The following is a 144,179-nucleotide window of genomic DNA, read 5'->3' as shown; positions in this document are numbered from 1 at the left end:
AGAATTGATTTGGGGGCACATTTGAAGCAAGAAGATAAATTACAGGATCGTGCCAACACATGACAGATTAAAAGCAGAACTTGGGTTTTAGTTTGTTTCCAGCAAGGAAAATGTGTCTTCAGATTTGAAATAAGAAATCCTTAAAAATGAAACTTAAAGAGCAAGGGAAGTATGAAAAGAGACAACATTTTGCTTCGTTAAATAATATTGAGCCCCCCGAACCTGGCATAACTGTCAACTCAATCTCCTTCTCCATTTCTTGGGCCTTTTATTTTTTCCCCCAAGCTTGGCACTCAGGTTACCTATTGAGTTCTGCGTGTATTTCCAGCCAGTTCTTAGCTCAGTCTGATGAAAGAGAGATTAGGGAACCACATCAGGTGAAGACTTGTTAGAAAGAATAACTCTGCTCTAGAAGGGCCTCTCCTGATCCTTATGATCAGGCTTGAAGAGGCATGACCAGCTGAGCATGTGCATGCTTGGTTGTGTGTGTGTGCATGCACGAGGGGTATTTCTTTACAAGGGAGGTCAAGGGAGGTGTCTTCTGATGATAGGCAACTAGACTTTATTGTCACCATCTCCTCTGCCAGAGGTAGGAGAGTTTGGGGAACACAAGGGCTGTGGTTCTCCTGCTGCTAAGAAGCACAATATAGACATAATTTTGGATTTTCCAGCCTCTTACTAAATACTCCAAGAAAAGTTGATAGGCCTTGCCTTCTCTTCTGGGAGCCCCACAAAACATTTGTGAGATAGAGAAAACCCTGGGAAGCTTGTTGGAGTTAAACCCCAAATAACAATTGCTAATCTTATTCAACATAGTAACATTTCTGCATCATTGTTCTTGGATAGCAATATTGACCATCTCAGATCATAGTTCTGACCTAATATACAATATAGCAAATTTAGCCTTTATCTTGGTCCTTAAAATGCTAATCCTGCACAAGATCTCTCAATACCCTTTTTCCCCTGTGTTGGGTCGTTTTTGTGTTGCTATAAAGGAATACCTGAGACTTGGTAATTTATAAAGAAGAGACTCAATTGGCTCACGGTTCCGCAGGCTGTACAGGAAGCATGATGCTGGCATCTGTTTCTGGTGAGGCCTCAGGAAACTTACAATCATCGTGAAAGGTGATGGGGTGCCAAAGTGTCACATGGTGAAACTGAGAGAGCAGGAGAAAGACAGGGAAGGTGCCAAACTCTTTTAAACAGCCGGCTGTCACGTGATCTGAGCAAGAACTCACTCATCACCAAGGGTAAGGCACTAAGCCATTCATGAAGGATCCACCCCCATAACCCAACAACTCCCACCAGGCCCCACCTCCAATACTGGGGATTACATTTCAACACGAGATTTGGAGAGGACACACATCCAAACTATATCACCCCCATTCTTTATAAGGCCATTGGTGGAAAACATCTTTCAAAATTTAACTATTGCTTGAAACTTGGGAATGACTCATACCCATGTTGATATGCTTTAATCCACTTATAAATGCTTTGTTCTAGAGCCCACTCCCCTTTCCCCTGCTGACCTGACCTTAGTGTGTTCTTCTTGACCTCTCTTTTTCATAGTCCAAACTCATAATTTACCCATTATCTCCCTGGTGGAATGACCTTGGCTGTTGCACTCTGGACTGGACGCTGGGTTTCCATGTGGTCATCTGACTATTGGGATCCAACTCTGCCCCCAAGGGGTTCCCATTTTCCCATTTCATAAGAATGGGATTCCATTTTGATTTCCATTCTTTGCTCTTATTCTTACAAATTGTTTATGCTTTCCATCTCCCATCCCCATGGGGATCACCATCCTCACTCTTGCTGGGGACTGGGTCCTGCCACCCACAAGGAGGCTTCTCAGACACTGCCTTTCTGTCTTCCTGGGCTTCTGAGCACTGTTCCTGTGGGGGCTCTCCCCCATATGCCATTACTCTCCACAGCAGCCAGGGCGCCAGGCAACTACTTAGTTACACCATGACCACGGAAGATCATACAGGCATACGTGCAGGAGACCACACCTTGCTAATTGAAACTGGGAGGTCAGCCCCTGCTACTTTCCATGTCTTTTCCTTACTAGAAAGAGAATCTAGTCTAGATTATGGTCTGTCTGCCCTACCTACTTGATCTTGCTGTGAGTTTTCTATTCTTTCTGACTCCCTTTGAACGACAATAGTTCCGAAACTTATAAATATGGGATTCCCAAACAACTGCCAGTAACCATTTGACTTTTTGACAGGCAGATGCTGAGTCTCATTCATCTTTCTAGCCTGGGGCAGTGAGCAGCTACAATGTTTATAGGAAGAAAAATCAGGAGACTAGAACAAGATGCTAATCTTTGTTTCCAAAAAATGGCAAATTCCAAGAAGCGAAATAGAGTTAAGTGGTGAAACCCTAAATAAATCCTTGCAATTTTGGTTTGTGGTACTTGGGAAAGAATGACAGTCACCAAGTGAGTCATATGAAATTGACCTAATTCCCTGATTCCGAGGGGATAAGTCTTGGGGATATAATATAGAGGTTATGTATCTCAATCTTTTTAAAAACTATATATGTTTATATATACTATGTATGTTATGTATGTATGTGGTAAATACAATTCTCCATTTTAACCATTTTTAGGTGTACATTTCAGTGGCATTAAGTATATTCAAATTGTTGTATGACCATCACCATCATCCAGTTGCAAATTGGATCTACCCAAATTTGCAAATTTGGATCTTCCCAAATTGAAAATCTACCCAGTAACTTCCCATTCTCTCCTCCCCCAGCTGCTGGCAGCCACTGCTCTACTTTGTCTCTATGCATTTAGTGACCCTAGGAACCTCGTATAAGAGGAATCATACAAGATTTATTCTTTTGCTACTGCCTTATTTCACTTAGCATAAGGTCCTCAAGATTCACCCATGTGTAACACGTGTCAGAATTTCCCTTCTTTTTAAGGCTGAATAATAGTATATCTCAGTTTTGAAAAGACAGAGTTTCTCCCACTATCCTATAGGAATTCAGACAGAGGGATGAGACACAGAGACATCACAGAATCCACGCATCTGGAGGAAGCTGTCTGGGGAAGTTCCACAATACTCTTGTCCAGGCTCTGCCCTGGACAACATTTCTAACAATGACTTAAGTAAGGCCGCAGAAGGGCTGCCAAGCTAATAACTTGTGAATGACACAAAATTGGGCCTAATAGCTCTTCCGTCAAATGATGAATACAGATTCATAATATGTAGTATACTAAAATGGTATACAGAAACAAAGGAGATGAAATTTAACAGCAATACATGTAATTTACTAAAATTAGGCTAAGGTGCACATGCGCCTATGTGTGCATGCACGGAAGTGCGTGAACAAACACACACACACAACTGCAGAAGCACAGGATGGACTACAACTGCCTAAGAGCAGCACAACCAAGAGTTGTGGGTTTTAATTGACCACAGACTCAGTCTGAGTCAACAGTGGGATGTGGTTGCCAAAAAAACAACTAATGTGATCCAGAGGGGCATTAATAGAAGCACAACGTTCACAGCAAGGCAGGAAATAGCTCGTCTGCAGGCCCTGATGGTTAGGCTGCCCCTGGAATGTTGTGCTCAACTGGGTACCACAGTTTATGAGGGATATAAAAAAAAAATTGGAGGGCATTTGGCAGAGGGTGAATGGTCTGGAAAACGTGCTGCATAAGAAACAGGAAGAAAATCAGGAAATTTAGCAGACAGAAACGAGAACTTTGCAGGGGCCACACAGAGGGTGGCTTTGCAATTTGGAAGGCCTGCTTCTGTGTAGCATTAGGAAATGGAACTGTTACTCATGGATGGAAGTTCTGGGCAGGGTAATTTCTACTTAGAAAATAAACAACTTCCTTATAGTTGGACCTATCAAACAATAGAATGGGCTCTTTCAGGAGTGAGTTGCTCATCATTGGAGGCAATTACTCAGTTGTTTTAGAACAGTGGTTCTCTTAACCATGTGTGGTAGCTCCTGCCTATAGTCCCAGCTATTTGAGAGGCTGAGGCAAGAGAATTGCTTGAGCCCAGGAGTTCGAGGCTGCAGTGAGCTATGATCACGCTACTGTCCTCCAGCCTGGGTGACATAGTGAGACCCTGTCTCTAAATTAAAAAAAAAAAATTATTTTAAAAAGAACAGTGGTTCTCAGGGGGCAATTTTGTCCCCCATGGGATATTTGCCAATGTCTACAGACATCATTGATCTTCACAAATGGGGAATGGGAGGTGCTGCTGGCTTCTAGTGGGATGCTGCTACAATGCACAGGACAGCCCCCAGAGGTTGAATGATCCAGCTCAAGATATTAATAGTGCTGACCTCTGGCTGTAATCCTAGCACTTAGGGAGGCTGAGGCGAGTGGATCACCTACAGGAGTTTGAGATCAACCTGGCCAACATGGTGAAACCTCGTCTCTCTAAAAATACAAAACAAAACAAAACAAAAAATAGCCAGGAGTGGTGGCAGGCACCTGTAGTCCCAGCTATTTGGGAGGCTGAGGTTGGAGAATTGCTTGAACCCAGGAGGTGGAGGTTTCAGTGAGCTGAGATCACACCTCTGTGCTCCAGCCTGGGTGACAGATCGCGACCCCATCTCAAAAAAAAAAAAAAGTGCTGAGCTCAAGAAACTTGCTTTTGCTTTAGAAGGAATCCTATACTAAAATATTTTAGACCAGAGGACCAAGGCTGCTGGATCTGGCCTGCAGATTATTTTTTATTTTTATGTCATTTGCCAGCATTTAAGAATCCTGAGATTTAACATAAATATTTGGACTTCCAGCCCCCCCCTTTTTTTTTAATTCCCATATTTGGCAATATCTGGCCCACCTGCCTGGAGGTGAGCAATTGCCTGGAGCTGAGTAGTTGGTGTCTCTTTTGGATGAATCAAGAGCTCTCTAGTTCATCACAGTCCTCACCTGATTACCTGTCTGACATTGCAGGCATTTGAGTCTGTGACCTTGTGTGCCTTTCATCCAGTGAATTTCAACTCTGCCGTGCATTTGATCGCCTGGGGAGCTTTGAAAAACCCCAGTGCTGAGGCTGCACCCTCGACCAATTACATCAGGCTCTCTAGGGGTGAGACCCAGGCTTCGGTGTGTTTTATAGGTCTCCAAGATGGTTCCAAGGTGAAGGCAAGGGTAAGAACCACAACTGTAGATAATGTAACACTATAACCTGCAGGAAGAAGTTCTAAGGCAAGCTGACTCACACCCAGCAGATAGAACTTTCTAATAGTTAAAGAATTTAAGGCCGGGCACGATGGCTCACGCCTGTAATCCCAGCACTTTGGGAGGCCAAGGCGGGTGGATCACGAGGTCAGAAGATTGAGATCATCCTGGCCAACATGGTGAAACTGTGTCTCTACTAAAATAGAAAAAATTAACCCGGGCGTGGTGGGGCATGTCTGTAGTCTCAGCTACCTAGGAGGCTGAGGCAGAGGAATTGCTTGAACCCAGGAGGTGGAGGTTGTAGTGAGCCAAGATTGCGCCACTGCACTCCAGCCTGGCGACAGAGCAAGACTCTGACAAAATAAATAAATAAATAAATAAATAAATAAATAAATAAATAAAATAAACAACTGATTGGGCTGCTTTGGAAGTGACCTCCAAAAGAAATCCTGACTGTGGGATGTCTGAAAGGGAGAGAGATGGAATGAAAGCAGTTTGTTACCCTGAATGTGGTGCTCTGGGGAGTATCCCCAAGTACCCAGGTCCAGGTACCATCCTGCAAGATTATAATCTAGTAAAGTCAGGTGGGCTGAGCAGGTATAAGTTGAAAAACCTCCCCAGATGATGAGCTTATAAGAGCGCTTAAAAGAGAACACTAAGTCAGATGGATGACCTCTACAAACCCCCAACCTCAACCTTGGCAATGACTCAGGTCCTTAAGAAAAAAACCTATGTAAACCTTCAAATACACACTGAAATAGAAACATAAGTAACATAACCATTATGGGTTGGGGAGTATTTTTACTGAGGTTAAACTTGAAGCTGCAAGATTCTTTGATTTGGTCTAACATTAAGGCCTAAAGGATGCCAGGAAATAACTGTTTTTTAGGTTCTAGCTCTTTTTCTGACACACTTGACGTGTGATGCTTGCTTAAATAACCTCTCAGAAAGTAGCTTATGTACTTGTGTGAGAGTTCTTAGCTTCAAGCAACAGATATGATGCTTGATGCCGCCTGCTTTAAGCTAAAAGGAATTCTATTAAATGGATGACAGTGTAAGAAGGTTTCTGAATATGTTTGCTTTAATAAAGTATGATACATCTATGCAATGGCTCATTTTAAAGCCATTAGAAACTATTAAACAGATTTAAACTTTTTGGTATGTAAAGATGTTCACAATAGTGGTCTTTGTGAGAATATCAGGTTACATAAAAGAATTAAGCTATGATATGATTTATCTTTATAGTAGCATATTATATATATTGATAGTTATATACAAAACCTGGAAAAAAACTGAACCTCAACCTAAACCTCATAACTTATTTAAAAAATATTGCAAGGACAGAAAACAAAACACTGCATGTTCTCACTCATAGGTGGGAATTGAACATTGAGAACACTTGGACACAGGAAGGGGAATATCACACACTGGGGCCTGTTGTGGGGTGGGGGGAGCGGGGAGGGATAGCATTAGGAGATATACCTAATGTAAATGACGAGTTAATGGGTGCAGCACACCAACATGGCACATGTATACATATGTAACAAACCTGCATGCTGTGCACATGTACCCTAGAACTTAAAGCATAATAAAAATATATATAGATAAATAAAAAATAAAAAAATAAAAATTAACTTAAAGTAGATCATAGTCTTAAATATTAAATATAAATCTATAAAAATTTTAGAAGAAAAGAAAAATCTTAAAGATCTTGGTTTTTAGACTTAACACCAAAGGCATAACCTGTAAGAGGAAAGATTGATAAATCTGACCTCATCAAAATTAAAAACTTTTTGCTTTGCAAAAGACCTCATGAACAGAATGAAAACAAAAGGTGCAAACTGGGAGAAAATACTTGTAAACCACATATCCAACAAAGGACTAGTAGCTAAAATATATAAATGATTCTCAATACTCAACAGTAACAAAAAATAAGATTAGAAAATTGGCAAGGACATGAAGAGACATTTCAGCAAAAAGGACATACATTTGAAAAATAAGCATAAGAAAATATGTTCAGCATCATTAGCCATCAGGGAAACATGTTAAAACCACAATAAGGTATCACCACACATCTATCAGAATGGCTAAAATAAAAAACAGTGACAACATCAAATGCTGTCCAGGATGTGGAGAAACTGGACCACTCACACATTGTAAGATTGTATGGCTGCTCTAGAAAACAGCTTGGCTGTTTTTTTATAAGCTATTGGGTTGGTGCAAAAGCAATTGCACCATTGGCTTTGCATTTTGGAAGGCCTGCTTCTGTGTAGCATTAGGAAATGGAACTGTTACTCATGGATGGAAGTTCTGGGCAGGGTAATTTCTACTTAGAAATTAGGTTGCTTTTGCACCAACCTAATAAACATGGAATTACTATTTTATCCAGCAGTCGAGCTCTTGGGCGTTCATTTATTCATGGAAATGAAAACTTATGTCCACACAAAAACTTATACACAAATATACATATCAGCTTTATTTGTAGTAGGGAAAAACTGGGAACGACCCAAATGTCCTTCAATGGGTGGATGATAAGAAGCTGTGATACACCTATACCATGGAGTGCTACTCAGCAATAAATAAGAATGAACTATTGATATGTGTCACAATTTCGATGAATCTCCAGGGAATTACGCTAACTGAAAAAAAGGCCAGTTCCAAAAGATTACATGCAATATGATTTCATTTATGTAACACTGGTGAAAAGATGAAATTTTAGAAGTGGAGAACAGATTAGAAGTTAGGGATGGGGAGTGGGGCAGGAGAGAGGTGGGTGAGGTTATTAAAGGACACGTGAAAGATCCTTGTGATGATGGAACTGTTCTGTATCTTGACTGTGGTGGTGGATAAATGAACACAATAATACTGTATTCAATTAAATACACACACAAATGAGCACAAGTAAAACGGGAAATCTGAATAATATCAGTGGATTAATGTCAATATCTAAATTTAAAAAATTAGCTGGATGCATTTGCCTGCATCTGTAATCCCAGCTACTCAGGAGGCTAAGGCAGGAGGATCGTTTGATCCCAGGAGTTTGAGGCTACAGGGAGCTATGATAGCACCACTGCACTCCAGACTGGGCAACAGAGCAAGACCCTGTCTCAAAAAAAAAAAAAAAGTCAATATCCTGGTCGTGATACAATAGTTTTCCAAGATGTCACCACTGGGAGAAATTGGGTAAAGGATACGTGGGCTCTCCTTGTATTATGTCGTACAATTGTATGTAAATCTACAAATTACTCAGAATAGCAAATTGAATTAACAAAAAGAAAAATGGGTCAGGTACAGTGGATGATGCCTGTAATCCCAGCACTTTGGGAGGCCAAGGTAGGCGGATCACTTGAGGTCAAGAGTTCGAGACCAGCCTGGCCAACATGGCAAAATCCCGTTGCCATCAAAAATACAAAAATTAGCTGGATGTGGTGGCGGGGCCTGTAATCCCAGCTACTTGGGAGATTGAGGCATGAGAATTGCTTGAACCATGGGGGTAGAGGTTGCAGTGAACCAGGATCACACCATTGCACTCCAGCCCAGGTGACAGAGTCAGACTCTGTCTCAAAAAAATTCATAATAAAAATAAAAAAATAAAAATGCATTGGCATGTAAAGATGTCCACAATATAGGGTTTTGTGAAAAAATTAGGTTGCAAAGCAGAATATACTCTATGAATTATTTTTGTAATTTTGTATGTCTATATTAATGGTTACATATAAAATCTGGAAGGTTATGCTGAAATGATAACAGTCAATTCTTCAGGGTGGCAAGATTGTGGGTAACTTTAATTGTAACTTTCTGTTATTTCCTTGAGTGTTCTATTGTTTTTTCTACTGGACACACGGACTCAAGGGGTGGAAATAAGTAAACATTTTAAAAGAGAGAATAAAATGCTGTTGGGTAGTTCATAGAATTGCTGAGATGTCTGGAGAAAGGGAAAAGTGGAGACAAGCAAAAAAAGAGGCTGACCAGTAGAAATCTCTGGCCATATCCCCTCAAAAATGGTCTAGTTAGGGTACTGCTGCTGCTACCCCAGCAGTAGATGCAGCTTGCCATCAGCACCACCAGCAATGGACTCTGGAAGACCCCATTCTTCGTGCTACCACTTGCCTTTGGAATGTTAATCTTGCTGCAGCTGCCACTGCCATGCAGACAAACACACACACACAGAGCCACAAAGACACACACACACAGCCACAAAGACACACACACACTGCCACACAGACACACACACACACTGCCTCCCCCCAAACACACACACACAGTGGTGGGTGGAGACTCTCTGTAGTCCTTGCTTTCTTGTGTCTTTTGCTCCTGATTCAAAGACCAGAGCAGGTGCACAGACAATTCCTAACATTTTCAGGGCTTAGAGCAAGAGCACAATTGAAGGCCAACCTACTGTAGGCTTAAACATTTAAAAGTTATAAACCAAACCTAGGAAACTATTACATAAAATATGTTCTATAATATGCCTTCAGAACATCCCGAAAGGCCCAGTTCAAATGAAGGTGATGGCAGAGGGAGAGCCAGCCTGGTAGGTGGCTCAACCCCTTTCTCTTTCCGCCACTGACTCATTCTCCACTTTAAGTTGCCTTATACACAGGCATGTAAGCGTCCAAGCACCATCCACACACTACCCCCATCCTGTCCCTGCAAACAGTCATTTCATGGCCACCCTTTGAGCCTCAGGATATGCATGCAGTCAGTCCACCCTCTAAATAATGGATTTGGGGAGGTGACTGTACAGGCTTGGAAATGAATTGAAGCTGTTTGACCAGATATTCCAGGATCCAGGATACCTGGAATGTGGTCTATAAGGTGGGCAGGGGGGGTCATAGATGAATACATCTCCTTGGCCCTGTGGACTCCTCACCCCATGGGAAGGGACACAGCCAGAGTCTGGATTTCCCTAGCTGCAAGGGAGTCCGGGAAAGTGAAATCTGACACTTTTCAGCTTAAGGTTTTGCCTGCCACCAAGACTTAGTGTAGGGAGTTCCATAAACGTAGGAAAGGTGCTCAAAGCTGAGCAGCTTAAAAGAACAAATGTCCACTATGATATTATCCAATTGTCGGCTCAGAGATTCATAGATTGATGATGATGACAATGCTATTGATCACAATAAAGGCTAACCTTTTTTGAACATTCACTTCTATCAGGCAGCATGCAAATCTCTTTACACTTTTTACTCTCATGACAACTCTAAGATATAGTCCCTTTTGTTATTGCCACCCCCAAGAGAGATAAGAAAACCGAGATGGTAAGAGGTTAGATCACTTAGTCAAGGTCACTTGGGTAGCAAGTGGCACAGACAGACTTGAACACAAGTACGCCAGGAACTCCAAGGTTTACCTCTACACTGGACATCCTCTAGAGAGTAGGCTAGTAGAGGTCACTTCCAAATCAATATGTATGTTAGCAGCTATCTGCCTTAACTATAGAAAACCTGACCACTGCTCCCTACAAATGTTTGATTCTGAACCAGAAAACCCATTAGGATGAGTTCACTGGATGGTGAAAACATCCTAGGGTGCTCTGTAAGCTGAGTTCAATGATATTTTAACACTGTTGGCCTGCTACCCTCTCCTCTCACCAGCCTTCTTTAGGACTAAGGATTCACAGAGGTTGAAGTTGTAGAGATAGGACTGAGGAATCCCAGTAGAAACTGAAAAAACATGGTGAGTGACTGGGAGGTGAACATGTGTTACCCTCGTGGTGGAGAGAAGGCAGGCATTCTCTGGTCTCTTTCTTTTCTTTTCTTCTCCCCCTCTCCACACCCCAAGTGTAGGATTAGGGTGGGATGCTTTTAGGGATTATTAATAAAGAACAGATTTTTCAGTTTTGCAGGAAGATGATAAGAGATGAGAGAACCTTTCATAGCTGAGGTGTTTTAGAGGAATTTAGTTTGGGGACACTCGAGCAGAGTGGTTGGGGGGAAGGCGAGGTAATCCAGGTTCCATTGGGGATACTGGCATTACCTTGCTGCTTAAGGATAGATCCTAGGCAAAAGTTTCCCAAAGCTGTCTTCCCATTGGAATCACCTGGTGCACTTTTTAGAAATACAGCTTTTGAGCTGCGATTCAGACCTACCAAGTTGGAATCTCTCAGGGAGATGTATTGGTCAATAGATGGTTAGCCTGGTTTAAAGGAAAAAGGATCCAAAATCATATTCAAGCTTACTTTTGGGTCCAGCTAAGATAGGAAAAGAGGCATATAAAGGCTCTCACTAGAAATAAAAGCAAACATTGGGCTAGAGCAATGTTTCTCCAAGTGTGGGGTGTTTATGAGTACCAAGATAATATTAGGCGTCACACAGCCATCAATTCACAAAGAAAGTTACTCTTTTACCAACCTCTTTCAGTCCTTCTGATTACATCAAGAACTATCAGTCTGGTGCTAAAATGTCTTTAATGCCTCTCTTGCTTATTCCTCTTCTAAACAAAGAGAAAGCAAATCTCAAATTCAGCTTCTAGCAGATAACAGGATCTAAAGAATGTTATAACATTGTGTTGTCTGTATTGAATGTGTGTGGTTTTTTTAAAATTATACTTTAAGTTCTGAGATACATGTGTGAAAGTGTTTTTAAAGATTTTATTTCTTGATTACTTTTTAATTGTCACATAATTGTACATATTTATGGGATACAATGTGATGTTTTGATACATGGGCACCTTGTGTAATAATCAAATCAGGGTGTTTAGCATGTCCAACACTTCATACATTTATCATTTCTTTGTGGTGAGAACATTCAAGTCTTCTCTTCTGGCTATTTTGAAATATGCAATACAATATTGTTAACCATGCTAATCCTACTGTGGAACAGAACATTAGAACTTATTTTTTCTATCTAATGTAACTTTGCATGCATTGAGCAATCCCTCTTTATCCCACTTCTCCCCTTTCCTTCCCTGGTGACCATTATTCTACTCCCTACATCTATGCAATCAATTTCTGTAGATTCTACCTGTGAGTGAGATCATGCTGTATTTGTCTTTCTGTGCTTGGATTATTTCACCTAACATGATGTCCTCCAGGTTTATCCATGTTGCTGCAAATGACAGGATTTCATTCCTTTTATGGATGAGTAGTATTCCATTATGCATATATACCACATTTTCTTTATCCATGAATTCATCGATGGACACTTACGTTGATTCCATATCTTGACTATTATGAATTGTACCATGCTCCTAGTTATTGGGAGAATTAATATTGTAAGAATGTCTTTACTACTGTAGTGATCTACAGATTTAGTGCAGTCCCTATCAAAATACCAATGACATTCTTCCCAAAAATTGAAAAAAACCTTAAAATTCATATGGAACAACAAAAGACCTCAAATAATCAAAGCATTCTCAAGCAAAAAGATCAAAGCTGGCAGCCTCACACTACCTGACTTCAAATTATATTTCAAAGCTATGATAGCCAAAATAGCATGGTACTGACATAAAGATAGACACATCGACCAGTGGAGCAGAATAGAAAACACAGAAAAAAATCCGCCAACTTACAGCCAGCTGACTTTTGAGAAAGGTACCAAAAACACAAAATGGAGAAAAGGCAGTCTCTTTAATAAACGGTTCTGGGAAAACTGTGTATTCACATTCAGAAGAATGAGGCTAGATCACTGTCTCTCAACATATACAAAAATCAACTCAACATGAATTAAAGACTTAAATATAAGACCTGAAACAATAAAACTCCTGGAAGAAAACATAAGAGAAATGCTTCATGGCTGGTCTGGGCAAAGATTTTTTAGTAAGACCTCAAAAGCACATTAATGAAAGCAAAAATAGACAAATGAGATAACCCCAACCAAAAAGCTTCTTCACAGCAAAGGAAATAATCAACGGAATGAAGAGGCAACTTAGATAATGGTAGAAAATATTTGCAAACTATGGATCTGACAAGGGATTAATATCCAGAATATATAAGAAATTCAAATGACTCAATAGCAAAAGAAAATCTGATTAAAAATGGACAAAAGATCTGAATAGACATTTCCCAAAAGAATGCATACAAATGGTCAACAGGTATTTGAAAAAAATGCTTAACATCACTAATCATCAGGGGAGTGCAAGTCAAAACTACAATGAGATATCATCTCACACCTGCTAGAATGACTATCATCAAAAAGACAATAAAAATGCTGGTATGGATGTGGAGAAAGAGGAGCTCTTATATACTCTGGGTGAGAGTGTAAATTGGTACAGCCATTATAGAAAACAGTATAGAGGTTTCTCACAAAATTACAAAATAGCTGGATGTGATGGCTCATGCCTGTAATCCCAGCACTTTGGGAGGCTGAGGTGAGCAGATCACATAAGGCCTGAAGTTTGAGACCAGCCTGGCCAACATTGTGAAATCCCATTTCTACTAAAAATACAAAAATTAGCCAGGAGTGGTGGCTTATGTCTGTAATCCCAACTACTTGGGTGGCTGAGGCACAAGAATTGCTTGAACCAGGGAGGTGAAGGTTGCAGTGAGCTGAGGTTGCACCACTGCACTCCAGACTGGTGGCAGAGTGAGACCCTGTCTCAAAAAAAAAATAAAAATAAAAATAAAAAATAGAACTACCATATGATCCAGCAATCCCACTATGGAACATATAGCCAAAGGAAATATATCTAATATGTTTTAAAGGTTACCTTCAATTTTGGGAAAGGAGACTGCTGTTTTATTTTGAGTAATGATAAGGTTCACTTTTGAAAAATCATGCACATATGTATTTTAGAGTCAGATAACATTAAAAAGTTACATAAATAATAATACTATTTGTACATTGGTGGGGGAGAAATCATGAAGGTGCGATGTGAATGACTGAAGTTTGGGAAACATTGGAATATTCCCTAGTCCCTGTTTTCTCTCTCTTGGGAATCAGAGTGCGGTGGAAAGAGTACAGAAAATTAGACTCCCAATAAACAGTAGCCACGTATTTTCTTCTTCTTTTTTAAGTCTTTCATCTTATACTCAGAAAGAGGGACTCCAGACATTAACACATCACTTCCTTTAATATGTTAATACATTATCTGAAATGAACTATAGTCCTTGCAGCTCACAATGTCATTAGATAGGTTGAGGAGGTTGGGAGTCAGAGATAGAGCCATGGGGGGGATTAGGGAAGAGGCAGTTGCTGATGAAAATAAAAAAGCCTTTTCATGGTCTGCAGCTAAGCCTCAAGTCATCACTGTGTGAGCAAGGAGGTGCTAGAAAGTTGTTTGTGTGAAATGGTGTGTAAACTGCAAACGTGTTATTGAGGTGGAGGAGAGGGGAACAGAGACTGAAGGAGTAGAAATGGAAAGCATGGACAGAAGGAGAGACCCACTTAGGAAGCATTAACACCCCCTGCAAGTGGGAGACATTGTAGGAGTTTGGCTGTCCTTATTTATACAATACCAGATAAGGCTGCAGTTCACACTCTGTGTGTTTGCTGCCGCATCTCCATCAACAGATGGAGGTAATAAAGAGGCTAAAAATGGAAACATGAACTGGTGTGTAGCTTTGTTGTGGCAGTTTGTCACAGAACAGTCAAGAATCCCTTGCTGGTAAGTGTGATTGTCAAGGTTTCCCATGACCTCTTTGGTATTAAATCTAATAGACACTTGGCTGGCTGGGCTGTAGCATGGCCAGGGAGGCCAGTCTCTTGGGGCATGGGGTTTGGCCGCTGCCCATTTGTGATCAGTTGGACTCAAGCAACGGCGTGGCTTCCCTGGGGTTTCTTGAGGGCTGTTAGTTCCAGCTTTGGTCAATAGCCTATATAATTAATCAACTTAAAGGGAGTGCTGGTTAGCAATGGTTCTTGACCCTGGCTGTACATTAGAATCACCCAGGGAGCTTTAAAAATAATACCAATTCCTAGGCCTCACCCAGGACCAATTGAATCAGAATCTTGGGAGGAGGAGGGAGCCTCAGATATCAGTTTTTTTAAAGCTCCCCAGGTGATTCTAATGTGCAGCCAGGGCTGAGAATCACTAGGTTAGATCATTAAGGGGCCAAGTTCAGACACATATGCCTAGTACAAGTCATGTATTGGTTCTCTTCCCAGTCAACTCTGAATTGGGATGGGGGTTGACATTGAGAGCAACAGACCATAATTTATTTAAGCAATAACCAGTTAATGCAGCATTAAGATTGCTTCCAATTTTATTTGTACAATGTGACAAACACTAACCTTATGCATAAACCTTACTTTGGGAGGCCAAGGCGGGTGGATCACGAGGTCAAGAGATTCAGACCATCATGGCCAACATGGTGAAACCCTGTCTCTACTAAAAATACAAAAATTAGCTAGGCATGGTGGTATGTACCTGTAGCCTCACCTACTCAGGAGGCTGAGGCAGGAGAATCACTTGAACCCGGGAGGTGGAGGTTGCAGTGAACTGAGATCGTGCCACTGCACTCCAGCCTGGTGACAGAGCAAGACTCCGTCTCAAACAACAACAACCACCACCACAACAACAAAACCTTTGTACGTATCTATAATCTATTTTCTTGGGGTACACTTCTACCCTGAGTGAAAAGGTATGAATACTTTCTAATGTGTGTTATGCACACTGCTAAATTGTCTTCCAGAACTACTGCTCCAATGTAAACACTCAAGTATGTATGAGTGTGCCCTTTTTATATAGGTTTGATAGCCTGGAGTTATCATTTAAAAAATATTAGCCAATTTGATAGGTAAATTCTATTGAACATTAGTTTATCTTGTACTTCTTTAATGTTCGAGTTTTTCATTTGTACATTAGTCATTTCTTCTTTTCTGAAATGGCTACTCATATGCTTTGACCATTTTCCCATTGTGGTGTTCATTTTTTCATACTGATTTTTTAAAGACTTTACATATTAAGGGTATTAAACTTTGTCATATGTTGCCGATATTTTTCTTGGTGTCATGAGTTTTAAACTTAATTTTATTATTTTTTTTTAATATACAGATATAAAGTGTTTACGTAGTCAAAATTTACCATCTTATCCTTTATGGTATCTCCCACTGCTTTTATGTTTAAAAAGTTCTTTATCTCAGAATGTTCTTATAATATTTTATGGGTTAATTTCTTTTTTTATTATTATACTTTAAGTTCTAGGGTACATGTGCACAACGTGCAGGTTTGTTACATATGTGTATGTGTGCCATGTTGGTGTGCTGCACCCATTGACTCGTCATTTACAATAACATTAAATGTTTCAATTCATTTGGAATTTGTTTTGTTTTGGCAAACAAATTGCCTCAACTCCAACAACCAAAAGCCTACCCCATCACATATTTAACAAATATTGAAGGCTTATTACTTGACTTTCTTTTTCTTCCTTTTGATCAATTTGTGTATTCTGTCTTAGGCTAATACCACACTGTTTAATTATCATGACTTTATGACTTATTTTAAGATCTGGGAAAGTAAAACATTCCTCTTTTTATTTTCAAAAGCATTTTGTCTATTCTTTATGATTTTTCTTACATAAATATTATTTCTAAAAAATCTTACAAAAACATTATAAAATTAAAGCATGTTAAGACCATATTGTTTGTAAATATTGACAAATGGATCTATGGAATCAAAGAAAGAGTCCAGAGATTAGAAACATAGCATTTTATATCAGCGAGAAAAGAGAAGATCATTCAGTAATTGATTTTGGACAATTACTTATCCAATTGGAAAAAAATTAATGCACTACTTCAGATTATAAACAAAAGTAAACTCCAGGAAAATTGGTAAAGTCTGTGAAGAGTCAATTGATAAACCAGAAATCAAGTATGGTCATGAAACATATAAAAAGATTCTCACCCTTGGTGATAGGGAAATGCAAATAAAAACAACAATTTGATATCATTTTTTCTTCCATACGATTGGCAAAATTATTTTTAAGATACGATTTCTTAATATGTAGAATTGTTGAGGTTGGGGTGATATTGCTGGGGTGGGGTGGATTAGCATAGCTATCTTGGAAGAAAATTTAGGAGAATCTATTACAATTAAAAATATGTATACCCTGTGACCCAGTGAATCTTCTTCAGAGACACACTGCCACGTGTACACTGTAATGAAAATATAAGCAGGCCTCTACCAGTTTCTAAAATATCGAAATGCTTCTCCTTTGGTTGGTAGATAGCCCCAACCTCAGGTCGTTTAAGTGCCTTTGACCCTCACTCCCTGGACCACTTCAATCCCTTACCCTTAGCCCTGCACTTTTCTGTGATCCAGCAACTAGAGTTAATGACTGGGACAGAGGGACCCTCCTCTGGCCATAGGGCCAGGGTCTGTTCTAATTGGCTGGGGATATTTTGACTGATTCTTGTTGTTAAAAGATGCTTATTGAAGCATTGTTGTTAGAATAACAGAGTATAAACAACTTGAAGCAGAAACTGCTAGCTGTCTACTTCCTATCCACTTCTTTTTCAAAACAACAGGACCAATGAACACTACTGCCCATCAAAAGAGTACGCACCCTAGCTTTCCTTGTGGCCAGATGTGGCCATGTGGTTAAATTCTAGCCAATGAAAGGTGATCAGACATTTGTGTAGACTTCTGGGAAATCCTCTTAAGGGGGAGGAAGAGTACCCTTCTCTGCTTCCTCCACGCAGTCAACAGGATTGGGGATGTGATTGTGGGCATGTCAGGTGCCCATCTTCAACCATAAGGAGGTGGGATACATCCAAGGTTGCAGAGAGATGGAAGAACTTCATTAACTTCAGTTAAATGATATAGAAACATTTACATCCTAGTCAAACTGCTATTGTTTTGGGGTTTTCCATTATATGCAACCAAATCTAATCCTAAAGGAAAAAGATAGAAAGTTAAATGCCCATGAACACTGAAATGGATATATAAACCATAACACATAAATAAATATAAACTGGAAATAACTTGAGGTATCATATATGCGATGAAAATACCCTGAAGAGCCTAAGTTAAATCTATAGGCATTAACATGTTCAGTGAAAAAAGCAAGTTGCAGAATGCCCTCATCACATCTGTACACTCCTAGCAAAACCCCCAGCAAAATACGCTGAGTTTAAAATTTTTCTATTTTTTTCTATACATGAAGGCATAGGAAAGAGATTAAAAGTATACTACCTAAACTGTAACAGTGTTAATAACTTTTGGGGAGAAGAAGAGAGCACAAAAATTGCTGGGGATGGTTGGTCAAAGGGCACCTTATCTTTGGCTGCACTATTCTACATTTTTACAAAAGGACTGAGGCATGTACTACTTGTATAGCACAAATTAATTAGGTTTCCTTTCTACCCACTGGCTGACCTTCTTAAACTGTTTACTTGCTCATTGCTTGCCACCTGTAGGGTCCACATTTGAAAACGGCCAGAGCTGAAGACTCAAAACTGGAGGAGTTGCCTCTTTGGTACAGACAGATTAACTCAAGAGCCACCACCTGAGTGCTTTTTGTTGGTGAAGTTCAAGGTTCTTTCAGAACACTTCTGTCACATAAATTGTATTTCTCACCATACCACCATGTCTAAAAGAATGAAATAAAGGTATTAATTTACAAGGACAAAGAAAGTGAGAGGATGCAATGGAAAATGTAAGATTACCATAAAATGTTAGAAGCATTACCCAGCATAGCAGCCAAGTAGGTTGCAGCTGACTGCCTACTGAGGCAATAGGAAATATTGCCTCAGAAACCCTCAAAAGTCTCAGCACTTGGAGGCATCAGGTACTGTGGGAAGCAGGAAAGAGGCACGAGGTTGAGCAGTTGGACCCCGCATGTATCCCTTGCCATGCACACAACCAGAAAACAGTGCCACTCACTCTGTAGTCACTTTTCTACAGGAAAATGGATTAAGAGGAGCTTCAGACTGGGAGACCTCAAACATAGTGGTGGGAAAAGTCACAGTGTTAGCATGAACCAAGAAGAATTAGGTTAAAATCATCCTCTTATGTAGTATTTATTCATGGATCCCATGCCGGATTCTTCTGATTATTTTTCATTTTCAAATGGGGTCAGTTCTTAGTCTGCTTGTTGCTTAAGAATAGTGTAGGGTCAGGGTGGAGGTGAGTGATCTGGGCAGTTGGCAGTATTATTTTGGCTTATTGTCCTAAAAATTTTCTTACCAGGTTGACAAGTCTTTAGCTCCAGGAATACATCTTCTATTTGAGTGATATTAGAAGCCATAGAGGGCTTTAAATAGAAGGATTCCCCTTTTTGGGACTGGACTTTAGGAAGATCTGTTAGAGGACTATATCAGTCAGCATCTGCTGGGGAAAACAGAACAGCTCTAGGTATTTCAAACGGAAAGGGTGTAATAGAAGGAATTGGTCCCAAAAGAGATGGAAGGTTTGGAGGAGCCAAAAGGGGAGAACGAAGTTACTTAAAAATTAATAACTGCAAAAATCACGCCTAGACTGAAGGATCAAAGGGAAAGTGGTGTTAACAGAGCCCATGACTGCTACATCACTGTGATAGCTGGAGCATCTGCTACTGTTACCGCTGCCTTAGGAACCATGGCCACATCCGCCTTGCAGGAAGCCAGAAGGTCACACTTCCACTAACATTGCAGGATCCTGGGGCACCCAAAATTGACTGAGAGGTAGAGGGTCCATTACACCTGTGGGAGCCAGGACCTATGAATTCTGTGCTGCTGAGGCTATAGGAATGCCCACTTCAACCACCATGCCACATGAGAAGAAAATTATAAGTCTGCACATAGCCACCCCTGCTGTTGCTGCTAATGCTATATGAGATATCTCTAGAAGAAAAACATGGTTTCTTCCTTCCGCCTATTCTTCAGTCTTCTGCCAGGACCTCCTGTGGGTGAATCTAACTGGAAAACCAGCTGGCCAAAGATTCCAGGAAATGTAGTTTTCAGACTGCCAGCATCTTGCAATTCAAAGGAAAATATGAAAGAGTGGGAATAGAACCCAGAGGAAAGAAACGACTGATAATAGCTATTGCAGGAATTTAGATGAGAAAGGATAGTAACTTGGACCAGGCTGTTGGCAATGGAGACTGTGAGTCAGTCAAATTCAGAACAATAGTCCCACTTTATCCAAGAGGGATATGTTCCAAGACCCCCAGTAGATGCCTGAAACTGTGGATAGTACTGAACTCTATATATACTATGTTTTTTCCTATATATACATACCTATGACAAACTTTATAAATTAGACACAGTAAGAGATTAACTTATCTAAAAACACAAACAATAAGTAATAATAAAATAGAACAGTTATAACAATACGTCAACATCACTACTCTTGTGCTTTGGGGTCATTATTCGGTAAAATAAAGGTTACTTGAACACAAGCACTGTGATGCTGCAATAGTTGGTCTGTTAACCAAGAAGGCTATTAATGATGAATGGGTGGGGTAGCATCTACAGTGTGGCCATGCTGAACAAAGGCATGAATCACGTCCCAGGAAGGACAGAGCCGGATAGGGAGAGATTTCATCATGCTACTCAGAATGCTGTGCAATTTAAAACTTACAAATTGTTTATTTCTGGAATTGTTCACTTAATATTCTCGAGCCATGGTTGACTGTGGGTAACTGAAAATGCAGAGAGCAAAATTGCAGATGGGGAGGGACGACTGTATAGACTTTGAGGGGAGAATCAACAGGATTTGCTCACAGATCAGGTGTGGAGTATGAGAAAGAAAGGAATCAGGACTAACTCTAGACTTTTCTTGGCCTGAGCAAATGAAGATTAGGATTATCATTTATTTACATGACTGAGATTATGAACAAAGCAGGCTTTAGGTAACTCGTAAGAGTTCAGTTTGGGACATGTTTATTTGAGATGTCTATTAGACATCCAAGTAGAGATGCTGAATAGACAATTTAGGGAAAAGAAGATATGCATTTGAGACTCAGTAGCATGTAAGTGGTATATCAAGCCACGAGACTTGTAATATCACTACGAGAATGAATGTGAGTAGCAAAGAGATGATGTCTCAAGACTAATCCCTAGGATACTACAAGTTAGGGGTCAGGGAGGCAAAAAGAAGTCATCAAAGGAGACTTAGAAGGAGAAGTAGAGAAGTGATAGAAACACTGGAAGAATGAGGCATCTTGAAATCCTGGTGAACAAAGCATTTCAAGAAGAAAAAATTGTCAACTGTGTCAAATGCTGCTTTTAGGTAGGACCAATGAGGATTAAAAATTGACTTGAGTTCAACAACATGGAGTTCATTGGTGACCTTGAAAAAAACAGTTGTAGAGGAGAGGGGAGAGGTGGGAGCAAAAGTTGATTGGAATGGGTTCAGGGCAATCGGGAGCACTAAAGATCATTCTTTTGAGGAGTTGAGCTGTAAAGGGAAGCATATTAATAGAGCACTAGAAAGGCAGAGGTGAGGTCAAAATAAGGTAGTTTCTTTTCTTTTTAAGATGTCACAAATAACAACATGTATGCTGATGAGAAGGACCCAGTGGAGAGGGGAAATTCATGATAAAGGAGGGAAAGTGAAGGATTTCTGGGGTCATGTCCTAGAGAAGACAAGAGTAGATTGGATGTGTGTACAAGTGGAAAGTTTGGCTTTATCTAAAAACACAGACAATAAAATCATATTAATAGGCACTCGCAACAACATGGGTGGAATTGGGGATGATTATGTTAAGTGATCTTCAGCCACAGAAAGACAAACATCTCATGTTCTCACTGATTTGCGGGATCTAAAAATCAAAACAATTGAACTCATGCACACAGAGAGTAGAAGGATGGTTACCAGAGGCTGGGAAGTGTAGTGAGGTGTGCGTGGAGCGGGGAAGGTGGGGATGGTTAATGGGCACAAAAAAGTAGCTGGAAAGAATAAATAAGACCTATGATTTGATAGCCCAACAGGGTGACTATACTCAATAATAACTTAATTGTACATTTAAAAATAACTAAAAGAGTGTAACTGGATTGTTTGTAATACGGAGGATAAATGCTTGAGGGGACGAATACCCCATTCTCCATGATGTGATTATTACATATTGCATACCTGTATCAAAACATCTCATGAACCCCATAAATATATACACCTACTATGTACTCATAAAAATAAAAAATAAAAAAACAAACAGACCATAACAAAATCATACTAACAAGAGAGAAAATAAAGTATATGAACACTGATGCAGGTAGGTGAGTAGAGGTGATCGTAAACATTCTCTTCTGATTTCTTCTATTTTACCAGTAAAGTAAAGGCAGGGCCATTGGCTGATGGGGATAGTGGAGAAAGCGTTAGAGATTTGCAAAGAGGAGGGAGGGTGCTAAGTAGCTATACAGAGCCTGAGAATGAATGGACTAGGAAAACGTAGTATGATTGCTAGGAAGTGTTAAGGGCCCTCTTGAGAACAGAAATGATGAATTTTAAGTGAGACTAGTCGTCATGCTTGTACATTCGCGGTGTTCGGTTGTGCGGGTGCAGACATTGAGTGGGAAGAAAGTTGATCTTAACCCAAGAAATACAGCACAGTAAGAGAAGGTCAAGGAGTTGATGGTTATAAGCGAAAAGTTGATTATCGTGTTTATCCATGGAATCTTGACTGAATAAGGAGGGAAGAGAGGACATGAAGGAGGTAATCAATAAACACAGAATTTGGTCCTTTAAGATAAGTTGTACCATGTCCTCATGGCTAAAATTGTTGTCCTTCAGGCAAAGGGGTGTTTGAAGGTATTATCTGTCTGTTTATCCAATAACCACTTATTGAACACCTGCCATAAGCTATGTCCAGGAGGATATTTGATTTCTTCCCTAGAAACATTTAAAATACCAAGGAGATACATTGGATTCAAAGCAAGAGGGGTCTTAAGTGATTACTGAGAACAGAAAATGATTTTATTTTGTTTTTAATAAAATTTTCAAGATGGTTGAAAGATGTATGTCTAGTTGAAAAGTACATATCTATATCAGTCGAAATGGCTTAAGCCAAAAAAAATTCATTGATGGATGTAATTGAAAAATTTTCAGCATGATAATGGCTAATGTTTATTGAGGGCCTATTGTTAGCCGGGCTGTGTTCTAGGTGAATGATATTTATTACCCTGTTAAATCCTAGCAGCAGAGCTAAGATTTGAACCCAGGCAGTCTGCTTCCAGAGACTGCACTCCTAACCACTATGCTTTACTGACTCTTAAAGAGAGAGCTTTAGGCAAAACTGGATCCAGGGATTCAAGCATTATTTCAAGACTCAGCCATTCACTGTCACTCTGCTTACTTCTGTACTGAGTTAATCCACATGCAGGTTAGATTTTCTCCATTCATGGTAGCTGCAGACCCACACCATCCTTACATCTAGCATTTTCAGTATAAAGTTATTTTCTCTTTCTAAAAGTACTAGGCTCATTATTACATAAGTCTGTATTTAATGGCATAGAATAGAGTCACACTATTACAAAGCTGAAAAAATCAAAACTTTACAAAGCAGTAGGTATGGGCTGAGCCATAAGCAAACAAACATACAAATACATTTATAATTGGAAGGATGTAAATAAAATATTAGCAATAGTTATTTCTGGGTGTTATGATTTAGAGGACATTTTTTCTTTTTTCTTCTCAGTATTTTCGTTGTTTCTACACTGTAGATATATTACCTATATAACAAAAATGTTAAAGGGAAACAAAAAAATCAGTACAAAACAATAAAGATATCTCCCTATATTGTTCTCTATAGCTAGATATTCTTCCATTCATTCCATCCTATACCATTAAGGTCTGTATTTCAGGAAATTGATGACAATTGTGCTCACCCCTGGTTCAGTAGTGTCATTTTTATCTGCTTCCAGATAAAAGGAAAATTAGAGGAGAGGGTGCATTACTAGGTCAGCCCTACTATATTATTGTGCAAGTGAACAGGCTTAGTATCATCTTTGCCATTACAAATAATCCATGCTGGATATATTTGGAAATGAAATGTTAGTTCTTCCTTGGAAGCCCCAACGTGGGTAATAGTTAGTGGTCCATCGAAGAAGGAGAAGGGGATAAAGAAACCAAGGGAGGAGTCCCAACATGAATATGAAGCCCACATTCCAAGAGCTAGACTGAGTTGGAACTGGTCATTTTGTCCCTGTCCCCAAGGAGTTCACAGCTGCATTAAGAAGACAAGTTGGTAAGATTGGGTGAGATAAGATAATGTGGTTTAAATAATGCAGGATAGGAGATGGAGGTGCTAAACAGTACTGACCCACAAGAAGATTATAAGATGAGTAAACCTGATCCTGGATCTCCCCATTAATGCTTTTTTTTAACTAATTTCTCCCTCCCTCAGCCTGTAACATCTGTAGAACATGGAAAATTCAACCTACTTGAGACTTTCCTTATTTATAAAATAGGGATAATAATAATAATGCCTACTTTATTGGTTTATTGAGAGTATTAAATTAGGTAATGAATCTAAATGCACCAGTCCATGGTGCAGAGTAAATGCTCAATAAATGGTACTTATTATTTTTGGCAAAAACAGAAGTCACCCACATGCAGAATAACAAAGGGTTTGGAATCTTACAGAGTTCTTAAAAATCAACCAGGTCTCTGGTCTTCTAGATTTGGATCATTTCTAGGCAGTATCTAGAAGCCCCTTGAGCTTTTACCCTCTGATTTTATCCAAAGAATGAAGCACAATTGAAATCTTCTCTCATTCTCGCTCTCAACCTCTTTCCTAAATGTAGCAGATATATGCACATCCTCTGATTCAGATGCAACCTTTGTACCTCACAGACCCTGCAGACCATGTGGCTCCACTTCACTGTCCTTTGCCTCATAGGAGTCACCCTCTTTGGGACATTTCCTCACATTTTTGCAAAACTCTGCTTTAGGGAACAGATTTGAAGCTTACACACTGAAATAAAACTGAATAACAAGGCTTGATTAGGCCCAAAGACTGAAGGGGAAGAAAATTTCCTGTTTTATAATTTTAAATTCAGAGTCTTGAATGCAGGGCATTAGAGTGGGAAGGAAGATTCAAGAGAATGCTAATGCGAAAGAGAAATGGACTCAGAAAAGAAAAGAAAGAGAGTGTAATGTGCTCTGTGGTTGCTATTCTATTTGAGCCCAGTTCTCCAGCCTTCTTCTTAATTCTATGAGCTACCCCAAAGTTCCTTTCCTGTGTAAGATATCCCAAATCTCTTTTTTTCACTTCTAATAACCCTTACTGTTTCATAAATAAGGAGCAATGGCAGTTAAGAATGAGAAGCAAAATAAATAAGATACAAGAAAAGTAGAGAAGTTGAAGAAAGTAACTGGATCCTATGTCTCAAATTTGGAAAGGTTGCAGTCCTGATATGTGCATATCCTTCAAAATAAGCCCCCCCCACCTCCAACGCTTTTTATTAAAATGGTACCTATCCCTTGCAATGGGGGGAGCAACTCTTTTTGTTTGTTTGTTGTATTGGTCAGCACTCTTTCAGTTGCAAGTGCTAACAGAAAGATAGCTAATCACTGAAGCAATAAAGTCCAGGGTCCATGCATTCAGCATGGCTAGATTCAGAGGTTCAAAGGATATTATCAGGAGTCTAATTCTCCCTCCATCAGTTCTGCTCTCCTCTTCATTGGCTTTATTGTCAGTTTCCCCTCTTGATGGCAGAGATGACCATTGGAAGCTTCAGGCTTATTTTAGATTAATTCATCATCTCAGAAAAAGAAGTTTCTCTTTTCCAATAGTTTTAACAAAAGTTGTGTGGTTTGTTCTCACTAGAAAGATTTGAGTTACTTTCAGTCCTTGAAATATAATTAGAAAGTGATGATGTCAGGCTTGGTCATATGCCTGTCTTTGAACTATGTTCAACCCATACAAACCACGTGGGAATAAAATAGGGAAAACTGTTTGTCCAAGGATGGTAAGGATTACTAGTTGTCCTCCATAACCATCCTTTAGTTCTTTCTTGATAACAAAATCTCAAAGTGTTAGCCAAGCATACAGCCATCCAGAATCAAGACTGCATTTTGAAGCATCTCTTGAAGCTAGAAGGTCAAATGATAAAATGCTGTCAAATTGAATACGAGTTGAAATAATACAGGCAACTTCCAAGAAATGTCCTTAAACAGATACGGCATATCTTTACATATTTACTAATGACCAGAATGTGAACATTCTGGCTGTAGATGAATAAGTCATTGTAGACTATGTGGTGACTTTAGAATGGAGGAAATGCGTGGTAGAGTAACAAGATAGAGGGAGCCTGGGTCCCAAACACTTTGGAGCTTCCATACAAGCCCTGAAGTAAATTCATCTGGACTTTCATGTGATTACAAAAATAAACATATACCTTGCTTAAGGGGGTGTTAATTGACAAACTATACAACCCAGCATAATCCTACCTGATACCCCCAAAGCAGAATCACGTTTGCTACTGTAAACAGATAAAGGTATAGGAGATGGGCAGGTATGTCCACTGTCTCACTTCCTAAAAAATTCTATCCAAGTCAGTCATTACTCTGATTGGAACTTTGAAGAGGAAAATCTTCCTGGCTTTGATATACGTGAGTACCCAGGGATATCACAGTTTATGAATTCAAAGATTAAAAATTATTTAAAAATTAAGCCAAGCACAGAATTATGAGAAATCATTATATTCATGTTTTATTTTCTAAGGGAAATAGTACTCATCACAGCAGATGACTCCACATTTAACCTTGTAATTTTAACAATGGAATACAAAAATAGCAGGTTCATGATGTGAATAATTGTTCAAAGTATATATAAGAGCTCCTTTCAGGCCAGGCATTGTGGCTCATGTCTGTAATTCTAGCACTTTGGGAAGCTGATGCAGGAGGATCACTTGAGCTCAGGAGTTCAAGACCAGCTTGGGCAACACAGTAAGACTTCATCTCTACAAAAAATTAAAAAACTAGCTAGGTGTGGTGGCACATGCTTGTAGTCCTAGCTACTCATGAGGCTGAGGCAGGAGGATCCCTTGAGCCCAGGAAGTGGAGGCTGCAGCATGAGCTATGATTGCACTACTGCATGCCAGCATGGTCAACAGAGCGAGACACTTCCCCTCACCCAAAAGAAGAAGAAGAACTCCTTTAAGTATATGTGTTTTGAATTTTTTATTAACAATTAGAATGAGGAATTAATTAAATTGTGATCAACTGTGGAAATTACATGATGCCAAGTGAGTGGTTCATGCTTTCGATAATGGAATCATAGAATCACACAACATCTAAACTTTGAGAGAATTTTAAGGTGAATCATAGCCTCCCATTTTACAGCTGAGGAGCCTGAGGCTCAAAGGGGGTCCACTTGCCCAAAGTACACCTGGAATAAAGGGTAAAGCTGGGATACAATCTTTCTACTTTTTCTTTTTGAATAAATGAAAGCTACCTCGTGGTTTGACTTCAAATAGACATTTGAAAAAAACTAGAGCAGCGAACTGATGAGACAAGATGAAATGTAATCAAGTCAAATCTATAAGGACCTACATATTGGGTCCAAAAAGGCCCACTGTACAAGCACAGTATGGGGCAGCTGTGCCTTAATCAGCAGCACTTGTAAGAAACATTTAGAGATGTTACTTGGCTGCAAGTTTGAGATGTCAGCAGTATGATAAAGCTACAAGAAAAAGATAATGGAGTCTTAGGTGGCATTACTAGAAATAGAACTTACAAAAGAGAGGTGAGAGTCCTGTTGAACTTTTCAGTCCATATCTGAAATTCCTCGTACAGTCCCAGGTGTGAGATTTTAGAAGAGACATAGACAAATTAGCTTACATCCAGGAGAGGAGCCTAGGATGGAATTATATGAATAATGGTCAAAGGAAGTTAGGAAGCTGCAAAGTGCTGTAACTAAGAGCTTGAATCTTGGGAGTCAAGACTGCCTGGGTTTAATCCCAGCTCTGCCGGTTACTGTGTATATGTTTGTTAAATCTTCTTTTCACTGCCTGTAGATTAGAAATTACAATAATACCTATCTCCAAAGATAAATGAGGTAGTGCATGTCAAGTGATTAGCGCATAACTCGCATAAAACAAGCACTCAGTAAATGCTAGCTACTATTAGAATTAAGACAGCAGAGTGATGCCAGGGTAATGGTAACAACTTCATAGGCTGTGGTGAATATTTAAGCAGTTAACCCATGCCAGGTGCTTGATACAAAGTTGGCAGCTATTATTGTTATCTGCCATAGAATTGGTTTAAGGTTTCTAGGGATGGGACTAGTTTGGGGACAAAATATTTTCTGGGTTGGGCTAAGATCCACAGAACCTAATGGTGAGTTTACAGCCTGAGGAAGGAAGTCAGTTATACCCTGATTAGGGTGGGGGTCATTGTGGTCATCTAGACATTCTACGGCGGGTTGGTGGTGGAGTGCACTCACTTTGTGAACACCCGGACATGGTGAATTGGCATTGGCATTGTTGTTGAAGGCCAACTCATCTGTGTTCTTAGCCATGGCCATTTAGGCCTGTTCTGATGCAGGGTTCTGATCCGAGGTACCAGTGTGGTCCCTCAGGGAAGTACTGGAGATCGTCACTTATGCCTGTTCTGGACATGGTCACCGAGAACTGTCCTGTAGGCATTCACTTAGGAATCATTCGAAGTGGAATTGCTCCTGAATACGTTCTCCTTGTACTCTGTTTCCTCCTCCTAGTGTCTCTGTGTGAAGAAGCCCTCCGCACTCAGCCCTCGGTGACCCTCTAGTACCCTGGACAGCTCCCCGGGGAGCAGTCTACCGCTAGGCGGCGGCTGCTAAGAGAGGAACCCTCCTGACGCGGAGTCTGCCGCTCCGGGGCTCGCTCTCCGGCAGGCCCGGGGAGAGGTGGGGTGACAATGGGTTGGGGTGCGCGCGTGCCTCATAGGTGCGAGACAGAGCGAGCCGCCGGGGTGTGAGTCAGCGCGCGGGGGGCTAAGAAGCTGGGTGAATAGTCACGGAATCTCACTCACGCTCCGCTCCTCCACCCATCCCGTCTACAGCGCGTGTCCCAGTCCTGGGCGTGCGTGCGCTCGGTGTCCGATTCCGGGCTGTGTGTGTCCATTTGGCGAGATGTCGACAGCGGGGGGAGTGTCCCTGTCGCTGTATCTGGGCCCAGGTTAGGGGACTTCTCCTCCCCACCCCCGCGTGGGTGTGGGGGTGTGTCCGGGCTAGGGCGCGTGTGATTCTGTGCCTGTGCGTGCGTGTGCGGGTCAGGGTGGTGGGACCGCGCATCAGGGCAGGGTGCCTGCGTCTGCGTCTGGGTCTGTCTGGTCTGGATGTCGGCGCGATCTCGACCTGGGTTCGTGTCCCTGGGTGTCCAGAGGCCAGCGTGGTGGGGGTGTCCAGCCTCCCAGAGGAGTACTACGCCTTGACACCTTCGCTTCACCGCCCCAAAGCTGGCCTGGGGCTCCGTAGGGAGTGGCCTGCGTGGGGAGGGCCCGCGTGCTGTGTTTCTGGGAGGGGTAAGAGAGTGGGGGCGCAGGGGGCGGGCCAGGTCCCCGGGTGCGGCGCGGGCTCGGGGGACCCGCGCGGCTGACGTCAGGCGACTCCTTAAATAGAGCCGGCAGCGCGCTCCGCTCCGCATTTCCCGAAGAGCCAGATCGCGGCCGGCGCCAGCGCCACCGTCCGGTCCACCCGCCAGCCCGCACAGCCGCGCCGCCGCCGAGCGTTTCGTGAGCGGCGCTCCGAGGATCAGGAATGGGGCTTCGGGCACTGGGCGCGCTCCGAACCCGGCGCACGTAAGAGCCTGGGAGCTCCCGAGCCGCCCGGCTGCCCGGAGCCCCATCGCCTAGGACCGGGAGATGCTGGAAATGCAACCGCCTGTTCCCCGAGGAGCCGCTGTCCCCGGGACCCCGGGGCACGGTGCGCACCCTGGTCAGCAGCGCCCGGAGAAGACGGCGCCCCCAACGCCCGACCCGCGTGGCCGTGGCAGCGCCACGCGAGCCCTCTAGGCGACCGCAGGGCCACAGCAGCTCAGCCGCCGGTGCCCCCTCGGAAACCATGACCCCCGGCGCGGGCCCATGGAGCCATGGCCTATAGGGTCCTGGGCCGCGCGGGGCCACCTCAGCCGCGGAGGGCGCGCAGGCTGCTCTTCGCTTTCACGCTCTCGCTCTCCTGCACTTACCTGTGTTACAGCTTCCTGTGCTGCTGCGACGACCTGGGTCGGAGCCGCCTCTTGGGCGCGCCTCGCTGCCTCCGCGGCCCCAGCGCGGGCGGCCAGAAACTTCTCCAGAAGTCCCGCCCCTGTGATCCCTCCGGGCCGACGCCCAGCGAGCCCAGCGCTCCCAGCGCGCCCGCTGCCGCCGTGCCCGCCCCTCGCCTTTCCGGTTCCAACCACTCCGGCTCACCCAAGCTGGGTACCAAGCGGCTGCCCCAAGCCCTCATTGTGGGCGTGAAGAAGGGGGGCACCCGGGCCGTGCTGGAGTTTATCCGAGTGCACCCGGACGTGCGGGCCTTGGGCACGGAACCCCACTTCTTTGACAGGAACTACGGCCGCGGGCTGGATTGGTACAGGTAAGGACCAGGAGCTCCGCTCCGTGCGCCGGGTCTCTGATCGCTTCCATCGGGAGAGCCATCTGTCTCTTGTGTTTTCTCTTTCTTTTAACCCAACTCATTGTATGGGTTCAGGCTGACACGTGGGGCCATGGGGGGGCTATAGGAGAATTTACCCAGAACTTCCCAGTGATAATCTAGACGGGCAGTTTCTGGAACTGCAAAGGGCGTTCCCTGTTGTCACTGGAGTCGTTGGAAAACGATTATCTCCAGTCAAACCTAAGTGCCAGCTAAAGGGCTAACTCCCTCTGTGACCAGCCCTTAGGGTGCCCAGAGAAGGGACAGGCGAGGACCTGTGCTGCCTGAACACGGCACCATCCTAACCCTCTGTAGGTCTTTGCTGGTACCCAGCACCTGAAGGACCCTGAGAAAGGTAAGGCAGTTCAGAGACCCCTTGCAGCAAGGCTCTGTTTGGGAAAGGTCCCCAGAGTTCAGGCCAAATGACAGTGCATCCCCAGAGGTCTCCAGTAAGAAAGATGCTTTAGGGAGTCTCAATCTCAAACCCAGGTATTTGCTGCTGTACTGGGGCTGAGACTCCCAGTAGCTCTGGCCCGGGTAGGTGGTCTTTGAGTAGTGGAAAGAGCCCTGGATTCGAGTCTTGCGTCTGTCACTTAAGCTTGAGCAAGTTTCTTAAACTCTATCAGCCTCTATTTTCTTATCCATCCCAATGGGCAGGAAAACAGTCCTTGCCCTGTGTACCTTCCAAGGCTTTTCTAAAGTGCCTTAAAGGTGTAAAAAAGGCACTTCACAATTAAGTGATGCTTCTAAACCAGCAGCCAAAATGTGGAATTTGAAGGTAGGCACTGCAGGTGAAGGCTAGCAAGGGTCCTAGGGGCCGCCAGTCATGCATAGACTGTCTATGCTTCCCATGCATGCCAGGGAGGAGAATTACCCCACTGGGGGTGTCAAGGCACAGACCAAAGCTTCTGTAAGGTGGCAGCGTCCACTCCTCAATGGCCATCTGCCTCCCCAGCCCTGTGTGGTGCTGAAGTGTAGGACTGGCCCACATGTGGGTGGTGTAATGTCCGGGCTCCCTGTTAACACATGGGTCACAGAATTCTCACCATTCACCTGACCCTTTGAAGACTTTCTAGAAACATCTGCATAGTAATGACGTTGGGGAGGGGTAACATGGTAGCTGACACAGTAGCTGAGGCTAAATCAGCTGTTTTCATCTACAGCTTTAGGCAGTAGAGGTCATATGCATATTGGACAAGGGACAACTTCATTAGAAAGAGGACCCCACTGGGCTTGTAATAAAGGGCCCTGGATTTACCAAAAGAAGGGGGACCACAGGCCTGATTTAGCACCTTTGCAGGTTACTCCTGGCTTGCAATGGTTGTAGTTGTGGGGACGAGTGGGTCATGCATCATCCTTAGCAGGCAGACACATAGTCTGTCCCCATTGCAGCCAACCAGGGGCTAGCTAGCCTGTGGGTGGCCCCAGCACCATTATGTCTGGTTAATAGGGTAGGGTGGCACAGAGTGGCAGATCTGGCTTCGTGCCAATGCCAATAGCCCACTGTGCTTTCCAAGCTGTGTCTCATGGGCATCCCGTCTAGGTGCATGTGGACACTGTCTGAGCCAGATCCCGGGATGGAGGAGGCAAACACATTGAGCAGCAGAGCCCGGAGTGGGTCAGCCGTGACCACATTCGAATGCAGGCCAGCATTTCCTCGATGGAAAATCTGAAGATCATTACGAAACCTTTTGCCAATGCGAAGTGCCTTTTAAGTACAAAACAGCAAAATTCTGAGCATCTGGCTTTCAGATAGTGTGCCCTCCAATAAATACCTATGCCCTGAACCCAGACTGTCCTCCCTCCCCTCTCTTCCTTCCACCACTAAACAGCATACCTCAGGCTTCCATCCTGGAGCCCATGTCATTCAGGGATGGCTGCTTTTTATTTTTAACCTTGGCATGTGTGATTCTAAGCAAGCTTAGCTGTGAACCTTAGAGATGGGAGCCATGCCTTTTTTTTTTTTTTTTACTTTTTTTTAATTTTTTTTTTTAGCACATTTGGATTCTGCTAAAATTCTCAGCCGAGTCTTGGTAGGTTTTATTTAACATCAAGCATGCTGACAGCTCTGCTTCTCTCTTCTCTCCCCCTCTACCACCTTTCCCCACTTTATATTTCTAAAAGACTATCCTAGAGGTCTGGTCGTAATTGCCCTCTCCCCATTGCTTGACCAGGAAGGCTGGGAGGCTCCAGTGTCAGGAAAGGGCTGTGTGGTTTGTGCTTCTTTCAGTTACAAATCCACACCCCTAGAGTCAAGTGTTTAGCTTGTGGATTGCTATTTCTGTGCAGGGTAATACTACACCACTTAGATGCTGTTTCCATAACCTCCAGAACATCTATCTTTCTGTATGTAAAGAACATTTTTGTACATTTCTCTTTATTATGGCCAAGTCATACGCATTAACTGCAGAAATCATGGGGATTTCTGGAATCTTTTAAAACCCATGTTCTCACTTTCTTCCTGAATTCCATGAGCTATGTATGGTGGGTGACATGCTGTTCCGCTCTCTGTCCACTGCCTTGTCAGTTCACAGCTTGCCATCATAAAGCCAGGGTCCACTGGGCAGACATGGCCGAAGAACCCTTGCACTCATTGGAGTGGACTGTGCTTTCCAAAGGGGGAGGTGCAGAGTTGCAGGCAGTGTGGATCTTAGTATGATCTGCCCAATCAAAGCCCCTGGTGATAACTTCCTAGTCAGGAGGCTGAAATCCAGTTAGTGGAAAAATCAAAAGCTTTACCCTTAACTGAAAGGAGGGGCTTCTTTCTGTGGGTAAATGGAGATAAAGCTGAAGCCCGAGTGATATAGCCAGAAAGACACCATCATTTGGAGAGACCAGGAGACAGAGTCTGCACCTTCTTGTCCTTAGCCTGATCCCCTTCTTGGGAACCAGTCCAGTTCAGGCCACCAGCAGAGAGCCCAGCCTTCTGCAGTGGGTTCTCTCCAATTTGCTGTCTTTCTGCAATGCCATCTCCGATGCCTACCTCAACTGCGTATCTGGCCTGGGTTCCCCCCCACCCACATTTCCTCCCCGAGGTAAGAGCTGCAGGGTGGGATCTCCTAGCTGCTTGGACAGGTGGGCAAAGCAACACCAGGCTGATGAGGGAACCAGGACAGGATCTACAGTCAGAAGACCAGAGGTGGTCACCTAGGTGCTGTATGATTTGAAGAAAGGTGATTCTCCCAAGTCTCAGCTTCCTCATCATGGAATGGGACCTGTAGTAACTATCCTAGAAACTTGTTGTGAAGAATAAATGCAAAACTGTACATGAAATTGCCCTGGAAAGTTCTATATTATATAAAGATAAGGCAGTAATGTTACTACTGTTATTGCTGCTAATTACTACAACACTCCTGTTATCACTATTAGTTCTGTTAGTATTAAAAATATTAGTTTCTGACGCTGCTGCTGTTACTAAATCGGGCTGAGGAATTAATCAATTGCTATAAAGATAGTTCCATACTTTCCTCTTTATTCCTTCCCTTCCCCTCCTCCTTCCCTCCCTCCCCTTTCCCTTCTCCTTTTCCTTCCTTCCTCCCTTCCTTCCTTCCTTCCTTCCTTCCTTCCTTCCTTCCTTCCTTCCTCCCTCCCTCCCTTCCTTCCTTCCTTCCTTCCTCCCTCCCTCCCTTCCTTCCTTCCTCCCTCCCTTCCTTCCTCCCTCCCTCCCTTCCTTCCTCCCTCCCTCCCTTCCTTCCTTCCTCCCTCCCTCCCTTCCTTCCTCCCTCCCTCCCTCCCTTCCTTCCTTCCTCCCTCCCTCCCTTCTTTCCTTCCTCCCTCCCTCCTTGCTTGCCTTCCTTCCTTCTCTCCTTCCTTCCTCCCTCCCTTCCGTCCTTCCTTCCCTCCTTCCTTCCTCCCTTCCTTGCTTCCTCCCTTCCTCCCTTCCTTGCTTCCTCCCTTCCTCCTTTCCTTTTCTCTTTCCTTCCCTCCTTCCATGTTAACAGAAAGTCGGTTCACATATCTGGGTGTCAGTCTGCTCACCTGTGAAATGGCAATGATGCCTGAACTGCTTTGCAACCTTATAAAAATCAAGTAAGACTATCTACATGAAAATGCTTTTCCAAATCTAAGGTTATCTTTAGGATGCCCTCCATTCTAAGGAAGTTTGGATGTGAAATAGACTCTTCAGGGTCATCTTTTATAAACAGATATAAGCTTTGCTGTGTGTAGTAGTTTTTGGAGTAACAGGGAAAGCTGAGATATGTCTGAAGTGTTCTCAATTTTGCTAGTGTTTCGGTATGGCAGGGGAACGTGTGTGTGGAGGAAGTGTATCTTTTCTAAATGCATTGAAATGCCAACAAGAGCAAGTTAATATGTGATAATTAACTCTGTGTTCTGGTGTCCAAATTTTGATGGATGAGCCTGTTCTATAAGTTTCAGACTTCACTTCACAACTCTGGTTATTTATTTGTTCAGCATCGATGATGTTCTTGGGATGGTGCAAACAAAGAACACAGAATATTTGCCCCAGAGGCAACAGTCTAAGTAAGAAAGAGAATAAAAAGCACAGAATAAGATCTATCACATTATCCAGTTCATTTTCATCAAGAAATCATATTCTAATTGCAAAGACCAATTCTGGAAATGCAAACCTTAGAAAAAAATAAAATCAAAGGTAGAAGGTAAGGGGCCTCCTGCCATGAAGTAGTTAATGCAGACAGTTTTATCATCTTTCAACAAATTAATCAACACATGAAACAGACTGATCTGTGCTCATTGGGTGTGCACATAGATGAATGTGTGTGCACACCCACACATGTGCACCTGCATGCACAATTGCAGCATCTATGCAGACTTACGCCTTTATACGGAAATTCCCTGTCTTGGTCCAGGCAAACGTCACACACTATGATTAAATGAAACCATTGAGTCCACAAACCCCCCCATTGGTCTTGCAGCACTCTGTCAGCCTTGCAGCATGCTGTAGATATAATACTTAGTGCCAGCAAATGTACAGTTCTTGTCAGGCATGGAGGAACATTCAGAATGGGCAACGAGAACTGTCATTGCTCAAGGAAGTTTTTTGAAGAGCTGGTTTCCCTTCCCCTTGGAGCTGAGAAGGACTGGCAAGAGTTTGCAATGAAGAACAGGCTTACCCCAAAGCCTTGGTCTATTAATCCATTTTCACACTGCTGATAAAGACATACCCAATACCGGGTAACTTAAAAAGAAAAAGAGGTTTAATGGACTCACAGTTCCATGTGGCTGAGGAGGCCTCACAATCATGACAGAAGGAGAAAGGCATGTTTTACATGGCAGCAGGCAAGAGAGAAATGACAGCCAAGCAAAAGGGGAAACTCTGTAAAAAACCATCAGATTTCATGAGACTTACTCACCATCACGAGAACAGTATGCGGGAAACCGCCATAATTCAATTATCTCCCACCTGGTCCCTCTGACAACATGTGGGAATTATGGGAGCTACAATTCAAGATGAGATTTGGGTGGGGACACAGCCAAATCCTATCACTTGTTACAGGAGCATTTTAGGTGGAGAAGATGCTGACAGCCCCAGTACTTTCCAGCTACACACATTGTTAAGCCTGTTTTGGATGTTAACATGTGAAAATACCACTGAGAGATTCTAAGAAGCATCTTTAACATCTCCGAAATTAGCATGTATCTTATGATTGATGGTGTCTTAGATTGAAAATATAGGATGTTTCCATACTGATTCCCGAAATGCCCTCTGCCTGGGAGACCTGGCTTCCCCAGCCTAACCTGGACTCTCTGGACCTTCCAAAGAGCCAGTGACTAGACCCTGCTTCATCTCTGTAGCCAGCAGGGCTCTCTTCTGATTGGTCCAGAGCTGAATTCATTTTATATTTTTGAATGTTACCCATGCCATCTCCCTGAAAGCAACTATCCTGAAATTAGGGAAGGTGTGGGGCTGGTACTCACAGGAGATAAGATGCGATGGTGGGCATGTCCTTCATGGCCTACTGTACAGAGGCACTTGCTGTACCTTGCACATATCTGGAGACACATCCAAAGGGCCCTAACGGATTTGAAGCAGAGTCAATGCCCAACAAGTTCTATTACCTGCATGCTTTGGTAATGCTTTGGTAACATTCTGTGTATCTGGTGTGCAGGGCTGTAGAATAACTTTGGTTAGACCTCTATGAATCATTCCTGTATGATTGAGTGACAGGGTGGGTGGGGAGGGGGTGGGAACACACAGCTGCCTATTGATCAGATCCCCTGGAGGACTTGAGGAGAGGTCATCTCCACCTGTGAGGGCTCAGGGCAGGTGATAGGGAGGTGGGGCTTTGGGGGGTAGTGACTCAGAACTGATAAGTCACACAGATAACCCAAACCTGTGGGACTCACTGTCTCTGCTGGAGCTAACTCCGGTGCAGCTTAATCCATTCATTTGTCAAATGCTTTCCATTGGCCAGGCTTGGTGCCAGGCTGCTGTAGGCCGGTTCAGCTGCCACTTTGTTCTCCTAATGGGCTGCATGGCTGGGCTGAAGCACTGTGAGGTTCACAAGCAGCTTGACGAGGTGGGTAAAAGCCACCAGGGAGGGGAAATGACCTTGTGCTTCTGAGGTAATTGTTGCCTGTCAAGCTACACTGCTGGGCTGTTGGTTCAATGCTATGCTCCCAGCAGCTTTCTCAGGGGGATAACAGGACAGGGTGAAGACAGGGGACAGGGGAGTTATTATTAAGTATGTTTTTCCAGGGCTTATGAGACAGAGGTTTGGGCTTGGGTGATCTGGAGCCTGAGCATCACATGGATTTCCTGGGCATGGGTCCATTGGGTGTCTTCCTAAGCTTTTCAAATCAGAGGAGCTGACAATGGCTCCACCCCAGTGCCCATGGCCACCAGCCACCATGAACACTCCCCAAGTGAGAAAGCCAGAAGTGTCTGCTCTAGGTGGAGGCTAAAGGACCTCTCACACTGCCTTCCAAATGGTGGCATAGTTATTTGGGAGGGAGAATTTTTTCAGATTTCAGACATTCTTGTGCCACCTTCATGACATTTGCCAAAGCCCAGCATGACCTCTACTATTATTTTCTTAATTTTTTTTTTGAGACTCATGCAGTGGCACAATCAAGGCTCACTGCAGCCTCAACCTCCCAGGCTCAAGTGATCCTCCCACCTCAGCCTCCCAAGTAGCTAGGACTACAGGTGTGCACCAACACACCTGGTTAATTTTTAAAATCCTTTGTTAGAGCCAGGGTCTTATTTTGTTGCCCAGGCTGGTCTCAAACTCCCGGGCTCAAGCAATCCTTCTGCCTCCACCTCCTAGAGTGCTGGGATTACAGGTGTGAGCCATCTTGTCTGATCTTCTTAATTTTTTTGCTTAAGTTAGCCCATTTAAAAATTATAATTTATCACAAAGAACAAGTTTTCCCCTTCAGTTTGTATATTTTAGAATAGACAAGATATTCAGCTGGGTGCAGTGGCTCATGCCTGTAATCCCAGCACTTTGGGAGGCCGAGGTGGGTGGATCACCTGAGGTCAGGAGTTCGAGACCAGCCTGGCCAACGTGGTGAAACCCCATCTCTACTAAAAATACAAAAATTAGCTGGGCATGGTGGTGTGCGCCTGTAGTCCCAGCTATTTGGGAGGCTGAGGAAGGAGAATTGCTTAAATCTGGGAGGCAGGGGTTGCAGTGAGTCAAGATAGCGCCACTGCATTCCAGCCTGGGCAACAGAGCAAGACTCTGTCTCAGAAAAAAAAAAAAAAAGAAAGAAAGAAAGAAAAAAAGATATTTGTATTGCGAAATTCAAAAGTGACAAAGGGTATTCAGAGAAAATTAATCCCTTCCTTTCTACCTCATCTTTCAGCCAAGAAGTTCCTCTTCCCAGAAGCAACCATAGGTACCTGTTTTTGTGTATCTTTCTAAAGATATGCTATGGATTTGCAAATCTAACACATATTGTGCAAGTATAGTTAAAATAAATATTGTTTAAAAGCAACTTTATTTTGAAGCCACCCTAAATGGAAAACCGGCAACACTTGCCATAATTAGAAAGTGATCATAAAAATAAGTTAGATTGAAAACAAAACAGTGTTATTGAATTTTTGCTCTCTAGTGTGGCTGGAATGTTCCAAGCCTGCAGTGTTTTCCATCTTTGCTTAAAAGAGGATACTAGGGGACACTACTAAGAGCAGTTAAAGAAATATCAATATCAATGTGAGATGTTTCTCCTTGATGTAATCAGAAAGAATGAAGGTGAAGAAGGAGAGATAATACATCTCACTGTGTGATTTGGTGGTATTTAGTAAGTCTGCGTAGTACCTAAAATTACCAAGATGAGGCACACAACTGACGTTATGGGAAATATTGTTGGAGTTTGCTGAAAACTCGGCTTAAGTAAATCCAATGATGGGCTGGGTGCGGTGGTAATGCCAGCACTTTTGGAGGCCGAGGCTGGGTAATTGCTTCAGCCCAGGAGTTGGAGACCAGCCTGGGCAACATAGGGAGACCTCTTCTCTTAAAAAAAAAAAAAAAAAAAAAAATTTAGCTAGGCATGGTGACAGGCACCTGTATTCCCAGCTACTTGGGAGGCTGACATGGGAGGATCACTTGAGCCCAGGAGTTCGAGGCTGCAATGAGCTATAATTGCACCACTGAACTCCAGCCTGGGTGACAGAGTGAGACTGTTTCTAGCTTTTCAGGTTTCTTTAATGTGTTAGTGATTGGGAGAGATGAGCCAAAAGAAAACTCAGAACAAATATGAACACTAAGAGGAGAGTTTGACCTGCAATATTTACAAGGGAGTGTAGCCTTCCCAAGAACCAGGTTCCCTGAATAAAGGGTGTGGTGGGCATTTAAAAGACAATGTCAACTCACAGGGTTACAATGGATTTCTTCATTATTCTTACTGGTGGAAAATCAGCAGTGTTCTCCACAATTACCACATCTACACAGATTGTTACGTATCTTTAGGCGTCAGTATCACAAAAGTCAGAGATAAAGTTGTTTTCACTAGGGAATCAGCAATTTATGAGACAGTGGCACAAGGCTCTTCTTTATTTTAATTTCGAGGCTCATGTGAGACAGGACGTCCCTTTTGTAAAATCTCAGAATGCAAAATACCTTTTCTTCCATTCTGGAAAACATGACGTGAGGCTTAAAAACATGACATGGGCTGGGCGCGGTGGCTTACACCTGTAATCCCAGCACTTTGGGAGGCCAAGGCAGGTGGATTACAAGGTCAGGAGATCGAGACCATCCTGGTTAACATAGTGAAACCCTGTCTCTACTAAGAATACAAAAAATTAGCTGGGTGTGGTGGCAGGCACCTGTAGTCCCAGCTACTCGGGAGGCTGAGGCAAGAGAATGGTGTGAACCTGGGAGGCAGAGCTTGCAGTGAGCCGAGATAGAGCCACTGCACTCCAGCCTGGGTGACAGAGTGAGACTCCGCCAAAAAACAAACAAACAAACAAACAAACAAACAAACAAACAAACCATGCAACTTATACACAGGGCAGGATAGGATGCCAATTTTGCTTTCTCAGGCAGTTTAATTTCACTGGATCAAGAGCAGAAGACAATGCAACTTCTTTGTGAGCTTTTAACTGTGTAAAAGAAGACCCACTGCAGAAAATGGTCCCTGGAATTTCCCTTATATTGTTAACAGAGGCAATGCAGAGGGTGTCTATGATGACAGGGCTTCCCAAGCTTGCCTTTAATAGGGCTGATGGTCAATTAAAGGGAGATGGCTTTCTTCCAGCTCAGGGTGCTCCCTAGCCTCAGTGCTTGCTGCTGGGTGAAGGAATCCCAGATCAACCCTGAGGCTGATGGAGAGATGAGTGGGCATTGAAGTAAGGCCTCACGGTGGCACAAGGGCTTTCTAGGAAGCAATACAAGACAGATCTTATTGGAGAGAGAGAGAGAAAGGGAAGCCCAGATTCCAAGCATGAACTCAAAATGGAGATAAAGTTGCAGAAACTACTATGGAAGGCAGTTTCAGCATAGCTATGAAAAATTCGAACTCTGAGATCAGAAGGAATATGTTGGAATCTCAGCTCCACCACATGCAAGGTGTGTGTGTGCCAACCAGTGGCTTCTCTGTCTCAGTTCCTCCATCTGCACACTGGGACTAATCATATTGACTGCCACATAGGGTTGCTGTGAGGATTCAATGAACAATTACTCATAAAAGTGCTCGAAACATCTGTGGCACACGAGAGGTATTAAAAGCCTGTTAGTTGTCATTATTGGCCATTGATTTCTTCATCATACCTTTATTGAGCAGCATGCTGAGGACACAGAGATGAATATAACACAGAGCCTCTGGGCTCTTCACTCTTTGGTGAGGCTATTAGATGTTCATGGAAAGTTTGCACACAAGTCAGATGAGAATAGGTACCATATTAGAGATACAAGGAGAGCTATAGTAAGTAGCATGGAAAGGAGAGAAAATTCATTTAGGGGAATTTGGGAAAGCTTCCTGGAGGAGGTGGTATGTTATTTGGACCTCAATGGCCAGAGAGGATTTCCTTGGATAGAGATGTTTTTGGTCGGGGGCTAATGAGGAGGGGGACCCTATAGGGATGCTGTTTCTAAATACATTCACTTCATGATTTTACCTCTGTTTACAGTCGAATCACAAAATAAAGTGGTTGCCGGGAGCGGGGGCTCACATCTGTAATCCCAGCACTTTGGGAGGCCAAGGTGGCAGATAACCTGAGGTCAGGAGTTCGAGACCAGCCTGGCCAACATGGTGAAACCCCGTTTCTACTAAAAATACAAAATTAGCCAGGTGTGGTGGCAGGTGCCTCTAATCCCAGCTACTCGGGAGGCTGAGGCAGGAGAATCACTTGAACCTTGGAGGCAGATGTTGCAGTGAGCCGAAATCACGCTGCTGCACTCCAGCCTGGACAAAAAGAGCAAAACTCCATCTCAGGAAAAAAAAAAAAAAAAGTTGTTTCAGATCACTTTAGTTCTGCATGAATTTATTGGCCACCTGCTATGTGCCAGGCAATGTGCTAAGCCCTGGAGAAATGAAGATGGAAAAGAGAATTAATGTCTCTTTTAAAGAGAAGAAGGTGCAGAGAAATTCAGTGGTCAGTCTTACTGAGAGAGAGAGAAAGCTCCCAGCATTTGTGGGGCCATAGAGGAGGGCCCCCACCCAGGGTGGGCCAAAGAGGCTTTCAAGAGAGCTGGTGCCTATGTTTTGAGGTGTTTGCATCTGCTGTTCCTCTACAGGGATCATTCTTCCCCCAGAGCATCTCAGGTCTGGCTACTTCTCATCATGCAGGTCCCAGTTCCAATGTTACCTCCTCAAAGAGACCATTCTCAGCCACCTAGTCTAGGCTGACTCACCTCCTCACCACTCTCTATCTTTCCTCACTACCTTGCTTTATTTACTTCTTACTTCTCACTGACATCTGAAATTATTGTGTTCATTTTCTCTTTTATTTACTCTTTCCCCACTAGCCTGAAAACTCCCCTAGAGACCAGGAACCTTGTCTGTCTTATTCATGGCCATATCCCTGAAGCTCAGAAAGGTGCCTGGCACACAGTGGGTGCTCAATAAATATGTGTTGAGCGAATACTCTTAGCTATGAGGGATGATTAGGAATTGATGAGTCTGTTCGGGGCTACAAACTTGTCCACCCCTTTACTAAGCTTGCCACAGCTGGTTCTGAAAGAATATGGAATGTAGATGCTGGTGACTCAGTCATCAATAGGATTTATTGAGCACCTACTGTGTGTCAGCCACATAGTCACTGGGGAGAGAGAAATGAAAAAAACAGACAACAATTTCTGCCTTCATGCTGCTTACTTTTCTACAGGGTAGGAAGGAGATAGTCAATAAATAAGTCAGTCAAACATATCTATGTCAGATGGTGGTAAGTGCCATGGAGAAAATACAGGGAGGAGGAGAAAGAATACTTGGTCTGGGGAGGGTGTTGCAGTTTTAAACAGGGTGGTTAAGGAAGGCCTAGCAGAGAAGGCAATATTTGAGTGATGATCTGAAGGAGGTGAGAAGGCAAAACATGCTGTGATCTGGGAGAAGAATGTTCTAGCAGAGGCAGCACACGTGCAAAGGCCCTGAGGACAGAGGGTGGCTGGCATGTTTGAGGAAAACCCAGGGGCCAGTGTGTCCAGGGTGGAGTGCCCAAGAAGTGCATAAGGGATGGGAAATAAACTTGTAGAGGTAACAGGGGCCACATGGTGCAGGATCTTGTAGGCCTTTGCAAGAATTTTGCCTTCTACTCTGAGCAAATGTGGGACTATTGCCTAGTGTTCAGTTAAGGCATTATATGATCTGACTTACACTCTACAAGGACTTCTTGGGCTATTATGTAAGGCAGTAAGGATGGAAGGAGGAAAACTGGTTAGGGGGCTGTTGCAAAAGTGGTTGCAGCAGTAGTGGTGGAGAGAGACGGGAGAGGGGACAGATGCTGGATATACTTTGAAGGGACAGTGGCAGGATTTGCTGATGATTGCAGGGGGCAAGGTGTGAGAGAGAGGACTCAAGAAAGACGGCATTGGTGATGATGATGGTAGCAGTGTTGCTGCTGAGGTTGATGATGTGATAGTATTTCTTTCTTTCTTTTTTTTTTTTTTTGAGACAAGGTCTTGCTCTGTTGCCCATGCTGGAGTGCAGTGGCACAATCATGACTTACAGCAGTCTTGACCCTCCAGGCTCAAGCGATCTTCCCACTTCAGCCTCCCTAATATGAAACTACAGGCATGAGGCACCATGCCTGGCTAATTTTTGTATTTTTTAGAGATAGGGTGTCACCATGTTGCCCAGTCTGGTCTCCAATTCCTGGGCTCAAGCAATCCTCCTGCCTTGGCTTCCTTAAGTGCTAGGATTACAGGCCTGAACCACCATGCCCAGCCCAAGTTCCTATTAAGGACTTGCTATCTTTCAGGCTCTTCCTTACAAGTGACAGGCTGGAGTCTGAACCAAATATACTTCCCAATACCTGCCCCTGGCTTGACTGGTCTTGTCTATCTATAGATGTCCCTAAACTAACCAAAGAAAAGAACATTATGTTCTACTGTAGCTTGGAGTCTTCACTCCCAAATAGGTGGGAGATGGCAGATTCCTCATTTCTAGAGATCTTTGAGGCCCTTTTTATAAATACAGAGTTCTTAGGTAACCTCTTGAGATCTGTTAAAGGTGAAATTAGCTCTCTTCCAACCCAGAAAAGGCATGTGTCACTCAATGGGAGCCACCCTGCTTCTCATTCTTGTTCCAGCCTCATCAACATGTATGGGGAGGTGGCTGCCGTGATGACACTGCCAAAATTAAGGGCCTTGTGAGTGTGGCTTCCCTTAAGTAGAATTGAACACGATAACACCTTCCTGAGAGATAGTCAGAATCTGAATCTCTCCGACTTTCCCAAAGCTGCTGAAGCATGGGGAAATGTTCTCTGCCTTGGCAGCCTCTTTGCAGTGTGTTTCTGCTTTGATGGTTTTAATGAAGATATGAAATCATCTAACAGCTTTCATTTTGCTCAGGTGAGATGGCTTGAAGTGGAGGTAGCATTTCCTAGGATCAATCCCCATTTTCAGAAGTGGTTGGTTAAACTCTCTGAAGTTTATGGCCACTTCTAGCTGAAACACTGTAGGATCTGAATTATTAATTCTGTGAAAAATGAGTTAAGTCATTGCAAAGCTCTGTGGTGGCGCAGTCCCTACTTTAGGCCCCCTTTCCTGTATTTTCTCTAGCACAAACCTCTCCATTAACAAGAAATCCTTGGGTAACTTGGCTAAATCTTTGTCTGTCACTCATTTAATGGAGAGGGAAAGAACTTGACTTAATTCAATTGTTCTTTCCTGCCTAGGATGAAGAAGAGAAATAACCAGAAATGACTCGGGGAAGTACTCAGGTCAGAGCCACTTACAGGTTCTCAAATTTGGGCATCATTCAAATGGCAATTGTGCAAGCAAGGTAGTCTCTAAAATAGGAACTTCTGAGCACCTCCTTCTATCCAGGTGGCTGGTGCCAAGGGAGGTATGTAGAAGGATGGGGAAGTTCTGAGCTGTTCTGAATATGTAATTTTCAGCTGGGGACAGTGGCCAAGCTGCAGAAAGCTCCTATCCCATGGAGAAGCAGTTGGAAGTAGTGATGGCATCACAAACTCAGCATCCTTAGGGATTCTGTGGGCACATAAACGAATGAATGAAGTTGGCTGTGGGTTATGCAGAATAGGTCGGGACTTGTCCCATTTATGCAAGTCTTATTTAAATAGGATATTTGTTCCCATTTAGATAGGGTATTGATTGCCCCATTTAGAGAGGACAATCAGTAGTCAGTCCTAAACAATATTTTTGACATCTCTGCATGGCCAGATCTCCCAGTTATAGCTTTTTTTTTTAAAGAAAAAGTTGAATATGGCATTTTAAAGAAAGTGAACTCTCAATTTATAATCACATCTTACTGATTCATAACTGTTATAGAACACTTGTGGGTCAAACAGGACATGTCTGTGGGCTGGATGTGACCTACAATCTGCCCTCTTATGACTCCAGGAAGGTTGGTCTTAGAAATAGGTACTAGTGGCTTCTAATACTGCTTCTGCCGTGGCTGTGGGGTAAGTTGCTTCATCTTTCCAAGCTTTGGCTTCTTCATATAAGATAAGGATATGATGAAGTGTTCCTGCCTTATAGGTTGTTGTAGAGATTCAATGTGATAAGAAAGTGTTTGATTTTATTATTCCTGTCTTGGGTCCTGCTTCCCTGATTGTGTTTGAAGGAGGTGTAATAATCACTAAGCTGATGGCTGTGCTTGGAAGACAAAAGGCACTCACTGTCATCACACGGACCTTGATCAATATGAGGGAAACTGGGGTCTTAATAATTGGGCCAATAAGGAGGAGAAGAATCTCAAGCCAAGATGACCCATGCTTGGAGAAACCCGTCTGGTTATAGAACTGGGCCCCAGACAGACAGACAGCAATCTCCACCCCTCTTTATTGTCATTCATGTACATGCCCAAAGACTCCCTGTAGGATGTTGAGTTTGTGATGCTGTCACTGCTTCTCCATGGGATAGAAGCTCTCTGCAACTTGGTTATTGCCTCCAGCTCCCAATGACATATTTGGAACACCAGAAGAAGAGTCCATACACTTCTCTTGGCATCAGCTACCTGAATTGGGTAGAGGTGCTCACAGGTTCTTGTTTTAGAGATCAGCTTGCTTGCACAGAATGTGAGTGCCGCTCTCATTCTAGTGGTGTAGATGAAGTCTAACCTGGAGCATGCGGTCTTGCTAACAGGAGGAGGATAAGAGATGAGCAGGGGTGCACCATAAAGATCAGCCAGGAAGAATTTCTGTTCACCCTTGATCAGTACTTTGTACCTGCAGAATGACAGAGGAATATTGGGATGGTGGGACAGAGAGGGCTGGAGAATGAATACCTGCCAAGGTGGCCTCAGAGATGACACAATTCCCTTTAAGGCCAAGCAAAGCTTTGATGCAAATGGAGGTTTGTTGGAATTGGTTCTAAGTTCAACATTGAGAGCCTGGACGCATGAACCTTGGTGGAAGAGCTGGGAGACCATCCAAACTTTGCCTTGCCTCTGGGGCAACTATCTACAAATCTCCCCAATCATGGGGTCATCAATATCCTTTACAAAATCTAACACATTGCCTCCCATCCTTCAGTCATTTGTGTGCCATCTTCATGATTTGTTTTTTGGACATATCTACAAATAGTTCCATTTACTTTACATTATATTGAGGTCCACTCATAACTTTTACTCAAATGCATTTACCTAAAATTGAAACTTTATATCACCATCCTAAATGAGGCTCCTCATCTCTTGCCAGAAATAGAATGTAGTCATAAAATGAATGCAGTGAAAATCAAACAATGCAGTTCAATTCCAGCCTGATACAGTTGCCTATGCTTTGTTCTACATGAGGCAGCCTATTTCTCTGTTCCAGAGAGAGATCAAAAACTATTAGAAAGGTGTTAACAACATTCTAGCACCCAACGAAGACTTTCTCCATGATGGAATAAGGAGACTTGAATAGAATGGAAAAGGAAAGATAATTATCTTCTAATGATGTGATTAGATGACATTTAAAGCCATATCATTTGCCACCTAAATTTGTTTTTAGCCACTAGTGGTACATATCCCACATCTTGGGAAATGCCCACCAAGATTCTCCCTGCTTTGATTGCACTATATTATTTTATCATGTTTGGTTGTCGTTGTCTATCAATAGCCTGGGACGGTCTGGCTGACATTACAAAGTCTGGGTGGTTTAAAAAGCTGTGATTCCAATTTCAATTGCAAATGGATGGGGCATCATGGGAAAGCAAGCGCAGACATGAAGAACTGGAGGAAAAGATTCAGCTCTGCAGTATTTTTAGGTCTCCTTCCCTGGATCGGTTTTACATAATTTGTATCTGGATTGCAGGTTTGATAAGTTCTGATATGTGCTCTCTAATATGTTACCTGAGGGCTAACCCATTTTTTTTTTTAACAATCTCAATTTAAATCACCGATGAGAAGTCTTTGTTTATTGTTCCTTAAAAATTGTAACTTGGATGAATCTCAAAGGCATTATGCCTAGTGAAGAAAGGTTATGCACTGTATGTTTCCATTTCTATAACACTCTCAGACACAATGAAAATGACAGAGAACAAATCAATAGTTCCAAGGGCTTAGGGCAGCGGGGAGGGGTGGCCACAAGAGGCAGACAAGCGAGTTTTCTGGGTGCTCTGTAGGGACACCCAAAGGGAACTCTGTACCTGATTGTGGTGGTGGTCACATGTATCTATACATGTGTTAAAATTCATAAATTGAATACCAATAAAAATATGATTTTACTATAATTTTAAAAGATAACATTTTTTATTTTATTTTTATTTTTTAGACAGGATCTCATTCTGTTGCCCAGGCTGGAGTGCAGAGGCGCGATCTCAGCTCACTGTAGCCTTGGGCTCCCAGGCTCAAGTGATCCTCCCACTTCAGCTTCCGGAGTAGCTGGGACCACAGGCATGTGCTACCATCCCCAGCTAATCTTTTTTTTTTTTTTTTTTTTTTAAATTTTTAGTGAAGATAGGGTCTTTCTGTGTTGCCCAAGCTGGTTTCAAACTCTTGGGATCAAGCAGTCCTCCCACTTCAGCCTCTCAAAGTGCTAGGATCACAGGCATGAGCCACTGTCACTGATCTGAAGATAAAATAAAAAAATAAAACTTTATTCAAGAAACATCCCTGATTATAGAACTCAGCAGCTGGTAAGCATCCTACACCCCTCAACAGAGTGTGGTTCCTAACGATCAAAGAGACCCAGCCCTCACATTTTGGGGGTTCACAAGCTTCCCTAAACTTTCATCCTTATTATGAGTTAGAATGTGGATGTGGGCGGTATTCAAGTCTTCCCCATCCCACACCCACATTCCTGAATGATGTTGGGGTGTGAAGTAAAGGCTGGGAAGATTCCACTGTGGTCTGAGGCCAGGGTGGCCACCATAGATGTCCAGCCAGGCTTCTACTGAAAGGCATCAGATCAGGGTACTGGAAGGCAGCTATGGGAAATGCATCTCATAAAAGGAGTGAATGCTGGTGGATAAAAAGATCCAACTGAAGGTCCTAGGGAGAGTTGAAGGGGATATGAGATGAGGAAAGATGGGCCATGGGCCACAGTGGAAGGGGTATCCCAGGGTTTTCCCCAAATAAGACAGTTCACAATCTACTGACAGCACTGATGACCTCCTGCCCACCAGACAGCCTCAGGACTGAGCAAGAGGCATCCCTGTTGCTCACCCCACCCAGCCTACATCCTGAGCCAACTCAGCAAGGACGAAAACCTTCCTGATGCACCCTGCCCAGTCAGAACACCCCCAGAGCTGGGGTAGAACATCTACCCTGGACTGTTGATACCCTCAGTTCCTTCTTCCCAGTACTGTGTAAAGAACCCATGCTTCCCAGAGGCTCCTATGCTACAAGACCTCACTCCCCAGCCTCTGCTAAAGATGGGCCACCAATGGTGTTGATCTGGAATTGGACACAGAGACTATGTATATGACAGAGAGAGTAGCCATTAAAACCTGGCTGTATTGCTTGCACTCTGTATACACAAGGCCCCCCTGCATTCTTCCATAACCCCCACTTTTCACTTGGGTGAGGTTGAGTGGGTTTCTTTCCTTAGGTGACTCAGACACCACCTGTGTGGTTCTCGGTGTGCACACTTGGGTGATTGTGCTGAAGCCACCTGGACTGGAGACAAGAATGTGTGTCTTGCTAACCTGTGGATGACAATTAAATTCATGGAAGCAGCAGCAATGACCCAGGAGCACGTATAGCTGGAGAAGAAGGTCAGAGGTAGGGTGTGACCAGAAAATAGATTAACAAAATGGGGAGGAAGGGCAGAGGATGGTGTCACTTCATAAACCATGGTGTGGTAGAGGGGAGGCACACCAAACCTGTTTGGGGAGTCTACTACTCTGAAGGCTCTTCCTCTGGGCCAGCCCTTGAGAGAAAGATATTTGTTATTTTCTACCATTTTTCCATGATTATTGGTCTATGTGGACTCTTCTGGGTCAGTCTTAGTTATTTATATTTGCCTATTTCCAAAACAGTGACAATCACACTACATATTGAGATGTGTGGGATCTGCTACTATCATCATTGTCTCCAACATATACTTTTATCTTTTTTGATTATAAGAACAATTAATTTACAAATAATTATTTAAATAAGCAAACAAAAACTAAAGAGACATTCATGTGGCAGAATCCAGCATAGCAGATAAAAGAAAATATATACTCCTATGAGAAGTTCTCAAGATATATTGTTCAGCTAAAAAACAAAACAAAACAAAACAAAAAAAAGCAAAGTAAAAAACATATTATCTTTTGTATAAAGGGAGGAATAGATACTGTATATTTAACTCATCTTATTTATGCATAAATAAATTTTGAAAGCTTACCCAGGAAACTAATAACAGTTTTCTGGGTGTGAAATTGGGTGCATGGAAAAGCAGGGATAGGAGAGAGACTTTTCTGTATATCTTTTTCATTTTTTGTGCTGTGTGAATATATTCCTTGAAAAATTAAAATGGAAATTGTGCATTGTGGAAAAATTAGGAAACTGATTAAAGAATTTTAAAATTACCCAAAGTGTACCCACAGTTGTAATCAATGTTAGGATTTTGCTTTTTACCATTTTAGACAAATCATGTGTATATTTAATATACCATTTTATACTGCTATTTATATCAGTGTATAAGTAGATATCATATGCTTTATATTCCATCTTATAACTTGCAATTTTATTTAACAACGTGATGCAGATATCTCTCCATGCCAATAAGTATATCTACAGAATAATTTTAAATGCTCAGAATTATTTTAAATAGCATCTAGTTGGATAGATATACTATTATTTACACAATCATTAACCAAATCGCCTACTGATAGACATTTAGATTGCTCCCACTTTTTGCTCTTTAACAATGAAAGGACAGCAGCAAGTATCGTACCCAATGATTTTCCTCAGAATAAATTTATTTCAGAGGAATTTTGGGGTTTGAGGGTAACCATGCTTTAAAAAGTATCCATTTTTTGATACAAATTAGCAAGTTTTCCCCACCCCTATGGCAATATAGCTGAAGCATTTATACTTCCCTAGCACAGTCTGAAAGGACTTTTTTCCACATCCTTGTCAACATTGACTATTAGCAACCTATTTATTTGCTCTTTGTCAATCTAATGCATGAAAACTATTCCTTTTAATTTGAATTTTGGGGTATTTAAAAATATTTGTTAGCCATTTGCATTCATTTTCTGAAATTTTTGCTTAATTCTTTCCCTGTTGGAGATATTTCTTTCCATTTTTAAAAGAGGATGTTTAATGATTAATGATGCTTATACTGGATTGACTTGATCTTTTAGTGTTTTATTACTTCAGATGTTTCTAGTGAGCTGAATTTGGCTTGGTTCTACATTTTCATCTAGTGTGATCATCTTCATCTTTCAGTAAGAAAGTCTTAATTTTTTATGTATGCGATTATCAACGTATTTGAACTTTTCATTTTGTTCATTTTTTTGTTTGTTTCTTTTTTCTTCTTCTCCTGACTCTTCAATATTGGATTGGTGGAGCCTTCTTTATTCCCCTCTCTCTTCCCTCTGAAGTGGAAGTTATATAGGCTATTTCTGTTCTTTTTGTTGTTTGTTTTCTTGGTTTTTGTATTTTTAATAGTACTTGTTTATCTGATCACACTAAGACTTAACAAAGAGTAACTTAGAGAACGACTCCAAACCTACCTATTCCCCAATTCTATCCATGTTATGGCTGCCAAGTATTTTGCTCCACTTTGTTTTTGTGATTTTAATGCTTATGAAAACAACAATAACATGTCTACATAGTTTAAACAGGTAAATAATATTATAAGGCTTATCACAAAACAGCAGTCTGCTGTCTGACTACCCTGTCTTCTGATCCTTGCTTCACGGAAGCAACAGATTTTCAATTCTTTGGGCTCTCTCTCCACTTCTATGTTCCTCCATATTACTAAGTAACCTGTTTATATTGAGAAGTCTTACAAATCACAAAAAAGGATAGCCTTGGGAGTTAAAATTGCAGCTGTCAGTTACTCAGGTAAAAGATAAATTTCAGAACGGCAGTTGTACAACATATTGAAAATAATGATGTGTACTGAATGGTGTTACTGAAACAAGTCAGATGTAGCCAAAGCTACACTCAGCAGCAACTTAGCTTCTTTATTAAAAGAAGAAAATGAATTGACTAAGGATTCAACCACAAAAGTGAGTGGAATGTTAAAGATAAGGAAACAAGGAAGTATTTTGGAAAAATGAAAACAGAAATTAATGAATAGAGGGAAACGGAAACATTGATTCTTAAAAAAAACAAATCCAAGACTTATTCTTTGAAAAAAAAACAATAAAATAGACAAACATTTATGGTATCTAATTAAGAATAAGAGATAACAAAAATAGACAAAATTAGGAATGAGAAAGAGGATATAACCACGATCTGTGAAGGGCTGAAGCATCTTTATGATACTGAAAAAAAGGATTAGATAAAATCTAACATTTAATCCTCATAAAACACTGGTTATGTGTTAGAGATATTTTCTTAGCATGATTTAAAAAATAATTTTCAGCTAATAAAGACATGCCATCTGTGTTAGTCTGTTCTTGCACTATGGTAAAGAAGTACCTGAGACTGGGTAATTTATAAAGAAAAGAGATTTAATTGACTCACAGTTCTGCAGACTGTACAGGAAGCATAGCGGCTTCTGCTTCTGGGAGGCCTCAGGAAACTTACAACTGTGGCAGAAGATGAAGAGGAAGCAGGCGTGTCTTACATGGCCGGAGGAAGCAGGAGGATGTTAACTGTGATGCTGCACTTAAGTCTTGTAACTGTATCAACCATTATGTCCTTGTTTACTGGCTCTGGTCCTCTCCTTCCTGTCTCCATTAACTTATACCTTTCTTTAGTTGCGTGTTTTTATTTATCTCTTAATCAGTTTATGGATTTTTATGAGTAACTATTTTTTTTTTCAGTTAGTGCTTTAACCTGACTGCTGTGCAAGTTTAAGAACATCTTTCTGTTTTTTTCACACATGAGCAATAATTCAACCGAATTGAAATGTTTAGGATGGCTCACTGCAACCTCTGCCTCCCAGTTTCAAGTGATTCTCCTGCCTCAGCCTCCTGGGTAGCTGGGATCACAGGCATGCATCACCACGCCTGGCTAAAATTTTTTTGTTATTTATTTATTTACTAGTAGAGACGGGGTTTCACCATGTTGGCCAGGCTGGTCTCGAACTCCTGGTCTCAAGTGATCCGCCCACCTCAGCCTCCCAAAGTGATGGGATTATAGGTGCCAGCCACCATGCCCAGCCAGGACAAAATCTTTTTTAAAGTACCTCTGAAATCATGGATCTGTTGTCTTAGGTCATCTATGTGTGTGTGGCAGAGGAGAAGATTGATGTCAGCTAGGTTCATTTTTTTTCCCTTTTGTTGGCAAACTGTTTTGCTTTGTTTTCCCTTCCTGGATGCCTATACAGTTTTTTTTTTCCATTATTTCAGTAAAAACAGAGCCTTTAAAGTCAGACTGTCCTGAGTTCAACTCTCTGTTCCTTTGCTTAGTAACCTATGTCCTCCTGGGCAACTTATTTACCTGCTCTACACGTCATTCTCCCATGTGTGAAGCAGGGGTAATAATCATACTGGGATAATATAAAAAATGAGGAATTAACTGTGCAAAGTGCTTAGAGGAAGGCTGAGCCCATAGCAAGTACTATATAGGAGTTTTCCACCTTGATATTGCAGTAGTCATCACTTATCCAGGGGGATATGTCCCCATATCCCCAGTGGATGCCTGAAACCGCCGATAATAACAAACTCCATATATAATGTTTTTTTCCTATGTGTGTGTGTGTGTATGTGTATACACATATGGACATATATATATATAGACGTATATGTATATGTGTGTATATATACATACATGTATATGTGTGTATGTATACATACATGTATATGTGTGTATGTATACATACATGTATATGTGTGTATGTATACATATACGTATATGTGTGTATGTATACATATACGTATATGTGTGTATACATATATGTGTATATACACACATATACATATACATGTGTATATATACACATGTATATATGTGTATATGTGTATATATATACATATATACATATGTATATACATATGTATATACATACATATATACATACATGTATATGTATGTATATACATGTATATATGTATATATGTATATGTATATGTATATATATATGTATATGTGTATATATACACATATATATGTATATATACACATATATATGTATATATATGCACACACACATATCTATGATAAAGTTTAAGGTCCAAATTAGGGATAGAAGAGTTAATGCAGAATTAGGCACAGTATTGTTGTTAAAGAATTAACAACAACTAATAATAAAATAGAACAATTATAACTATATTATAATAAAGTTATGTAAATATGGTCTCTCTCAAAATATCTTATTTTACTATACTTGTTCTTCTTGTGATGATGTGAGATGATCTCTAACACACTAGTCAGAATTTAAAGTTTTCAAAAAAAAGAATTTCATCTTTTCAATTCTCTGCATATGCTTTTACATTTATCTACTGTTTGTGGCAAGAGGTACCAGTTTTCCACTTATGTGTCTAACAAAATTGTAGGTAAAATATTGTTCTGTGTAAGTGAAAAAAAAGTGAGTGGAATTCAAAGAAAAATATAAACAATAGTGCAAGGATATGGCAGGAATTGTGGGAGTTGCATGAATTTGGAGAAAATAGACTTAAAGATCCTTTGTTCAGCTCTAGAATCTGTGCAAAAATCCCTCTGTGTGGTACTCACAGGGATTTTTGCACAAAGAGATTCTAGAGCTAGACAAAGGATCTAGCTCCTGAGCTCAAAGGGGGCTCAGGATGAACAATTCCACGGCCCAGGATTTTGAAGGCTCCCTTTTGGATTCCTCTGGAATATGTTCGAAGCTGACCCGTTGAGTATGCCTGGAGTTGCAACTTTCAGATGCAAGCATGCCTACCACACTGGATCAAAGAGGCTTTTTTGACAGTTGGTGGAGGCCTCTTTCCTCCAGCAGCCGCAGAATGAGTCCTTAAAAATCATAGACCACAAACGGCCTCTTTGGCTGATTTGGCATTCTTATTTAGTTCAATCCAGGTGTATGGTAGCTGAATAGTTTGGACCAGAGTCCTGGCTGGGGAGAAAATTGTTATGAAAAGCTATCGATTAGGTGTCCACAGCTGCTGAAACTCAACCACGGAAGCTCCTGGAGCTGCATTTATGAAAGGGCAGGGGGCATGGAGAAGGGCAAGAATGTGATGGGGCGAGGAGGCAATCTGTTTAAAGGACAATGGTGTGTGAAGGCAGGCAGCCAATGAAAAGTCAGTTCTTCCTTGTGCTAGGTAGCTGGGTGGATCATCCAGTGTCTGCTAGGTTGTGCCTTACGACCTCTTGAAGCCTGGGAGAGAGTTCAGGGGATGCTGCTTCCTCCTGGGAAGGCCTGCCTTGGATCTCATTACCTTCCTTTTTCACCAGTCCAGGCCGTTGCTGCCCTTCACTGCCCAGCAGCAAACACTCAACCCCACACTTCCCTGCAGAGTCCAGCCTGCACAGCACAAGCCAAAACTGTTCCCTCAATCTGTGAATGGCACTGGGCTGTGATTAACATGGTGCATATCCCTGCATTGCCTCTGACAACCCTGTAAACTCTTTCCTTCACTGTACTGAACATCCTCGAACACCTGTGCATTACTGCAAAATAAAGTATATCCCTGCTTATGCCTCCAGTTTCTGCGCCTAGAAAAGTGCTTGGCACATAAAAAGATTGATAAATATTTGTCGAATGAATGAATGAGGGTTTGCACCAGATGGATGGGGCAGGACTCAGCAAGGCTCACAGGCACGCACTGAAAACACATCAGACTGTTGACTTAGAGCTGCAAATGCATGAAAGACTGAAAAGGGCTCAGAAAACCTGGAAGGAGCTTCTGACAAGAACAAAAGTATAAGTAGCAAAGGAGGAGTAGAACAATGCTCCTTCCTGCCTGGAGCTTCAGAATAGTTGTAATTTTGAATGGTCTGTCAATCACACTTGATACATTAAATCATACCTTAGAGCAGCATTTCACATTATTTTCTTCTTGACTCAAAAGCTGCTGCACAGGTAACTCTGAGAGTTATGTGAAATTTTCTTTCCTGGGTAGCAGTAACTTCAGTGTTTTCTTCAAGTCAGGATATTGTACGCTTTTTTTTTTTTTTTGAGATGACATACAGTTTTTTCCCCTTCTACCTAAAGATTCTGATATCAGCCACCCACCTGCTACTCTTGCTAGTTAGAATTAATGTCTTGGACGCGTCTTACCCTCGTTTAGTTCATAAATTTCTCCATTAATATGATGAAAATTACATTGCCATCTCTTTCCCCCAAATTTGTAAATACATATATGCAACATTTTGCAGAGAATGCATCCTATTTCCATGGAAGATGATTGCCTTCAAAACCATACAATATGAATGTGATCTTTACAAAGAGCCCTTTCACCTCAGCTTTTTAATGTAAAAATAAATGGTCACATTCTGGAAAATAATATAAACTCAAAGTTGTGCAAAATAAGACCAAAAGTAGCCTTTAACCTTAACCAAAAGGAAATTTCAATGATAATGTGACTGATGTTTAGCTTGCACAAGGAGCTGGAATTGTGGTGCAAAGCATATGCCATCTTTGACATCAAATCAATTCTGACTTTTGGTTTTGATGGTGACAGGCACCTGACTTACAAAGGTAAATAGAAGCAAATCCAGCCAGAGGATTCCACGGGCAACGTTGCCTGATAAGGGTGGCCATAGGTCAAAGGGCACAAGATTTCTCCAAGACTTCTTAAGATGAATTCGTGCCACATCATTTCCTTCATACTTGTGTCAGGGAGGTCACTTCTAGCCCAGTCTGCATATTCTTTGCTGGGTAAAGAAACCTTTGCAATTTACCAACAGGAGTTCTCAAAATAGGAATCTTTTTTTTTTTTTTTTTCTTGAGACAGAGTCTCATTCTGTCACCCAGGCTGGAGTTAAGTGGCACAATCTCGGCTCACTGCAACCTCCGCCTCCCAGGTTCAAGCGATTCTCCTGCCTCAGCCTCCCCAGTAGTTGGGATTACAAGCATGTGCCACCACGCCTGGCTAATTTTTTGTACTTTTATTAGAGACGGGATTTTGCCACGTTGCCCAGGCTGGCAAAATAGGAATTCTTTGATGGTGTCAGGGTGCGTACAAGAGGTGAGTACAGGCTTCTGGCTGCACTGGGAGGTAGCAGCAATTTATACAGCTACATGCTAGAAAGAATGGGGGAATTATCATTTTCTCCATGACCGTCCTCATACTATTAGGAGAAATGCCAGTGGTTCTGGAGTAGGTGATGACAGTCTATGGAGGCACTCCCTAAATTTCTTTTTTTTTTTTAATTATACTTTAAGTTTTAGGGTACATGTGCACAACGTGCAGGTTAGTTACATATGTATACATGTGCCATGTTGGTGTGCTGCACCCAGTAACTCATCATTTAACATTAGGTATGTCTCCTAATGCTATCCCTCTCCCCTCCCCCCACCCCACAACAGGCCCCAGTGTGTGTTGTTCCCTTTCCTGTGTCCATGTGTTCTCATTGTTCAATTCCCACCTGTGAGTGAGAACAACCAGTGTTTGGTTTTTTGTCCTTGCGAGGGTCTCACATTGTCACCCGGGCTGGAGTGCAATGGTGCAATCTCAGCTCACTGCAACCTCTGCCTCCTGGGTTCAAGCGATTCTCCTGCCTCAGCCTCCCAAGTAGCTGGGATTACAGGCACCCACCAACACGCCCAGCTAACTTTTTGTATTTTTAGTAGAGACAGGGTTTCACTATGTTGCCCAGGCTGGTCTCGAACTCCTGACCTCGTGATCTGCCCGCCTTGGCCTCCCAAAGTGCTGGGATTACAGGCATGAGCCACTGCGCCCGGCCTCACTCCCTGAATTTCTTTTGGCACTACCCGCATTTCTTCCTCTGCTCCTAATCACAAACCAGCTTGACAGCCTCACTGACTTCTCTCTTTTAGCTACTTGGGAAATTGTCTCTTCTATTTATATTCTTTAGTGGTTATTCTTACAATGTTTACTTGACTTAATAGTTCAGAATTCATCAATATTTTACCTTCTTCCCAAATAATACAAGAACCTTAGCACACTAATTCCTATCACCACCCCCACCTACCATGCAATTGTCTAGTATTTTAATTACACCGTGTTTGTATCAACCAAAACCATGTCATCATTACTGCTTCCTTTTTAAAAAACAAGATTGTAGATTTATCCAGAAGTTTTCCTAATTCCCCTGCTTACTATTGCTTCTTTCATCTACTTCCTCTTATGAGTTCAGTTTCCTGTAGTGGTTTTTTTCATTGGTGAATTCTGTCAATATTTTTTTTAATGAAAATGTCTCTGTTTTGCCTTCTCTTTCAATTAATCATTTAGCTCAGTATGGAATTCTAGGTTGGTGAGTATTCTCTTATAGACCCTGGAAGACATAATTCCAGAATCTTCTGAACTTTCCTATTGCTGTTGAGAAAACGTCCCTGAATCTAGACAATCGTCTTTTTTTCCTCTGGTTGCTTTTCGCTGTATGTTTGGTGTTCTGTAATTTCTTTTCTTTTCTTTTCTTTTTTTTTTTGAGACAGCATCTTGCTGTTACCCAGGCTGGAGTGCAGTGGTGCAATCCTGGCTCACTGCAAGCTCCACGTCCTGGGTCTAAGTGATTCTTCTGCCTCAGCCTTCCGAGGAGCTGGGACTAAAGGCATGTGCCACCACACCCAGCTAATTTTTATATTTTTAGCAGAGATAGGGTTTTGCCATTGTTGGTCAAGCTCGTCTCAAACTCCTGACCTCAGGTAATTCACCTGCCTCAGCCTCCCAAAGTGCTGGGATTGCAGGTGTGGGCCACTGTGTCCAGCTGGAGTACTGTAATTTTATTACAATGTGTCTAAACATGGATTTGTTTATTTATTTATCATTTTTCAAGAATACAATGTATTGTCATTAACTAGTTGCCATGTTGTACAATAGATCTCAAATGTATTCCTCTTATCTAATTGAAATTTTGTATCTTTTGACCAACATCTCCCCACCCACCCCCAGCCTCTGGTAACCACCCTTCTACTTATTTATATTTTTATCAGAATACATTTTGCTTCCACATTGTGAGGATTCATGCCTTTTATCAATCCTGGAAAATTCTCAGCCATCGTCTTTTTGCTTGTTTTCTTTTCCGTTCTCTCTACTTCCTCCTCCCAGAGCCTCCTGCTAGACACATGTTACACCTTTGGATGCATTCCTCCCATCTCTTAACCTTCTCCCCAGCTTTCTTTCCTTTAGTCTCTCTGTGTTGAGCTATAGAAAACTTCCTCTATGATTTTTCATTTGTTTAGAGCATGTATTTTTAACAAGAAAAAGGCTCGATTTGGAAAGGCTAGAGCTTTTGCCAAAACTGGGATTTGCCTTTCCCATCGTGACACATAATGTGCTCTTTTTTCATTAGTGTTTCTGGTTTTTTATTCTCTTTAATTATGTTAAACATACTTATTTTATAGTTTTTTTTTAAATTGCTCTAGTATCTCAAGTTTTGAGGAAGATGCCGTTCTCTTTTTGACATGTTGTGTAGGGAAAAACTTTCTCAAACCATGTTTTTCTTCTCCTCTCACACTACAAAAATCATAATCACAGAATAAGATCTCTGTGACTAAATGTATGTGTGTGTGTGTGTGTGTGTGAACACATTGCCATGTAAGTGCCATGTGTCCCAAGTGTGGAAGCCACTGAGTGGCTCTACGTTTTGCTTCTGCTGTACTAGGACAAACTTTTGGGTTAATTTCCCACCACCAAGCAGCAGACACCAGCTGGGTGTCCTCTAATTCAATTCTGACATTATCTACCCAGAAACAGCGTCAGATCCCACGGGTTGAGGACTCAGTCCCCAAGACTGCTCCCTCCTGCCCGCTAGTTGCAAATTTGGGCCTCCAGAATTTCTGACTGATTGGCTTCAAGTTTGACTGGCTTCAAGTTGGGGTTCCCATGACCTCCTATTTGAGATTGATTAATTTGCTAGAGTGGCTCACAGAATTCAGGGAAACACATCTGCCAGTTCATGAAGAAGGATCTTTTAAATGATGCAAATAAATAGCCAGATGAAGATATACACAGGGTGAGGTCTGGAAGGGTCCCGAGTGGGTGAGCTCTGTCTGCATGGAGGCGGGGTGCATCACCCCCACCCCAGCTTGTGGATGAGCTCTTCTTCGCCTTCCTGTCTGCCTCCATGTGTTTAGCTGTCTGGAAACTCCCTGAATCCTGTTCTGTTGGGTTTTTATGGAAGCTTCAAGATGTCAGCATTCGTTTCTCCAGCATATAGGGTGAAGATCCTCTCTGGGGAGGGTCTGAAGACCCACAGTCAGAAAGGTGGGAAGATTAGAGTCCTGCCTTAGGGCAGGCAAGAAAGGAAGGCAAGAAACAGACACTGTTTCCTAAGGCCTGAGGCACCCAACATTATAACAAAAGACTGTAACAAGGGATATGGGAGTCATGAACTGGGAATCGTGGATGAAAACCTATACACACACACACACACACACACACATGCACACACACACATATCATAACACCACACGTCTTCTTACTTTCCATTATGATGAATAATGTCCTGGCATGTTTCATAATTTTTGAATTTTGAGCTGATTTTAGCTGAGTTTCATTTTTTTGCCATGTAAATGCCATGTGTCCCAGGTGTGGAAGCCTTTGTGTGGCCTTTACATTTTGCTTCTGCTGCACTGTAACAAACTTTTTGGTTTATTTCTCACTTTGGGATTCCTACATCACACTAGACACAAGCTCAGGGTTTCAATTTCTCAAGGCTTAGTTTTTCCTTCCAGAGCCCTGAGTAGAGACAAAGCTCCTTACAGTTCCCAGGGGCTAGTGGGAAGAGCTTCCCTAGTATTCCTTCCCCAAGGTGGCAACCTTTATAAGATTCCCAACCCTATGCAGAGTCACAGTTCCAGGTAACCTCTTCATATAAACTGAGGGTGGCACCTTCATTCCTTCTGGGAGGGATATGGTTTGGATCTGTGTCCCCACCCAAATCTCCTGTTGAATTGTAATCCTCAGTGTAGGAGGAGGGGCCGGTGGGAGGTGATTGGATCATGGGGGTGGACTTCCTCCTGGCTGTTCTCGTGATGGTGAGTGAGTTCTCATGAGATCTGGTTAAGTGTGTGTAGCACCTTGCTCTTCTCTCTCTCTTCTTCCTGCTCCCACCATGTAAGACGTGCTTTCTTCACCTTCACCTTTACCTTCACCTTCCACCATGATTGTAAAGCTTCCTGAGGCCTCCCCAGCCATGCTTCCTGTACAGTCTGCAGAACTGTGAGACAGTTAAACCTCTTTTCTTTTCATTTTTTTTTTTTGAGATACAGTCTCGCTCTGTTGCCCAGGCTGGAGTGCAGTGGTGCGATCTCAGCTCACTGCAAGCTTTGCCTCCCAGGTTCACACCATTCTCCTGCCTCAGCCTCCCAAGTAGCTGGGATTACAGGTGCCTGCCACCATGCCTGGCTAATTTTTTGTATTTTTAGTATGGACAGGATTTCACTGTGTTAGTCAGGATGGTCTGCCCTCGTGATCGGCCTGCCTCGGCCTCCCAAAGTGTTGGGATTACAGGCATAAGCCACTGTGCCTGGCCTAAATCTCTTTTCTTTGTAAATTACCCAATCTCAGGTAGTTCTTTATAGCAATGGGAGAACAGACTAATATAGGGGCAGTACAACTTCATCCACTAAGGCTCCGTAGACTACTGTAGCATCATTCCAGCTGCCAATGCTCTCATCACTTCTGCCATTTAGGAATTTCCTTTTTTGTGTGAACTCATCTATTTATTTGTGATTTTTTTTTTTTTTTTTTGAGATGGAGTCTCACACTGTCGCCCAGGCTGGAGTGCAATGGTGTGATCTCGGCTCACTGTAACCTCTGCCTCCTGGGTTCAAGCAATTCTCCTGCCTCAGCCTCCTGAGTAGCTGGGATTACAGGTGCCTGCCACCATGCCTTGCTAAGTTTTTGTATTTTTAGTAGAGATGAGGTTTCACTATGTTGGCCAGGCTGGTCTCGAACTCCTGACCTCATGATCTGCCTGCCTCGGCCTCCCAAAATTCTGGGGTTACAAGCGTGAGCCATGCGCCTGGCCTATTTGTGATATTTTATCAATCGTTTCTATTGATACAAAAATCCATGTTAGGTCGGGCTACTTTGCTGTCAGGCCTCATAATGTCTCATTCATCATGGCAACATTTGTTTAGCAACATACGAAGCAACTTAGTAGGATGCTGAAGATAAGGCTTTCGTGTTAAAGCAAATGCAACTTCTGGTAAAGTTCCAGTCTTTTCAGATTGAGTTTTCTTCTCATGACAAAAGGTCCTTATTGTCTGATGTCATTACAAGATGGGAAGACAGGAGTTGACACTTCAGATTGGTTGCTGCATTAAGCCAAGAGGCCCAGTCAACACTTGTTAATATATTATTGTTGGTTATGAGTCCGGGCGCTGTGGCTTATGCCTGTAATCCCAACACTTTGGGAGGCCAAGGCGGGTGGATCACCTGAGGTCAGGAGTTCAAGAGCAGCCTGACCAACATGGTGAAACCCCATCTCTGCTAAAAATACAAAATTAGCCAGGCATGGTGGTGAGTGCCTGTAGTCCCAGCTACTTGGGAGGCTGAGGCAAGAGAATTGTTTGAACCCGGGAGGCAGAGGTTGCAGTGAGCCGAGATCATGCCACTGCTCTGCAGCCTGGGCGGCAGAGTGAGACTTGATTTCCAAAAAAAAAAAAAAAAAAAGTATATATGTATATGTGTGTGTATATATATATGTGTGAATATATATGTATATATGTATATATTATTGTTGGCTGTGGTCAGTGGTGTGCCCAATAATCTCATTGCAAACCCTTTCTTTGCTCTCACCTCTAATACCTCCCTTGTTATATTCCTGGTCTTATTTTGTACCTTCATGTAAGCTTAGTGAGAGTCTGGGCCAAGTCATATGTGTGTTTCACATCACCTATGGTGTCAAGCACACAGTGAGATGTTTAAAACTCTGGATGTTTATGTGAACTCCTCTGTAATCAGAGATATTAAAATTACCACCATTTGAGTTGTCATTTCACACCGATTAGACTGGCAAAAATCAGAAAAATGCCGCATGTTGGAGTCATGAGAGGTTTGAGGAACTGCCATGTACTGTTGATGAGAAGGTGGACTAGGGCAATTCTAAAGAGCAATCTGGCATTGCTGTCAAATTAAACATATCAAATCCCAGAGATCCACTCCTAGGCATGTAACTCAAAGACAGTCTCATAAACTTCAATTTAAAAAAAAGTGCCAGGAAAGTAACTGCAGGGTGGTTATAATGGTGGGGAGCTGGAGACAGTCTGGATGTCCATCTCTGGCAGAGTCGGGATACAAAAGTGGGGATACACAGCGTGGAGTTCCTCTACAGTGCTGAGAATCAGTAAATGTGATGAATACAAAACAACACGGATAGATTTTTTTTTAACTTTTATTTTAGGTCAGGGGTACATGTGCAGGTTTGTTATGTAGGTAAACTCATGCCACAGTGGGAGTTGTTGTACAGGTTATTTCATCACCCAGGTACTAAGCCTAGTACCCAATAGTTATTTCTTTCTGATCCTCGCCCTCTTCCCACCCTCCACCCTCAAGTGTGCCCCAGTGTCTGCTGTTCCCCACTTTGAGTCTGTGTGTTCTCATCATTTAGTTCCCACTTATAAATGAGAACATATGGTATTTGGGTTTCTATTCCTGCATTAATTTGCTAAGAATGATGGCCGTCAGCTCCATCCATGTTCCCACAAAGGACATGATGTCATTTTTGTGGCTGCATAGAATTCCATGGTGTATATATATACCACACCTTCTTTACACAGATAGATCTTAAAAGCATGGTGCCTAGTGAAAAATGCAAGAAAGGAAGTGAGACATTTAGATAAATATCATTTATGTAAATTTTTAAAAACCCATTTGCAAATTTATTAAAGCCCATGTGCAAATTTTTAAAAACTCAGTGTATACTGCAAAACAATATACATGTTGCAAGATCGTACTGAAGCCAAACAATATCCATTAGATATATGTTTCCTCATGGATTGCCTATAGGAGAGGGGAATGGAAGAGAAGAATGAGGATAAAACTGCAAACATGAATTAATAAATATATTTTTTAAAGGAGCCGTGCGAAGGACATACATGATCAGCTATTAAGCCGTAGAGTCAGGAGTACAATTAACTCTGAACACCTGATGTTAAAAAAAAAAAGAAGAGGGAGAGAAAGAGAAAGAGGAAGAAGAATAAGAAAGAGGAGAAGGAGGAGGAGGAGAAGAAAGAAAAAAATAAAGAAAGAAAAGAAGGAAGGAAGGAGAAAGAAAGAAAGAGAAAGAAAGAGAGACGAGAGAAAGACAAAGCAAGAAGGAAGGAAGAAAGAAAGGAAGGAAGGAAGGAGGGAGGGAGGGAGGGAAGAAAAGAAAGAGTGAGAAAGAAAGAAAAGAAAGAAAGAAACATTTGTTCAATTAATAGTCTTATTTTCTTCTTCAATTCTTGCCTGATCAGGTCAGCCTCATGTGTTTTCTGGAATCCTATAATTCTTATTTTAATGTGTCCTTTTCCTTCAACTGGCTCGTAAGCCCCTTAATTTCTGGTGTTATGTTTCATTTGTTGTTTATTGTTACATGGCTGCAGCGAAATGTAGCTGGAAGAGCCTGGATTTTGGGGTCAGAGGAGCCTCTACCACTTATTGCCTGTTTCACCTTAGGCAGGTCACTTCATCTTCTGAGCCTCAGTTTCCTCACTTGGAAAACAAAGGCAAGAAGACCTCTGATGGCTGTCACAAGGACTAAATGAAATTTGGACTATTGCCAATACAGTGCCTACAATAGGCACTCAGAAAATGCTAGCTTCCTCTCCTTGATTTTATTTCCTATAATCCCCAACACATTATAGGTGTTCTGTCATGATTTTTTGAACAGACGTTAACTGATGTTCACCAGAGACTGGAGCAGAAGATGATGGCTTTAGCTCAAGCTGAAAAAAGAACTTCCATACAGCATTTTTTAAAAAGCCTCAGGATTGCTTCTGAGTGCAGTTGTGAAATATGCTCCTTTGAATACCTTTAGAAAGGAATTCTCTACCTTCACATACGCCTCCACCACTGCATTCCCGGCTCTGTTTCTCTGCATTCAGTCTTGAGCATCCTGTGACTTCTCACTCACCTTCCTCCCTGCTGGTCTCTTGGAAAAGTGCTCTCCGTATTCAAGTTGATTTCTCTCTCCCTTTTGTTCTCTGCTGTCTGTTAGAGAGACCATAACTTAACATGAGGCTCTATGATTATCCCCATGCTGGCTGCCAAGGGAAGGAACCCTGACACCGTACCATGCATGGTGGTGATTTTCTGAGGCCCTTAGATAGTTTGCATTCATCTTACCAGCAGGTTATACCCGCCTTACAATTATCCAGCTGCTTTTATAAAATCTTGCATTCAATGTGAGAGTCTTTAAAAGCTTTCACATTTAGAACATTTAAAAATCCAGCAGGTTTGGACAATGAAACTGACTCACTGTGCTTTGGGTGGGTGTTTTTACATCCGTATGCCTTGTTTTTCCTCATCTAAGAAACGGGAATGATCTTCCGTGTGGCATGTACACCCAGAGGGACTTGAAGCATGTAATGTGCCCTAAATAGCAGGTTTCACGAATGTAGACCCACTCTCTGGCAGTTATGGCTCCCTGACCCTCTACAGGAACAAACTCGTGCTGTCTCACCGTTTCCAGCCAACAGGATCTCACAGATGTATGCACTTACCTCTTTAAAGTAACCCAATACTCTCTTTAAAATAAGCCAGCCCACCCAGAGACTAACAGAGACTAAATTAAGGGCAAACAAACCTCTTTCTAAAATGTCTGCAATACAGAAATGTTACAGCTCATCTTCTATATTGGAAATACTATCTTTTTTTCCGGGGGAGCGGGGGGCGGGGTCTAGTTCTTATTCTAAATCTATTTAGGTGGACAGAATAGGCTAAGTTGTGCTGCAGTAACAACCACAGCATATCAATGGCTTAACACAGCAAAAATGTGTTTCTTGCTCATGCTACATGTCCAACAAGTATCAATGTGCTCACCGTGGCCCCTCAGGGACCCAGGTGAGAGACAGTTCATCTCAACATAGGCTTCTAAGGTCATCACAGAAAAGGAAAAGGAATGGAGTAAATTGTGCATTTGTTCTCAACATGTCTGCCTGGAGGCAGCTTCAGGCAAGGCTTGATTCAGGATGCAAACTATACCATTATGCTCCATCTTTCAGATCTGCTTCCTCTAGCTAATCTCTATTCTTGGCTTCTACTTGATAACCTCACAGCACCTAATTCAGCCAAAGGGACAGGATGATTTTGAATAGTTCTCACACCAGTCCTGGGATTCCCTCTTCCATTACCCTGGATGGGGTAATATAGCCATCCTGAAGGGATAACCATAGCTAGGGGAATACAGCGCATTACTGGCTAAGTGTAAGGTCCTCCCCGCTCCTGGGGCTGGGTATGGGAGTAGGGTTGCTCCCAAACAATAAAATACAGGATTCCCAGCTAAATTTGAATTTCAGATGAATAACATTTTTTTTTAGTATAAAAAACATTCATTGTTTATCTGACATTTGCATTTAACTGGGCATCCTGCATTTGTATTTGCTATTAATAAAATGGGTAACCCTTAATGGAAATCCCTTTCCAAAACACATGTAGGGAAAGGGTGGTTCCCTCCAATGCAATGATATATAGCATGATCAGAATGAAGGACAGTGGCAGCAACCGTAACTGTTCACTCTAGTAACTATGTCAGGGCTTGAATGGGTGTAATACTCTCGGCAGGTATATATGTGTGATATCGCCCTAAAAAATAATGCCTTATAATGGCATGCCATTGTTCCACTTATCTATTGGTATATAACAAACAACCCTAGAATTTAGTTACTTGAACCATAATTTATTATTTCTCATGGTTCCATGTGATGACTGGGCTGAGCTGTTCTTATTCAGAATCTCTCATATAGGTCAGGCGCAGTGGCTCACGCCTGTAATCTCATCACTTTGGGAGGCCAAAGCAGGCAGATCACTTGAGGTCAGGAGTTCGAGATCAGCCTGGCCAACATGGTGAAACCCCGTATCTACTGAAAATACAAAAATTAGCCAGGTGTGGTGGAGCTCACCTGTAATCCCAGCTACTTGGGAGGCTGAGGCAGGAGAATCCCTTGAACCCAGGAGGCGGAGGTTGCAGTGAGCTGAGATTGTGCCACTGCACTCCAGCCTGGGCGACAGAACAAGACTCCATCTCAAAAAACAACAACAGAAAACAAAACAAAACACCAAAAACACAACAACAACAAAAAAACAGAATCTCTCATACAGCTGCAGTTCTGCAGTTAAATATCAGCTGGGTTGTAACCATCTGAGGGTCCCACTGGGATGAATGTCAAGCATGACTTACCTGCATGGCTGGGAGCTGCTTCTGACTGTCACCTGTGAGCTCAGCTTGGGCTGTCAACCAGAATAACTACCCATGGCCTCTCTGTAGGGCCTGGGCTTCCTGCACATGGCAGCTGGGTTCTGGGAAGGAGCATCTCAAGAGCAAGCGTCTCCAGAGGTCCAGGCAGAAGCTGCAGGACATCTTATAACTTGGTCTCAGAAGTCCCAGAGCATCATTTTTGCCTTACTAGTTAAGCAAGTCATTGAGGCCAGTCTAGATTCAAGGGAAGGGGAATAAGACCCCAACTCTTATGTGAAGAGCATCCTGTGTGTACAGGGAAGGGAGGAACTGATGGGGCACATATTACATCATGTATATAAACCACCTGCATTTTATGTGCATAATGTAATTTAATGCTCACATCAACTCTGTTGGGTAGAAACTGATTTTGTCTCATTTTATATGTGAGGAAACCAAGCCTTATTGGAGTCAAGGGGCTTGCTCAAAATCAAAGAGCCAATAATTGGCAAAACAAGAATTAGAACTTAGTCTTCTGATTCTAAGTTGATGCTATTCTTTTTCTCCACTGCAGCCCAGCTGTCTCCTCACTGGAGTGGTATAGCCATAAAATATGGGTTTAAGAATAAAGCTGAAAATTTATCCTCCCGAAGGAGGGAATCTCAGATATAATCCATACTTTCCTGATTCCTGGGAGTTTCCCATCCCCTACTTGTTTATCATATTTCCTGGGTCTTCTCTAGGATAATTTAAGATAAAAGATGAAGGACACCTTAGACTAATATAATTTCAAGCCAATTGTGGTGTTGATAACTGTGATAGTTTAGATTATCATTCCATAAATATTCACTCCCATCTCTCCTCCACTGGGGCAAGGTGTGCTTCCTCACTTCCATCAACGTTGGGCTTGACTGCGTGCCCTAGGGATGTTAGCTGATGTAACATGACCAGACATTTGAAATGTGCTTGTGGGGTTGTCCTTCTGCAGTCACCTATGAGAATACCCGGAGCCATCTGGTTCCTAAAAGATGAGAGACACGTGGAGCAGGCTTGGACCCAACCTGAAGCTTAGACCCAAGCCCAGGTGAGCCCAGCTGAAGCTCAGCCTAGACCAGTGGTTTTCGACTGAAAGTGATTTTTGCCTATCAGGAAACATTTGGCAATGTCTAGAGACATTTTTGATTGTCACAACTAGGAGAAGGATGTTATGGGCATCTAGTGGATAGAGGTTACTTCTAAACAATACAGTGAGCAGGACAGCCCCCATCATAAAGACTTATCTGGCCCCAAATGTCAATAGTGCTGAGGTTCAGAAACCCTGGTCTAAATGAGCTCCTAGTGTAGACACAGGAGCAAAAATAAGTGATTTCTCTTTGAAACCTCTGAGTTTTGTGGGAGGTTTAAAAATGCAGCATGATTATGGTAGTAAATAGCTGATATAATGGCAAATGTGAGAACCATGTTTTATGAGGCAAGCTCAGTAAATGGTTCCTTCTGGTGAAACTTCACCATCTCCCTGCTGGCTGTGGTCCCCAGTCATTCCTTCTGGCGCAGGGTGGTCCTGCAGATGAGCTCAGATGTGTACTAGTTCTTAGACACCCTGGGAGAAGAAGGCACCACCTTGGACCCCAAAGATTCCTCTCTCAAGCTTTGTGTCATCCTCTTTCTTGCCTTTTGAAGCCCTTAATGACTCTCTGCCTCACAAGGCCTGCGCCTTCCCCTCTCTGTCACATTCAATTTGTCTGAAGAATTTTCTCCAGCTGGTTATTAATGCGTGTTTCTCCTGCAGAAAAGCTCAGCCATTTCTCTCATCATTCCAGGCTTGACTCTCCAGCCCTGAGGACCACATACCCTTGATGGTGATTCACGTTCACCAAGGAACCGAATTCATTCCGTACTTTTCCAGAAAAGATGAAAAATGTTCCTTTTGGTCCTTCATAAAATCCCCACATCCCTTAGGATATTTTTACGTAGTCTTGGTTTCCAAACTGAGAAAGGAATCGAGTTCTGGCTAATCTACATGAAAGAAATTATAGAAACATTTTTTTCTCTACTGAACGTGCCATCCCATTTTATATCAGCTTACCTTTTTCACCCACTTTGAAGAGTTTTTAAGAATTGAGGTTTAACTTTGCATATAGCAGCATGCACAAATTGGAAGGGTACAGCTTGATAAATTTTTACATCTGCACACACCTGTGTAACCGGTACCCAGATCAAGGTCTGGGACATGCCATCACCTCAGAAAGCCCCCCATGCACCTTTCCAGACAGTCGCTACCCCCACAAATCTACCCTATTCCGTCTCCTATCACCAAAGATTAATTTTGCCTGTTTTCAAACTTCTTACAGGTGGACTCATACAGTGCATCTTATAAGATATGCATATTGGTGTCGGGGTTCTTTTGGTCAACCTAAAGTTTTGAAATTCATCTATGTTGTTGGGTATAACAGTTAAAAGATTCTAAATGGCAACTTCCACAAAAAAGAGGAAGGACTTCATAACAGTTTCTACCACTGCTATTTCAGGAATCCGTGAATGGGTAAAAGAGAGAATTTAGGCCTCCTAGGGAAGATGGGAACTTGAACATAGGCATCTACATCTTCCCCTCTTCCTCCCCTCACTCCCATGATAATGATAAGCACTAATAGGAGGATGATCAGCATTGGTTTTCAGATGCTAGGATAACTTCACCTGTATGGTAGAGACTTCAAGATGAGATGGGTCTGAAGGTGCCACGGAAGTCAGCTTCCCTCTTTCCATCCTAAGAAGAGGAGAGAGCATTATGGGACAGGCAGAGGTCCCTACAACAGAAGTGGCTGGGCCTCCTCCAAGACTGGAAGACTGCCATGATCACAAAAATTCCAAGGAAGGCATCTCCCCAGCGTCTGCAACCAAAACAAATAAAAATCCACTGAGACAGGGCATCCTCTGAGGCTGGTTGCCTGGTCAAGCAAGAAGCCTGGCACAGTTATTGGCCTCAACAGGTTGACTCTTCTTGAGTCAATTTTGGTGATTTATCCTTTCCTAGAGGAGCATCTACTTCCTCCATATTTTCAGTTTCTAAGCATGGACCCACGTGGTCTCACTATTGTATTTTTAATCGGCTGATGATTGGCTGGAACATGATCTCAGTCATGTAGAATGTGGGTATTGAACTTCCTGAGCCCTTAAATATCTGAGAATATCTTCTCATTGCTGTGCATAGGGGAATGGCAACTTGGTTGTGTGTGTAGATTTCTGGGGTTGCAGGCTTCCAGAACCCCAAAACTCAACATCGTCTTTGATGTCTACTGTTACGGAGGTAAAGTCTGAGGCCAGGCTGACTTTATCCTTTATAAGTAGGCTTTTCCCCTGAGTATTTATAGAGTTCTTTTCCTTGAAGTTAGAACTTTGCCGGGCTACATATCTAGGTTTTAGTCTCTTTTTTATGAATTTTTTTCTGATGTGATTTATACTCTTTTGAAACACAGGTTCTGGTTTTTCATTAATTCAGGAACTTTTCCCTCATATTGAATATTACTTCTGTTGTACTTGTTTTGGTATCTTGTTCACAGATATACATTTTCTATGTGTTATATCACATTATCTGTCTTGATTATCACCGCTTCCCTCTATCCTTTTCCTCTGAATCCTAAGGAACTTTCTCAAGCTTCTTATTATCACTGAGTTGCTTTTCTGCATTGTTAATTTATCTGTTACTGTATTAAATGCTTTTTTTTTTTTGGAGGCAGGATTACACTCTGTCATTCAAGCTGGGGTGCAGTGGAATGATCATAGCTCACTTCAACCTCAAACTCCTGGGCTCAAGCAGTCCTTCCACCTCAGCTTCCCAAGGAGCTGACACTACAGGTATGTGCCACCATGCCCAGCTAATTTTTAAAAATTTTTATAGGGACATGGTCTCGCTTGGTTGCTCAAGCTGGTATCAAACTACTGGGCTCAAGCGATCCTCTTACCTTGGCCTCCCAAAGTGCTGGGATTACAGGCGTGAGCCACAACATCCAGCCTCAAATGCATTTTTAAATGGTTTAATTTCTTTCGGGCTTTAAACTACAATCACTTTAACCTCTTTTCTTCTCAACTCGTCTATGTTTTTGTGTCATGGAGCTTGCATTGAAAAAGAAATTTATGAAAAGTAGAAAGCAAATGCTATTGGAAATACTGTATTTCCTGCAGTGAATCATTTTCCAAACCACATTTTTCCTCTGTCCATTTTATGACATAGGCATTTTTCACAGGCCTCACATTTCTCCCCTTGTTTATTGCTTTTAATTGATGAGAGTTCTATTTGGGTCTGGCATGTCCTCCCAAGTAGAGGGTAGTGGATTCTTCTAGTAGTTTCCCCCAATGTGGGCCTTGAGCTGGGGGGTTTTGCAAGTTCAGGGGTTGAGCATCCTTGGGGACACAGAAGGAAGGTGAGGCCACAGACAATCCCAGCCCTGGCTTGTGACTTCTTCACATTTGACAAGGTCACCATGGCAGGTTTCAAATACCTTCAGCTTCCAGACCCTGGCTGGCTGGCTGCTTCCTACTATGCCTGCAAGAATTCCTGCTGTCTTGGGAAATTTCCCCTGTCCAGCTGCAACTGCTATGCCCCTGCTGCTCTCTGAACATCTGGAAGGCTCTCCTGCCACCCTGCTCTTGAACTCAGAAAGCATTCCTTTTCAATCTCTGATCTTCTCCCACCTCCAAGCCATCTGGCTTCTGGGGTATCAGGAACAATGCATCAGTTCTTTCTCTCTCTCTCTCTCTCTCTCTTTCTCCTCTCCACTTCATATGCTGACTTCATTCTCAGACTCCTCATGTTACCATGATGCTTCAACCCTTATATCCTCACAATTCCAAGTGCAACAGAATTTTCTTTTCTCCCAGCATTCCCAGAAAGAATCTAGTTGTGACTCATTGGCTCTGATTGGGTCACCTGCTCATCTTTGGACCACTCATCACAACTAGCGAGTGGGATGTTCTGCCTGGTTTGGGCGTGGGTCATTTACTCACTTCTTGAGCAGAGATTTGGATCTTCCCTACTCAAACTCTAAAAAGAAATGTTGGGGTATCATTACTGTAAGAAGGATGAATAGTTGGTAGATGACACAAATAATAGACATACATTACAGAAGAATTCTCCACTTAATTCTGCAAAAGCACTCTGCTTCCTAAGTATGGTAGATTGTGAACTGGCCCAGCAGGGATTCCATGTGAGACTGGGCAGGTTTTGTACTGCACAACCATGCATACCTAAGGGGCCCAAGTTACATCATAGACACTATAGATTTGCATAACTTTTACCATTTTCCAGAAGATGGAAGAAGGGTTTTGAGGAAGGGACACATTTTGCTAATCATATAAAGGTGCCATGTAGACTGGTGACAAGTGACAGTTCTGTCAAGATATCTTTACTCAATATTCATTTCCATGACCTGCAATTCCTTTCCCTGAGCTGCCAGTTCTGATGCAGTTTCTTCAGATTATTTTTGCATCTTTAAGTCTGTAAGTCCTCAGTCTCCTGTCTTTTCCTAGAAATAGAAATCCTATTGCTAATGTAGGATTGTTCTTCTGTCTTGCTCCCATGCTTATCCCCAAAACACATAACCTCCACTAAGAAACCCAACTCTCCCCTCCTTTATCTTTTGGGTTTTGAGCATTTCTGATGGGAAAGAGTGTTGGGAGATCCCTCCTGGGATAGCTGGATTTGACTCTGGAGGAGCAGGAGAGGCTGTGTCTGCTTCCATTCAGTAGCTGATGTGTCCAGTTGGCCGTGACCTCAGAGGGCCCTGGGGAGCTGTACTTTGCAATCAGGAGTCCAGGCAAGGAATCACCTGGATTTTGATCCTGACTTTTCTTGGCCTTGGGCATGTCACATCACTTCTCTGGGCCTTTCCATGAGAGTGCAGAGCTGAGTCATTTCTGAAGGCTTTTCCACACTCAGATCTGATGACTGCGGGTGTCATTCAATGGTAAAAATAAAAACATTTTCAACAGATGCTATGTAATCTCAACGGCAATCCTTAATACAATGTACATATAATATGTATGAGGCACTATCCTAGGTGTATCGTACGCACCATGCCATTTCATCTTTCCAGCAACCCCACAGATACCTGTCACCATCATGATCATTTCATAAATGAGAAAAGCGAGGTTCGGAGAGGCTAAATGACACCTCGTTAAAAAAAATCAGTTAGGTTTCAATCCCATGACTTTGTTTATGATTTGCTGGTGCTGAGTATAGTGATGAAAGTAATGTTATTAATTTCCATAGTTATAATTTTAAACACAAGTCAGTGTGAATGCAAATTGTTTCACAAGACGCTTCTTGCATCTTTCCACACGTATGTTACCCAACCACCATCTTCTTTCTTCAAGCTAGAGGCCTTTTGATTATTTTCTTTTAAGAAAGTACCTCTTTGTGATTTTCACTGTAGCCTTTTGATGAGTATTTGAGATGATTTTAAAGCGTAAACAGTGGAAAACGCGTTAATATCATTTCCTTTCCAGCCTCATTTCAAAATGAAAGGGAAATGTGTTTGGGGAAAAATTCACTTACAAGTTTGGCCAAATGCCTAAACTATGCAAAGAGCCTGACAAATGGAACAAAGTTTAACTTGCTCTAAATAACATCTCCGTGCCCCTGATTCTGCACTGGGGAAAGCTCTTACACTGACCCGTTTGCTAATGATAGCCCAGACATCAATAATGGAAAGTGAAAGACAATCTTCTAATCAATTTTTTTTTTTCTGCTGGTTTAGATTAAAGCACAGAAAATGCCCAAATGCTCCATCTGCTTCCTCTAAGATTTCTGGTAGGCTGGAGCCCAATTATGGCTGCCTTATCCATTTTTAATAATCTACTTATGATCGTGCAAACACAGGGTGTGATTATACCCACATCGGCTTCTGTTTCAGAGCTTCCATTTCCATCCATAATTAATAAGCCACTCAGTACATTGGAGGGGAGCTGAAGGAGAGATGTGAGAGATTCTTAAGTAGGATAGCTTCTGCGGTGGTTGTTCTTTGATTCATTTTACAAACCTTCACTGATGTCTACAATGTGCCAGGCACCGTGCTAGACCCCAAAGGTAAAAGAATAACACACACTTTTGCCCTCTTTAAGAGCTCTTAGGCATTTAGAAAGAACGAATAAGACCTAGTATTTGCTAGCAAAACAGGGTGACTATAGTCAAAGACAATTTAATTGTACATTAAAAAATAACGAAAATTGTATAATTGGATTTTTGTAACACAAAGGCTAAGTGCTTGAGGGGATGGATACCCCATTTACCTTGATGTGATTATTATGCATTACATGTCTGTATCAAAATATCTCATATAACCCATAAATATATACATCTAGTACGTGCCCACAAATTTTTTAAAAAAAATTTTAAAGAAGAGCTCTTGGACTATCAAAAAAGATGTATAAGCATGCATGTTTTGTTTGTGATATGAATTGGGCTTTTTAACCAGAAAATTCAGCTGCTAAGACAATCAAAATGTTTTATGTTCCCAAACAATGAAGTATAGGATAATTAGATCACTATATTATTACAAATATAATTCTAAGAGAGCTTATTTTGGAATCGTTTGTTTGTTTGTTTGTTTGAAAGGAAGTGAGCTATTCTCGGGAAGTAGTCATTTTTATAAGGATGTGAGAGTAGAAAAAGACAAACTTGCAGCTAGACAGCCTGGGTTCAAGTCCCAGCTTTGTACTGTGTGACCTCAGACACGTCTCTTGACCTCTCTGAGTCTGTTTCTGTATTGTAAAGTGTGGAAAATGGTTCCTTCACTGGGCTTGTCTGAGATAATGTGCATGAATTCAAGGTATGGATTGCAAAGTACTGTATCAGCATAATAAAGAAAGCTCAAAGTCTTACTGATCAGAAATATGATAAAACCACTTTGGGCCAGGTGCAGTGACTTACACCTAAAATGCTTGCACTTTGGGAGGCTGAACTGGGAGGATCACTTGAAGCCAGGAGTTTGAGACTAGCCTGGACAACAGGGCGAGACCCTGTCTCTACAAAAAATTAAGAAATTAGATGGGCGTGGTGGTGTATGCCCGTAGTCCCAGTTACTTGAGGAGCTGAGGTGGGAGGATCCCTTAAGCCCAGGATTTAGAGGCTGCAGTGAGCTTTGATCGTGCCACTGTACTCCAGCCTGGGTGACAGGGCAAGATCCTGCTTCCAAACAAACAAACAAACAAACAAACACTTTATCCTTATTTTTCTTATTATATTTCCCTGCCCAGTTCTCCCAGCCAAATGTTACCCATGCTCTAAGAAGACCAAAACCTTCACCTTAGCGACTAGTATGAAGTATTTTGCAGTACTCAAAGTACAAGTTATTTTTCTTATTTGCAAACTATGCAAACTGCCTCTAATAATTTTTAACACAAAGGGGATACTTTAGGAAAGATATTGGGGCCTCACACATTTGCAGAAAGCTAGATAACTGAATTTAGTCCATGTTCTGTTGTTGTTTGCTGAAAACGTAATGAATCAGTGATTTACTACTTATTCTCATTTTCAGTGTTATAGCTGTCAGATTCCTTACATCTTTTATGGGTCTTGTGTTAAGAATCCACTGTGCGCACTCTCCTATCTCAAAGTCTTCCTTATTGGGCCAAAGGGGTTCTTTCTTGACAGAGTCGCTTTCTTAGCCCATCTTAGAAGAATTCTCTACCTCTGATTTCAAAATTCCCACTGCTAGGCTTGATGGAAAATTCCAGCAATCTATAATCTATGATTTATAGCTGAGTGAAACCTACAAACATTAATCTCCAGCAGTAACCGAGCAGTATTAAGTGAGAGTGCAGGCAACAAATGCCTATTTCCGAGGCATGAGAGTTACTCCAATCTGGTCTGGACTTGGTCTGAGGGGATTTCTGACTTGGGCATGTAGGGGTGATTGGCAGTGGGGTGGATGCAGAATGGGAGGGGTCTGAGCGTGCGCACCCCGGCTCCCTGACATACTCCTCAATCTGAAGTCCAGCCACATTGCTCTTCCTCAAACATGTCAAGTCCACTCTGCCTCAGAGCCTTTGTACTCACCCCTCTTACTGGAATTCTCTTTCCCCAGAAGGCCACACTCTCCCTAACAACTCTATTTAAAATGACAATTGCCCTCTCCCCATGTATTAGTCTGTTATCGTGCTGCTAATAAAGACCTAGCCGAGAGAGGGTAATTTATAAAGGAAAGAGGTTTAATGGACTCACAGTTCCACATGGCTGGGGAGGCCTCACAATCATGGTGGAAGACAAAGAGCAAAGGGACGTCTCACATGGCGTCAGGCAAGAGAGAGAGCTTGTGTAGGGGAACTCCCCTTTATAAAACCATCGGATCTCATGAGACTTATTCACTGTCATGAGAACAGCACGGGAAAGACTTGCCCTCATGATTTAACTGCCTCCCACTGGGTCCCTCCCATGACACATGGGAATTATGGGAGCTACAATTCAAGATTTGGGTGGGGACACAGCTAAAGCATATCACCCCGCATACACATCAGAACTCCCCATCTGACTTCTGCAGTTTATTTATTTATTTATTTTTGAGCAATGATCACTTTTTACTGTATCACTTGCTTTTGGGGAAGGAGTCTGTCTCCCACCTCTAGGCAGGAATTGCCATCTATTTTGTTCACTGCTGCAATCCTCAACACTTACACCATTTTAGGCAATTGTTGGCTCCCAATAAATATTTCTGGAAGGAACCAATGAAAGCCATAGTCTTAGATATATAAATTGCCTTTATGTATCACAGTTATGAGTGTATAAAAGTATGAAATATAAAATATCATACATATTTAATAATGTAATACCCTTAATGTATATTTAATGTCTTACAATATATGGTAGAATATATAGTATATTTAATATAGTAATAGATAAATATATATTTAATATAATTATATATAGACAGACAGGGTCTTAGTTTGTCACCCAGGCTGGAGTGCAATGGTGTGGTCGTAGCTCAATGCAGCCTCGAATTCCTGGGCTCAAGCAATCCTCCTGCCTCAGCCTCCTGAATAGCCGGGACTACAGGCAAGCACCCACCACACCTAGATAATTAAAAAATTTTTTTTTGTAGATATAGGGCCTCACAATGTTGCCCAGGCTGATCTCGAACTCCTGAGCTTAGGCAATCTTCCTGCCTTGGCCTCCCAAAGCACTGGGATTGCAGGCATGAGCCACTATACTCGGCCTATAAATATATTTTATATATCATAGTTGTATATCGTAGTTTTGATATATAACGTTCTTTTCTGGCCTCTAGAACCACAGCCCACTCTGGGGGGTCCATCAGAGACTCTACACTTGTGGGCCCATCTCTCTACTTTAGCCTCTGCTTGTGGCCTGGGGGCAGCTGCCCTGACTGCATCTGAACCAGAGTTGAACCCAGTTGGCTACTGGCATAGACAGCACCTATACTTGCTGGAGAGGAGTTTCTTGTTTCTGAGAGGCCTGAAGGACTGGGGGCCATGCCCTGGAATGGCAGTGGGTAGGTGAAGTGACCAGAAGCTGGAGGAGCCACCATCCCCAGGACCAGCCTTGGCCCTCTCCTCTTTCACAGGCATCTGAGCTGTCATCTGAGCACTAAATGGTACATGGAGATATTGACAGTCAGAGACTTTTAGAGCACAGTGACTAAAAGAAACACAATTTTTAATCCAGAGTTGGGGAGCGAACCTCCTTCTAGAAGTCATGGGTCAAGGAAACTTAAAATAATAAAATGCACATCTCTTATTGTGGCCTCCAGCATCTCATGTGATATGGCTGCTGCAATCCTCTGTGGACCTCCTACTTTCCCCTTGCTCACCACCCTCCAGCCACAGTGCCCTCTCTGGCTTTTGAATCTGCTGAGCTGCTTCCCTGCCTCAGGACCTTTGCACTGGTCTCATAAAGAGCTCTGCTCCCCAGTCTCAGCCTCCTCTCATCATTCAAACCTGAGCCCAATATGTCCCATTGGACAGACCTTTCCTGTCTAAAATAGCTGCCCCATCCTATTTATGTTTTTCATAAAGAAAAGTAAATGTACTTGTTAAATATTTACTGCTCGTCTGTCCACCCCAACTGTGGTAATGTGAGCTCTATGAGTAGGGGTTTTTCTCTGGTTCATTTACAGCTGTAGCCTTAATGCCAAGTACAGCACCTGGCACTTAACATGTGCTCTGTAAGCATTTGTTGAATGAATAAATGAAGGAATGCACCAACAGACCAATTAGGCATTCCTGTTTTAGGATCTAAAGGCAACTGTGTGTGTGTGGGTGTGTGTCTCATTCATGAAGCAGGCTTCTCCTCAGCTTTTTTTTTTTTTTTTTTTTGATAGGGAATCAGAAGCAAAGGTTGCAAACCAGTAGACTGTGGGCTAGTTGGAGCCTGTGGATCTGTTGAAGTGGTTTGATTGGCCTCCCACCATGTTTTAAGGGCAAACTAACCAGGCACTTTTTATACTTGCAATCCCAGCTGTTCAATATAGTCATGTTATACCATTGCTATCTCACACATTTCTGTTACCTGCCTGGCTCCTGCAGTATGTAAGCTTCACCCACCCTGGACTATTGGATCATTTGGACTCAGATCATTTGATGTGTGGGTTCTGTAGTTTCTACTGCTGTCCTGTGGATCAGAGTTCATTTTCAGGAACCTGGGTGGCAAACCAGTCTTCTCACCTGGGACTCAGCCAGGTTGCCAGTCCGGGACATGTCTACCACATTCCTAGGCTCAAGGGGTATTCAAGCCATGGCTGATGGCTTTCTTCTTTCCAGAGAAGCCAAGCAATTTTGACAGCCAAGAGAGAAGCATGGAGTGGAGGATAAAGATTTGGAACGTCTCCTACGGGGATGAAGGGGGCAGCCCTCATGGGCAGGATCCAGGTCCATTTTGTTCACTGCTTATGTCTTCAACATCCAGCATAGCTTGGAATGCAGTGAATACTAAGGAAACTCTCCCTAGCTTAAGGTTCTTTACTTAATCACATCTGCAAAAACTGCTTTTCTTAATGAGGTCACATTTCCAGGTTTCAGGGGTTAGGACCTGCTGGGGACCATTCCTCAGCCGACTACTCAGTCTTCCCAGTTGTCCTGGGCCGCCAATGAGGTACTAGAAATTGCAAATAAGCTTCTGTGGGATCTTCTGGATTTCTGGATTTTCTGGTAGCCCCACTAGTGCCTCCAAATGAACAGAACTCATGATACATGTTTGAGAATGATATACTTCCAGAATCTTGCCCTTTGGGATAGCACATCTGTAGACGTCGTTGCCGATTTGTTCCCATCTTGGGGCCATCACGTTGGTCTTAGTCTCATGAATGTGCTCATAAAAATGGTCCCCCATTCACTGCTGTTATTCCACATATGTGCGTGTCCTCTGATTCAATGCCCCTCCTCCTCCAGGATGCCCTCAAAAACCTCCCTGGCCAAGGCCCTTCTGAAGGACCTTTTTTCTCTCTGTCTTTTTTAAAAAATAATTTTAACTTTTATTTTAGATTCAGGAGGTGCATGTACAGGTGTGTTACCTGGGTATATTGTGTGATACTGAGGTTTGGGATACAAATGATTCCATCACCCAGAGAGTGAGCATAGTACACAACAGTTAGTTTTTCAACTCTTGCCCCCAATCCCGCCCCGTATTAATCCTGTGTCTATTGTTACCATTTGTGTGTCCTGGGATGTCCTGGGACCCATCTTCTGGCTGCCCCTAAAATCATCAGCGCCTGTGACAGTGCCTCTGACCCAGCAAGCTGTCTTTGCTCACAAGGCTCACACACAAGAGACTGCCTAGAAGTCCCATCGATGAGGGCCATTCTGACTCTCTTAGCATAACCCATAGCTCTCCAGGCCGTGCAAGAAGCTCAATGGCAATTACTTGCCACCTTCTCCCTTCATCCTTTGTGGTTCCCAACACTCAGTGCTCCACAGTTCCTTCCCGTGTTGAGTTTGGCAGGTTCTCCACTCTCTATCTGAAAGCCCCTACCCTCAAGTTTGAGTGACCAGAAAACCTCTCTTAGTAGAGTGGGAATTGAAGTCTCAAAGTAACATAAAAAGTTAAAAACCAAAAATTCATGCCTGGCTCCTGCAGCATGTAAACTCACCCACCCTGGACAATTGGATCATTCGGATTCAGATCCTTTGATCCGTGGTTTGACTGGTAGTCACCCAAACCACCCTGCCCTTTCAGTTGAGGCTGCACCCACATGCTCAGCATATAATTTCTTCTACTTCTGGAGGAGGTGTTATGATGGATGCCTGACCCTCAGTGACTGTCTTCATCAAGGATCCTCCGGCTGCAAAGAGTAGAAACATATTCAAATTAGATAAGGCAGAAAGAGGGTTGATTATCAAGTTACAAGGATATTTCATGGAACCAAACACAGGAAATATGTCAGGACCTCATGAAGAACTGTACCTGGGAACGAAGATGATAATTATTGGTTTGAACACATGGCAGACATTAACTAGCATCTCTAATTCTCAATTCTAAATTCCCAGGAGAGATCATTTGATGTAGCTTGAGCCAAGTGTGTGTAGCTGGTCTGGTCCAGATCAAGAGGGCTGGGTTATTCAGTCCAAATGTGGCTGCAGGGGCCCCTCCTGGGGGTGAAGGGGCTGCTCACAGAAAGGGAGATGGAGAATGAGTAGAGCCCAGAGTATATATATCCTAGTGACTGTGTGCATACAAATCACATGTTTACCAGTCTCCTAGGAAGAACGCCCTCAAGACACTGTAATTAACAAATACACCCAAGTGCTGCTGTTTTAAAAAGACGAAATATAGTCTTTTTAAATAGATTTATATAGTCAGGCTTTGGCTATATAAATCAAGGATCATGTCTGTAATCTCAGCACTTTGGGAAGCTGAGGCAGGAAGATCACTTGAGCCCAGGAGTTTGAGACCAGCCTAGGCAACATAGGGAGACCCTGTTTCTACAAAAAAAAAAAAAAAAAAAAAAAATAGCTGGGCATGGTGGTACACACCTGTAGTCCTAGCTACTCAGGAGGCTGAGGTGGGAGGATCACTTGATCCTAGGAAGTTGAGGCTGCAGTGAGCCATGACCCTGCCACTGCACTCCAGCCTGGGTGACTGAGTAAGACCCTATCTCAAAAAAAAAAAAAAAAAAAAAAAAAAAGAGGAAAAGAAAAAACTCTCATATGCACAATATTAGAAAGATAAAATGCAGATTTTTTGAAAAATTAAATTGCATTTATTAAAAGTTGAAACCTCATTTAAGAAGATAGTTTTCTAGAAAAAAATATTGACTCAAGAAAAACTGAATATTCCAACAACAATTGGAGTATTTGTAAATAATGTCCAAAAAAAAGTCCTGCTAGGCCGGGCGTGGTGGCTCATGCCTGTAATCCCAACACTTTGGGAGGCCGAGGCGGGCAGATCATGAGGTCAGGAGTTCGAGACCAGCCTGACCAACATGGTGAAGCCTCGTCTCTACTAAAAATACACAAAAAATTAGCCGGGCATGGTGGCGCATGCCTGTAATCCCAGCTACTCAGGAGGCTGAGGCAGGAGAATTGCTTGAACCCAGGAGGCGGAGGTTGCAGTGAGCCGAGATCTCACCACTGCACTCCAGCCTGGGCGATAGAGTGAGACTCAGTCTAAAAAATAAAAAAAAAGTGCTGCTAGACCCAGAGATTTTATATATGAGTTCATCAAGTCTTCAAGGAACCAGGCTATTTATGCTGTTTCAGAAATATAAAAAATATACTTCCCTGTTTATTTTACTACCGAGTAACTGGATTACTCTGAACAACAAACTCTGAATACAGATGCATAAGATGTGAATAATATAAGAGGAAATAGGATTCAAGTAAATTAGCAAAGATAAATCTGCATTTAGAGAATTTAGGGAGGCAAGGTGGGGGGAAAATGTGTAGTAGCCAAATAGGATTCCTTCTAAGGATGCCAAGAATGTCTTGTTATTAGTATGCCTCGTAATATAATTAAAGCACTATAGTGGGTCAAAAGAGGGGAAAATGCACAATCAAATGCATAGTTTTTAAATTAGGCATTGATGGAGGTCAATGGTCATTTCTGAAAACAAAATCCTAAATTAGGACTAGAGGATGGTCTTTAATGTAATCAAGAACAATTACCTGACTGGCTCCTTACATTATGTTTAAGGCAGCATTTAAAGCCCAGAACAACATGACAGCAATTATTTAGTATTGTTCTGGAAGGTATAGCCAATGTGACAAGACAAGGAAAAAGAAAAAAAATAGACTCAAATCTTGAAGAGAAGTCATTGTTTTGTGATTAGCAGATGATGGTATTTTCTGCCTGTAAAACCAAAGAAAACCAACTGACAACCTGCTGGAAATAATAAAACATTTTGGCAGAGGGGAGAATTCGCATGCGCATGCACACACACACACACACACACACACACACACACACACACTAACCAATTCGACAATATGGTGTGCGCATGTGTGTGTGTGTGTGTGTGTGTGTGTGTGTTGGGGCAGAGGAAGGGTTAATTGCAACAAAAACCAAAATGTTAAATATTTGAATAAATATGCAGAACGAATTTGTATGAAGGCTGGGCACAGTAGCTCATGCCTACAATCCCACTACATTGGGAGGCTAAGGCAGGCAGATCACCTGAGCCCAGGAGTTTGAGACCAGCCTGGGCAACATGGCAAGACCCCGTCTCTACAAAGGGCAACATGGCAAGACCCCGTCTCTACAAAATACAGAAAAATTAGCCAGACAAGGTGGCATGCACCTGTGGTCCCAGCTACTTGGGAAGCTGGGGTGGTAGTATCACTGTGGTGATTGTGGAGGTCAAGGGAGTGTTGAGCCAGGATTATGCCACTGCACTCCAGCCTGGGGGACAGTGAGACCTTGTTTCAAAAAAAGAAAGCTAAAAAATTTGCATGAAGAAAACTATAAAACTTTGCTAGATAATATAAACAAAAGACCTGAGTAAGTACAGGGCCTGGCATATACCTGGATGTTAATTCTCCTCAAATTAATCTATTCATTTTATTCAATTAAATGGAAACCCCAATGAAAAGAACACGTTGACTTTTGAAGTTCATCTAGAGATTGGTGAGAACACTTGGAGAAAATCTGAACATGGAGAGTAAGATTATTATTTTAAAACATAAGTTTATAGTAATTAAAAGTATAGTACTGCTGTGGAAAGATCAGTGGGATAGAAGAGAAAATCCATTTTAAAAATAGAGTTTACTATATGGCAAGGTGGCATTTGAATCAGTGGGAAAGACTTATTTAACAAATAGTGTTGTGACAACTGGCTTGCCATTTGGAAACTAATTCTTCCCTCATATATACCAAGATAAGTCTCAAAATAATTGCAGACTTACACCTTAAAAATGGAACCACTTTTTAAGTTATGGAATGGTGAAAATTTTCTAAGCATGGCACCAAAGACAGAAAACACCAAGAACAAGACTAAGAAATTGGACTACATAAAAATGTAAAATATGTTTACATTAGAAAATCACAAAGGCAAAGCAGCCAGCAAAATGGGTAATGTGATATGCAACATATAAAGTCGAGGTGTAGATATCCTGAACTTGTAAAGATTTATGACATATAAACAAGAAAGAGATAAACAACCTAACAAGTTGTGCAATGAACATGAACAAGCAACATGCAAAAGCAGAAATTCAAATGGACAATCAGCAAGTGAAAGAAAAAATGCTTGACTCAGTAAGCATGAAAAAAATGGAGCAAAATAATGATAGCATTTTTGCAGTTGAGAAACATGGAAAGGATCCACTTTTAGTGCTATTGTGAGTGTCAATTGGTACAACTGTTCTGGAAGGATATTTGGAAGGATATTTTGCAAAAGCTTTAGACTCAATCACATCCAGGGCATGCTTTTAGAAAACGATTTCAAGGAAATAAAGGGTATATGCATATTTAACCTGGAGGATGTTTAATATAGTTGTATTTGACTATTAAAAAATGCAAACAAGTGTCTGATATGGGAGATTGGTATGGAATACTATAAGCTCTTTGAAAAGATTAAGTAAATGGATGTAAACAACTAATACAGAATATTATCCATTGTATATGATCAAGTTTTAAAAGGTTACAGAATGATGCACTCAATTTGTGTGATTCTGCTTTTTTTTAAAAAATATTACACATGCACAAAAATTACACAGACATACAAATAAGAACATTAAAAGTCTGGAAAGATAGGCTGGGCGTGGTGGCCCACACCTGTAATCCCAGCACTTTGGGGGGCCGAGGTGGGCAGATCACAAGGTCAAGAGAATGGAGACCATCCTGGTGGCCAACATGGTGAAACCCCGTCTCTACTAAAAATACAAAAATTAGCTGGGCATGGTGGCGTGCACCCGTAGTCCCAGCTACTTGGGAGGCTGACACAGGAGAATTGCTTGAACTCGGGAAGCGGAGGTTGCAGTGAGCCAAGATCAGGCCACTGCACTCCAGCCTGGCAACAGAGCAAGACTCTGTCAAAAAAAAAAAAAAAAAATGTCTGGAAGGATCTACAACACACTGTTAATACTGTTTGTCCCTCCATGGTGGGAATGATTATACAAGATCTTCATTTTTTCCTTTACTTATTCGACGTGTTATTTCCATGTATATCAGCCAGAGAATGCAAAGTCAGGAAATATTCTGAAGCCAACAGCAGTTAAATTTCAGATCCATTTCTGAGCCTGGGCCCTACCCAGGACTGTTGTTAATTTAAAGATAAATTCATCCACGACCGTGCTCTATCTCACAATTCTGGGCACTGATTTATTTCCTTTTGGTGTTAATTTTGCTGCTGCAGCTTTCCGAGGTCCCTGAGCTGGGGGCGCCTGTTTAACTACTAGTCCTTTGTGTCTCTTGCCAGATTTATTCAGCAGTTTATCTAGTGCTTTTCCTAATTGAATAAAACCTATAATTTCATTTTTAAAATACATGGACCCATTAGTGTCAGTAATTAGACATTAACGAGTATGAAGATGGCCCATTAATGAAGCAGCAGTTTTAGGATTCTTCACTGGTAGAGTCTACAGGGGAATCACATGTAAATGCTGTCCCTTGCTGATTTATGATGGGCCTGTTTGTGATGCTCTGAACAGCAGTGGGACCTACAATGAAATTAGCATTTTCCTAACAGGTATTAAACAGCAAGAACTGCAAATGAGATTTATGTTGTTGTTGGAACAGCCCGGAGGCCTAGTGAAAAGGGGTGCTCTGTAAAACTAGCCCTCAGAGACAGAGCTGATCCTGACTCTCTTCCTCATAGAGACCTCCCTCATCTGGACTGCTGGACAAATCATTGAGCAAAAGGTCTTCCGACACCCACGGGAGGCAGCATGGTGTTGTAGTTAAAGGCATGGATTTAGCACCAGACAGCTGTGGGTTCAAATCCAGCTTTGACACTTTCTAGCTCTCTAATCTTGAACAGGTTATTGCTAATTACTTAGCTGGCCCAAGGCTTAGTTCCCTGATTTGAGATTATAGAGCAGGCCTCTGTTAAAAACTGTGTTAGTCTGTTTTAGTGCTGCTGATAAAGACATTCCCAAGACTGGGCAATTTACAAATGAAAGAGGTTTAATGGACTTACAGTTCCACATGGCTGGGGAGGCCTCACAGTCATGGTGGAAGGCAAGAAGGAGCAAGTCATGTCTTACGTGGATGGCAGCAGGCAAAAAGAGAGCTTGTGCAGAGAAACTCCCCCTTTTAAAACCATCAGATCTGTGAGACTCATTTACTAACATGAGAACAGTGCAGGAAAGACCCGCCACCATAATTCAATCGCCTCCCACTGGGTTCTTCCCACCACATGTGGGGATTGTGGGAGTTACAATTCAAGATGAGATTTGGGTGGGGACACAGCCAAACCATATCAAAAACCTAAGATCTTCCACCTCCTGTTAATGTAGATCAGGGAAGCAAAAGGAGCCCTCTTTCAGCACCTATGGTCTAGCTCAGGTTGAAGGCAAAGCCTCAGAGCTCAATCTTAATTTGGGTCACAGTCTCCTTGAGAAAATTGGATGGAAATAGCTCATGTAGATTGAACACTTACTATGAAGTGTTATAGAAACATAGTCTTAAATTCTCACATTGAATTTAAAATGTAGGTATAATTATTAATATCTCCAAGCCTACAGGTAAGGAAAATTGACGCTTAGAGAGAGATTTATACCCCCTTCTAGGGTTACAGAAAGTGGCCGATGTGGAATTTGAACTTGGGCCACTTGACTGCGGCACCCTGGGATACCCTGCCCTCCTCTGACTCGCTCATGCATATATCATACACAAAACAGCATTCCATGGTGTTCTGGACCCCCTGAAGCCCACCCAGGAATGCCTAATAACCTGTGGGGGCAGGAATAATTCCAGGATTAAAATGTATCCAGATATGACGACTGCTCACCCACTCTCAGCCAAGCCACCATCATCTCTTTCGTGGATGACTGTGTGCAGCTTCTAATTGATTAGTGCTCTGCCCTTTCCTCTCTTCTGTCTGTCCCCAGCAGAGCAGCCCACAGGTCTGCTAAAGCATAAGTAGAATCATGTCGCTCCTCTGCTTCTCATCTCATTCAGAGTAAACGTTGAAGTCCTTATATAGCCTCCAAGGTCCTACACCCAATATCTGTTCCTGTTTGTCTTTCTGATCTCCTCCCCTGCTACTCTCTTTTGCCTGTTGTGTTCCAGCAACACTGGCTTCCTCTCTGTCCCCTGGAGACACCAGGTGCATTCTCACCTTGGGGACTATACACTCGTGTTTCTCCCACCTGAAATGTTTGCTCCTCTGAGAGCCTCATGCCCAGCTCCTTCACTCCTTGTAAGTCTTTACTCAAACTCCCCTTCTGAGGGAAGTTTTCCCCAGCCACCCTTTGCACAGTCTTAACCCCCCTGGCCCTCCATCACTCCCTTGCTTTATTTTTGCTGCTTAGGACTTATAACCACCTAATGTGGTTTAACTGTTAGATATAGATGATCCCTAACTTACAATGGTTCAACTTAAGATTTTTCGACTTTATGATGGTGGAAAAGCAAGAAGCCTTCAGTAGAAACCATACTTCAACTAGTCATGCAGGCACCCTGTTTTTCACTTTCAGTACAGTATTCAATAAGTCACATGAGCTATTCAACAGTTTTCTTATAAAATAGGCTTTGTGGGCCGGGCGCGGTGGCTCATGCCTGTAATCCCAGCACTTTGGGAGACCGAGGCAGGCAGATCACGAGATCAGGAGATGGAGACCATTCTGGCCAACATGGTGAAAGCCTGTCTCTATTAAAAATACAAAAATTAGCTGGGCGTGCTGGTGCATGCCTGTAGTCCCAGCTACTTGGGAGGCTGAGGCAGGAGAATTGCTTGAACCCAGGAGGTGGAGATTGCAGTGAGCCGAGATCGCGCCACTGTATTCTAGTCTGGCGAGAGAGTGAGACTGTTTCAAAAAAAAAAAAAGAGGGGTGGGGAGGCTTTGTGTTAGATGATTTTGCCAAACCATAAGGTGATGTAAGTGTTCTGAGCATGTTTAAGGTCAGCTTGGCTAAGCTACAATGTTCACTAGGTTAGGTGCATTAAACACATTTTAAACTTAAGATATTTTCAACTTGTGGTGGATTTAGCAGGATGTAACCTCATTTTAAGTTGACAGTCATCTGTACTTTGTTATGCATCTTACTGTCTGTATCCCCACAAAAGCACAATCTCCATAGGTCAGAGATTGTGTTTCTTCTGTTCGGTCTATCTCTAGGCTCGGGAACAGTACCTAGCACACAGTAAATGCTCAATAAATATTTGATGAATGAATAAACCTGGCCCAATGCCCTTCTATCCATAGGGGTCTGTGATTTGACAGGCAAAGTCTCAGGGAAGCCAGAAACACTACTACATTGAGGGCAGCTGCTAGCAGTAACACCTTGTGGGTTAGAAACCTGTGTGACTCCGACGCCAATATTGGCAGGGAAAGGATTCATTTCCAGGGCCAGTGTGGGCTCACCTGGGAGGTGCAAACAGACCTGGAATAGCCCTGCAGGGAAGTGACCAGGCGTACATACATTTCTTTTGGTACCAGTGTAACGATTACAGATGGTGCCAGTGCTTCTCCAGACAGTCTGTTTATTGTTGATGGAAATGAGATCTGTATACTTTAGATACCCAATAAGCCAATAGTACAGCAGACACTTTGAGATGAAAATTTCAGAACTTGGCTTATAAATCTGCTCTCTACACAGAAGTGGGACAATCTTGTGATTTGTCAACTGAGTATTAGGATTTCAAATGGCAGCCCTAGAGATAAACCCAAGTAAAAGACTATTTAATAATCTACCTTTCACTTCTCATATCGACCCTAAGGATGATTATTCCAGACTTATTTTCAAGGAGATAAGTTCCCTCCTTCAATGCATTCTGATTTTTATTGTCATTTACCCAGAGCTTTATCTCCTATACCAAATATAGCAAATGTTGCTCTTGGATAATATTTGATCCAGAGGAGTTTTGTCGGGCTCACAGGGTATTTTGAGAAAAAATTCTTTTATTGGGTACTGATTTAAAAATCAAAACATACCAAAAATTTTTAGTTCTATCTTGAAAAATGGGGAAATTGGGCAACACTGGACCTATATTCCTGCTTGTCAATGATCAGCTGGAAAGAAGTGGTTTCTTCTTTAGATGGGGCACACCCTCTAGGGTTCCCCACCAGCCCCACCCAGCCCACTGCTCTCGTTTGTTACCTGCCTGGCCCACGTAAGTACCTCAACCAGCAACTCTGATGTGGACCGCTGGGTGATGGACTGCCTCATTGAGGATGGGGAGGGAGCATCCCTGGACCTGAGAATACAAGATTCTCCCTAACATCATCCCAGAGAACCCAAAACATGGACTTATTTGGCAATTGGCTTCCCCACTCAGAGCAGTCATGTTGGTTTATAAGAGTCACATTGTATAAAAGCTATTTATATAATGACTTCCAGACTCAACCACCAGTACTGAGCTCTCTGACTGGAAGTGTGGGCTCTGGAGCCACAAAGCCCTGTGTCAAATCATGGCTCAACCTCTCACCAGACATGTGACCATGAACAAGTTTCTTAACCTTTCAATGCCTCAGTTTCTTTATCTGTAAAGTGATGATAACAATACTTACTACTGTATTGGGCTAGAGTTGAGGATTAAATTATTTACGTAAAGCATCTAGAAAAGTATCTGGCATGTAAGTAGTGGTCAAAAAGTGTCTGCTGGAAGAGGAATCCTGGGGTGTCAGCAAAACAGTCTAACTTCGGAGCTAGCAGAGTGGAATTCAAAGCCTGGCTCTATCACTCCAAGGGAAAACCAGCCCCACTTCTCTGAGCCTCACCTTCAGTATGTGTAGAAGCAGAATCTATTTCACAGGTTATTAAATGGGAGTGTTGGGGGCAAAGGAAACCAAGAATTCTTTAAACACCAAGCTCAAAGGCTGGAACAAGGCAGACATTTAAATGCTCACTAAATCTTATCTCACGTTAATGACAAGTTTCTTGGACCATTTTCTCAACCTCTAAACCTGTTGGGTAACAGATAAACTAGATTAGAAGAGCGAGAGCAATGAGAGATGGTTTTTTGGTTTTGGTGCAGGAATTTTTGAATATATAGTCACTGTCTTTGCGAAACTTTACAAATGACCATTCTGGGATGTTGTGGGCAGATATCCTCATCTACCAGGATTAAGCCTAGTCTATCCTGGCAACCTCTGACAAAACAAAATCCATGTGTTTCAGTTTGCTTTTGTTGTGTAACAAACCACCCCAAAACTTAGTGGCTTAACACAACAGCCACTTATGGAGTCCAGAAACTCTACCAACTGGCAGTTTGGCTTGAGTTCACCTGGGCAATTCTAGACTGAGCCTGGTCTAGCTGAGCTTGGCTGGGTTCACTCATGCATCTGGGATCAACTAGTGGATTGACTGCGGCTGGCTGATGGATGGCAGCTTGGTCCAGAGTGCTTGAGATGATGGAGGCCACATCTTTGAGTGATCTCCCATTCTTCAGCAGGCTTGCCTGGGCTTACTCAATGGAGATCACAGGGTTCCGGGAACAGCAGGAGGGCAAGCTTCAGTGCACAAAAGCTTTTCAAGTGTCTGCATGTGTCATGTTTGCAACTATCCTGTTGGCCAAAGCAAGTCTGGAGCCAAGTTTTGAGTCAACCTAGGAGGGCACTACCAGAGGGGTTAATACAGGAAGGGGACTTCATGTAGCCATTTTTGCAAACAGTAGGCCCCTTCAGGACCATAAGCCAAGCTAGAAAACTGTTCCTTCAACTTTTAGTTGTCAACTGAGCATTAGGATTTCAAATGGCAGCCCTAGAGATAAACCCAAGTAAAAGACTATTTAATGATCTACCTTTCACTTCTCATATCGACCCTAAAGATGATTATTCCAGACTTATTTTACAGGAGATAATTTCAGAAGGTGAGATTTCCTCCTCTACATCCCATCTGCAAGTTCTCAGATTTGCATGGAATTTATTCACTGGCAATTGCACTAACCAGGCTTCCAGCAAAGCCTAGACGCCGCTGTCCTCAAGCCTGGTTTCCCAGCGATCCCATCTGAGTCTCCCAATCCATGCTTCCCTGTGTGGCCTGGCTTGACCATAGGCAGTGAGCCCATATGGCTGTGAGTCTGTCTCCTGGGTGCCAAACTCTGCCAGGCCATATGCTGTCTGGAACGAGGCATTATTCACTGTAAGTGTCATTGCTGAGAGCTGGCAGAGGCACCTGCTGGGGCTGGAACCTGTTACAGTCAAGACAGTACTGGGACCTGGCATACCTCCAGGCCTCAGGAAGCCAAACCACTTGACCCAATGACAAATCTCCTGGTTCTCCTCAGATTTCTGGATCCTACATTCCTAGACCATTAACCTTAAAGGGCTGCATCGCCCTGTGAGGCTCTCCCAGGGCTGAGTCGATACAGTGGTCAGGACTCCTCTGCAGCTGAGAGTGTTTGGAACCTGAGGGTCAATCCCAAATCACATACAGGGAAGGGCACAGGGGCCAAGGCTGCATGAGCGTGTCCTAATGGGACAATCCTGAAAGCAGCCAGCATTGACAGAACACTCACCTATACAGTCGTGTATCATTTATTCATGGGGACGTGTGCTGTAAAATCCATTGCTAGGCAATTTCAGTGATATTGATGATCCTGGCCCTGTGGAGGCCTAGGCTAATGTGTGTGTTTGTGTCTTAATTTTTAACAAAAATGTTCAAAAATTAAAAAATAAAATTTTAAAAAAATTAAAAATAGAAAAATGGTTATAAAGATATAAAGAAAGTATTTTGTACAGCTGTACAAAGATATTGAGCTAAGCGTTATGATGAAAAAGCCAAAATGTTAAAAATAAATTTAAAAGTTTATAAAGTAAAAATGTTATAGTGAGCTCAGATTCACTTATACACTTGTTATTGAAGACAGAAAAATACTTTTAATAAATTTATTTATTTATTTATTTATTTAGAGATGGAGTCTCACTCTGTCGCCCAGCCTGGAGTGCAGTGGCATGATCTCGGCTTACTGCAACTTCCACCTCCCAGGTTCAAGTGATTCTTCTGCCTCAGTCTCCCAAGTAGCTGGGATTACAGGTGCCCGCCACCACACCCAGCTAATTTTTTTGTATTTTTAGTAGAGACTGGATTTCACTGTGTTAGCCAGGATGGTCTGGATCGCCTGACCTCATGATCTGCCTGCTCGGCCTCCCAAAGTACTGGGATTACAGGCATGAGCCACCGCAGTGTGGCCTAAGTGTGCAGCATTTATAAAACCTGCAGCTGTGTACAGGAATGTCCTAGGCCCTCACATTTATTCACCACTTACTGGTTCTCCCAGAGCAACTTCCAGTCCTGCAAGCTCCATTCATAGTAAGTGCCCTTATAGGTATACCATTTTTAACCTTTTATAGCATACATTTACTGTTCTTTTCCTGTATTTAGATACACAAATGTTTCCCAGTGTGTTACAGTTGCCTACAGTATTCAGGACAGCAACATGCTGTCTAGGTTTGTAGCCTAGGCACAAGACTATACCATATAATCTGGGTGTGTAGTAGGCTCTAACATCTAGGTTTGTGTAAGTACATTCTGTGGACGTTCACACAACAAAGTTGCCTAATGTCACATTTCTCAAAACATATCTCTGTCTTGGAGTGACACATGTCTGTACATAATATTGCATTCCTTTCTTCCCTCCCAAGTTCAAAACCAGTCGAGTCAAGAGTCAGACAAATGGCCATCAAAATATCAGCTATAGCAAACTATGCATCCGACAAAGGACTAGTAACCAGAATCTATAAGGAACTCAAACAGCAGGAATAAAACAAATAATCTCATCAAAAAGTGGGCTAAGGACATACACAGACAATTCTCAAAAAAAAAAAAAAAGATATACAAATGGCCAAGAAATATATGAAAAAATTCTCATCATCACTAATGATCAGGGAAATGCAAATCAAAAGTACAATACAATACCACATTACTTCTGCAAGAATAGCCATCAATTTTTTTTTTTTTAAAATAGATATTGGCATGGATTTTTTTTAAAAATTAAAACATAATAGATGTTGGCATGGATATGGTGAAAAGGGAGCACTTTTACACTGCCAGTGTCAGCGACACCACTATGGAAAACAGTGTGGAGATTCCTTAAAGAACTAAAAGTAGATCTACCATTTGACCCAGCAATCCCACTCCTGGGTATCTACCCAGAAAAAAAGAAGTCATCATATGAAAAAGACACTTGCACATGCACGTTGATAGCAGCACAATTTGCAATTGAAAAAATATGGATCCAGCCCAAATGCCCATCAATCAATGAGTGGATAAAGAAAATGTGGTATATATATGCCATGGAATACTACTCAGCCATAAAAAGTAACAAAACAATGACAGTTGCAGCAACCTAGATGGAGTTGAAGGCCATTATTCTAAATGAAGTAACTCAGGAATGGAAAACCAAACATAGTATATTCTCACTTATAAGTGGGAGCTAAGCTACGAAGACACAAAGGCATAAGAATGATACAATGGACTTTGGGAACTTGGGGGGAAGGATGGAAAGGGGATGAGGGATAAAAGACTACACATCGGCTACAGTGTACACTGCTTGGGTGACAGGTGCACCAAAATCTCAGAAATCACCACTAAAGTACTTATCCATGCAACCAAACACCAGCTGTTCCCCAAAAGCTTATTGAAATACAAAAAAATGTCAGCTATATTACTGGTGAATGTGGCTGGGAAATATGACTTTAGTTCTGAAGTCACAAGAGCCTGCTGGATTACACTCACCCACCTGGTCACCTGAATAGCTGGGTGACTGCAGGCGTTCCCCAAAGAGCCTTCTCTCTGCATGGATGGCACAGAGGAGCAGGAATACCTTTGTTTGAGGCTGGCTAGTCCTAGCAGGATTGACAGGGAGGATTGCTGACCATGGTGTGCGTGCTCGGCGACTTCTCCTAAATTTTCCAACTAGTTGACTCAACGTCAGCAGACTGGTTATAAGTGGGCAGGGAAATGGAGCTTCCTTCTAACACGCTAGGTTGGCCTGGCGGCTTACTGCAAAGTGGAGGATGCATGTCTTTCTTTATTGGTCCATGAGATTCTCACTTGGACAGAGGTGAGGATCTGAAAATCCAAGAGAGTTGTAGGACCATGACTTATGCTGAGAAGGGTACAGGTTTGTATCAGCTTGGATTCCATCCCTGACCTACCCCTGACTCCAAAGTAGTAGGCAAGCAAATCATCCTACAGGATGTATGTAAGATGGTGTTTCACTCAACATTCATTAGCACCTGATATGAGCCAGGCACTGTGCTAGGCATGGAAGCAGTGAAGAGGAAGAAGGCAGTGTTTGCCCTCAAGGTGTTGCTTGTCTGACCAAGTAAGACAGTGCCGTGTAATGAGTGCAACAACACGGGTATTACAAGGTACCCAGGAGGCAGAGAGAAGCAAAGGATGAATTCTTTCTTGCATAGAGGGGGATAATGAGGGCTTCTTGGAGGAAGTGATGCTGGTGCTGATACCTGAAGGGCAAGCAGGAGCCCACACACAAGACAATGCTGGGAAGCACGTTCTGGGCCAAGATGTGTAAAAGTGTGTTAAGTGCTGGGAGAAACCTTAAATATTCCTGTATTATCAGAGTCCAGGCTGTGCAAAGGAGAGTGTCTAAGATCGCAGCTAGTACAAGATCTGGAAAGGTCCAAGTGCACTGCTCAAATATATTTAGAATTTATTGTGTACATTATGATGTCTTAAACTTCTGTCATTCATGTAGCCCCTTAGTGATTTTCTTCATATCAGCTACCTGAGTTTTTTGCTTCATTTTTTTTAGAAGGTCAACTTTTTAACACCGCAGGAAATAGAAAACATGGATCCTTTGTCAAAGAAATAAGAACAAAAAAACCCAAATGATGTTACTCACTTCTGATTAGACACTGTTGCCCGCTGAGACCTGCCCTGTCTTTGTTAAGAAGGGAGATTAGTACATGTTCGAGTCACACTAACACTAAACTGAGACTTTGTCCTCGACTAAGGGAGGAGTTGAAAGGGATTAACCATCTGGGTCTGTGATGCAGGGTTAGTTGGGCTCACTGACCACTCAAAAGCACCCTCCCTGTAAGCCAGGTGGAAACACTGAAGGATATGAAGCGGGGGCCTAACAGGGTCAAAACAAGAGAAATAAATACATTATGGAGCATTTTAGAAGGTGGTAAGTGATGCAGAGAAAAACAACAAGAATTGAGGGTAAGGGGTACCGAGGGAAGGGTGTTGCAATTTTAGACAGGTGGTCAGGGAAGTGCCCCTGAGAGAGCAACATCTGAGTGCAGGCCTGAAGAAGGTGAGGGAGAAGCCGTGTGGATATCTGAGGGTAGCACTTCCGTGCAGGGTGGATGGCAGGTGCCAAGGCCCTGGGGTAGGCGGGTGCCTGGATGTTCAATTGCAAAATAATCACTGAGGCTGGAGTGGAGTAAGGGAGGGCGAGATGGCTGGAGATGAAGTCAGAGAAGTTAGGAGAACAGGGCAGAGGGTCTCCTGGCTTTTGCCCAAAGCCCTGTCTACATATTCCTGCAACCATCTTATAGGGAGAAAAGTTAAAAGGTCAGCTGGCTGCTTCCTGCTCTGTTTTCATGAGCTGAGCACTCATCTCCATAAATCAGTGCCAGGGCCATCTATGCAGACTGCCTGGGCTCTGGCTGCAAACTCAGCAACAGTGCTATGTCGTCACCAACCCAGCATCTCTGTCTACACAACTCCAAACTCAGGCTCTGTTTTCTGAGCAAATAACCAGTCTCACTGATTATTTCTTTGGATTCCGACAGAATCCACCAGGTGTTTCAGTGTCTTGTAGATGGCCTCCAGAGCTTTCTAATAGCTAACGCCCTGCAGGCGGGACTGCTGGTATCAGGAGCCCTCCTGCCTTCGGAACTGTCACTGGGATCTCCAGGGGAAGGTAACTGAGCTCCTCAGAGAACTGTGTTCTTGCCAGGTGTTCTGCACCATGCCCTTGGAAGGACAAAGTCAGAGGGTGGATGGGGTGGGGGTAATGAGCACACTCTGCTGGGGGGCATCCCAGTTGGAAATCCACCTCAGGGATCGGACACTGAGTGCACGTGACCGAGTGAGCTGGCCCCACTTTACATGAGATTAGCTGTGTCTGAGGTGTGGCAAGGGAAGGAAAGGAGCTCGGAGCTAATGAGCTGAGTTCCTGGCAGCATTAATGCGGCTGCACACCCAGCAGGCATTGCCATCCATCAGTCTGTCAGCCTCTCTGGGGGCCGCTGGAGTGTAAATTAATCTGGAGGTACCAACTCCACTGCTGAATTCTTCCTCCAATATGTTTGTGTCTGAAATTGTTCCCTGGGTCCCCAGAGAAGATAAGGCAGTCACTTCTGCCTTCTGCCATCAAAGCATGGGGATTTTTCATGACCATGAACCCCAGACTGGACTCAGGGGCTCAGAGACTCAGGAAACTGTGATTTCCAACCATAGACTGGGTGAGTCATGGTGAGAAAGAACAAGGAGCCTCTGAAAATGCACAGAGCTCCATAAAGCACAGAGCTTGGCCTCTGGGACTATTGAAGAACATTCTGCTAACTTGGGTATTGGAGAGTAATCAAACCACATGAGGAAAGGCTCATAGCTGCTAACTCTCCTATCTTGATTTGTCTTCTTTCCAATAAAAGTGTGGGGGCCGGGGGTAGCTCATTCCTGTAATCCCTCCCACTTTGGGAGGCCAAGTTGGGAAGATGACTTGAGTCCAGGAGTTTAAGATGAGCACGGGCAACATAGCAAGACCCTATCTCTAAAAAACATTAAAAAATTAGCTGGGTGTGGTGGCACGCCTGTAGTCCCAGCTACATGGGAGGCTGAAGTGGGAGGATTGCTTCAACCTGGGAGGTTGAGGCTGCAGTGAGCCATGATCATGCCACTGCACTCCAGCCTGGGTGACAGGGTGAGATCTTGTCTCTAAAAATAAAATAAAGTTAAATTAAAATTAAAAACTGAGGAAAAAAGCCTTCAGTAACGCAGTGTAGACAACAAATGTATACACTCTGTCACCCAGATATATACATCTGTGGTCTATATTTTCTGTTTTACCTATTCAATCCCCTATTTGGCTGGTACCACTTTGATTTTTCTCTAGGGAGCCTTTTGTGCCATGTGGCCCAGGCCGAGGAGTGTATAGCACTGCCCTCCCCCCATGGAGATGGGCTCATGACCCGAGCTGGCCACTCAGGGAACTCCATGCCTCCTGCCTGCTGGGATTTCTTCAGGAATGGCATGTGATTCAAAATGGGTCAATCCAAACCTCCCTAAGATACGGTCTATGGACTCTGGTAGAAATAAGTGTCTTTTCCTCTGGGATCAAGCTGTGAGGATTATGTAACCCAGGTTCCAATAGACACCTTTGCCAGTCACCTGAAGGGAGCGATCTGCAAAATGAAATCAACATACAGAGAACAGCAGAGTCGATGATGGATACAGAGAGCCCCAGGAACGCTATTAGATCTGGATGGGCTTGAGACTAGATGCATCATTGGACTTTCAAAGTATGTGTGGCAATACATTCCCCTGTTGTTTGAGCGAGTTTAAACTGAGTTTCCATCACTTGCAACCAAAGGGCAGATCTCCGCTCAAATTCTAGCTCTGCCAATTACTAGCTCTATGATTCTGGGAAAGAACTTCCCTCATCTAAAGTCACTTCCCTCGCCTGAAGAGTAGAAATAATCACAGCACATGTCTTGTAGGGCTGCTGAGAGAGTTAAAAGGAGCACCTAGGGATGCCCCTGACCACTTCTTGACTTCAGCAGGTGATTTGTGAAATGCTGTTTCCCTTCCTTCTCCACTGCTGAGCGTTGAGAGGATACTCTGCCTGCTGCTGTGTGGAGCAGACATTGGCGCTGTCAGGAGGAGACAGGGCTGAGTCCACGTGGTCACCTCAGGCTCCAAGGGCTTTCCTGGGTCCTGCTTCTTGCTCTGTCTCTACCCCTTCTCCTGTTTCCTCATCTCCTCTCAGTTTCCACAGGGCTCCATGCTCTAAAGAGGGTCCCAAAATCCACATTCAGCCATATTGGAATGGAAAGAGCCAAAAGAAGCCAGTTGAGAGAAAGTAGAGCTTGCAGGAAGCTGACAGGAGTGGGAACAAAGAGGTCAACATACGGGAAGATGAGTCTCACGACAGAATCCTAACTTCTCAGCAAGGTGAGGACAGGAGGGTACCTGGGGACCTTGGAAAGCTGGAGAAGACTCTTCACAGCATCTAAGAGACTTATGACAAAGGCTCATAGGTTACTTTGATTCTGGGCAAGATTCACAAGGACAAGAACCGCGGGTCCTTTGCTTACTTCTCTTCTCCCAGCATCTTCTCAGATGCCTGGAATTGAACAGGTCCTTCGTAAACATCAGCAAAAGAAAGAAGAATAGGCCAGTGGCTGAGGCACGCAGGCTGCAGACTGGCAGACAGTAGCCTGAAGAATCAGGAGACACAGTTTATTTGGCTCTTATCATGTTTGTTTGTTTGTTTGTAGCTGTTGATGTTGTTTAAAAATAATTGGCCAGAATTTTATAACTGAGAAATTTTGCATGAAATCTTTATTTCTTACATCACATTTAAAAAACGATATACAAGGTCGGGTGTGGTGGCTCACACCCGTAATCCCAGCACTTGGGGAGGCCGAGGTGGGAGGATCCATTGAGCCCAGGAATTTGAGAGCAGCCTGGACAACATGGTGAGACCTCATCTCTATAGAAAATGTTTAAAAATTAGCCAGGCATGGCAGTGCACACCTGTGGTCCCAGCTACTAGTGATGCTAAGGTGGGAGGGTCAATTGAGCCTGGGATGTTGAGGCTGCAGTGAACTATGATTATACTACTTCACTCCAGTCTGGGCAACACAGCAAGACCCCATCTCAAAAAATTAAAAAATGATATACATAGGGTTTCCAAGAGAACCTTGGAGATCAGTGAGGGAGTGAACTTAGCTGCATTAAGATTCCCAGATCACTGAGTGCAGTGGCTCATGCCTGTAATCCCAGCAATTTGGGAGGCTGAGACAGGCAGATCACTTGAGGTCAGGAGTTTGACACCAGCCTGGCCAGCATGATGAAACCCTGTCTCCACTAAAAATAAAAAAATTAGCCGGGCATGGTGGCATGCGCCTATAGTCCCAGCTACTCAGGAGGCTGAGCCAGACTTGCTTGAGCCCAGGAGGCAGAGGTTTCAGTGAGCCAAGATTGTGCCACTGCACTCCAGCCTGGGTGACAGAGTGAGACTCCATCTTAAAAAAAAAAAAAAAAAAAAAAAGAGGCTGGGCAGGGTGGCTCATGCTTGTAATCCCAGCACTTTGGGAAGCTGAGGCAGGTGGATCACGAGGTCAAGAGATTGAGACCATCCTGGCCAACATGTTGAAACTCCGTCTCTACTAAAAACACAAAAGTTAGGCAGGCGTGGTGGTGCACGCCTATAGTCCCAGCTACTTGAGAGGCTGAGGCAGGAAAATCGCTTGAACCCAGGAGGTGGAGGTTGCAGTGAGCTGAGATTGTGCCACTGCACTCCAGCCTGGCAGCAGAGCGAGACTCCATCTCAGGAAAAAAAAAAAAAAAAAACTTCCCAGACCATAGCAACATTGCTGCTATCTATATACTCCATTTGGGGAAAATTCAGATCACTTTATAGTACTTGCAGAATATTATAAAGTGCCAGCAGATGCCAGTTCCCAAGCACATGAGCCATTCTTGCCTCTGAGAACCACAAGATGAAAGAAAAGGATTGTAAAGAGGCTCAGGAAGTGTCCCACCAGCCCAGCTGTATCAGACAACTATTGTCCATAGCATCAGCCCCGCAACTCAATCTGAGGGTTTATACCCTTTCAGAGAGAGCCAGAAAAAATTGGAGAGGCCAGAATGGCAAGGAAACTAAAAAACAGGTCCAATGAGAAAGAGTTGGATGAATAGGAGCTATTTTTCTGGGACAAAAGAGTTATCTAAGATAGAAGTATTTGAAAAGCTGTTATGTGGAGGAGAAATTGGGTCTGTGCTATGTAGGGTGGGTAGGAAGTCCAGGGATCCACAATTAGCACAATCCAAAAAATAAAGTGAGCTCTTTTAGAAAGTCACTCTAGTGGCTAGAATAACTCTGTAACTGGTTTTTGTTTTTTGTGGTTTTTTGGATTGAAGGTAAAATATTACACAATGGCTAAACTGTACACTTCCCTTCAGTTGAGGTTTGAAGTCAACAATTAATGCCTTTCTTCACTTTCTTGTTCTAAACTAAGTTAAAAAAATAGGTGCAGATGGAAATTAAAATATAATTTAACTTGTATTCCTGATCAAGCTAGATTGAAGAATGCATCTGGAACCCAAGACCAAAATTAGGCATTCCATAGCTACTCATCACCTCTTAAACTTGACTTTGGGATCTGCCTGAAGGAAAAGTTGGGGAACCCACCCAGCCAGCCACAGAGGAGATCTAGACTTCCCTCACCCTCTCTGGGGCCTCATAGAGAAAAATCATAAATGTGGCTTCCAGACCCACCTCTAGAAATCAGAACAATTCAGTCCTGCCCCACTGAGGATAAAGGCTCTATCATTTTTCTGCAATGGGCAAGTCACAGAGACAGAGGAAAAGGGAAAGACCCAGGGTCAAGAAAGGCATTGAGCTATGCTTGACCTAGATTCCACTGGAATTCACTTGTAAATGTGAATTTTGACATCTGATACCAACAGGGTGCTTGTTATGTGTCAGGGACCATTCTTAGGGCTTCACATGATATCATCATCTCATTTTATCTCATTGAATCCTTGCGACAACCCTATGAAGTATTATACTACTGTTTCTGTTTTATAGATAGGAACCCAAGGAATAGAGAGGTTAAATAATTTGTGTAAGAACACACTAGTTAGAGGCTGGGCTGACTTTTAAACCCAGGTTCTTCTGACTCCAAATTGGAGCTCCTGCCGAGGTAGAAGGAAAAGCAGAAGCTTCATTTACAATAGTTTACGGAGAGGATGTGGGTGTTGGCGGGACTCTCCGTAGCTTCTCATCACAGGATTCTATCCATAATCTTAGAAGGAGCTTCACATTCTGTCTTCTTCTTCCTGAGCCCTGGGACTGGTCCTGTAGCTTCTGGGTTCAAACCTTTGCTTTGCCACTTTTGAACTGGATGAACTTGGGTAACTTCCCTAATTTCAGTTTTCCCATCTGCAAAATAGAGAAAAAACAAAAACAAAAACAAAACAAAACAAAACAAAACACAAAAATATATATATGTCTACTCTCAGTTTTATCCTTTGTGCAAAGTTAGTCAGGCTCTGATCCCACCTAGACATCTACCTTGACCATTGCTCCTTTTGCCCTGTAGCTTTTCACCCCGAACCACTGCATTTTTCACTCTTTTTTCTTTCTTTCTCTCTCTCTCTCTCTTTTTTTTTTTAAACAGAGTCTCACTCTGTCACCCAGGCTGGAGTGCAGTGGTGTGATCTCAGCTCACTGCAACCTCCACCTCCCCAGTTCAAGTGATTCTCATGCTTCTGCCTCCCGAGTAGCTAGGATCACAGACACGTGCCACCACACCCAGCTAATTTTTTTATTTTTAGTAGAGATGGGGTTTCACCATGTTGGCCAGGCTGGTCTTGAACTCCTGACCTCAAGTGATCCACACACCTTGGCCTCCCAAAGTGCTGGGATTACAGGCATAAGCCATCGCTCCCAGCCAACATTTTTCACTCTTATGTGACATATTGCCACCCCCTCCCCCCATCCCCCGTTTTTCCCTCTTTAAGGATCTGTGAGAGGTGGCTTAGAAGCAAAAGTCTTGCCCCAACTTTGTTTCTGTAAGCCTCCAATATAGAAAAATCTTTCAGATGTCAATGCAATCCATAGTCCCGAGAGATAAAATTGAGAGGAAGGGGGGGAAAAAAAAAAACAGGAAGAACAGAATTTTGAACTTGGGGCTATTGCTCTTAAATCTCACTCTCTGCTAGAGGACCTCACTCTATGTCATTGTGGATCCCATTTAGTCCTCATTTTTCTATTTTTCTTTTCTCTTTTTTTTTGAGACAGAATCTCACTCTGCTTCCCAGGCTGGAGTGCAGTGGTGGGATCTCGGCTCACTGCAACCTCCACCTCCTGGGTTCAAGTGATTCTCCTGTCTCAGCCTCCCAAGTAGCTGGGATTACAGGCATGTGCCACCATGCCCAGCTAATTTTTGTATTTTTAATAGAGACGGGCCTTCACCGTGTTGGCCAGGCTGGTCTCAAACTCCTGACCTCAAGTGATTCACTTGCCTCGGCCTCCCAAAGTGCTGGAATTACAGGTTTGAGCCACTGCGCCCAGCCTAGTCCTTAATTTTTACTGAAGATGCTCCTCTGCTGGGGATAAAGTGGGGAAGACTGAGCAGAAGGTTCTGCGGACAGTTTCCCAGTCCACCCACTGTGGTCACTGGTCGACAAAATGCCTGGAGTCAGAGATAGGGACAGACCATCTGGCCCAGTCCAGCTCTCTCAACCTGTCCCCAAGGGTCAGGCCATCAGCAATCAGCCTTTCTTTCCTGGCTCATGTGTGGAAGCCCAGGCTCCCTCATACCCTAAGACTGAGAGCTAAATGTACATGGCTTACATGGGATGCTGTTAACACACAGATTACCTTCTAAGCAAAATAGCCCTGGGGGTTCATTGGCTTTTCCCTCAAAACCCTCTCCAAGCAGCTATGGATTCTGTTTTATAGCTCAAGTTAGCTGCACAATTAAACCTAAAGCAGCTCATTTATGAATATGAGACGCCAAGTTTCCCTGCAAAACATAGCAAAGTAACAGATGCTTTAGAGCAATAAACAAATTGAAATATAGCTTTTTGTTTCTTTCTCTGATACTAATGGGCAGAAAACCTTTCTTGGGAAATACAACTTGGGTAAGTGGTGATGTAAAATGCTGTGTTCACGTCTCTCCATTGGACACAGGGCCTGGATGACCCATATTTGAAGATCTACATTGGCCCAAACCCCTGGGCTTCTTGTGTGAAGTGCAGGGATGCTGCCAGCCTCACGGAAAATAGACAGCGTGTAAGCCCAGCTATAGGGGAGACGGCTTGGTAAACTAAGTGAAGATTTGATTTCACCTCCATTTCTCCCTTGGCTGGTCACCCTTGGCCAGAAAACAACTTGGCACAACTCTAAGTAGCGGGCCTGACATAATTGTTTTTCTACCACCTGGAGAGTGACCTCTGTTTCATAGATTTGAAGAAACAAAACAAATTCAAGAACCCAAAAAGCGAGAGATTTACTCTGTTTTCCTTTGCTGGCTTATACTTCACATTTTTAGTGTTACTGTGGCATCGATTCCACTTCTTTTTCATTTTTTTTTAAAGACAGGATCTTGTTCTGTCGCCCAGGGTGAGAGCAGTGGTATGATCATGATTCAGTGCAGCCTTGAGCTCCTGGGCTCAAACAATCCTCCCACCTCAGCCTCCCAAGTAGCTGGGAATACAGGTGTACACCTAGCTAATTTTTAAACCTTTTTGTAGAGATGAGGTTTTGCTATGTTGCCCAGGCCAGTCTCAAACTTCTAACCTCAAGTGATCCTCCTGCCTCTGCCTTCCAAAGCACTGGGATTATAGGCACAAGCCACCACGCCTGATCTAATTCCACTTTTAAATTATGAGTCACAATTCATCAGAGTCCCTAGCAGTTCTAGTGATTTATCGTGTGCACCTGGGAACCTCCCACTCCATTCCCCCAATGGCCATTTCAAACCTTTCAGTCCACTGTAAATCTTTGGCCCTGCTCTTCAGCACATGGCCTTGCTCCTGCAAATCCTTCCATTTCCCACTGTCTTCATTTGTTTGGGTGGCTTATAAATAACAGAAATCTATTTCTCACAGTTTTGGAGGCTGGGAATTTCAAGATCAAGGTGCTAGCAGATTCAGTGTCCAGTGAGACCCCATTTCCTGGTTAATTAATAGCCATCTTCTTGCTGTGTCCTCACACAGCAGAAGAGATGAGGGAGCTCTCTGAGGTCTATTCTATAAAGGCACTAATCCCATTTGCTGGGCTCTGTCTCCATGATCTAATCACCTCCCAAAGACCTGACCTTCACATATCATCACCTTGGGGATTAGGTTTCAATATATAAATTTTGGGACAACACAAACACTCGGTCTATAGCACCCTCCAAACTATTTACACAGCTGCATGCACCTGTAGCAGACACGATTGGTGCTTGGCTCAGATCCCTCTTAGTCTTCACCCTCACATGATGAAGTCTGTGACTCAGTAGGGGCATGCTTGGCCCATGAAGGCCACGGTGGGAGGATTGCTTGAGGCCAGGAGTTTGAGACCAGCCTGGGCAACATAGCGAGACCCCATCTCTACGGAAAAACAAAACAAAACAAAACAAAACAAACAAACAAACAAAAAACCTAGCCAGGCATGGTTGTATGTGCATACAGTCCCAGCCACTCAGGAGGCTAAGGTGGGAGGATCACTTAAGCTTCCAGGAGTTCAAGGCTGCAGTGAGCCATGATCATGCCACTGCAAGCCAAAATTCTGGAGACTTCATAAGCCTGGAGCCAGCCCTCAGTGAATAACAGACAAAGATGTGGAAAATAAATACAACAGCTTTCTTGTTCTTCAGTTGGGACAACTCTAGGTTGGATCCCACACTGCCTTCCAGAGCTCCCAGTGAGACCAAGCCTCAGTTTCCCACAGCGGTAACTGGCTTAACAGCACACCCTTTATTGGCTTCTTTTCTGTCCTACTCTCTGGTGTTTTCTTAGATCACCTTCCAAATACATTTCTTGTATTTAAATCCTTGTCTCCGTGTCTGCTTCTGGAGTGGGGACAGGAGAACCAAATCTGAACACTCCCTAAACCAGTCGCTATTCTTTCACTCATTCAAGGCTAACTGATCTGTGCTCTTATGCCCATCTCTTACTGAGGCTGTGTAATCTCATAGATACAAAGGCTACTTTTCCAGAATGTCTCTAACTTTTCTTTCTTTTTTTTTTTTTTTTTTTTTTTTTTTTTGAGACAGAGTCTTGCTCTGTTGCCCAGGCTGGAGTGCAGTGGCATGATCTCGGCTCACTGCAACCTCCGCCTCCCGGGTTCAAGCACTTCTCCTGCCTCAGCCTTCTGAGTAGTTGAGATTACAGGCATGTATCACCACACCTGGTTACTTTTTTGTATTTTTATTAGAGACGGGTTTCATGATGTTAGCCAGAATGGTCTCGATCTCCTGGCCTTGTGATCCGCCCGCCTCGGCCTGGCAAAGTGCTGGGGTTACAGGTGTGTGCCACCACGCCTGGCTCCATCTCTGGCTTTTCTTAGCATTAGACACCACTGACCATTTGCTCCTTCTGGAAACTATATGGTCTGTTGTTGCCTGCCACTTCATCTGAGTGTTAGTTTGGATGTAGATTTAGCCAAATTAATGTAGGTAACTGAGACACTCTTGCACTCTCTGGGACAGAGTGAGGTGCCACTGCCTCACAGACTGTCATTGCACCTTGGGTGCATTTCCACCCTGAGCATTTCTCTTTGTTTTGTAGCCCTTTGTCTTCTTGGCTAAAACATGAATTCCTTAATTAAGGCAAAAATTTGCTATCAGCACCAGGGACAGTGCATAGCACAAACAAGTTCCCCTCTCTGTCAATGCTGAATGAACTGGTTGATGAAACTGTATAACAGCCGTGGCAGTGTGACAGTTGAGGTCGGCCCATCTTCCTTTATGCTTTAGCCACACACAGAAGTGTCTACCTAAAAATTCACATGCAAAAACTTGGACACACACACACACACAAACACAGACACATATTTCCTAAAAATGGACAAAGGAGTAAGCAGAGAGAACAATGAAAGCTTCAGACTCACAGACTTTGGTGACAAATTTACAATCAAAATCGAACTTATTTGCAATGATAATAAGTACAGAGGGAAGTTGCAAAGGGCATCCTATAACATGTGCCAACACTTCATATACAATTATTTAATCATATAAGTCATTCATTGAAGCCTCACAAAAGCCCTATAAGAAATATACAGGTTGACCACCCCCAATCTGAAAATCCAAAATTTGGAATGCTCCAGAATCCAAAGCATTTTGAGCGCCAATATGACAATTCAAGGAAATGCTCATTGGAGCATTTCGGATTTTGGATTTTTGGATTCGGGATGCTCAATCGGTAAGTATAATACAAATCTTCCAAAATCTGGAAAAAATCCCTAATCTGAAACACGTCTAGTCTCAAGCATTTTGGATAAGGGATATTCAACCTGAATTACTTTCTCCATTGTAGATGTGTGGAAACTGAGACTTGGGGAGCTTAAGGGACTTGCTCAGTGTCCCTCAATTTTTAGGTGATGGAAACAAGATTACAACTTAGATTTGTGTTTTTCACAAAAATAGTCTCCTGTGGGGACTACCCTTTACACATTCAACAGGTTTCTACCACCACCAGGAATGAGATGAGATGGGAGAGTTTGGGAATTGCCTATAAATTTCCGGGAAATAACAGACTTTTGACAAAAATATTTTTTAAAAAATAAAGTAAAATACAACTGACTAAATTATTGCCTTTTCAGCAGTGACTATTCTTAGGATTGACTTCAAGGTATAATAGTTAACCAGTGAATACTTTCCTCTATTTCAAGATTCTTGGCATAACAAGGAAAAACCGATATATCCTTCCTGACAATCTTGTACAATCAGAAAAGAAAAAAGCTTCGGATATCTCTCCTTTGACCTCCTTGCTAATCCGAAGATTACTTTCCACACAAGGGCTTAGAGTTAACTAATAATTAGTTACATGTATATGACAACCTGCCCATTGAAAAATGGGGAGATATGAGAGATGCCATTTAATAATCACATTAATAATCAGACTTTGGGGTTTTCTACAAGGATTTTCTTTTTAAAGGAGCATTACTTTATTTTTTTCTCTTTGAAACCATTGAAATGTTTTTGACCATAATAGAATGATACTTTTTCTCATATTTTACCTTTAGGGATATCTAATAAGCCAGTTATTTATAAGCTTATCACAGAGGACGATGTGAATGTTGTTTGTGGTTGCTTTTATCTTGTTGTTAAAGCTTTCTTTAAAGAGATCCCAGTTATACACATTTTTGTGCAATAGGTGACCTTCTTGAGGAAGGCTCTTTTAATGCAAAAACACATATATCTTTGTTTTGTCAAACTTTTTAGGTCTTACCCAGTACCAGGCACTGTACAAAGTACATCATACTTAATTATTACAATAATCCCAGGAGGTTAAGCACCACAATTTGACCCATTTAACAGAGGAGAAAACTGAGGCTTAAAGAGGTTAAATAGCTTACCCGTGATTACTCAGGAGGTGGGCAAGTAGAATTAGAAACCATGTCAGGAGGATTCCAGAGTCTGTGGGTTTAACCACCAAACTCTTGGGCCTTCCTAATTGTAAAGAGCTGTCAAACTGACCTATTGGATGAGAAGCGCCTTTCCGTGGATTAAGTAAAAGTTAGCCTTAACCATCCAATTCTCCAGGCATTCAGCAACTGACTGGAGGCACTAGTAGATAGAAGAAATCACCTGTGTTTAACAGAAAAGGGCCAGAGTTTGCTGACATATTTAGCTAATCCACATAGAGCTCGCTGATGAGAATTCTGCTTAATTAGTTGTGGAATTTTAAAAAACGAGCAGATGTGCTATGGTGAAATGCATTTTACTTCCTGAACCCTAGGGGAAAGCATTGGGTATGTTCTGAGGCTGCGTACTTACCTATCTTGATTGAACATTCAGCTGCATGTTTTGCAAGACTCAGGTATCCTGGCCTGGTTCCAACATGGATAATTACATTCTGCTTCAGTTCTCCCTACAGCTTCAGGCAGGTACGAGGTTAATCATAACTACAGCTAACAAGCGCCTACTATGCATCAGAACATACTGAGAAATTTCCATGCATCACCTCGAAGCCTTTCCACAGTTCTGCAGAGTGAGTTTTATTTTATCCCCTTTAATGGGGAAACCGAGTCTCAGATTGAGGTTACGTGACTTGCCTGAGGATGCACAGTAGTAAGTAGCGAAACAGAAATTCAGACTTTTCCCTTGTACGATCTTCATTTAAAAAAAAAAAAAATGCACTTGACCCAAGAAGTCAAAGGGTGCAACAAGGATCTAATTTGTATTTCAAAGGATTAACATTACAAAGGATTAATTTAAACATTAATTCATAATTGCAATTAAAAAATCAATTTTAAAATTACAAAGGATTTAATTTTTTATTTCTTTGATGTCTAATGACTGAATATTTTGCAATATTTCTATCTTCTTTCAGGAATTATGTCTCGCAATAAAAAATGAGTTTCTTTCCAGCCCTTAGCCCTTCAGTTCCCTCCTCAGAGACCCAATGTAATATGTTCTTATGTATCATGCAATATATTCTATGCATCTACACCTGATTTTCTCTTTGAAGTTGTTGCTACAAGTTGTTTGGCTGAAATGGACTTTACCTCTGTACTGAAGCTTCCTATTTCAAATTTATAAGTGCACAGGGAGTAAAGCAGTGAAGGGTTTTGTATGAAAATCAAAGAATAGGCTGTTCTACACATCTTTCAGGAAAAGTCATCAAGAACTGCAAGTGGGCAGGGAGTGATGGCTCACGCCTGTAATCCCAGCACTTTCGGAGGCCGAGGCAGGCAGATCACGAGGTCGGGAGATCGAGATCATCCTGGCCAACACGGTGAAACCCCATCTCTACTAAAAAAAAAAAAAAATACAAAAAATTAGCCGGGCGTGGTGGCGGGTGCCTGTAGTCCCAGCTACTCAGGAGGCTGAGGCAGGAGAATGGGGTGAACCCAGGAGGTGGAGCTTGCAGCGAGCCAAGATCGTGCCACTGCACTTCAGCCTGGGTGACAAAGCAAGACTCTGTCACAAAAAAAAAAAAAAAAAAAAAGAACTGCAAGTGGTAAAGTGCTATATTTTATATATAGTTGGGAGAAGTAGAGAATACCAGAGTATCATGAAAAAATTTTGTCTTCCTTTTAATATCCAAGTACACAAATACACAGACCGGTTATTGTGCATATGAAGTATTTTCTGATTTTTTTTTAACCTACCAATTTACACTGGCATTTTCCCTATATATCTCTAGCATTTTCTAAAATGTTATTATAATCACAGCATAGCAGTTCATTAAATGAATGTGCTATCATTTAATAAATATTAGTATTGTGTTACACTTAGGTTGTTTCTATTATTTCACCACTTTAAATAAATAATACTAAGTTAAGCATCCTTACCCATCTTTTTGCAAATATCTTAATACTTTGACAGGATAAATTATAGAGAGTGCCTTCCATAAAATTTAAACTTATCTGCAATCCAAATAGTTTATAAGAGTGCATATTTCTATGTGCCATGGATTGCTAAATAATTTTTAACACTGTGATAAGTCAAAATGCCATCTGGGATTTAATTTGTATTTCTTTGATATCTAATGAATATCAATATTTAGCCAATTTTATATCTTCTTTCGGGAATTATATCTTTTCTCACTCAGTTTTCTAGTGGGGCATTTTTCTTATTGATTTATAAAAACTGTGTATTAAAACTATTTATTATATTTGGAACACAGTTTATCTTTTGCATTTTCTTCCTCTATATGGTGAGTATTTTGTCTTCCAATACTTTAAAATTTTATGTGGTCCATCTAAAGTCTTTTTCTTTTCTTTCTTCTAATAATACCATGGTTATAAAGCCTCCCCAGTTCTCAAGAATATATACATATTTATTGATATTTTAATTCTTTGCATCATTGTTTTCTTTTTAACATTGAATTATTTCATTCATCTTGAATTAATAATGGGGTAGGGTATGAATGACAAAACCTAATGCCATTTTTTCCCCAAATGATTGACTAATTGCCCTACAAAGCCCCAATAATTCATAATTTCCCAACTTACTTGAAATGCCACCTTTATCATGTGTTTTTTTTTCACGTAGCTCTGCTTATTTCTGATGTTGTATTCTCTCCTATTAATCCATTTGTCTATGCCTGAGCCAGAACCACACTGTTTTAATTACTACAGCTTTACAATATATATATTAATATGGACTATTACAATTCCATCCCCCATGGCTTTTCAAAATGCATTGGCTCTTTTCATTAATATACTGATCCAATAGAAACTTTATAATTATTATGTCAAATTCAATTTTTAAAATCCTTTTGGGATCTGGATTGGAATTACACTTGATTTATAGATTCATTTGAGAAGAATTGATGTCTGTCAACCATTATGATTTTCCATCTCTCCAGTTATTAAAGTTTTAATTGGGTTGTCTACACATTATAGAACAATATTAAATATTAATTTTGTTAGGGGACATCTTTGCCTTGCCTAACTTTAATGAGACTCGTAGCCTGGAGTTTATGGGGACAGGTACTAGAGTCAAAACACTTGAATTTGTATCTTAGCTTCACTACTCAGTACCTTGGGTCTTTGGGCGGGTTACTTCTCTGCCTAATTCCCTCAAGTGATAATAAGTTTAAAATAAGGCTATAAAGTTAATAGTAATAGCTCTTTGATGATATTCTGTGGTATTTATATGAGATAATACATGTAAAAGCTCATATAGCTATGCCTACTACAAGGCTCTCAATAAATGTTAGCTATTGGTATTATTTCATCCTTCAATATGCTAGTACCTATGGGGTTGAGATGGATATTCTGTTTCACATTAAAGATGCAGCCTTCCTGCTTCCTTAAGATTATTAGCTTTTTTCCTTAATGAGTAATAGATGTAGAATTTACTAAGTGCTTTTTCAGAATGTGTTGAGATGATAATTTTTTCTTTTGACCTATTTCTGCACTGAATTATAACTGGATTAGACGCAATGGTATTGATCTTGATGGGATTTGGCAGCTTTTCTTTTTTCTCTTTAAAAAAATTTTTTTATTTTACTTTAAGTTCTGAAGCTCAAAGCCATCATTCTTAGCAAACTAACACAGGAACAGAAAACCAAACACCGCATGTTCTCACTCACAAGTAGGAGTTAACAATGAGAACACATGGACACAGGGAGGGGAATGTTTTTTCCTTTTTTGAAGCAGGGTCCCACTGTCGCCCAGACTGGAGAGCAGGGACACGATCATAGCTCACTGCAGCCTCAACCTCCCAGGCTCAAGCAATCCTCCACCTCAGCCTCCCAAGTAGCTGGGACCACAGGCCCGTGCCACCATGCCTGGCTAGTTATTTTTATCATTTTTAATGTTTTTGTAATTGTCTTTGTTTTTGTAGAGACTTGGTCTCACTATGTTGCCCAGGCTGGTCTTGAACTCCTGGGCTCAAATGATCTGCTGTCCTTGGCCTCCCAGAGTGCTGGGGTTCCAGGCGTGAGCTACCACACCCGTCCATGCTTTTCTTGCAATATATTGTGCTCTGGTAGATCGGACTCGACACTTTGACTGGTCAGTTTCTCTTGAGAGGGCTCCTCCGCTTGTCAGGTGGGAGCAGCTACACTGCCTGCCAGTGTTCTAGCTTGGTGCCTCACCCCGTTCTTCTCTGTTCCCTGTGTCACTGACCCTGGGGCTCCCTGGTTCATTATCTCCAAGACATAATCTTCCCTCTGTTGCCCTAATAGGTGCAGGGCAGCGGCCTGGCTGTAGGTAGGGGGAAGGCTCTGTGGATGTAGCTCCTCTTTCTAGAGACCTCTAACATTGATTGTACCTTTTCCCGAAACTCTCACCGCCACTGCGGTCCCTGGTGCCTCCAGTTCCTGAGCTTTTGGAAGGTTCTATGTCAAGAACTCACTTTCTCTTCCTTAGTGACACCTCCTCTCCCACAGCCACTTGAGTTTCAGCCTTATCCTCTTTCCTAAGTCCAATGCCTCTCACAAATCAGCCTCAGGGCCGGGTGCAGTGACTCACGCCTGCAATCCCAGCCACTTTGGGAGCCCAAGGTGGGCGGATCACTTGAGGCCAGATGTTCAAGACCAACCTGGGCAACATGGGTGAGACTCCGTCTCTTAAAAAAAAAAAAAGGAATTGGAGGCTGCCGTGAGCCATGATTGTGCCACTGCACTCCAGCCTGGGAAACAGAGACCCTGTCTCAAAACGAATAGTTAAATCAATAAAAACAAATTAGCCTCCCTTCTTCCAAAAATATGCCTATATTTGTTATCTGACACCAACCGTTCACCATTTCTCTTTGACATTTTGATATTTATACTTTTTATCCACTTACTATCAATCTAGTGCTAATCAGAGAGGAAGTGGAAGTAAATGCTGGGTTTGATTCAGCGTGTTTTGTACAAGTTCCAACTACGAATTGGTCCCTTCTTTTTTTCTTTTTCTTTTTTTTTTGTTGTTTGTTTGTTTTTGTTTTTGAGACAGTCTCGCTCTGTTGCCCAGGCTGGAGTGCAGTGGCATGATTTCAGCCCACTGCAACCTCCACCTCCTGAGTTCAAGCTATTCTCCTGCCTCAGCCTCCCGAGTAGCTGGGATTACAGGCACCTGCCACCACGCCCGGCTGATTTTTGTATTTTCAGTAGAGACAGGGTTTCGCCATGTTGGCCAGGCTGGTCTTGAACTCCTGACCTCAGATGATCTGCCTCCCTCAGCTTCCCAAAGTGCTGAGATTACAGGTGCCTTTTTCAATATTGAATGATTCACTTTGTCTCATTTAATATCTTTTTTCCTAGGATTCTACTCTCTGTGGAAAGTAGAATCCCATCTCTAGCTTTCTTTAGAATTACATTTTCCTGATGTATCTTCACCTCTCCATTTTCATATAAAATGTTCCTGCCTCTGTATTCTGGGGTGGTCTTGTGAACACAAATGTTCTTATTGTTGTCATTTTGAAAATTATGGTGTTTGGCCTATTTGCAACAATTTTTAATATTAATACAATCTGTCTTTTATACTTCTGTCAACTTGCTCTAAAAGTTTTGCTTCTTTTTTTTTTTTCGCTTTCCTATCCCCTGTGTCTTTTGTTATATGGCCACACAATTTTCTTTTCTTTTCCATTTTCCAGTATTTTGGAAGGTATGTATCCTGTTTATAATAGTTCATTTTATAGTTTTCTAATAGAGTAAATGAGTAGACAGTATCTTTTAGTAAAGAGATTTGTGTAGTTTTTCTCTGTCCCCTCTCCTTTTCTTCCTGTATTGCCAACTTTTCGGTCTTTGTTAATGTGGATTTAATGTATGAAATTATTAATTTTTATCTTTTTTTTTAAGAGAGAAAGGGTCTTACTATGTTGCCTAGGCCGGACTCAAAAACCTGGGCTCAAGCAATCCTCCTGCCTCAGCCTTCCAAGTAGCTGGGACAACAGGTGCACTCCACCATGCCTGTCTGTATCTTTTTTAAAAGCATAATGTTGACATTAGAAGCTACATGTATTATTTATTTGGGGTTAGTGTTTGTTTAACCCCATTACTGTCCTTTTATATACAACTTTTCCATTCTTGAGCTTTTCCACACCATGACTCAGGATGTTGTTTTTCTTTTCAAGGGATTTTTTGAAGAGCAGGATCTAATGCTTTTCAAGATGTTGCATGCCATAAAACACTTTTCTTTTGCCTTCACAACCACGTTAGCTCGCAGATGTGGGTTTTATTTCATTCGGACTAGCCTGACCTTTTAATGTACCCACATAGCCATCTTATATCTCTGGGAAGTTCTCTTTAATGAAATCTTTGCCTATAGCTCTGTCCAATTTGCTTTGGGTTTCTTCTTCAATAACATCAGCAAACTACAAGTTGCCTATAACCACTCTGTCTTCCATCCCACTTTCTCTCTCATCAGCTCAATGTTGTGAATTTTATTTTAGAAGCATAAGATCAGGCTCTGGTTTGTTCTGATGTTTATTTTTGACATCACTAATTCTGCTCTTTACTGCTGTCAGTGTAGTTGTGTTTCTTTTTTATTCTTTTTGGTACTAGCTTACTTCATCCATACCTTGTTTTTTCTGATCTTAATTGTGTTTTCATGTCATCTTACTGTGTTTTCCCTTTCTTTCTTTTGTTTTCTTTCTTTTCTCTTCTTTCTTTTTTCTTTTGTTAATTGACAGAGTCTTGCTTTGTTGCCCAGACACTGGAGTGCAATGGCGCAATCTCAGCTCACTGCAGCCTTGACCTCCTGGGCTCAAGTGATCCTACCACCTCAGCCCCATCAAGTAGCTGAGACTACAGGTATATACCACCATGCCTGGCTAATTTTTGTATTTTTTTGTAGGGACATGGTTTCACCATGTTGCCCAGGCTGGTCTCAAACTCCTGAGCTCAAGCAATCCAGTCACCTAGCCCTCCCAAAGTTCTGGGATTACAGGTGTGTGCCACCACACTAGCCTTGTCTTTTTGCCTAAGCCTCTGCTCAACTCTTGTCCTTCTGCTCAAATGTCCCGCAGGGTTTCTCTGATCACTTAATTTCCTCATTACACTTGTTCTCTTTCTTTTCCTTTATCACAAGTTGTAATTTTTTTTTATTTTGCCCATCATCTCCTCCACCAAACCAGAGGCCCCATGAGGGCAGCAAGTACTACATCTATGTTATTTATAGCCATGACCTCAGCACTTAGCAAGATGGCTGGCGAAGAGTGGGTGCTCAGCAAATATTTGCTGAGTAAGTACATGTCCATATTACTCTGGTTTGGATTCCCTTTGGCTGCACCAATATTGTTTTAAGTCAGAGGTTCCCAAACTTTAGTCATTGAAGGATCAACTTTTTACCATATTCAAGGACTTAGACTATTATTTTCTTAATATTTGTGTTTAGATCAATTTACATTTTCTACCTTCACTATGTGTTTAAGCTTCATCCTAAACGATGAAGTTGATTAAGTAAAAGTGATGACCTGGTTCCAATTTTCTAAAATACATTAAAATAAACATATAACTGTAAAAAATGTAAATTTCATCCATGAATCACTTGTGAACCACAAAGATGATAAGTAAACACACTTTGGGAAATTCTTTCTAAAGATCTCAGGCTGCTGCATTTCCTCCAGGAGCTCATGTCTTCTTGATTTAGGCTTTGATTCCTTCACATCTTATTCATTTAACAAGCACAATATTTGGTGGGTATGATTCATTCTCTTTTGCCTGCCTATGATGGCATGGCACAGTGACAAGGACTGAAGATACCACAGCCAGCAAGCAAGACACTGTGCCTTCCTGATGGGGTTCACAGACTAACTAGGGGGAAGGCAATAAACAGATATGCAAGATAATTACAGGTTGTGCTTAGAATGACGAGGAAATAAGCCAAATAGGCCACTTCAGAGAGTGACACCGTGCCTTCCTGATGGGGTCCACAGTCTAACCTGAGGGGAAAAGCAATAGATAAACAGAGAGGCAAGATAATTACAGATGGTGCTTAGAGTGATGAGGAAATAAGCCACTTCAGAGAGTGACATTTGAAAATGGTGACATTCTAACTGAGACCTGAGCATGAGAAGGATTGAGCCACGGGAAGAGACAGGGTAAAGTGATCCAGGCAGAAAGAACAGCACAGCCCTAGAGACAGAAAGGGAAAGGACTGGGGGATTCAAGAGTGTCTGCTAGTTCATCTTGCTGGGTTTTGCAAATGCCTTCCAGAACTGACGTGCAGAGCTGGACCATTCTATACCAAAGCCTAGAAAAGAACTCACATGTGTATAGTTTAGGCAGGCTTTGAACCTGCAGTATTAGCGACCCAACAACTACCCATGTGGTTTCAGGCACATCTGAGACATGAATTATATGTAGGCAGCTGACTTCCCAGTGCATGGCCCTTGCTCCCTCTATGATGAGAAAGCCAACTCCTGCTCACCCCTTGCAATCATGGAGCTTAATGTATCCTGGTACAACGACAACATTCGGGAGTCAGATGGAAAGCATTCCTATCATTGGTTAATTTCCTCCAGGGAGGCAACAGGTGTTGGCTCCAACCACTGCAATTGGATCACCTCCAACTACCCACTAGGGGGCGCTGCTATGCTGCAAGAAGTGGGGCAGGCTTGCGGAACTCATCCCTGCAAAACCATTAATACCCCCGGGGGACTCTGAAGTGTGAAGTTGTAAAGCTTGGTGTTAACAAACAAAATAAACTCACTGACTCATGCAGTTGTTGGCTGAGGAGTTTGCCTGGGAAACATTCAGATCTGGTGGGAAAGGATGAGGGTGCAGATGGTGGAGGGTGGGGACGCCGTGGACAATTCAGGCAGGAAACTGGGAGGTGGAGGAGGTTTCAGAGCAGGGAAGCTGGCATCAGGAGACGGCTGGGTTGACCTGCTCCATCCTCAGCCTAGTGCTGGGCAGAGCACGTTATGTGCTTGGTAGCAGGATATTGAGAGCACTACATTCTAATGGTTTCTATATTCTCTGTGGAATGGGATGCAAGGTCACTTACTGAGAGTGGCAGGAAAGGGCAGGGTTTGGTCATTTGCAGAGAAAGGGAACGGTCTGAAATAGTCATGCAGAGTTAGAAAGCCAGTTGTCCAGAGACACATGGCGGAATTGTGCTGTGTGCTAAAGGCCCCTGAATTAGTCTGTTCTCATGCTACTAATAAAGACATACCCAAGACTGGGCAATCTGTAAAGGAAAGAGGTTTAATAGACTCACAGTTCAGCATGGCTGAGGAGGCCTCACAATCATGGCAAAAGGTGAAGGAAGAGCAAAAACACGTCTTACATGGCAACAGGCAAGAGAGTGCATGTGCAGGGGAATTCCCCTTTATAAAACCATCATGAGACTTATTCACTACCATGAGAACAGCATGGGAAAGACCCACCCTCATGATTTAATTACCTCCCACCAGGTCCCTCCCACGACACATAGGAATTATGGGAGCTACAATTCGATATTTGGGTGGGGACACAGCCAAACCATATCAGCCCCCTTTGTGTTGGCAATCAGGTATCTGGAAACCAGCCTTTGATTTCAGGTGTTCTCCAGCAGTGCTCTGCCCTGCTGAGTATAGAGAGAGGGCAGTTTCCTCCTGGCTCCCAGTGTTGCCTCAGGAAGCTTCTTGCATAGGTTCCTGGCCCTTTTTGAGGGTCTCCTGCAGGTACTCAGGGATGATCTATCATTCTCTCTGGAGGTGGTGGCTCCAAAATTTCTATATGGGGGAAGGGGCGGGAGTGGCCCCATCAGAGGAAGGATAGAAAGCTTGTCTGGGAGTTGCCATGCATGCTGTTTCGTGGCATGCATTCACTCTGATTGACTAACGGAGACTAGGGGGGATAAAGATCGCTTTGGCCTCCACTTGGTACCATCACTGTCCCCATGTGCCATTTTGTTTCCTGGATGCTAATGTCACTGGGGAACATATCACGAGAGCAAGCTGACTCAGGCTGGAAGCTAGAAAGTAGAGCCTAGCTAGAGATAGGCACTGAGCTGCTCCCCACAGTTCTGATCATGAGTGAAGAGTGCTGTGGTGGGTCCTGAGCTGGCTGGGACAGACATCGGAAGGGAGTGAGTGAGGAGAGGTCACCAATTGAATTTGGTTATAGATTAGACATGGGTGTTGCTTGGACAACTGGTGAACGGTGGGGCCATTAACTGAGACATGAGAAGTGGTAAGTTGAGGAGAAATAACTGAAGTGTGTATGGAGAAAGAATGGTCAGTGAGGGGCAGGTGGGGGGAGGAAGAAAGAATGTGTTCCCAAAGGAAGAAAAACAAGTTTCAACAAGCAGGGAGTGGGCAAGTGCTTCAGAGGCCACAGAAAAGTGAAACAAGACCAAGATTCGAGGTGGAGTTGGCATTTAGGGTTGTATTTGGAGAGTACCGCTTCAGAAGGTCATGGGGTAGGAGGAGATGGAGCAAGAGGAGGACGAATGTGAGGTGAGGAAATGAAGCCATGCAGCTTTATTTCAAGAACTCTGGCTGGGAAGAGAAGGAGATATACAGGACTGTCGCAGGAGCAGGTGAAGGGATAAATAGCTGGCTTTTTGAAAATGAAAAAGACTTGAACTAAAGGGGGAAATCAAGTAGAGAAAGAGGAACCCGCTAATAGATGGTCACGGTGCATTACACTTTATACGGGACTGTCACAGCTTAGACCTCACAACAGCCAGGTGAAGTCGGCATTACCATGATCCACACATTGCAGGTGAAGAAACTAACATGAAAGTCACATGGCCAGGAAAAGGAAAAGCTGGGACTCCAATCCAGGCTTTCTGAATTCAAGTCATCCGCAATTTTTCACCCAACATCAATTAGCAGATTCTGATTAATGCAATAAATATTCACCGGCTATGTCCTTTGTACCACTATTGCCAGGGCTGCCTTAAGACCTTGCAATTCAATGGATGGCCCAAGGAGCAGCAAGTCAGCCTCACCGTGGAGCCTGCTAGAAATGCATACTCTTAGCACCCCCTCCCTAGACCTACTGAATCAGAATCTGCATTTCAACAAGACCCTCACACGCGATTCAAATGCACGTTAAAGTGTGAGAGGCACAGGCTTATGGGGTCCATTTCCAGGGAGAAGGGATGGCAGGGAGAGAAGTTAAGCCCAGACCACAGAAGAAGAGATATCCTGGGAGTTACCTCCTGATAGTGTCCCACGGTCAGCTGCAGATAGGACCAAAGAAATTGAAGTCCAATTGCCTGGAAACTTATCAGAGCTGTACATGCAGCAGCAAAAACATTCCTTCGACACCCACGGTCACCGTTCCTCCTTTCCAAGCGAGCTTCTTGAGAAAGGAGCTATACATTTTCACCTTCCATATCCTTCCTTCCCGCCCACACCTCAGCCACTCCAGACATGTTTCCTCCCCCTCACTCCACAGTAGAGGCTTTCTTCATCCTAAATAATATCAATGGAGACTTTTAAAAATAGCTTTTCATTAGCTAGTTTTTTTTTAAATGACAAAAAATACATGCTCATGGCAAAGAGAAAAATAAATCCAAATGCAAAATGCTAAAAGTGAAAATGGAGTCCCATTCTACACTACAGCCCAGCCCAGATCCCCAAGGTTATTTTCCAAAGATAATAACTGTCAAACGTATTGTGTATCCTTTTAGAAGATGTCTATGCATATAGGCACTAGCACACATGTGTATATTTTGTATGTAAATAGGGACATATTAAACTTACTGTTCTGCAATCTGCTTTTTTCACTTAATAATATGTTGACTTCTTTAGGTGTCAATATTTGTAGATCCACCTCATTTCTTGACAGCCAGATCATAATCTATCATATAGCCTCACTGTGGTTCTGATAGAAAGGTGGGTTGTTTCTGGTCTTTTTTTTATTACAATGTTGCAGTAGCTAAGTTAATGCTAGCTGCTATAACAAACAACCTCCTAGGAAAAGTTTATTTCCTGCTTAGACAATAGTCCAAGGGTGTTATTTTCTAGTTGTAGGTGTCCTCCCATACCCTTTCTACCTTTTGGACCTGCCCTCCAGGAACAACCTATGCAGGTGTCCTTGGGAGATGCCTCCCCATGTCTACTGCAAATACTGCAATGAACACCTGGCACATGAGTCTTTACGCACTTGTGCAAATACATTTCCAGGAGTGGAATTGCTGGGTTAAAGGGTATGTGCATTTTACATTTTGATAGATAATATATAATTGTCTTCCTAAAGACTGCATCAATGTATATGTCTACCAAAATTAGGAGAGTGTTAGTTCTTCACGTTCTTGCCATCATAATTGTTACAATTTAAAAAATTTTTTTCCAGCCTTACAGGTGAATAATATTATCTCATCAAGATTTTAGTTTGTGTTTCCTTAATTTTAGAGATTTGTCTTTTCATATGTTTATTTTCTATTCATAGTTCTTTATTAACTCTTTTCTCATGCCTATGATTCTTTCTTCTACTGGCTGGTTCTCCTTTACTTATTGATTTGCAATGTGTCTGGAAAAATATATAAAACATAAAAAGATATGAAAAATAGATATGAAATCAGCTCTTTGTGTTTATAGTGTAGGCGCTGCAGATATTTTTCCAATTAGTCATTTTCCTTTTATTTATGGTATTTTTCTATTCCAGGGACTTATTTTTTTTAAGAGTCTAACTTTTCCATCTTTTCCTTCATGATTTTTGTCTCATGCCTAGAAAGGCTGTCCTCATGCCAAGATTCATTTTTATATTCTCACGTTTTCTTCTTGTGCGAGAGTCACACTTGAATCTGGATTCTGCAAACTGGCTGTGTTGCTTTGCTGATTTACTTTAGTTCTCTGTGTCCTAGTTTCCTCAGTACAAAAACTGGAATAGCGTGAGTTCCTACTTTGTAGGGTTATTGCAAAGATCAACTGAGATGATTTAGAGTTTAGAACAGCATGTGGCCCACAGTCACTGCACAATAAGTGTCAGCTATTGTCTTGTTTATGTCCAAGACATCGATGACCACATGTATGGCTGATGACTGCTGCGTACCCATTTTTTATGGTTAGCAAGTGACAAGACTCAGGTCTCTTTGATTCCAAATCCTGTTCTCATACCCAGCCATCAAAGTAGCCTATAGCTGAAAGTTGCTGAAAGTGGGGATCATGACTGTCACATCTCTATACTGGCAGTGCTTAGTTCTGTGCCTGGCATGCAGTAGTGTATTCATTCCCGAGGCAAGTGTTTACTGGGCACCTACTATACACCAGGGATACAAAGATAAGCGAGGTACAGTCTCTTTGCTCTGTGGTCCTCTATGTGGACATACCATATAAGAGGGATCCCTTTGTAGTCTCCACTTGTCACACAGCAGGACTAGGGATAAATTCCACAATACACAAGGTATGGATAAAGGAATAGGCTTTGCTGGGGACACTTGCAAGCCGTGGGTCACAATAGAAGAGGCAGAAGGACAGCATTACACTTTCTTCTCACCATCTCACTGAGGGGACTGCCAGGGCCTGGACCCAATGTGGTTTATGCCCCAAGGATGAAGGGACTCTCCCCCTTCAGCTTTATCAACTTCCCTCTTATAGTGCAGGGATTAGAGCAGCCTTGTCAGTCAGGGAATAATCAAACAACTGGCTGATTGGATTTAGATACCAGCTATTTACAGGAGTTATCTGGGACAGCCAGCTGCCCAGCACCTGAATACCTGAGGACGTATGACAAACTGGGTTCAGGGATAACATTTCCTGCCAGAGGAAGAAAGCTACCACTTCTCATAGGAAGCCAAGTTTAGGTGCAGCCCCTCACACTAGGAAAAGGGAACCCTGCCACCTCCTGTCCCAGTTGGTCCACAAAGCTGTTAACTCTTTGAGGAAAGAGACTGCAGCTCACTTATCTCTGTATCCCCAGCATATAGTAGGTGCTCAATAAACGCTTGTCTCATGAATAAATCCATGATTGCATACCAGCAGAGGACTAGACACTGTCGATATAGAGATGCCACAGTCATGATCCCTGCCTTCAGGGACACTGAACTCTAGAGGGATGATAGACTCAGATAATGTATCAAAGATGGGTTATGTCTGTAGTGGGTACCACGGAATCACAAGAGTAAAAAAACACCTAACTCCTCCAGGAAGGGAGAAATAATAAGGGCACAGTCAGGGAAGGCTTTATGGTGGAGGTGACGATGAGCTGAGAGATGTTTTGCCAGGCAGGTTAAAGAGGGCTTCATGCAAAGGGTACAACATGTGAAGGTTCCCTTAGCATGAAAAATATGGTTTTTGGAGGAGTACAGACTGGCTTCAAATAATCTAGTCTAGCCAGAGCCCAGGAGGCGCCACGGGGAGGATCAGGAAGAGCCACAGAAATCCTGGTAAAGACTCTATCTTGTGAGCAGTGAGAATGGTCGCTGGAGTTTGAGCTGAGACTTAGTGGCCTGCTCCAGGGTCACATAAGTATAAGGATTTGGGGCTGTGGACTTGGAAGGAAATGGTCCCACAATATGAGAGGGGGCTCATGACTACGCTCAACTAGGTGAGGATAAATGGCCACAGGTGCTGTGCCTGCCACATGGCTCAGTGTGTGGGGGTTTAGCAGGTTTAGTTTTAAGAACCAGTTTCTTGCAATAAGGCCTTTTCCCTCCTCTTCCGCTCTTAATTATCTCTCTGGAGACTGCAATGATTTTCAAGGAGCTTGGTTGCCCAGTTAGAAGCTAATAAATCACCACAGGCCTCCAGGCAGCTGGGTCTTCCAGAACACATACAAAGAGTGTACAAATTTAGCAGAAAATGAAATCTTCCAGAGAATCCTATCAGTAATAATCAGTGGTGTGCCAGTTCTGTAAGTTTCCTATGATGGCCCGATATCAGGCAGGTTCCCACTTGCTCACATGTGTAAGGGATGCCCCTTGGGTGGACAGTGGGTTCCAAGGGAGCTGTCTTGTGTTCCACTGCGTAGCCCAGTGTGGGTCAAAAATATAATTTCCAGAAAGCCTCAGGATGACAAGAGAGTACTTGGGTGTTTTTTTTCTCTTTTTTTGGAAGGGGCTACAGGAAGTCTGTGATGTTTCCCTTAGGGTGAAAGAGTATTGACTTTTATAGCATGAGAAAGAGGGACACATCTTCACCAGTACAAACAATATGATTCTGCCTCATTGTTCCAAGATTAAAGCCTTGTCTTTATTTTTCTCTTCTGCAAGTATTTTCTGAACACTTACTAAGTACCAGCCTTTGTCCAGGTATAGAGAATACAGCCGTGAACAAGATAGACAACAATCTTCACTCTCAAAATTTACCATCTGCTGTGGGCTGGGATGGGTATGGCCAGGGACAGTAAACATGCAAATCAACATCAAATATATTAGGTAGTAATGAGTGTGCCCATGTTACATATGAGAATACCTTTTGTTAAGTTGTATGCTCCAAGCTTCTCTGATTGTAAGAATCATGGGGGGATCTTGTTTAAAATGCATATTCTTGAACTGCACCCCAAACCCACTGAAACTGGAGTGTACAGAAGAGGGACCTGGTAATTTTTTCCCCAAGATGCACCCAGTTAATTCTCATGAGCAGCTGTATTAAGGGACACATGGCTAAAGGAATGTGCAGTCTGCCACGGTGGTTCTCAGCACTGGTGGCCCGCTGGAATCATCTGGAGAGTTTTAAAATTGCAAGTACCGACCAGGCGCTGTGGCTCATGCCTGTAATCCCAGCACTTTGGGAGGCTGAGGCGGGTGGATCACGAGGTGAAGAGATCGAGACCATCCTGGCCAACATGGTGAAACCCATCTCTACTAAAAATACAAAAAATTAGCTGGGCATGTTGATGCACATCTGTAATCCCAGCTACTCGGGAGGCTGTAACAGGAGGATCGCTTGAACCTGGGATGTGGAAGTGGCAGTGAGCCGAGATTGCGCCACTGCACTCCAGCCTGGCGACAGAGTGAGACTCAGTCTAAATAAATAAACAAAATTGCAGGCACCTGGGCCTCGTGCCCAGAGTTTTTGATTTAATTAGTTTGATGTAGGACCCAGACATTTGCATTGCTCCAAAACCCCCTCAAGTGGTCCTGGCATGCAACTTAACTTCACCACCCCTTCCCCACCAGCCACAGGGCAGAGCCCTGGGCTAGGGACAGTGTATAGGTGGCAAAACAGAAATGGCATGAGACGTTCCTTTAAATCTCATTCTACCTTCCTACATTTGGAAACTTTGGTGGAAGCAGAGCTTGGACTCCCCCTCAGTAGTGAGCCAGAGCCCCTGTGGGCACAATGAAATCTTAAAAACAACAGAAAATTTCCCTCCAGTACTAGTTGTCCAAGGCCAGAATGCTGAAGAAGAGCTAAGCTTTATAAATCAGCACTGACAACTTCTGAGGACTCAAGGGCCACTTCTCAATGGGCATCTACCTCTGACACTGGATCTTTGATCCATTTATTGAGCACCTATGGTATGCCAGGTATGATGTGAGGGAGGCAGAAATGAACAAGAAATGTGCAAGTTGCTTGGTATAAATGGATACATAACTAACAATTCCCACACAAGGGCATGAGGGTGCTAGTAGGCGGTTATACAAAGTGCCATGAGGTTACACAAAGAAGGGTTTACAGAGGGTGTGTGTGACTTTTGGTTTGGATTTGGAAATGTGAGTAGGCATTCACCAGGGCAAGAGAGACAAGTAAGATGGATCGGAGTCTTAAAAAATAAAAATAAAACACTTGGCAAGTGCAAAACGCACATGAAAGGGCAGGTTCATGTTTGGGGAGAGGATTTTATGTTCAGCATGACATGAACATCAGGCTACCAAGGAAGTGGCAAGAGATTAATTCTAGAAAGGTAGACAAGGGCCTCAAATGCCAAGCTAAGGAATACAGACCTTATTCAAAAGAATCATTGATGCCTGACTTAATTGGATTTGCTCCAGAAAGCTTAGAATCCATGATTGGATTCCTGGTGGACACGAAATGCAGAATGAATTGAAATGGGGAAAAAAAAAAAAAGAGCATGGAGGGCAGAGAGAAATCTGTGGTCTGGGGAAGAGTTGACAAGGGCCTGCGGCTGTGTTCATGGACTAAGGGAGGAGGCTGGAGACTTCAGAAGGTTGGGGAGGTAAAACTTACAAGAACAAAAGACACTGGATTTGAGGAAGAGTTAAGAATGATTCTGAAGTTTTCCTCCTTTCATGATGACATTTGCAAAAGCAGGCAAAAGAGAGAAAGAAATCTGGGGAGGAAAATGTTCAATTGTTGAAGTGAGGTATCCAGTCCATAGACAAGCATTCCAATTAAGAATATAGGAAAGCTTTAAGTTGGAGCTGAAGTTACGGATTTGTGTGTTAGCATCTCTTAGGTGATGGTTAAAGGCTGGGGAAGGAATGAGGTCATCCAGGGGGATCACATAGAATGACAGAAGTGGGTCCGGGTGCAGTGGCTCACACCTGTAATCCCAACACTTTGGGAGGCTGAGGTGGATGGATTGCTTGAGCCCAAGAGTTTGAGACCAGCCCGGGCAACATGGTGAAACCTTGTCTCTACTAAAAATACAAAAAATTAGCCAGGCACCTGTGGTCTCAGCTACTTGGGGAGCTGAGGCAGGAGGATTGCTTGAGCCTGGGAGGTTGAGGCTGCAGTGAGCTGAGACTGTGCCACTGTACTCCAGCCTGGGAGACAGAGTGAGACTGTCTCAAACAAACAAACAAACACAAACCAGCATAACAGAAGTGGAATGTAGGCCATTGAGAAGATCCAGAATGGTTTGGGGAGAGTTAGGAATTTGTAAAGGGGATGAGAGCTTCAATGCGTAAATGGATTAGATAGGTTGTTGGCTTCATTTAAACTTCAAAGATATTGATAAAGACCTTACTTGTACCATGGATTGTGGTGGACTCTGGAGATACAGCTGCAAATAAGATACACCCTGCCCTGCCCTCATGGAATTTATAATCAAGTGGGGTGGGTATAGCTTCAACAGAAAATAAGTGTCTTAGTCCATTTTCTGTTGCTCATAACAGATTACCTGAAACTGGATAATTTATAAAGAAAATGAATTTATTTCTTACAGTTATTGAGGTTGAGAAGTCCAAGGTCAAGAGTCTCCATCTGGTGAGGACCTTCTTGCTGTTGGGGCTCTCTGTAGAGTCCCAAGGCAGCACAGGGCATTACATGGCAAGGGGATTGAGTGTGCTCACTTGCTAGCTCAGATCTCTCATCCTCTTCTTATAAAGACACCAGTTCCACTCCCATGATAAACCATTATAAATTCCCATGATAAATTCATTAACACATTAATCCTTTAATTCATTAATCCATGAATAGATGAACCCATTCATGAAGGCAGAGCCCTCATGACCCAATCACATCTTAAAGTCTCCACCTCCCAATAGTACCACGTTGAGGATTAAATTTCAACACGAGTTTTGGAGGGGACAAATATTCAAACGATCGCAAGAGGCCAGACTGTAAAAGATAGGTTAAAATTCTTGGATTGCAAGCAACAAAAGCCAACTCTAACTACTTTAAAATAGTAGAAACTTACTGGAAGGATGTGTAGTAACTCACAGAATCCAGAAGAAAGGGGAAGAGCCACGTCTCAGAAAGGACAAGAACCTAGATAGCTGCAGGGATTTGGCAACAGAAACTAATGAGGAATCTCTTCCAGGGTTTTATATCTGATTGGAATTTCAATCTTTATGACACCTTTTTAGTCTTTGTAACACAATTGGTTCCTAGTAGCCTAACTTTGGACATGCACCCCCATCCTTGGCCCACCAAGATTTTGTCCAAAGCAGGAGTAGTAGTCCTCAAGGAAAAATCTGGGGCTGTTAGCAGATGTAGGAAAAATGGTTCCTGAGCAAGTTAGAATAACAGATGGGAGGAAAGTCCAAACAATGAGCATTAGATTATTCTTTCAGTAACTTTTGCAGAACTACATAGAAAACAAAGGAGGCAGAAGCTTAAAAGGGTTGCAGGGTGAGAGGAAAGTTCAGCTGTTTGCTAGCAGCTGGAAACAAGAAAGCAAAATTTAAACAGTGACATAAAGAAGAAAGATGAGCCCCAAGGAAAAGTCTAATCACGCCTTCCTCCAATGTGCACAGGGCATGGGAAGGTATACACAGTACCTTTGCACGTTATCATCACACAGGACTCCAACACTCTATTCCAATGACCCAAGGAGAAATAAATATTCAAGGGTGTTTTTGGTGGGATAGAGAAAATTTGAAGTACCCAGGAGCCCTTTGACTTGTGGAACGACTACAGCGTGTTTGCAGACTGATTCTTCTATCTTCTTTAGTATTTGCCATTTGGTTTTGCAACTGATAACACCAATTAGAAATTAGAAGGGTGGGCCGAGTGCAGAGGCTCATGCCTGTAATCTTAGCACTTTGAGAAGCCAAGGTGTGTGGATCACCTGAGGTCAGGAGTTCGAGACCAGCCTGACCAACATGGTGAAACCCTGTCTCTACTAAATACAAAAAATTAGCTGGGCATGGTGGCACATGCCTGTAATCCCAGCTACTTGGGAGGCTGAGACAGGAGAATTGCTTGAACCCAGGAGGCAGAGGTTGCAGTGAGCTGAGATTGTGCCATTGCACTCCAACCTGGGCAACAAGAGCAAAACTCCGTCTCAAAAAAAAAAAAAGAAAGAAAGAAAAGAAAAGGAAAAAAGAAATTAGAAGGGTGGAGCTTCACTTTGTGCACAGATGGGGGAATAATGTGATACTTTGGAGATCACTGGATTTGGTCAGCATTTTCCAAACTGGTAACAAAAAGAGATGTTAATTGGTGCTTCACAGCTCTATAGTCAAGTAAGCTTAGAAAATCTGTCCTCAATTCCTTTCTTGGATATTCTTTAGTGTATTGAAGGATATTGCAAAGGAATCTGTTTAATGGCAAGTCAAGTCAATTTCCTCGTGCCAGGGAAGACCTTTATTTCAATAGCCCCTGTAGAATTTGGGAAGTCTTTAAACACGTTTAAATGCACTGCTACACTTACGTAATTTCATCTATTCCTGTCATACAGGCCAACACCTAATTACCATATATGCCACAGTCACGATATAATATATCCAGATTTCTAAGAAAATCCAGCCAAAGAATTCTATTCAAGTGCCCTTGTGATTGTTTGCACATAATGCAAACAACCTACTCAATACTACTTTTTTTTTAATTAGTTCTACTCAATTTTTTAAAAATTGTTTTTTAATTGTCTACTCAATACTAATAAATACTATTTTTTTAATTGTCTTACTCAATACTAATAAATACGATTTCAACTTTCAACCAAAAAGGGTCCACATAGACTTTGGGCCTGGAAGAAAAAGATCAGTTGTATCAGTCTAGCAATGAATTAGAAGGTTCAAGGTGCCAATGGGTGGGTTCGCAGGAAAGGTAGATGGGGAAGGGATCTAAGCACAGGTGGATGGGTGAGCCCTTGCATACCTTGTTCTCGGAGACTAGCAGAAGAGGCTCAGGATGGTTGCACATAAGGATCAGCTTTAAGATGGAGGAGAGGCAGGTTGAAGGAGTTGAGGTGTTAGGTTGAAAGCTTATGCCTTTCTAGTGTCATGGGTGACTAGCAGCATGTTAAGGGTGGATGACAGGATTCAGGCTGGAGTGTATGATGAGAATTTGAAACATTTACTATGAAAAATGATGGAAAGGACCCGAAAAGACAAATATATAAGATCACTGAGCAGTACTGAGGATTCAATGGAAGCTAGAATCCATGAACATATTAAGGATATATTTGTAAGTGCCAGCAATTTTCTCCACTGCTGTTTGGCAACCCAGGGACAGAACTGGAAAGGATAAAAGCCTGGAAAGATGCATTATTAGAGACTGGGGAGAGCAATTAGAACAGGAAAATTGATGAGGATGAAGATGATGCTATTGAAATGATTGTTCATTGGGTCCAGGGAAGGTATGGAATAAAGTGAAATCAAGAGAATCCCAGATGAATTTGAAAATGGGTATAAGAAGTTTGAGAGTGTGGAAAAGGTAGAAAGGGACAAGGTTGTAATCTGTAGCTTTCTGTGGCTGCCATAACAAATTACTGCCAACTAGGTGGCTTAAAACAACAGAAATGCATTATTTCACAGTTCTAGAGGATAGAAGTCTGAGACCAAATTGTTAGCAGGATTGGTTCTTTCTGACCGCTCTGAGAAGAATCTGCCCTGTGCCTCTCTCCTAGCTTCTGGTGGCTGCTGGTGGCAATCCTAGGTGTTCATGTCTTGTAGACATCTTACTTCACACTCTGCCTTCATCTTCAGGTCACCGTATTTCCTGTGTGACTCTTCTTCCCTTCTCTTACAAGGACACTCGTCACTGGGCTTATGGCCCACTCTAATCTGGGATGATCTCATCTGCAAGTCCTTAATTACATCTACAAAGACCCTTTTGCCAAATAAGGTCAAGTTCAAATGTTCTGGGTGGGCTGGGTGTGGTGGCTCACACCCGTAATCCCAGCACTTTGGGAGGCCAAGGCAGGCAGATCTCTTGAGCCCAGGAGTTCAAGACCAGCCTAGGCAACATGGTAAAACTCTGTATCTACAAAAAATACAAAAAATAGCTAGGAGTGGTGGCGAGTGCCTGTAGTCCCAGCTACCCAGGAGTTCTGAGGTGGGAGGATCACCTAAGCCAGGGGAGATTGAGGCTGCAGTGAGCCCTGATGGCACCACTGTACTTCAGCCTGGGCAACAGCGTGAGACTCTGTCACACACACACACAAAAAAACCCAAAATAGAACAAAGGTTCTGGGTGGACATATCTTTTGGAAGGTCACCATTCAAACCTCTACATAGTCTTAGAGTGAAATTTCTGAGTTAACCATTTCAGAGTTAGAGAAATTTCAATGACATGACCCAAGGTATGGCCATGAAAAAGAGTTGGTGAAGGGAAGAGAAAATGGAAATACTTGGAGTAGCAAAGGTCAAAGAACTGTGAGGCCAGGGTATTGGGTGGAGATAGTGATAGGAGCCGGAAAGCAGAAAGCTAAGAACCAGGAGTTGATATTTCAAAGGATGCGAGAATGAATGTTCTGGGGGTTGGTAAATCATAGTGTTAGTGATGCAGGGCAGGTGAGCCTTGGGGAGTTCTTGGCTTTGCCCAGGAAAGAATTCAAGGGCAAGCCGGTGTTGTTAGACAAGCAACTTTTATTGAAGCAGCAGTGTACAGCAGAAGCAGAGGCTCCTTGCAGAGAAGGGCTACCCTACAGGGGTATTGTATAGGCAGTGTATCCAGTGTAGCAGCTCGGAGGCAGTTTTGCAGTCATATTTATAGCCACTTTTAATTACATGCAAATTAAGGGGCAGATTATGCAGAAATTTACCACCCTATGAAAAGGGTGGTAACTTCCAAGTCATCAGGTTGTTGCCATAGAAAGGGATGGTCACCTCCAGGTGTTGCCATGGCAATGGTAAGCTGACAGGGCATACAGGTGGGCGTGTCTTGTGGAAAGCTGCTTCTTCCCCGCCCTGTTTTAGCTAGTCCTCAATTTGGTCCCGTGTCCAAGCAAGCCCTGCCTCCGGAGTCTAGACCCGCCTCCTACCTCATTAGGATTGGGAAAGGTGTTTCTCAACTCTGCCTTCCCATTAGAATGAGCTGAGGAACTTTATAGAAGTATATCCCCTCCCTGAATATTTTGAATCAGTTGTTCTAGGACAGAGCCCAGACATGTTTATTTAAAAAAGAAAGAAAGAAAGAGAAGAAAGATAAAGAAAGAAAGAAAGAAAGAAAGAAAGAAAGAAAGAAAGAAAGAAAGAAAGAACGAACAGACTTCTTGGGTAGTTCTAATGCGCAGCCAGGATTAAGAAAAATGCACATAAGGGTCAACTGTAACCTTCATCAAGAAGAAGCAGTTGGGAACCAGGGATGCTCCCGTCCATCAAGGCCTGAATGAGATGCTCCCGGGAAAGAGACTTCAGTGCTTCCTCCCAAATCCCTTAAGGTCTCAAGCAGAGCCAGGAAATTAAAAAACAAGGGAAAGAGAGGTTACATAGCCTGGCTCCTGACTGAGGTCCCAAGCAGCCTGGAGTTCTGTGCTTGTTCAAGCCTACACAAAGGATGTATTTCAAATGTTTTTCAGCAGAAGACGTCAGAACTCATATCTAAAACAGTTGCTATTCCTGCAAGACAAGACTTTTTCCCCAAAAAAAGATTTTCTTAATATATTTGGAGAAATATATTTTGCCAGAACAATATTCAGTGGCTTACTTTGTAATTTTTGAATATGTAATAAATGCATTAAAATTTTCAAGCAGCTTAAAAGGTTATACAATAAAAAGTAATTCTTAGCCAGGTGCAGTGGCTTGTGCCTATGGTCCCAGCATTTTGAGAAACCAAGGCAGGAGGATCACTTGAAGCTTGGAGTTTGAGACCAGCCAGGGCAACATAGTGAGACCCTATCTCTACAAAAGATACAAAAAATAAGCCAGGCATGGTGGCTTACACCTGTAATCCCAGTTGCTCAGGAGGCTGAGGCAGGAGAATCATTTGAGCCCAGGAGGTTCAAGACCACCCTGGGCAACACAGTGAGACCCCATCTCTACAAAAAATTATTAAAAATCAGCCAGGAGTGGTGGCATGAGCCTGTAGTCCCGGCTTCTTGAGAGATTGAGATGATAGGATCAATGGAGCCTGGAGTTCGAGGCTTCAGTGAGCCATGATTGTAACTCTGCACTGCACCTTGGGAGATAGAGTGAAGTGAGACCCTGTCTCTTAAAAAAAACAGTAATTCTCATGTATCCCTCATCTTCTAATTCTGCACTCACCTCAAGTTTTCTCCCTAGAAGCAACTGCTTTTATTGGTATCTTATTTATCCTTCCTAAGATATACAAGCTGTATCTTGCCTGTTTTCATTTAACACTGTATGTTGGAAATCATTCCATATTAATGCATACAGATCTACCTAACCCTATTAATTGGCTATTCCACAATTTATTTAGCTCACTGTGATAGATGTTTAGATTGTTTCCAGTCTTGAAGAAAACAGGTTAAAGATTAAATAAGAAAAAAAGCCTGTAATCCCAGCACTTTGGGAGGTTGAGGTGGGAGGATTGCTTGAGCCCAGGTGTTCAAGACTAGCCTGGCAACATAATGAGACCCTGCTCTACAAAAAATAGAAAAACTTAGCCAGGCATGGTGGCACACACCTGTAGTCCCAGCTACTTGGGAGGCTCAGATGGGAAGATGGGAAGATAGCCTGATCCCAGGAGTTGGAAGCTGCAGTGAGCTGTGATTGTACCACTGCACTTCAGCCTGGGCTACAGAGTGAGAACTTGTCTCAAAAAAAAAAAAAGAAAGAAAAGAAGAAAAGAAAATCAACAAGATTTAAAGTGAGTCCCTCACCAGGCGAGAGCTTTGAGTGGAACGGAGGCCAGGAGGAGGATGCAACAGGCCCCTGGGTGGAAGGGCTGATGTAGCTGGGCCTGAGGCCTGGCCCCAGGGAAACCTGTTTGATGATGTATTCCTTCTGCCCACACAGGAGCCTGATGCCCAGGACCCTCGAGAGCCAGATCACGCTCGAGAAGACGCCCAGCTACTTCGTCACTCAAGAGGCTCCCCGGCGCATCTTCAACATGTCCCGAGACACCAAGCTGATCGTGGTTGTGCGGAACCCTGTGACCCGTGCCATCTCTGATTACACGCAGACACTCTCCAAGAAGCCCGACATCCCGACCTTTGAGGGCCTCTCCTTCCGCAACCGCACCCTGGGCCTGGTGGACGTGTCGTGGAACGCCATCCGCATCGGCATGTACGTGCTGCACCTGGAGAGCTGGCTGCAGTACTTCCCGCTAGCTCAGATTCACTTCGTCAGTGGCGAGCGACTCATCACTGACCCAGCCGGCGAGATGGGGCGAGTCCAGGACTTCCTGGGCATTAAGAGATTCATCACGGACAAGCACTTCTATTTCAACAAGACCAAAGGATTCCCTTGCTTGAAAAAAACAGAATCGAGTCTCCTGCCTCGATGCCTGGGCAAATCAAAAGGGAGAACTCATGTACAGATTGATCCTGAAGTGATAGACCAGCTCCGGGAATTTTATAGACCGTATAATATCAAATTTTATGAAACTGTTGGGCAGGACTTCAGGTGGGAATAAGCCCATGAAAGGAAAGGGCTCTCAAGGGCTCTTCTGCTCATCTCTTCCATGAGATTTGCTCCCAGACCCTCTGATCTCCCTCCAACATACCTTGGCTCCAGCCCCCTTTCCCAACTTGAGCTGCATCATCTTGGAACCAGGAAGCCCAGCTAAAGCCGAGAGACCAGAGAGTCCCTGCCGCTAGTTCTCATCAGTCTGTTCAAACAAAGTTGATCTGCTCCTGGCACGTCCAGTAAATTCCAAAATCATTCTCCTTTCTGCCCCTAAGGGGCCTTGGGGAATTGTTTTAAGAAGAGTGAATGTTCCAATGATGATAGATATTATAAGCGGTGATGGTTCTGTTGCCATGAACACAGCAGTCGGTCCCTATCATTGTCCACCCAGGAGTGGCCTTGTTAATTCCAAGTGGCATGTATCTTCCCTCTGAGCTTCATTTCTTCAAGATACTCTGGGTGGTGGGATGGGAGATCATCCTCAGCCCTCCTCAGACCTTATCAATTCATTGAGAGATTGCAAAGCTGAAAGCACCTCCGGCCACTCCTGGGAGACAAACCCTTTGGTGATGAAATAAACCAGTGACTTCAGAGCCTATGGTCTCAACTGTGCTTGAAAAACACTGTCTCTGAAAACAACTTTGTGATTCTCCCTGCTCCCTGTGGACAAAAGCACATAATTCTGCTGTTACGGGTACTTTGCTCATACGAGCTTTCATGTTCAGCATGCAATGAAATCATGCTTGTCCATGTGAAATAAATATGGCTCTCTCGTGTCCTTAATGCTGGGCTTTTCTCTGTAAGCTGGTTCTGCAGCACAGTTCATTAATTAAACTTCTCCCAGTGCAAGAAGGCAGCTGGTGCTGGGGGTGGTCTGGGGGGTCAGGGAGGAGGGCAAGGACTACATGGGGCAGAGGCAAGGTGGCGGTGGAGATGAGGAAAGAAGTTCTTGGTGGCAGAAGCTGGGGCAGAAAGATCACATGAGACCTGTGGGGACACCCTCTATCTGAAACATGTCTGTGTTCATTCTCTGCTTAGAAATTTTAGATCAGGAGTGCCACACTGAAGGTCCGAAGGTTGATGGGGCATCAGATATCTTTTTGGTTGGCCAGCATGATATTTTGAAATAACTGTCAACAGTTAGAAACTGGGAGCATTTGTATGTAAAAACTATGGATTCCAGCTTCTTATTAAAAAAAAACAACAACAACAACAAGAGAGACTTGGCTACACTGAGCCTGCCCCCCAGCATGGCAACAATTGGCTGCTGCCTTTGGATGGGGCCTGCACTCCCCAGTTTTACAACTCCCCATGTAGGCACCCTCCCTTGCTGATTTGTGCCATTTGCCAGGCTCGTGTAGGCATTTGAGTTCCCAGCCCTGCCTTGACTGTGTCTCATAACCTCCTGTAAAGACCAAATCCTCCCGCATGGCACCCAAGACGACCCCAACTTACAGTTTCTCCTTCATCCTCTGCTCTAACCTTACAGAATGATGTGCCTTTTCTTGAGTTTTTCAAGTCTTCATACCTATTCCCATGCCATTTCCTTCACCTGGAATGCTTTCTTCCCTGACACTTCTCCAGCTAATGGAAACCCATGCTCCCAGTAAGACTTCACTCAAGTGTCGTTTGCTTTATATTTGTGAAGCCTTCTCCGGCTAAGCTATCTGCTCACTCTTCTGTTCACTTGGGAGCTTGTACATGACTCAATGGCAGCTTTTGTCACACTACATTATAATTATTTGTGTAAACATCTGCCTGCATCATAGATTTGAACTCCTCGAGAGTCAAGACTGTATCTTGCTAAGATGTAGTAGGCACATAGCAGATGTCTGATGGTTGAATGTGTGAGAGGGTGGATGGATGTTGGAAGTCTGGGGTCATGGATGAGGGTGTCCCAAGGAACTGCATTTCTGAGGGATGCTTCCCAGATAGCTCCATGTGTCCATAGGAAGCAAGGAAGGATTGCTGAACATCTGGGGACTGCTTGGATTTTGTGTGCTCTGTCAGGCACAGTAGAAGCTCCCTGAAGATCAGATTGACTTATACGGGTGGAAGACACTAAAGTGTAATACAACAATTCTGCATCTTGGCCCATCTTCCTTACCCAAGCATCTTACATGGAATCAAATGACTGGATCCATGGCATCAAGAAATCAGTTCTGCAGGTCTGCCTCTGTGCTTCCCCTGTGGATCTGGAGAAGTGACAGGGTGGAAGCCGTTCCTGCTTCGAAGTTGGGGCCCTGACCCTCTGGTGATCAGAAGAAGGGCAGATTGTATATGTGCATTAATTAATTGCCCTTATACATTTCCCATCCAAAAGTATTTGGTGTTCTGTAACTCTGGGCCTTATAGGGGCCAAAGCCATATCCAATGGGAGACAGAAGTGCATTGAAACACAAAGGAATCACCTAAGAAAGAGTCAATGAAATTTGCTTGTTTATCCTGAAGAGATCAGTCAGAATTGATGAAAATTTTGAATTTTTGAATTTTTTGCGCATAGATGCAGCTTTATTCCTTTGCATGACAAGCACTCTCAGACTGCCCGGACTAAGTAAATTTCAAATATTAATGAATAGGTGAGTCTCTTGTAATTAGCATCTCAATCATTGTATGCAAATGAAAGATGCTTAGAAATCCTAGTTTAAATGAGTAAAATCTGGAGTACATGAATCTGCTCAGCAAACTCTGATTTTTTTAATCCAGTGCAAATGGACCCTTTTACCCAGGCTGCCCCAGGGCAAACTTGCGCAAGTTCCAAATTAGTATGCTTTAAATAGATGAAGTTTGAGTGTTCAATCTGAACTAGAAAGGCTCCTCAGGGTGTGTGTGTGTGTGTGTGTGTGTGTGTGTGTGTGTGTGTGTGTTTGGTTAGGTTGCTGAAACAGACACAAAATGGCAGTGTCTTAAAAGACTGAAATGTATTTCTCTCTTACTAACAGCCCAGAGTGGATGGCAGTTCCATGACACCAGAGACTGGAGACCCTTGCATCCTGCTACATCTGCATTCCACTCAGCAGGAAGAGGGTGTAGAAATAAATGAAGACTATCCAAAAGAGAGCAAGCAGAGGTCATTGATTCAGAGCTTGCTCTATCAAGGAGTCTTGCATTTGGCAGAAACTCACAGGCTGGCAGAACAGTGAGAAAGGTTCACACTGGAAAAGAGAGAAGGCTTCAGGGGTGCCTGATTGGAGGTAGTTGGCGTAGGAAAGCTGGAAGTGGGCTCATTAGAAGTGGGGCATCTGGCTGGGTGCAGCAGCTCACACCTATAATCCCAGCACTTTGGGAGGCTAAGGCTGGCAGATGCCTTGAGCCTAGGAGTGCGAGACCAGCCTGGGCAACATGGCGAAACCCTGTCTCTATGAAGAAAAAAAAAAAGAAAAGAAAAAATAGCTGGGCACTGTGCTATGCTCCTGTAATCCCAGCTACTCCGGAGGCTGAGGCGGGATGATCACCTGAGCCCAAGGAGGTTGAGGCTGCAGTGAGCTGTGATCACACCACTGCACTGTACCCTGGACATCTAAAAAAACAAAAACAAAAACAAAGCAAAGAACAAAACAAACAAAAACAAAACAAACAAACAAAAAACGGGCATCTTATGTGATTGATTCAGAGGCATATGTGACTTTCTGTAGTTGATCCTGAGTTGGAAGCAGGGACAAAAAATGGAGAAGCTGGCAGTTATTGATCAAGTCTTGCTCATTCTGGGCCAGTTGCTGCAGGGATTGTGGTCTGGCTTCCCAAGCGGGTTGCTGAAGAGGTTGTGGGTCAGAGTTCTATTGCCATTGTTCATTGGTACATTCAGTCTCTTAGGAGGAAAAACGGGCCCAGGAAGAACATGCCTCTTCCATTGGAGGTTGCAACATCATTTCTACTCACAGCATCTTCATATTGTGAATGGTGCCTCCTATGGTTGTGCAAAGGTAGTGGTACCACTTTGACTTACATCCTTTTGGGTAGAACATAGTTATTTGGTCACACTTAGATGTGAGGGAAGCTGGGAAATGTAATCTTTAATTTGGGTGTTACTATGCTGAGCTAAAAATAGGATATTCTATAAAAGAAGGGGAGAACAGATATTGAGGGATATCTAGCTGTCTTGGCCACAGAACCTTTTCCACATAGCAAAGCCTCCAGGTGTTTCTGGTTCTCTCTATGGCTTTGTGTCAATATGTGAGTATGCTTCTCCACACATATTGGAATGTGTCTGTACCTGTTTCAGCCCCTGCTTTTTTCCCCCTGCCTCTGTCTAGGGACAATACGGTAAAGAAGCAAGCACAACTTGCTCAGACCCAATAGGTCTGAGTTTGAATCCCACCTCTGTTATTCCCTAGCTACATGACCTTGGGGAAATTATTTAACTTCTTTGAGCCAATTTTATCATCAGTAAATTGGGACATAAATTTGTACCCATGATAAGGGGTTTTTGTTGTGAAGATTAAGCAAGAAAACACTTGCCTCACACACAGTAGGCAGTCCATTCATATTCCCTTTATTCCTGGGGGTGGAATCCGCCACTGCTCTGATACTCCTGTTGGCTGAGATCAGCTGCAGCTCTAACAGAACTACAGAATTGCTCATAGCAATATCTTTCTTCCTATGAATGGGTGAATTAAATCACTTTCACAACCCAGGATCAAGTGGCTCAGTCTAAACGCTGGGCTCCAGATTCTCTGGCCAAAGAAACCCAATACCTATGCCCCCTAGGGTAAGGTGCTCATTCACTCTGATTTTCCCAATTCAGGCCCAGTTTATACCTGTTGTCCTGGCATAATTATCAACATTGCCCTTCGCTCTCAACCATGCCCCACTTGGGATGGTAAATCTCTGGGTGTCCTTACTGTCCCTAAACTCTGTCACCAACTTATTCCTCCTAAAGGGCTAATCCTCAAGATTTCATGGCCATCTCTTTCTTATCATCCAGTTCTCAGCTCAAATATCTACTCAAAACTTGCCCTTTGTCTTCCCCGTCACTCTCTATCTTGTAACTCTTATAAGTCTATTATAACACTTATCACTATCTGACATTATATATTAGTTTACTTGTTTGATATCTGTTTCCTCTAGAGGTCTGGGAGCTATAAGAGAGTGGGGATTGTGCCCATGGTTTTCAGCATAGTGCCTGACGTACATAAATACTTAATAATTATTTGAGTACATTAATGAACTTCTGGGGCTCTCTAACCTGAATGTTGGCCTTTTTGATGATTGCTTAACCACAAGAATAGACCCTGTTCCTCGGCTCTATCTTCTGCCTGAGATCCCTCAGGTCTCTTGGGATCTTTATTGCCATCATTAGCCTTTGTGAGAGTTAGAAAAAAGCACCCCTCATTGGCAGATAAATGAGAAAAGGTGCGTCTTTGGGGTGGACACAGTGTTTTCAGTATACAGCATGGTGAATGGAGTACAGATTGAATATCAGCCCCCACTCTGTCCCCCAACCCCCAGCTGGCATCTTTTTGTAAGGCACAAACTGCAGTCTTGCATGGCAGCCCTGTCTGCAGTTCCTCCCCATTCACTGGGATTCCATGTCCCTGAATGCTCTGGAAATTAGCACTGAGATATTTCTGCCTTTGGACATCCAAGACTCTTTCTATTTTTCTAGTTCTGCCTTTCAGGAACTTCTCCAACTCTGCTGGTATCGTGATCCTTAGTGATTCCTCATACTCCACATTCAGTCCTTTTGGTATGCACATGTATGTCTCTCCATGGATGCATACTTATGTGTGGGTTTGTGTCTTCTTGTGTGTATGTGTCTCTTTATTATATCCTCATAAACACTTATTAACACTCAAAACTATTCAACAAAAATTTACTGAATGTGTGCAAAAGGGAAGTACAGATGTAATGACAGCTAACATTTATTCAGTGCTTTCTGTATGCCAGCGATTGTGTTTTCCATATCTTATAATAACTCTGTAAGGCAAGTACTATTTCAAAGTGTAGCAAAAGTAAAAGTACTGGGTGTGGTGGTTAAGAGCATGGATGCCTAAGTTCTAACCCTAGCTTACTACTCTCTTACTCTGGGAACTTAGGCAAGTTATTTTAGGTTCTTGTGCCAGTTTCCCCATCTATAAAATAGGGGTATTAAGAATTGTACCAATATCATAATGGTTTCATGAGGATTCAAGAAATTTAATTCATATGAAGTGCTTGGAATCACACTCAAACATGATAGCTGATATTGATGCTCTCCTCATTTTGAGATGAGAAAATTAAGGCTTAAAAAAAGTAAAGAAAATGTCTAAAGTTCTCACCCCTGGTAGAGCCAGGAGTCAAATCAGGCTCTAGTCTCAAGGCCACATCCTTGATTGCCACAGTCTGAGCACTATCTTGGAGCAAGTCACATAGGAGACACATGAGACAGTGAGCAAAGTGCAATAATTGAAGCAATGCAATAATTTAAGGTCATGTAAATGAGGAGAACAACACAGAATCAGCAAGAACTTCATGAAGAAGGCCATGGAACACCTTCCCACTCTTCTCCCACTTATGATAAATCTCCTAACCTCTTAGATGAAGTTCAGCTTGTTACCCACACAATGGTTGAGTTTGGTAGCTTGGCCGGTGACAGCCCAGTGACCACAACCAAGAGGGGTTTAACAAGGGGGTTTTTATTACTTGCAACAAGTACAAAGAACACCAGGGATAGTTTCCAAAGCAGTGCCTCCTCGAGCTGGGACTGGGTCAGGTTTTATAAGCATAGGGTAATGAGGTGCAATCTGATTGGATCTTGAAATGATGTCAGAAGGCCTGATCTGACTGGGTCCTGCCATGAGGTGACAGCAGAGCCTGATCTGATTGGATTCTGGATCCTGCCGTGTGATACCTGCTTCTCTATTCAGTCCCCACTCCTTGGTCTGAGCACTTAGGTGCCCCCAGAAGTTGCAAGCTTGGTTCATCTGAGCATGCTTAGGTTACATGAGCAGAGGGTTTGTGGCAGCTGAGAAACAACTGACAACTTTGTTACATAAAAGTTGAACCAAATTGTTCATTGGACAAGCTTGCCCCAGAGGGACAATGAGGTTATAATTTTTCCTTAAACTTGATGAAGAACCTACTAGATGAATTTTTAAAATGAGTAATTGACGGGATTCAATTCATTTAACCTTGAACACTTAGGTGTACTTGCCAGGCTCCAGAGACGCACAGTTATATTGGCCTTCCTTCCTGCACCCCCATGGAGCCCCAAACTAATGAGAATTAGAGTTGTATAAATAAATAATTACTATATAATGTAAAAAGTGGAATCTATGTGATGAAGGGCACAGAGAAGAGAGTAGAGACTTTCCTGGTGAAAATCAGGACAGGAGGAGGTGACAGTAGAGCCCTGTCTTAAAGAATGAGAGGAATCTTCATCTTTTGGAAGAGTGTTACATGCCAGTCTGAAAAAGCATCTGGAGGCATGATTGTTTTAGGTGGTGGAAATTGGGACCAAGAATTAAGGCCACTGGGCTAAATTCTGGTCACAGGATTTGACCCCCCAGACCCATCTACACCATATCCCAGTCCAGGGAATATGCTCAGCTTTCCCATAGATTCAAGGGGGATCTCACACCTGCCTACCTGTACTAGGGGCAGAAATACAAACCCACCTTTCCTGGGATAAGATGGGCTGCTGGTCTCCTTCCTGTTTAGTCCCCTTCCTAGGTAGACATATGCAATCTCCTCACCCTCTCACCCCACCCCCGCAGCGTTCAGCACCAGAGATCTGAAAAACCAACTTAGGCCAATAAATAGTTGTCTCAGTGGGGCTCCTCACATTGTGACAATGAACTTTGCCTTTGGTTTTCTGGTAAATACTGAGAACATGTTGCTTTTATCACTTGGGGGGAAAATAGCAAGCCCCCCCCCAAACAACTTATAACACATTTTATTCCATTTTTCTAGTGTGAAATGAAAATATGAATGTGCCTTCTAGGAACTGTATTCCTAACTGCTTTTTATTGACAACAGTGGCTTAAATAAATCAGCGATTTAGTCTCTCAAATCAAAGAAGTCTGGAGTTGGACAGTTAAGTGTTGGTGCACCAGCTCCATTGTGTTATCAGGGACTCAGCCTCCTTTTGTCTTTCTGCCACACCATTCTTATTCCATGGTTTCCATCCTCATGGTCCAAAATGGCTGCTGGGGCTCCAACCATCATATCTATGTTCTAGCCAGAAAGAAAAGGAAAAGAAAGAAGTTACTCCTTCTAACTAAATCAATCCCCCGTGAGGATATTTCCCAGAAATTCTACCAAGTAACTTCTTTCTTTCTTTTTTTGTTTGTTTGTTTGCTTTTTGAGATGGAGTCCATCTCTTGTTGCCTAGGCTGGAGTGCAATGGCATGATCTTGGCTCACTACAACCTCCACCTCTGGGGTTCAAGCAGTTCTCCTGTCTCAGCCTCCCAAGTAGCTGGGATTACAAGTGAGTGCCACCATACCAGGCTAACTTTTGTAGTTTTAGTAGAGACGGAGTTTCACCATCTTGGCCAGGCTGGTCTCGAACTCCTGACCTCAGGTGATCCACCTGCCTTGGCCTCCCAAAGTGTTGGGATTACAGGCGTGAGCCACCGCACCCGGCCCAGTAACTTATATGTACATCTTTTTGGCCACCTCTACAGAGGAGACCAGAAAATGTAATCTCTTAGCTGAACACATTGCTTCCCTGACAACCCAGAATTGGAGTTTCCGCTAAGGAAGAAAGAGAGAATGAATATTGGGGAAAAATTTAACAATCTGTGTTACAATAAAGCTTCAACTATTTGAAAAAGCTGTCTCTTAGCTTACCAACATTTTCCAACCAATCTTCAAAATGACTCCAGCACCTCCCACATTAGAGACCTCTAATTTGTCTCACTATCCCTTCCACTTGACTTCTCAAGGAAATGCCCCCAGCACCAACTTCTCCCTGCCTTTATCTCCAGCTAATAAAATGGCTCTCTGAGGGAGTATCAGGGGAAGGAAAGACATCTGATTTGCAGCACCTGCCAATTTCCCTGGTGTAAATACACTCACCTGGGCCAATTTCAAGCTACCAAAGTGACATCACTGCATGCAAATTAGGAAGAGACAAGCACAATCAGCTCTCAGGAGACAGAACTAGCAAGCTCAGGCACACCACTCTCCCTGCTTCCTGTAGCCGGGGAACACCTGAGAGAATACATCGAGGCCCTGGAGTTTCCTTATGCACTTGTGTGCCTGCTGCCTGGATTTAGCCTGAGCTCTGGGCACTGGACCAAACACATTTTCAACACCTCTAAAACAAATCAGATTGCATTTCATCTGATGATGCAATGGAGTCATCTCATAAAGCATTTAACTCACCTAAATCCAATCCTATCGAACTGAGAAAAAAAAGATAACTTAAATAGTATAAGCAATTTTACCTGCTATCTTGTTCATGAACATATACTGCAGAATAACGATGAGAAGGGACGCATGAATCTTTTGTCCTCTCAATGTGGGCATACGCTTCACAGTGTGAGCATTTTTCCCTACTAATTGTGATTCTAATGTTAGTTATTACTTATTTTTTATCCTCCATGGTCCCTAAATGCAAGCCACCTACTTCCTCTGACCAATTCAATAGACAGAAATGTGCAGCAATGATGGAAGGCAGTATGGTTTGAGTGTTTGTCCTCTCCAAAATTCATGTTGAAGCTAAATCGTTAATACAACAGTATTAAAAGGTGGAGCTTTGGTGGGGTTTAGGCCACGAAGGCTCCACCCTCATGGATGGGATTAGCACGCTTATAAAAAGGGCTTGCGGGAGTGGGTTTGGCCCCTTTTGGCTCTTCCATCCCTTCCGCCGTGTGAGGACACAGCGTTCAGGGCGCCATCTTGGAAAAGGCCAGGCTCTCACCAGAAACTAAATCTGTCAACACCTTTATCTTGAACTTCCCAGTCTTCAGAACTGTGAGAAAGACATTTCTATTATTTATAAATTGTCAGGTCTGTGGTATTTGTATAGCAGCCCAAAAACACAGTAGGTAAAACTGGCAAAGTTGGACTGAGGGGATTTCTCAAGGCTATTTTGCTTCCGTGCCTTCGTCGTCTGACCTGTTCACTCCGGAACCCAATCGCTGAGTAAGATGCTGCTCCACTTTCTGTGTCCCCCACCATGTGGCATCTCTTGGGTACAGAGCACACTCAGACTGCAGGAAAAGGGACCAGATGGTAATGAAAGGTGGTAAGAGCCAGGGAGGATGGAAGGGCTTCTGGCAACTTCTTAATTCTTACATCAGCGCCGGGCACGGTGGCTCACGCCTGTAATCCCAGCACTTTGGGAGACCCAGGCGGGCGGATCACGAGTTCAGGAGATCGAGACCATCCTGGCTAACACGGTGAAACCCCGTCTCTACTTAAAATACAAAAAAATTAGCGGAGCGTAGTGGCGGCTGCCTGTAGTCCCAGCTACTCGGGAGGCTGAGACAGGAGAATGGCGTGAACCCGGGAGGCGGAGCTTGCAGTGAGCTGAGATCGCTCCACTGCACTCCAGCCTGGGCAACAGAGCGAGACTCCGTCTAAAAAAAAAAAAAAAAAAAAAAAATCTTAATCAGGCTTTTTCCTGCATGCTGCTAGGGGCACGTGGTTTGTGCCCCTTTCTCATGCAACACAGTGTTTGATGGAAATGCACCCAGTGGGCATGTGTGTGACTGAAGTTTATTTTACTCCCGCAAGCCTTGAAGAAATGGAGATGAGTCTGTGTGACTGACATGTGTCTGGCTGATCCACATCTGACCAGAACATGATTGACTACACACGACTAATTAGATCGTGGCTGACTGACACATGCTTAATGGATAGCGCCCACCCCAGCACACCTCAGTCTGCAGCTTGTCTGTGGAGTTCCAGTCAATTGACATATGCTCAGCCTTGCAGTGGGGCTGGCATCTTGCCATCTGTTGATGGGCCTGCTATCCTGCCCTCAGGCTTCTAGGAAGGGACTCTTCCTCTCCAGGCCTAGAGGGAAGGATGTATTTATAGCTTGACTGTAGCTGCAGCTCAGCCCCTGACCTAGCTGTCCTTCCACGCTGGGCGTTTTGCTGTGTCGCAGATCAGCATGGGCTCTGCAGTTCACTGTACTCAGATGAACCTGGCCCTCATGGGGTAGAGTTCCAGGGTCCTCACTGTGGCTTTAAGGGCAATTCACGCCACCGTCAGAGTCCCAGATCCTTTTCCAAAAGCTGTAGCCATTCAAGCCCTTGGGCAGAGGCATAGCAAGGAGTTTCTGGGTAATAAGAAGAAACAAAGATAACAGAGGCAAAGTACTTAGGGCACGAAAGTATTTTATACAGGACTTCAATTTTCCTCCTGCCTTTGAATAATTGTAACATGACTTGCATATTGGCTCAAGGAAATAAAGTCCTTTCATATACTTTATATCATTTAGTATTTGTAATAACAAAGATTTTTATTCCCATTCTGCAGAGGGAAGAAATTGAATCCCACGAGTTTTTTTAGAAGTGACTTGTCTGAGGTTACATAGCCAGCTCAAATCAACAACTTCTAACTCTAATTTCTTATCTTTATGAGGAAAAGATTTAGCTGCAACAGTAAAATTTAAATTGTCTTTTAAGAAGAACTTGCCATCAGCAAATTTGTTAGACCTGGGAGTAGAGAACAGATGTACATTGTCTTTTTCCTACTGTTCATTAAGTCCAGTATATTATTAACTGAGAAGTAGAGCTCATACTAAGAAATTAGACACAAATCCTGGTGCTCTGTTTGTAGCAACAAGAACAAGCAGACAGGGGTATAGAATGGGAATGTGACCGAGCCTGCTCTCCAAAACTAAGCTGACATTTGGGGGGTGGAGTTGCTACAGGGGTCAACACAAAATTCCAGACAAAAAGTTAAATAATTTTAAATTCAACCCGTCAGAGTAACTAAAATAAATGAGACATTACAAGCAGATGGCTATCTCATCTAAACTTCTAAAAGTTTGTATTATGTTAAGACGTATGAAATAGCTACTTTTGTAAGTCAAAACAGCTAAGTATTGGCAATTTCATGTGGAATCAAGAGGGAGGTAGAATCATACAAAGAAATACTATAGTGAGAAAAGCTCTCTGATGATTGAGCTCAAACATAGATGTGAGTTTCCTAACAGTAAAAGCAAAGAGGAAAACTGATGGGTGATGTGTCTCTTATGATATCGTATGGTCTAATTAAGTGAGCTCCAAGGAGACAGGGCTCATTTCCTCTTTATATAAGAGATGCTGGTCAACATAATGGATCCTCTATAATTATTTTTACAGGAAATCCTAGGATAATCCTCATATTGCTATTTTCTATATAAACTCTAATGATAAGTATGAATTAGAAAGCGTATGACATAATGGTTCTATTAGGGTGATTCTATGTGGGATCAAGGTGATATAGTGCAAGAACTGCAAATTGTAGCTGGTATGGATTGATAGAGTGAGAAAGCCTGTAGAACTCCGAGAGGTGAATAATGATGATCTTATTCTTCCTAGATCCTCCACCATTTGATTTTGACATTAGCTGGAGGCAAAGAATTCACCACTAATGTCACTGGTGAGTGTATGAAAGACAAGTATTCTATGACATCATATGAAAGAAGATCTATCTGTTAAAAAAAATTGGGCAAATAGTCAACAGACATTATAATTTCTAGTTATATAATCATAATTGAAATATGA

The 144,179-nt window shown here is 42.7% G+C and overlaps 1 protein-coding gene across 1 annotated transcript; it reads left to right on the top strand.

Moving 5' to 3' along the window:
- Window positions 1-29,582: 29,582 nt before the first annotated feature.
- On the top strand, window positions 29,583-132,313 carry HS3ST2 (heparan sulfate-glucosamine 3-sulfotransferase 2). The gene is made up of 2 exons (XM_054455612.2): window positions 29,583-30,515; window positions 130,919-132,313. The coding sequence occupies exons 1-2, from the start codon at window positions 30,031-30,033 to the stop codon at window positions 131,535-131,537; spliced, it is 1,104 nt and encodes a 367-aa protein (XP_054311587.1). The 5' UTR covers window positions 29,583-30,030; the 3' UTR covers window positions 131,538-132,313.
- The last annotated feature ends 11,866 nt before the right edge of the window (window positions 132,314-144,179 follow it).

This window comes from Pongo pygmaeus, chromosome 18, assembly GCF_028885625.2.
Source record: "Pongo pygmaeus isolate AG05252 chromosome 18, NHGRI_mPonPyg2-v2.0_pri, whole genome shotgun sequence".
NCBI classification, from domain to species: Eukaryota; Metazoa; Chordata; class Mammalia; order Primates; family Hominidae; genus Pongo; species Pongo pygmaeus.
This window is presented reverse-complemented; position numbering and strand designations above follow the sequence as displayed.

Bases quoted from the DNA above. Each gene is read 5' to 3' on its own strand.
- HS3ST2 (XM_054455612.2), top strand. From the start codon at position 30,031: ATGGCCTATAGGGTCCTGGGCCGCGCGGGGCCACCTCAGCCGCGGAGG. The intron at 30,516-130,918 runs GTAAGGACCAGG...CTGCCCACACAG, and splicing joins CGCGGGCTGGATTGGTACAG to GAGCCTGATGCCCAGGACCC.